This window comes from Athene noctua, chromosome 5 (assembly GCF_965140245.1).
Source record: "Athene noctua chromosome 5, bAthNoc1.hap1.1, whole genome shotgun sequence".
Classification (NCBI taxonomy): domain Eukaryota; kingdom Metazoa; phylum Chordata; class Aves; order Strigiformes; family Strigidae; genus Athene; species Athene noctua.
In genome coordinates, this window is record NC_134041.1 from 55,895,274 (window position 1) to 56,038,874 (window position 143,601).

At 44.0% G+C, this 143,601-nt stretch overlaps 2 protein-coding genes across 3 annotated transcripts; one reads left to right on the forward strand and one right to left on the reverse strand.

Annotated features, from left to right (window-relative positions):
* Positions 1-3,015: 3,015 nt before the first annotated feature.
* Positions 3,016-60,474, forward strand: MXI1 (MAX interactor 1, dimerization protein). 2 transcript variants are annotated; one of them, XM_074907701.1, is made up of 6 exons: positions 3,016-3,353; positions 14,008-14,140; positions 30,715-30,744; positions 55,764-55,878; positions 57,100-57,271; positions 58,594-60,474. In XM_074907701.1, the coding sequence occupies exons 1-6, from the start codon at positions 3,170-3,172 to the stop codon at positions 58,755-58,757; spliced, it is 798 nt and encodes a 265-aa protein (XP_074763802.1). In that variant the 5' UTR covers positions 3,016-3,169; the 3' UTR covers positions 58,758-60,474. The 2 variants fall into 2 exon arrangements, with proteins under 2 accessions (XP_074763802.1, XP_074763803.1); XM_074907702.1 differs by lacking the exon at positions 3,016-3,353 and adding an exon at positions 12,844-13,326.
* Positions 60,475-67,504: 7,030 nt separating this feature from the next.
* Positions 67,505-78,069, reverse strand: SMNDC1 (survival motor neuron domain containing 1). Its single transcript, XM_074907703.1, has 6 exons — positions 77,932-78,069; positions 77,135-77,254; positions 73,241-73,383; positions 71,178-71,339; positions 69,965-70,118; positions 67,505-69,238 (listed from the first exon to the last, which is right to left on the reverse strand). Exons 2-6 carry the CDS (start codon positions 77,252-77,254, stop codon positions 69,101-69,103), a joined length of 717 nt encoding a protein of 238 aa, XP_074763804.1. The 5' UTR covers positions 77,932-78,069; the 3' UTR covers positions 67,505-69,100.
* Positions 78,070-143,601: the final 65,532 nt, after the last annotated feature.

Genomic DNA, 143,601 nt, shown 5'->3' on the forward strand with positions numbered 1-143,601 from the left:
GGTCCATGGCTGCTGGATGTGCGGAGATGGCAATATTTTAAAACCCCCTCCCTTATCACTCCATGTTGCCTCTCTGATCTGTCCATGTGCTTTCTTCTACCCACATCTTTTTCTGCAGTGTACCCCCCAACCCATATCCCCTAGAAAGCCCATTTCTCCTGAGGCAGGTCCCTTGTAAATCCTGCCCTTGGACCATTCCCTTGGAAATGCTGTGATTTCCCTACTCCATTCCCTAACAAATGTCTTCACCCTCTGCTGTCCCAGGAGCAGACAGGAAGGCAAGTGTTCTTGCACCTCCTGGCACCTCCAATGGGCAACAGCCTGAGCTGTGCCTTGCCCTGGACTGTCTGAGTACAAACCTCATGGGGACAAGGACCATCCTGCAGAGCTGCTTGAACCCCTCCAAGGCCAGCTGTTTGGGGAGACTGATAATTCAGATCACTTTTCTCTGTGGAAGTAACTTTTAAAGAAAAAAGAATAAAGAATAAAGCTAGAAGTTAAGGGAATCAAATTTACAACTATTCTGGCTTTGAACCCTGGGGATGTCACACTGGGAAAAGCAGTAGCCACTACTGATGGTTGAATCAGCACCGATTCATACAAAACATTCAGAAATATCAGAAGGGTTGCATAAGTGCATGAGGAGGATCAAGAAATGCAGTAGGTAACAGAGGAGGCTGCCATTAGGCGTGGGAACTACAGTATGGACTCCAGATGACCATACACATCCTCTTCTGGGAGAGGGGCTGAGATTTCAACTCGTGTTTTTTAAGCAATCTGATGCTGGCTGCCTCTGCTGCTTTTGATGTGTCTTCAGTAACAACTTCTTGTACTTTAAGCTAAGGTCACAGAAACCTTCTCCCCGTTAGTGAGCATGCAGAGATGCCCTCAGCGCTAGGCCAAGATGGGCTGCGCTTGTGCCCAGGTTTCCAGCAGATGCAAACAGGGCTGGTTTAGAGCAGTCACACTCCCGGCTCGCTCCCTGCACAATTAGAAAGCCAGAGACTCTGCCTGATGTTTTAATGGGAGTGTTTGCCGGTGCACACTTGTAAAGCAGGAATTGTGTCTTATCTCAGCTAGTTAGTGGAGTTAATAAAAGCCAAGTACATTTTGAGTCCTTTGCTCACCTGGATGTCCTTTATGGCTCCCACCTCCACTCCCTGCTCTGTTCAGGTTCTGCTCTTTCAGCTGAAATCCTGCTCTTGCGGATGGCCAGGCGCCCGTGGGTGCTGAGCATAGCCCAAACCAGCAGCGGTGTGCTGTCCCGCTCCCCTCCCAGCGCACCGGGCTCTCAGCTCTGCCTTCTCCAGGCCACAACTAAATCCAGCTGATGCTTCATACCCTGCTGCTGCCTAATTTTCCAGGGACTTCCCATCTCTGGGCGCTGCTGGTCCATCCTGTGCCATCCATCAGCCCAATTTGGGTGTAGCAGGGGCACTTTGCCACACGCCGTGATGGACAAGTTGTAGCATCTTTGCTGCGGCAGCAGCCGGGTGGTGCTGCAGGTGTGGAGGTGCCACGCGAGAGCCTGGGCCAAGCTGCCGGGAGAGCCGGCCTGGCTCCTGCAAGTGGCTTGGGAAGGGCATGCGACCGACGAAATCCTGCAGCCATACTTCCCAAAAATAGCTTGCCAGCCTCCAGCAATTGAGAGCTGGAGGGACTTCATTGCATGTGCTGCCGTCTAGGGCATCGTCCCCTCTCGGATGATTCAGGTCCCCGTGACGCCGCGGGCTCCAGGTACCATTAACACTTACTAATAGGGCATCTTTTAAACGCCACCGCGACCTCTCTTCTTACCCCCAGCCGGCGCTGGCCCCTGCGAGGCCGGTGAGCCCCGCCAGGCACGCAGAGCCCCATGGCAGCGGGGCATTAGCAGGCCCCCACGCCCCAGCACATCTCTGGGGCGATGCTTCACCCCGGCCGCTCCCGCAGGGCTCCTCAGCTGATCCAGACCGACCCGACCGGCCGGGCAGGAGCCGGGTTTCACGCTGTAGCACCGCAGCTCGGGCGTTGCCGCCATGGATGGAAACAGAGCCAGGAGGGGGTCGGAGGGCACCTGCTGCCGGCCTGGTGCCAGAGGGGTCCCCTCTTGCTGCCCCCTCAACATGCACAGACCTGAGATGGCAGATGGTTTGTGGAAGTGTGAAGACTCGCCCTCGCCCTCCTCATCCTCCTCAGCCCGTGTCAGGCCCTGCGCCCTCTCCCCAGGGTGCAGGTGCTCTTTCTTCACCTGCCTGGCTGCAAAACAAGGGGAAAATAAGGATACGCCCCAGGCCCGGTGTGCCCGGCCCTGACCCCGGGTCTGCAGGGATGGACAGGGCTGGGGGGAGGCTGGGCCACCCCCCACCTGCTCTCCAGCTTTGATTTGCTCTGGAAAAAAACTATTAATTGCTTCTGGACTTTGAACACAGAGAGGGCTTTCCGGAGGGCACCATGCGAAAAAGGAGTAATTTGGTATTAGACTGCTGGTGCTTCATGCCAGGGGGATCTGCTGGAGGTAGGGGCTGTGCCCCCAGGGCTGGGCATAGCAGAGGCCCCCAGCCCGCTTGTCACCCCAGGTCCCTGCTCAGGGAAGGACCCTCGGGCAGTGACGGGAGGTGACAGGGGGTGACAAGGGGCACGACAGGCCTGGCTGTGCCTCTATGTCCTGGGTGTGAGTACAGAGGGTCCCGTCCCCCCCAATGGCACTGCCAGTGCCATGCCGCTGTCCCGGGGCTGCGGTATCCCTGTCCCAGGGGTGCACTGCCCCTGTCCCCGGGGGCGCGGTGACATCCCCGCGGGCGCCACAGCTCCCCCCCCCCCCCCCGTTTCCAGGCGGTCGTACGTCGCTGGGGGGGAGGGGGCGGCGGGGCTGTGCAGGACATCCCGGGGCTGCTGCGGGGTGGCCCACCGGTCCCCCCACCCCGGGACAAGCTCCCCCCCCACAGTCCGTGCCGAGAGCCGCGCAGCCGCCGGCGCTCGCACTCCGCAGGCGCGGCCGGGCCGGGCCGCCCCGCCGGGGCGCGGGGGGGGGCGGGACGGCGGCGGCCCGTGGGGCGACACAGCGGCGGGGCGGGCGGCGGCAGCGTTAGGACCGCGGCGGCCGCCGGGCTCGCGGGCAGACGGACGGACAGGCGGACAGAGGGACGGACGGGCGCGCTCGCAGCGCCGCACGGGGAGGCGGCGGGGCATGGGGAAGCGCGGCCGGCCGCGGAGGGAGCCGCGGGGCGCGGGGGCGGCCGGCGGGGCCCGGTGCCCCCTGGGGGACATCTGCAACACGGGCCCCGCGGCGGGTATGGACACCTTCCTCTACAACGTGCAGGTGCTGCTGGAGGCCGCCAGCTACCTGGAGCGGATCGAGAAGGAGAATAAAAGTAAGTGTGGGCTTGCGGCCGTGGCCGCGCGTGTGCGTGACCGGCGGGGCCGGGGGGCGAAGGGGAAAAAAAATAATAACCTAAACTTTTGGCTGGCTGCAGGGGCCGGGGGCACAGTGACAAAGAGAGCCAGGGCCGGCCGGCAGTCCCCGCGGCGGAGGCACGCGTGGGACCCCCGCCCGCGCCCCCCCCCCCACCTCGCTACCGGGGAGGCCGGACCCGGGGGGAAAGTTTGGGATGGAGAGCGGGTCGGGACGGCGGGGGGGGGGGCGCATCTCCGCTTCTCGGGGAGGGCGGAGGGGGGGGGGGCGCGGAGAGGGACTGGGTGGTGGCGGCGGGCCCCGCGCGGAGCCGGAGCCGGTGGCGGAGCCGGAGCGGCGGGGGAGGAGGCGGTGACACGTCCCCGCTCCCCCCGCCGGGGCATGGGCAGAGTCACGTAGGCAAGCGGCAGCGCTCGCCAGGTAGCCGGCGGGGAGGGCAGGGCAGGGCAGGGCCGGGCAGGGCGAGCGCCCGGTGCGGGGTGGCGACCAGCCGCGCCGCCGGCCTCCCGCTCCGCGAGCGCGGAGGGTGCGCGGAGCCCGCGCCTTTCCCCTGCGGAGCGGTGTCCCGAGCGGGGAGCGAGCTGCGAGGGACGGGCGGCCCCGTAGGGAACAACCGCGTTGGGAACAAAGGGGCCGCCGTGCCCCCCGCGGCGGTGCGCGCCCGCGGAGCCCCACGCGCGGAGCGGACACCCGCGGCGCTGCGCCCGCCGGAGCCCCGCCCCCGCAGCCACATGGTTCGCACATGGAGCCAGCCCGCCGCGCTCATTGGCGGCGGATTCCCGAGGGGCGGGGCCCCTCGGCCCGTTCCACCAATCCGCGGCGCCGGGGTCCCCCGTGTGACGTCACGCGTTGCCGAGCGGAGCGCGGAGCGGGCGCGGAGCGGAGCGGGGGGGGAAGAGGGGCCGGCGGGGCGGGGGGTGCCTCTGCTCCCCGGGGTGTCACATGCAAGCGCCGCCGGGAGCCCCGGGACCCGCTCCCCCACCCCCCGCGCTTTACCCTTGTTTTCCCCGGGTTTCGCTGTTATTCTTTCTTCTGGTCTTTATTTGGAATTTTTTTTTTGTCTAGTTCATTTTTTTATATCTTTATTTTTATTTTTTATTTTTCCTCTTTCGTCCCCAGTTTTCCCTTTTCCCTATTTTCCTCCTCTTCATGGACCGTGTGCTGCGTTTTCCTTTTCGTTTAACTTTACAAAGGGGTCGGCGAGTCCCCCACCGCCCCTCTCCATCGCTCCATCACGCTCTCCTTGCCGCTCACCCCTCTATGGCAGCTATAGGTCCCACGCAGGTGACAATATAGGGTGCCCTTGTTCTGCGGGAGCAGCTGCGTGCGTGCAGGTTTCCAGGGAAAGGGATCCCGCTGCGGAGAAGCTGCTGTGCTGCTAAAGCCATGGGGGCGATGGGCCGAGAGCCCTTGTTCTCCGCTCGCCCAGAACAAATCCAGGCTGCTTCTCTGTTTTCGAAAGTTGAATTAATATCGGGGTGGGTTTTTTTTCCTCACGTGCTGGTTGTTGTTTCGTAATGAATCTGCAAAGCCGTGCGTCTGAGGAGCTGAGCAGCACCGCGGCCGGTGGCTGCGAGTAGGAAAACGACGGGAGTTACCAGCAAAAATCGGGTTTGCATGTGAAAGCAGCAGCACCGCTGCTTTGGAAATCGAGTGCGAGACCGCTGGTTTGTTTTTGTTTTTTTCTTTCAGCATGCTCCTGTCTTGGAGGGGAACTGTCAAAATCCTGTTTTTTTGGGGGGGAGGGGATAGAATTTTTCTTGCCGTTGAGGTGGATAGTATCTGGTCTTTTATATGTTCCATTTAAAAATGCATCACTTTATGCAGTTCCTTGTTTGGAACTGGAAAATGAGCAGAACAGGAGGATCCTGGATTTTTTATTGCTAAATTTTGAAAGGAGGTGTTTGCATCCAAACAGCTCCATTCCCGACACTTGTTTTCACTGAAGCTTTCACTAACAATCATCATGGTCATAGCACTGAAAATCCTTACTTTGATTAGGCAATTCTGCAAAACCTTTCAATATTTTAATTTGCAATCAGGACATTTTAGGTTGAAAAGTCCCATTTAACCAAAGGCTCAACTACTGAACGTGCTGTTCAGAACGTGGCCATCGTAAACCAGGCAGCTTTTACATGTTGCTCCCAAACAAAGAAAAATGCTGCTGGGATTGGAAAACAATCTCTGAGCGCTACAGGCCCTATCTAAACTAAGGAATAGCTGCAGAAGTGGGAGGGTTATATACTAATGTATATACATAGTCTTACTGGGAAGAGATTTACATGCAGAGCTGAGGTTATTGCACCAAGAGGATACTATGCCCTTTCGTCTGCCAGCGCAGGAGTGATTGCTCAGTGCACCCCGTGCTGGCAGCCTGGCAGAGACATCGGTAATGGCTGGTCACTCCTTGTTGCAGGCTTCAACCTGCCAATTAGCAGTACCGGAGGAGACTGGCTCAAAAAAGTTTGGTGATGGAGACTGCAGCCAGACTTGGTTGCAGACAGACTCGGTGCTCACCCGCTTCCTGCAGGATGCCCAGGTCATTTGACCGTGGTGTCACGCAGGGCTGTAACGAGCTATTTTGGTGTTACTCCCATCAGGAAGGTGGTTGAGTCACAGCCCTGTTGTGCTAGGTGCTGTACACGTAGGGGAATGACAGTGCCCTGCCTCAAGGAAACACAGTCTTAAAAAAACAGAGGTAACAGGCAGGTGCTTGTCTCTTCCTGGCCAGGACGGGTGACAGGGATGGGGCTGGGTGAAGCACTGGGATGCTGGCTGGGATCAGTGTCACCGCTGTGTGGAGGCTGAAGGGCTTTGGGAACCAAAAGCAGGAACTTAAGGAAGGGCTATTATGGCTGGACGAGTTCCAAGTGGGTTTCCTAGTAGTTTTACACAGTTTCTGATAAATGACGCTCAGTGTCTACATTCCTTCTTCCAAGCCTTTGGTGGCTATACCAGATTATTCACCTTTTAAAAACGCTGTCCCAGGCAGGAGTGGATGCCATTTGGTAGGGGGCCCCCCTGGGAGGCAGAGTCAACCCTCCTCTCTTGTGGATCCAAACTCTTGGCTATCCCTGAGTGTGCATGTCACACCTTCTGGCAGTAGAGGAGCAGCTACAAGGCCCTTTTCAGCCCCCCAAACACACCATTTTCCCACCTCTGCCAGCAGGTCAGTGGTGTGAGGTGGGCAGTGGAGCCTTCCATGTTTAGGGCAGGACTTTCAGTTCAGGCAGGAGTTTCCTACCTGTTTGCTGCAGAGGGAGAAACAAGGAGATTATTGTTTTACGTTTATAGATCCCACATCCCATCATCGTGGTTGTGAATAATGGCAGAGGGGCCATGGGTTGGCTGGATGATGTGGAAACAGAACCGCAGGGCTGAGAGGCACGAGACAGAGTAGGATGTACCAATGTGCTGTCAGAGCTATGGCAGGGGAAAACTATGCTTCAGGAGTGCCCTTTCAGCACCAGCAGTGAAACTACCATTGTAGTATTCACTCAGCTTTAAAAAATATTGGAATAAAAATTATCTGTATTACAGTACAGTGCTAGGGGAGGCTTGAGTCTTGTTGCCTAGACTGCTTGGGTAAACTGGAGTATTTTAGATACTGAAATATAACTGAATTATTTTTCCAGTTGAGCCTCTGGAAATGAGTAACAGGGATGCCTGCCTGCTTGCTGCAGTTCTCATGGCGAAACCACAAAACCCAATCCCAACACATCTCACTAACTGACATGTACAGGTTTCCAAATGACCTGTTTCTAGAAATTTAAGCTTGGTATCTAAGGAATAGAAACATCACATGAAAAAAAAAATTGCAGTGGCTGTTTTCAGAAATGGAAGTTGTGCTGAGGGCAGCTCTGTTGGTGTATCCGTAACCTCTGCAAATGCCACTTCATGAATAAGCATGGCTGGAAGTCTGTAGCAGCTGAAATGCTGGAGTTTGGAAGATGTTTTTAGAGGCACCTGGAGTAAACTCAGCTGAGGTTTAGTGTGTGCCAAGCATCCCCTTTGTGTGTGTGGACTCAGGCTTTTGTCAGTAGGAGTTGCGTAAACATGTGATGAATTCTTTGGATATGATGACTTACCTGTAATAGACGTGGCATGTAATATATACTGATCTCACTACAGATACAGACGTATGTTGCCATATCCTTTTCTAAAAGCATGAAGGCAAGCAAGCCACCGTAACTGGGGTGTCCTTATTCACAAGTCTAGTAGAGGTGCACATGCATGGGACAGTGGACTTTGGCTCCTCACACAAGACAGCTAGATCTTCTTCACATACTGGCTATGTTTATTGACTTTCTGAGCAGGAATAACAAATGGGTGACCTTAGATTTGTCCTTTGCTCCTGAATAATCCTCTCTGAAGGAGAGGAAAACTGAGCCTAGAGGGTGAGTCAACAGTATCTTCATCATGCGGCTCCTTCCATTGTTTATGTGCTGTTTGGGGTCTTTTTTTGACAAGCCAAAGTGAAGAGGTATCAGAAACCTATAATTAACGGAGGGCAGAAGGAGCCAAGACTGCCTTCAGTCTGTGCGCAGAGCTCCCACTGAATCAATGAGAGGTGAACACGTGGCTCAAGGTCAGTATAGATGGTCTTGGATCTTAAGGTGATGTGATATATGGAGCAGTACAGGGCTCCTTTATTTATATATATTTTCATCCAGCTCACAATAAACCCCTTTCATTCCTTCTGGTTCGTGACCTGGCCACAGTGATTCATGTGTTAGCCACTTCCAGGTTGGGTTATTTTGACTCACACTGTTTGGACCTCAGCATAAAATTCAGAAGGAAGCCACAGCAGGAGAAATGATAGGGCAGAGGTAAAACTGTGGGACTGTGCCAGAAGCACTCCTGAGAACCGATCATGTCCTTTGTCAGCTGAGCAACCTGAGAGCTGGCGGAAAAGCACCTTCGGCTGTTGACTGGAGAATCCTACATTCTTATTTAGCTGAGGCACCCCATCCTGTATATGATTTTTTTTTTTTTCTCATGGGAGGTCCTCTTACTTAATTTTGCAGCCAGGTCAGTCAAGTGACTTCACCAAAGTCACAGAATAAGTCACTGACTCCGAATAAACTAGGGAGAGGAAAGGAGCAAGTAGCCCGAAGAGCTGGTGCACCTGCGGCTTTTGCCTTATTGATTGGCAGAGCTTGCTCTTTGAATCAGAGTGAGGTATACAGCATGCGCCGTATTCCTGTTCAAACTCTTGGGATATCCAGGTGGTTTGGCTCTGAGAAATGTCTGTCCTCACCAGTGGATGGGTTCCAGGCACCAGTGGGAGTGCTGAAAGGGATTATTTGAGGCCTTGTGAAAGAATGAGGCTCCTGGATGAGAAATGAGGCCAGGTCCTATAGGCAGTGTAGGTCCCTTGCTGAAGGTATTGCAAGCATTGGAGGGGTGTTGAGTAGGTGGGATTTGGGATGTTCTCCAGCCTGCTGCTACAAGTCCTCCGATGCTGAGCCATTACGGTCGTGACTGTAAGAGTAGAGACCTGGTTGTTACAGTGTGTGCTGGTAGATGGTATATTCAGGTATAGCAGAGCTGTTGTTCCCCTAGCTGGAAAAACTGAGGAGTTTTATGGATCTGCTGTCCCCAGAAATTTGGGGAATCAGTGAATCTTTTCACTAACTTGAGAGCAGCAGAGAATGATTCCTACTGGGGATCTCTATTCATGCCTTGATTGCAGGGGTGTTAGGTTTCAAGGCTTTGAAAGACATACTAAGAATTTGCAGGGTTTGTGTGAAGGTGGGCAAAGGAAGTTCTTGCATCTTTATGTTCCTCCTTGAGGTTGCAAGGAGTTGGAGATGATAGGAAGATTTTAGAAAAAGACAAAGAAGCAGTGGAAAACTAGGCAGTTTAGCCAAGGGGGTTGCCCTTGCTGAAAATAATTTCCACGTTGCAAAGCATTGTGTTATTTCTAAGCCTTGTGTTCAAAGCAGAGGGCTGGGCATCTTGATTCGTGAGCCGTGTTCCTGTTCCACCTCTAGTTTAGGGTGTGTCCTCATGTGAGCGATTATGCTGCTTACACCTCAGTTTCCCTTCCTGCAGAGTGGAAAGAAAAGAGCTGAAGTCATTGCAGGTTTGAGGAGCTTAAAATGTACTTTCTGGGAAGCTCTTAGAAGATTTCTCTGATGGAAGATGCTAGTTTAACGCAAGTGATAGTGATGTTGGTAAAAAACACACCACATCTGTTCTACTTGATTAAAATAGTACAGCAGTGTTTCAGATGTAAATATTAATTGATTTCTGCACTGCAGATTTCTTCTTGGATATTTAAATTGTTGCTAAGGAGGAGGGAAAGGCTATCAGGGAGATTAACAAATCCATTATTAAGGCTGGAAATGGAGGGCTGCCGAAGTGCCATTTAATAAAATGTAAAAAGCCCCTTTCTAAAGGGCGAAGCAGCAGAACACACAATGAAAGTGAATCACAGCTGCCAGAAGGGATGCCAAGCAGCAAGCACTTATAATCAGAAAACTGTACTTACAGATCATTCGGAGCCACTAAATTAAATGATCTCATTCTCCCCTAAAATACTCTTCTCTTAGCCCCTCCCTAGCATTGCCTGTGGATTGCTCAACCACATTTAAAATGTGACTTTGGGGGGTTTTTGGTCAGCAGTTGAATAGCATCAGGCCTCTTCGTGCCATTCGCTTTCCACCCACTTTTGTTTCTGTCACATACAACTCTGGCATTTTGCAGGCCGACCTGCCCACATGAGCACTTGGGATGGCAACTAAAAGATTCTGCCGATCTGCCGTGGCTCCGCGGTCGGCTTGCCTGCCTCTTCAGGGCTTGTTCTTTGGGAAGATGTCCCACGGTTTATGCTCAAATTTGTCTTTGTTTCACACGGATTTTTTTTTCTAATTGTACATTGTTTACTTCAGAAACAAAGACTTGGAAGCTGAGCTGATGTGTAAATGGAAGAGCTGATCCTACATCATTTCACGCAGAACCGGGCCTGCTGTTACTTCATTCCAGTGCTGATTTCATATCAGTGTCCCCCTCCTTCATACTCTTTTATTTTGTGTCTTGAACTCGCTTCAGGAGGCTGACACTTCGATCTGCTCTTAAACTACCCCTTCATTTTCCAGCCATGACTTTCCCTATTTAATCCCTGAAATGGCACCACGTATCTCCAAATGTGCCATCAGAAAAACTAGTGGTAGTGGATGCTGACAAGAACCTGTCTTGCAGTGATTTTGGGGCTTCATCGTGGGGTTTTTGGGAGCGGGGTTGTGGGGTGGGTTTTTTTAATGTTTAGTATTGCTAATCCCAAGAGTCAAATGGCTGCCTGATTTTGAATGCAGGTTAGAGGAAGCACAGTTAGAGCTCAGAAATGCTCTTGCATTAACCCCGTTGATGTGGAGCAGTGTGCACCAGTGTCCTTTTCCCTTTGTGCGTAATCCAAGATCCTGTAAGTACTCCCTGAGATTGCTCAGATTTGAAATTTTCCATGTGCTTCTAACAATCTGTTCTATCGGCAGTTTCCGGTGTAGAAAAAAGAGGAGGGGAAAGAGAGAGAATACTTCCTTCCCTGAGTTCTTCCCCAGACAAAAGCCAGTTTTTACAAGTGCTATGGTCTGACTGGGTGTAGGTGTGTGAATGGAGGCAGTCCTGCCTGAGCGAGGGCTGGGGCTTGTGAGAGAGGTATGTCCCTGAAAGTGTCCCAGCTTCCTTTATTCTTCAACTGTCCCATCATTAGAGAAACAAAACAAATCAACCCTTTGAGATTTGGAGATGAAAAGGGCTGTGTAAGAACTGAATGGTTGTATTATTTTTACCTCCATCAGCTGCAAGCCTGCAGTTTTCTGAGGAAACCTCAGAAATGGTGAATCAGCGAAATGTTTAAAGAAAAGTTAGCTACCCTGAATCCACTTTTTTTCAGGCCTGCCTAGGTTGAGTGCTGCCAACTCTTGCAACTTCATTCACGAGTCTCCTGATACTTTGTGTTCTGCTTAAAGCTCTTGCTACCAGACACAAGCCATTAATTGATAATCTCATTTTTAATGTTTTTTTGCAAGGTACATTTTCAGCTTCCCTTCTGACAGAGGAATGCTTGCAAATGTAACCAGTCATAGCCTAAAGGTTCAGACCCGTGAAACATGACCCCAATTAGAACTACAAAACAATCCTTCAAGGGTTTCTATGTCAGTATCATCTTGAGATTCAGATTATTGCTCTGGATGTTCTGATTCTGATTTTGAATGTTCCCTTTATGAGTAAATCAACTATTTTGGAGACTGGTATCATACAATTAAATTCTAAGCATTTTATAAGTTCCAGCAAACATTAAAGTAATTGGCAAAATTTAGTCACGGAAGTGATCATGAGGGTTCATGCCTGTATGAAAATCAGGATGTAAATAATGAAGTAATGAAGATGCTGAGAAGAGTGGGGATCAGATTGCAAGGTGTAGATGTGCCAATATTTATTAGAATGTTGAGGTGGTTGCTGCTGTTTATGTGCCGCTTCATACAAAGCGGTACATGGTGAAATCGCTGTATGTGACATCTTCTGTCTGTGATCTCAGAGGGCTGTGTTCCCATTAAAAAATGGGTCTTGCACCTCTGCCTCCCATCAGAAGTACTGTGTCAGTCACTCCAGCTGACTTCCCAGGGCCTGGCACCTCGTCTTTAGTTACACCCCACAGGTGAGCTGTGGAAGGCTCCCACCCTGCGGCTGCAGCTTTTTCTTTTGTGGCCTCTTTGCTTTATTCTTGCCACAGACCTGACGCTTCTACCTGTGGAAATCCCTGGCGTTTGCAAGGAGAGGGACGAAGTGGCAGGGGGTCTCCCCTGCCTCCTAGGCCACGTCCATCTCGCCGCCTGCGTGTTGGTGGAGCGCGGACCCCGCTGTGGTGCGGCAGCGGGTGCTGCCCGTGGGTGTCTGTGGCCCGGGGCGGGGGGAAGCGGTGCCCACTCATCACCCCATGGTGTGAGCGGACTGCGTGCGCCGGTGGGTTTGTGCCGCTGGTGCACCAGGGGCTGTGACCCGGCGGCGAGGGAGGAAGGACAGGGCAAACCACCGGCACCTCAGGGCCTGGGTTGGCACGCAGCCGTCTCCTCCGGGCCCGGCCACCGGCACCTCAGGGCCCGGGCGGGCGCGGAGCCGTCGCCTCAGGCGTGAGGGCACACCGCCGTGGGCCCGGGGGGCGGCAGCGCGGGCCGGGCGCTGTCCCCGCGCAGCCACCGTCCCGCGGGCGCCCGGGAACTGCATTTCCCAGGCAGCCCCGCGGCGGCGCCCCGCCCGCCCCCCCTGCCGTGGGCGCGGGGCAGAGGTAAACAAAGTGGTGCGAGGCGGCGGCGGGCGCGCGGGCGGGGCGGGCGGAGGGGCCGGTCCCGCCGCGGGGCTGAGGGGCCGGTCCGGGCGGGGGGCGGCGAGCACAGGCGGGGGCCGAGGGGGTTGGATCCTGGCAGGGCCCGAAGCGGGGGTAAATCCGGGCCGGGGCCGGCGGCGGTGGGCTGCGGGCCGGGCCGGAGCGGGGGTTGCGGGTGTGGGCAGCGCTCGGCCGGGCGGCGGGGACGGGTCTGGGTCAGGAAGAGCACTCGCCTCGCTGCCTCCCCCGGGGGGAGGATCCCGGCCCCGGTCCTTCCTCCGGCATTTCCTCGCGTGTTCCCCTGCCACCTGCGTGCGCCCACCCCTCGCCCTCCCGGGAGAGCTGCCGCTCCCCCGCCCCCCTCCGGGACGAGAGGGCTGTCGGTGTGAGGAGGCCCGGGGACTGGGGAGAGACGGCGATCCCTCGCTCCTCCCCCCCGCAGCCGCCCCCGTTTGTAGCGGGGGAGCTGGGAGCGTGGGGGCGGAGGGGGGCCCGGGGCTGCGGAGTCCCCCGGCTGCCGGCCTGGGGGCCATGGAGCAGGTCCAGATGATCAACATCCAGCGGCTGCTGGAGGCGGCCGAGTATCTGGAGCGAAGGGAGAGAGGTAATGGGGGGAGGAGGGGTGCTGGGATAACAGCCCGCCGTGGGGGGAGCGGGGCTGGGGTCACAGATCCCCGCGGAGGGGTGACAGTGACCCTGGAGGAGGGGATCAGAGCGAGCGTTTGCTGGTGGGCCGGTGGTAAATCCCCAGGAGTGAGGGGTTTGACGAGGGACAGGGCTGGCAGGTCCTCCCGGAGGTGGTGGCTGAGGTGGAAGGTTTTTTCAGAGAGGAGGCAGTTGAGGTGCGTGCCATTTCTGGAAGGAAAAGTGGGGATTGGCGTGAAAGTTTCCCACCGGGCAGGAAGGATGGTGGTGGGTGGCTCTGGCTTTGCAGAGACCTCAATGGCACGGTGAAATACGCCTGGTTTGCCTGGTTCAGCTAGCTTCTATAGGAGGAGAGAGACAAGGCGCTCGCTGGGCTGTGATGTTTTCTTTTGATGTTTTCAGGTGTTTGAGTGGTGTTGTCCTTCCTCCAAGGTTGGCAGAGCCTTTACACTCCCCTTCCTCTCTTTTCTCCACCTCCCAGTCCACTTCCCTCTGAATACATCATCAGTCATTTCCCTGAGCTGTTGTGGTTAAGGGCCTCCCCAGCTAGGCTGACGGGTTAGTGGTGAGGCCTGCCTGCTGACTTTTTTTTTTTTTTAATGTCCCTTTCTTTATTCCCTGCCTGTTGATTCTCCTGCAGAGTGCGAACATGGCTATGCCTCGACCTTCCCCTCAGTTCCAAGTCCTGGACTACAAGACCCAAAGCCCACGCGGAGGCTGAGCCGGGCAAGAAAACACAGCGGTAGCGGCAGCAATGCAAGTATTGCCAACAGGTACGATGCAGGGAGGAAGGCGTGGGGTGCACGGCTGGCTGGGAGGATGAAGCTAGAGAGGAAAGTGGGAGGCTGAGGAGAGAAACTTATCCTGAGGGGAAAATGAGAAGAGCCTGAGCACAGGAGGATTCAGAGCTGGGACACACAGGTGCAGCATCCCTTCTGGATCCGTAGCGCTGAGAGCAGAGGGGACACAGGGGAGCTGTATCTGAAGTGGCACTGCCAGCTGACTCTGTGCCAAGGCTCAGATGCTGCAGAGGGAAGGGGAATAGGGAGATCTGTTCATTGGGTTTAGGGAGGAGGTAGGCAATAGCTATTCCCATTATATACAGCTGATGTCTTTCCAACCCAGAAGTCACCGCTTTTAAGGGATAGCGTGTGTGCAGCCTGGGTGCTTTGGGATTGTAATGACAGGCATGATTTGAAGCAAGGAAATGATGTTTTGAAATGGATCCCCTACAACAAATGGGAGAGAGGGAGATGACTGGCTGCTATGTACGACGTGTTAAAAATTCAGTTCAGGAAAATGAAGCTGTCTTTCACTCTGCCTTTCAGGGCAGTGGGATTTCCCAGCTTTCTGATTGCTTAGTAATTGTAGAACTCCACGTTTTTGACACTTCTCTTATTATGCAATGCCACATTTCTTGGTTTCTTAAATCTAGAAGAGACAACGGAATTAAGCCTGTCTCTTGGTGCTGTGGTAGGATCTGCCTCTCCCTTCTCATTTCTGTTCTTTTTTGTTTTCTTTTGCTCCCTTCTGTAGAATTGTTCAGGCCTTCTGGGATAGAGAAACTTTGGAAAGATAAAGTATAATTTTGAAAAGGCAATTGCAAGCTTGCTTTTACTGCAGCAAGGCCTGTGCAATCCATAAAATGGTGGCAGGTGGCTCAGGTGATTAAAGCTTTCTTAACGCCATTGGGAAGGACCTGTAAAGGCCTAGGGGAAAGGTGCCTTTGCTTGCAGGGATTCTGCTTCGGCAGCATTTGATAATAAAGGTTGTTAGAAGTGATGTTAGGACACCTTGCTGTGGGGAAGATTTCTTCATCAGGATCAGCATATCCTGAGCTCTTTGTATGCTGCATGTTTATATCTGCTTCCACCCTTCATCCAGCCTCTCCTGATTTCAGGGCAGTTGTAGCCATTTATGATTTGCTGTGAATCAAAGTCCCAAATCCCAGTAACTTTGTGTTGGGAAATGATGACAAATGCTGAACTGAGATCTGCATTTTTCCCCTCTAGGTTTCTCACATACTATTTTTCCATCCCACACCTCTTTCTCTCAAAGGCCTTTGTCATGGCAACCTGCCCTTCTCCAGAGGAGGGCTGGAAGCACATCCCCCTCAGGAGCTCCTTAGCACCAAATCCAGCAGCCTGTAGGCTGGAGAGGGATGCAGAGCACTCCCAGTCCCTGGGCCAGGGTGCTCAGCGTGCCCTGCCAGCACAGAGGCCCCAGGCACAGCTCTCATCGGCACCTTTCTGTGCAGAGACCAGCCCACTGGGCCGTTCAGCATGACAGTCTGAATATACTGCTGTGGGGGGAAAGGCAACACAAAAGCAGAAAAAGATACTTTCAGGTCTTATTTAAGAGCCTTCATTATGCAGGGAGTGCTGAGGCCAAATTGAATCTTCAGAGTGTTACCCAGTGAGTTGACTCCCATGTTTGTTTCGGCCTCACGGAGTGACCGGTGTCAGGTCTGCTCTGGGTACAGACCAAAGCGGGTCTTTTGGGCAGCTCAGACCTTACACACACAGTTGGAAATGGAAGTTTCTTTTAGCAAAGTCGTAGCAGCTTGCACTTGCTGTAGGAGATGGCAGGCCTTCCAGATGGCTGCAGTGCCGGGAAGTGACAACTGTGAAGTTCAGGGTGCCTCCAAATTCACTGCAGTGTGTTTTGCGTGACGCCGAGTATAGCATCAGCCTTGTTTGAGGAAGGCTGTGTATCATCCCCTCCTGTTAAAATCAAAGGGACAATTCAATAAGTTCTGTCTAGTGGAGGCTGAATGGACTCTGAATTAAATACCAAGCCCTTGCTGAGGGGCAAGACTTAGATTTCATGTGTGGAGAAGAGATTTTTCTTAGATTGCTTTTGTTTCAAAATGTTTAGTTAGTGTAGAGAAATTATGCATTGAGATCTCGTGCAGATCTTGTAATTTAAAAGCCTCCTGTAAAAATGTCTCTCAAGCAGCCTTAGCAAAGGGCAGCTGTTTTCTTTTTTTCCTTTTATTTATACCCTTTTAGAAACTGACACGTGTGCATTGTTGCTGCTCTTTATTGAACCAAATAATTAATCCATGAATATGTGGCACAGGGTATTTACAGAGCCTGGATGCTCTTTAATTCATAGTTTAAATTCAAGTATTTCCCTGCAGCATTTGCAGGCTCTGTGCTGTCATGGCACAAACACCCAGAAAGTTCTGAAGAACAGACAGCCCAGCTCTGGATGGCAGTGGTGGAGCAAATCTTGTTCTTACAATGGTCTGTGTCCCAGTCCCAGCAAAATATCTTTTTTCTACCCCAAACAGGGCATGTAGATAAGAGGGAAAACACTGCTTCATTATTTCTAATTTACATGATGCATCTTTGAAGAAGGATGTTTTGGCTCAGGTTCTCTCTTCCTCCATTTGTTTCAACTGTGCAGGTGACAGCATGCAGATCGCTGCAGAGGGGTTCCCCTCTGCAATCCTTCAGACTTTATATACGTGTAGTGTTCTGTGTGGGTATTTTAAAGACCTGGTGTTGCATACTGTGAGTTAAAACCCGAATATAATTAAAATACGCAGTCTTGCTTTAGTCAGGGATATTTAGGTACTGAAAATTACCCACCCGCAAAAATAGATGGAAAATCAGTCATTGTGTCCTGGAGTTCATAATAAACAAGGGAAACTTTTTTTAAAAAATCCTATTTAACACAAAACTAAAAGCAACAAAACCAAGCAAATCAGTTAGCCAACCCATAATAAATTAGAATTTAATTCTGCTTTTTTTGATCTGCTCTTGACAAAAGTATCTTCTGGTTTTTGTACCGTGATGAAAAATTAGCAGAGGTTTATTGTTACCTACAGTATGACATATTTAACATTTGTTCCTTCTGAAGATGTTTCTGGGACAGAAGATGATATCTAAAAACTTGCTAAAGAAGTGAAGTAGACCGTACTGGGAGTATGGTACTGTGGGTGCATTAACTTGCATTTGATGTCACAAGAAACTGCTCTTACAGACCCTACATATGCAGTTCTAAATAGACCCCAGTTATTTAAAAGGTTCATTGTAGTTAGTTAGGATTAGAGTGGTTTGATGTGTATACATTTTGGAAAATAATTGAGAAGACTTTTAAATCAATTTAAATTGCTGTGTCAGCAGGAAATAAAATAAACAGCAGGGATGCTAAATGATTTCCCCCCCTCCCAATACAATCAGTTTAATTAAGTTAAGATTTATAACAATCTGAAATTACGTTGCAATATTAGATTGTCATTTGTATTTTGTTTTTATTTAGACTCTCAAGCATGTAGAAAAGCCTGTTATTTTTTGGTCTGATCATGGGGAAATGCCAAGCACCCTCCTAGCAGCGCTAGGAGCCCTCAGCTCTCCCAGGAGGCCCATGTTGTTAAGGACACTCAAAGAATCTATTGCTCAGTTCCATGGGGGAGGGTTTGATCTCTGTCCAGTTTTTTTTTCCTTTCATTTTCCTCTCTTCCCATTATCCTCCCTTGTGTCTGAGGCTGCTTCCCAAGGGCCTTTCAGACATCTACAGTCCGGTAGCAGGTTGCCTGCAGAGCTTGGAATCACCAGCTGTAATGGGTATGGCAAGGCATTTTGGATGTGGTTATCTTGAAAATCTGGGTGTCTGGGTTTCTTTGCCCTTTTGGCAATTCTAGTGATGCAGCTCCTCATTTTTTTCTGGTGTGTTGTGCTCTCCTCTGCCCCGTTTGAAATATTTTTCTACACTTCTAAATCCCAACACTTGGTTTTGTGCTGAATCTTCTCTGTAGCCCTCCACCCTCATAACCTTTGAAGCTGTTTTTTGAGAGTAGAGATGGGCACTGTACTATTGAAACCCTCAGATACTCTTGGCTTTAAGCTTAACTTGCACACGTGTCCCTGAGCAAGGACTGAGGGGGGACAGGTTGATATGCATTAGGTACCTCATGTGCCTCAGGTGGTGGCTTTATGTGCCACAGGTTCAGAAACACGGGTGCAAAAGCTGAAAGGATGTGGCATGTGTATCTGCAGGTCGACCCTGGCTGACTGATGCACCAGACAGCCTGATTTACCAGAGCAGCAGTGCTGTGCAGCTGTACTGTGCTTTGCAGGGGAGGAGTCGGGCAGTTGGTGAACACTTGCTTAAGTACTGTTTTAAATACATCTTCTGTGTCAGAGGAGGTTCACTACTCCCCGCGTTGTGCTGATGACTGGGTACCTGGAAATTTTCAGTCCTTCCTACAGACCCTGGAGTTAGAACAGTGCTGTAATTCTGATTTTATTGTGGGAGAGGAGTTGCAGGGGGCTGAGTAGTTTGCCTGTCTTATGCAAGAAATTTCTGAAAGAGCAAATTGCTGTGTCAGCCCCTGTTGGTCTACTTTTCTGCACAAAGGCCCTATGCCTTTCTTCGCATCCCAGAGAGATGGTCTCAGGCTTTCTGTTGACCACTTTGCTGCTTCCTAGCCTCTATCAGTTGTTACTTGTTTCTGCATGATACTTTGTTTATTTGTTTGTGAACTTTTCTTTTTAGTCACTTGCAATTGCAAGCTGGATCACACTGGATCGCGCCTTACTCCACAGCTAGTGGGAGTTGAGTTTTGACTTGCCATGTGTAGGTGGGTTAGAATCTGGCCCTTGTGTAATACACTGGGGATAGAGACTGCTTTCTGTCTCAAGCCTTGTAGTGCCAGGGAGCTCTATTCATGGCTCAGGACTTGGCTTTGCTTCATAGAGTACAAATCCACATGTGTAAAACAGAGAATGGATGAAATTTGCTGGCCGTGTTTTTGATTTATGCCACGTTTTGATAATGTACAAACAGTGTGATTACTGTCTGGAATCTTCATGATGTTGTTGAAATTTTGTCTAGAAATAGTTGGAGATGGGATCTTGCCTTTCAGTACAGACTATACATGAATGTGCTAGTTAATTTTTTCAAGAAATGAAAACCGGACAAGGCTGAACTGTTAAGGATTGCTTCTCTGTTAGAGGTGTTGAGAGGGACTGGACAGCAGTATTGACTATAGCTAGGTGTGAGCATGACTTTTGAGAAAGCATAATAACAGTTTGAGTGTTAGACTGGGAAAATGGATTGCTGGTCCATGCATGAGGGGCGGAATCACCCCTTGTTAAAATCCCACAATCTTCTGTAGGTTTGCACTGGAGTTACGGTTGATCAGAGCAGGTTGGCAGGTAGGGCTGTACTCAAATAGCTCAGTTCAGCCTCAGCACATCCCATCTGCCATTTGATGTAATTTTCCCCAATGCAGCCTGCAAGTGTAGGCAAGCAAGTCATAGTGATGCTGGAGTTTCTGAACCTGCTGGCACTAAGCTGTGCCTTTCCTTGTCTCTGCTGATCGACATCAGAAGCTGAGATCCTGCCAATGATATTGGGGGGAAAAAAAAATACCCCGAGGTATTTTAGAGGTGAGGTTTTGTATGCAGTGTCTTGTCAGCGATGCTTGGCTTTGCAGTACTACAACTGGCAGGTTACCAGGCAAAATACAGAAAGTGAGGGTGAACCCAGCAAATGGCATGAGAAGCATAAACCCCGCTCCCTAGTGAGGAGTGAGGCCTCCAAAAGTGCTAGGGCTGATGTAGCAGTTTCCATGGGGCAACCTGCTGTGTTCCCCTTTGTCACTGTTTATTTTGTAGCCCTCCAGGTGGGAAGATCCTGCAGAGCTGCGGTTCGTGTTTTCCTTCTTGTATTAGTAATATAGCCGCACGTAGGGAGATCTGTGTGGCAGAAATCCATGATTCTGGGCTGAATTTAAACTTTGATACCTTCAGTAGGTGTAAAATTTAATTTGTAGTCTCCGAGTTGTGTGAAGAGACCTTTGTGTAAGCTAGAAGCAGGCCCAGTTGTTGACGTTATCTGCAACTTAGCCATAATTCACTGCTGCAGCATCTGTTGCCCGTGAACTGTTGCACTCTGTGGCTGAAGGCTCATGATGCCTTTATCCTCCCAGATTTCGGGGAGGCCTCTGCAGGAGCATGCTGTTTTGCAGCAGTGGGACTGTTAGTCAGGGCTCGTGCTGTTCATGTTGCAGCACTCTACCCAGGTAGAGCTGTGTTGCGACTGCTGTGGGCTGATTTGCATCACTGATAGCAGGGCTGGCGCAATGACCAGAAACTTCAGATTTTGGTGCTTAGGGTCTTTTGAGTTATGAAGGTGGTTAGCCCCACATCCTAGAGAGATTCGGTGCACTCGGATGGCAGAGAGGATATTTGGGCCAAATCTGATCATCTGTTCCTGCAATTCCCTCATTTGCTCTGCCTGTTATGTTCAGTGTACAGTCAATCGCCTGGTTTAAGTAGTATTCCTTGTTTGTCAGGTGTTTGGGATTTTTTTCCCCTCCACCACATTTGTACCCTTTTTTTATCTTCTCTGTGTAGTGCCTCATCCACAACACATGCAGGGATTTATCCTTCATGCTTTTGTTTAACCTGACCTGATCCTTTGTTTGACAGTGAATTCGTTGTCACCTGTAACATTTTTCTATCTGCTCCCCTGTGTGTAGGTAAGACTGACTTTTTCCTTTCTTGCTCTTGGTTGAACTTTCAAATCCGTTTCTCTTTCTGACCCAAACAGACCAGTCCATGTTATGCTGCTGAGTTAATTGTCTTGCTTGTTGAAGTTCCTGCTGTTGATCATCTCCTGACAAACTTCTGCCCAAATTCAAAGACTGGCTTCTGTTTGTTCTCCTCTTGAGAGTCCTGGCTCCTACTCCCTACCCCGTTTGAACCAACAAAGATAGGATTTGTTGTTTTTGACTATTTTGGGCCTTCTTGATCAGAGGCTGTGGGTCTCTGGGGCTGTGCACTTGGCTGACCTTTGCCTGGATCTCTTCTCTATGAGACACTGCCTTGTTGGTCAGCTCCGAGGGAACAGGCCTGCTTTTTCCATCCTGCTGGATATATTCCCATCTCTCATTTCTGTACTTCCCCACTGTACTTCCATTCTTTGATATGAAAGTGATTTCACTTCAGTTCTGTTGCTTTATGAATCCAGTTTGAAGTAGCCTAGATGATTTCCAACATTATCTTAATTACTTATTTATACTTTGCTGCTTGCTCTGTGACAAGCAGGCATGTGGACTGAGAGCAATTCTTTTGCCTCAGTTTTGATTAAAGTTCCTCTGCATAAATAAGTCAGTTATTTTCTGAACACTTCTCATTTATCTCCTTCCATCTGTTACACCATCAAGAAGGGAGAAGTTATGGGAAGAGGCAGATGACATTGGGTTTGCTGTTGAGACTGTTACTGCAGTCGTCATTGCCCAGGTGCTTGGGCAGCTGTAAAGCAATGTATAGAAATGGTAGGGTAACATGAGACCGCTTCTGGTTTGCCTTTAACAGTTAGGCTACAAACTGTAGCAGTTCATGAACTGTTTCACAAGTAGCTTGGCCATCTGGAAGCAGTGGGAGGTAGCCACCTTGCTGCCTTCATGTTAGTTGCTTCTGCTCGTGAGCCAGAACTGTAAGAAGAGAAGAAATTGGAGCTCTTCGGTTTTTCTCAGCCTTCCTTTTTCATGGATCTCCCAGATGCTAGATGAGCATGTTCCTGTTAACAGAATATAACCCCAGACATCAGGACATCTGGGTTCTCTTCCTGATATTGTTACAGCCTGTGTAAGTCTTTGTGCCTCAGTTTCCTTAATACAGTGTGTAGCTAAGAGTGATGTTAAATGTATTTTCAACTGTGTTTCCCCTCCCTTCTTCTCCAGGCACAGTATTGCAGCAATATAATTGTAACATGAGAGATAACTAACAAGTCTAAATAGAAGTGAAGAAAGTCTGGCCTGGCCCACAGCCATACAAATGCCATCAGTTTCTTTTCAAACAAAGTGTGTTTCAGTCAGGTGGCATTTACTCAAAAAGCTCATTTTCCCCAGTGCATCCAAAGGCAGTTTCTTTAGGTCAGAAGATGCATGTTGCAGAGAAGTACGTGTTCCCCAAACAGACTGTTGCTCTGCAGATGACATTGCGAAGGCTATTTCTGGGTATGACCATCTTCCTCAAAAGGGTAATGCTATGTGTGGGAAGAATCATGGTATAGGGCAGAGGGCTGGCATGCTGCGCCCTTGGATCATTTCCTGGGTCTGCTGCCGAAAGGCTACAAGATCTGGGCACGTCAGATGACCTACATGGGTCCTACCATCTGTACATTACGTGGTTCCTACCATCTGTACAGCGGGGTAATGTGCACACTTCTCTAATCCTGTTTTCAGGAGCAGAATCGGTGGTTTGGAGCTTGTGGCTGTTTGAAAGAAGATGAGACTTAATATTCTAAGTTTTCTAGGTAGATTTGAAAATTGCCTCCTGTGCCTTTATTCTTTTTCTGTGAATCACTGTGATCTCCCTGCTGTGCAGGTACCAGCAGCTAAGGTACTGATGTGGCCTTAGAAAAGATGTGAGTCCCTGAGCATGTAGTGAGACTCATGGAGCCTGCTGGAAGTCAGTGGGGCAGGGACTGCATAGAGCTTGCTGCAGCGTTGGGCCCTACCCTGCTCTGTAATACACTTGAATATTCAACAGAGAAAATTTTGTTAGCAGAGATATCAAGGTGTTAGCAGAGGATGGATGAAGTCTGTGCCTCATTTTACTTAATTCATTTTTCTTCAAGTGATCTGTTTATGATGATTGTGTAGGGAGGTTGTCCTTCCTAAGTAGCACTTGGGAGAGACCTGGGAGAGAGTGCACACCTGACATTAGTGTGAGGAAGTGTCTGTATTTTGCTGTCCTCGTTCTGTGCCGTGCTCTTCTTTGCTCATGGGGGAGCTTGGAGGTGCCGTGGTGAAGCCACCTGATGTTTCTCTTCACCAGATTCTGAAAAACATGATTTGTCTATGTATTTTAAAAATTTAAAAAAAATAGGTCAATAATTTGTCTAGAAGGGAGCTCAAACTCCCATGCATCATGGATCATAGACAGGAATCTTGCCTCAATAAAGGCAAAGAATATACTTTTTCCTGACCTGTAAGAATCTACCCTAACTTGGCCAAGTTCTGAATCACTGTAGATATTAGCTGCTGCATGTCCAAGGGAGGTGGGTTAGGGTTTCTCTACTGACATGGCTAAGATACCTCCCAGAATGAATATATATCAGCCTTTGTGTCTGATCTGTGTGTACGAGCCCCTTCTGATGTGGTTAAATGTGGACTGGGAAGGGAAGGAGGTGGTTTCTGTAGGACCTTTGCTCACTTGTCACAGAAGTTAGGAGGCAGACAAATGGAGAAGTGAATAGCACACTGGAGAACTCACTTCACCCGTGGCCCCTGTCAGCAGCCCTCTGTACATTCAGCAAGTCCCTTTCAGGCCAGCTTGTCATAGGAGACCCCCAAATAGTCTATTCTTCATATTATGATTTCTTTTTTTTCCCAAGGTATGAGCCTGGGATCTGAGCTGTGGAAGTGCTGATGATGCACAGTCGCGAGGTGCACCAGCAGGAGTTATGCTTTGAATGTTTAAAGTGGCCCAGAAAACTAAGCCCTTAGGGGTCTTCACAGAGGCGCTCGGAGGGACGAGAAGCTACAACTCTGATTTCCCTGTTTCTTAGCTTCTGATTTGGAACGCGAGGATGCTTGACAATAAACGTGTTTGTGAGCTGCCCAGCCGCTGCTCTCGGTGAGCCTGTCAGAAAGCCTGCAAGGAAACCACCGGTTCTGTATTCAGAGCAGGGCTTGGCTTGAGGCCACGCATTGAACAATGAGGAGAAAACAAAATATTGAATAGCTGCTTGTTCAGCAAACCCAGTTCTTGGCTGTGCAGGGCCCTGCGTGAGGGAGTGTTTGAGATGGGGCAGTTTTCCCTTGGTACTTGGGGCTAGGACCAGCCTCTGCACGGAGGGTCTCAGGTGGTACCACACTCAAGGCCCACACCAGCATGCTTGCTCCCAGCCCATACAGTGGGGAGGGAAGCCAGCTGTGGACTTCTTTGCTGGCCCCAGATTGCAGCACTGAATGCAAAACAACTGTTTTGCAATTCCTGTTGTTGTGTGGCCTGGCTTGGAAAACCCTTCCCCTGCAGAGTGCCACCTTGTGCTGTTTGACATGGTGTTTCTCTGGTTTGGGAGAGCCCAGCTCTGGGACTGGAAGAGACTTGTGCTCAGCAAGAAGGAGATGTCTTCTGCTCTTTCCTCCCTTGTGATGAAAAAGCAGAACATGTACCAACAGAAGAGTGTGCCGTGTTTGGGACTGTGGCTGCAGTTCCTTCCCCGCCTGAGGGTTATGCCTGATATGTCTATCAGATGAGTTTTATTAGTAAACTAATATTACTTTGCTCTTGGCTCCCATTTTAGATTCTTCCCTGGCAGTTCATACAGTGGTGTCTGAGAGGAGGGTTGGCTCACTTGGCAGACAGTGGGTAAGACATGAGGGCTGGTTTAGGTTTGGATTGGTTGATGGGGGTTTTTTCCACTCTTCCACTTGCAGCTTACAATGATTATGTCATTTTTTTTTTGTCCTTGACCCAAGAATCAGATGACACAAATGTCCTGGTTAGGTGTCCATCTGGGATGCCTGTGAACAGCAACCCAGTGATGCAAGCCTTATCCTGGGGTCCAGAGAACCCAAGTTAAGTATGCTGCTCTGCCATGGGCTTCTTGTGTGGCCTTAGGAAAATAATTTGGAGTTTCTGTTGTTGGTGTTGTCCCTCCTGCATAAAACGTGTTAGGGAAGAGTTGCTTTCTGAAGTGTTGCCAACAGAAATAGTGATTAGGAGGAGTAGGTACCAAACTGAGAGGAGCTGTGTAAATATTGTAGGTGACTTTGAAGGGATGTGTACAGCGTACCTTTGAAAGCTGTTTTTGACTGAGTGTTGTGGGAGCCTTTCAGAATACTGTGTAGACACACAGGGATAGGTGACTTTCTGCGGTTGTGAACCACATGAAGGGGGTCTCTATCCCTCGTTGAGCTGAAAACAGGCTGTGGGACCATTTCTCCTTTTCCAAAGATGAACAGACATGACCAGATGCCAGTACAGCTCTGTCCCCTTCTCTGTTGGAGACAGAGAATGTGAACTTTGGAAAGGGTCTGGCCTGATCCTGGGAAAACAGCTTTGATCAGAGCCGTGGGAGGAATCTGATACCATGTCCGTCTAAGAGCGACAGAAAAACTAGCCAGAGTTTGGGGCCAGGGTAATCTGGTGCATCTCCAGTGACGTTAGTGAGAGGGTGAAACAGTCTGTTCTGTCTCCTCACCTCGGCTCCTCATGGAGAAGCATTTATTCTGGACCCTGAGGCCAGACAGTGTCGAGGATCATGGAATAGTAATGACTGAGATAACTTCTGTCTCTAGTATTGCATGTAAACAAATGTTTTGTTAGATCTGCTGATAGGCAAGGCTGAGGTGAGGCTGTTGTTAGACTTGAGGCTGGTACTTGCAAAGGGCATAAGAACGGCAGCAGAAGGACTTCTGACCCAGCTATGCCATCTCCTGTTCAGCTGCATCCTGCTCTTCACCGTAGGAGCTCTTGGCAGTGTTGAGTACCACATGCTGGTTCCCAAGGCTCCTGTGCAGCCCCCCGAGAGCCAGGCTCCTGGGCCTCCCAGATGTGAGGTGGGTTCATGACTCCCTTAGAAACTCAGCCCTTGAGCAGCTTCACCTGGGTAGGAAGACTTGAGTCTTGCACAGCTATCGTTAGTCTTTACCCTTGGGCTGGAAGCCTCACATGCTGCTACTGGTGGAGCTTCTCCACAGGCTTCCCAGACTATGGCTTGTGCAGTTGGTTTCATGGACTACTTACAGTATTGATCCACGGCTACTTGAAACCCTGGCAAAATGGGGGTTCTTCAGCCAGTAAGTTCTGATTTGTGGACACGGGTGGATTTAAAATGGAAAGAAGCAGTTGATCACCCTTCCTTTTTGTTTGTTTTGGTTTGTCATTTGGCTGTTTCCAATAGGAGTCATTTCTGAGGAAGAACCTTGCATAAGAGAGAGTGGTAATGTGGTTCACCTGGTTCTAGAAGGGTGGCTGATCTTGGCTTGGGGAATGGAAGAAGACAGTTCCTACAGGGGAATTTGTTGGCCAAGTGAATGAGTGTTGGCAGGGCCAGAAGGTGGGAAAGGTCTGTAAAATGAAGAAGAATGAGACGATGTGATGTGATGTGATGGTGCATAAGCAGCAGAGATGGCTGAACCTGGGCAGAGGGAAGTTAAGGCAGAAAGTGGTTGGCCTGGTCTGGGGATGGATGTTCTTGCTGTTCTGCTAAATGTGATTCAGGTAACTGTGCCTTTGTTTGTACAAGCTGATGGAATATTTATTTCCTGGTTAATCTCTTGTTAAGGCAGAATTTGGAGGGGAAGCACTGGCTCTGTGTTGGCATTAAGGACATGTATTGGAAGGGTTATTTTTTATTTCCTTCCCCACTCCCCTTACCTGGCAGTATTTATGGCAGCATCTCATGAGCTACTGGTATCTCTGTTGTGATGGAGATAGAGCTCCTGGAGTCCTGGGCTCCTCTGGAGCCAGGAGCTGGTGCCAGATACAGACAGGAAGGTGACCACGTACGAGGAGATGACAGGGTCAGTGAGTCTAAGTCTAAATGCCATCCACGTACCGCATATGGCTAGGACTCTCGATTGCTGTGTTTTCCCAACAGAAAATAGTTACCTCACTAAGAAGCCAAACGAAAATGCAGATATACAGCGAATGCATTTGTTGGGCTATTTATCAATATTAAATGTGTAAACCAGAAAGGTCAGCTGTGTTTAATGTCATGTGGCAGCTTTGTGATTTTAATTACAGTAAAAAAACCAATGACAAATGAATTCAGTGCTCTTTAGAGCTTGTTTCTCCCTGACGCAGTTTGTTTTGTTGGCTTACCTGTGCTCAGGGAAAGTTTGGCTGCATCTGCTGTGGTAGGAGAGATTTAATTTAAATAAAACTGGTATAAAGTGACAGATTTACAATGTCTCATTCACTGGGGGACTTCAGTGTAGCTTAATGTTTTGGCAACATCTTGTTACAGTGTGGGATAGCAAGGTTCCAGGCAGAATCACAGTAAGTGGTGCAAAAAGGTTGTTACATTTGACCTTAAATTAGAGTGACTGACAGTTGCTGCTTCCCTGTTTCTTCCTATTTTGTACTTGGTTTCAAGTATCTGGGGTAAAGCTGGATAAACTTCAGTTTCTTCTCTTTCAGCTTTTTGTTGAAATGAGACTGCTCTGCTGATTTTGTTGTTGTTTGCTTGGCTCTTTTATGTTAAGCTTCTAAAACTCTTTCTTGATCTTTTCCCAAGCTGTTTTCAAAATGTAGTCAGCAGGATCCTCCTCCTTATATAATATTCCTTCAGTTTTTAGGGGTAGTTTTATCAGTTTGGGTGTTTTAAATTTATTGTGAAAGAGCTGCCTGCTATAGAAACCTGACTTACTGACAACTCTGCAGACAGTTTGTGCTTGAGCTACTTTTAAACTGCAGCTGAGATTTTGAGCAGTGCCGATATGTGTGCTTGGGCTTTTGTTTTCCTCTCTGGACATATCCGTACCTGTATCGCCAGCGTTTCAGCTTTGCAGGTGGGGCCAAGGTCTTGCTTGCCCTACATGCCTGACAGAGGAGATGTGAGTTCTGCTGGTTTGTGGTCCATGCTCGATGATGGTGTCCTTATTTCACTGGGTCACACAGGCTGTGACTGGCTGTCAACATCAGCAGAGCAACATCACACTGAACACACCCTGTTCCTTGCTGTTGCAAATGCAGAGTGGTACAAGTAACCCTGAAATATTCCCAGAGTGCTGAAGTAGTTCACAGCTGTGGTGGTCATCCTATACCCATCAAAAAGCTGGTGATGGCATACAAGGATGGAGCTTTGATTTCAGTCTGGTGATAACTCTGGGTTCTCAGTTGATAAGACCAGCTCGATTAAAAAGGTCCAGTTACATTTGTTTCTGGAATCTGTTTAGAAGATTTTTTTTCCTGAATGTAGTATCAGCAGAGGTTTCTGTACTTTTTTACACTTCATGGACAGTACTGTCCTTGTTTAACTCCAAATAAATCTTAGTAACATGTGCAGTTCAAAGATGAGTGGAGAAAATTAATCTCTAGATCAGGAGCTACAGAAAATGAAATGAATTACGAACAGAAGAGAGAGGGGGTTTTTCTGTATCCGTTGTCCAAGCAAAGGGAAACTGGCCAGAAGATAAGAGTTAGTGAATGGTGGTAGTAGGGAAGTGGTACTGGGTTTTTTTTCCTAAATTTAGATGAAAGGAAAAATTAAAATTTTTCCAAATGTCCCCAGTAAGACTAAGCAGAGCATAGGCAGGTGAGAGAAGTAACATTCCCATAGGATTCATTCAGCATTGCTGAGATTCTTTCCTTTGCATTCAGCTTCAGTGGGAAAGTGTTGGGGGGGGTGGAGGTTTGCTCTTTTCCTTGCCACCAATATGGTTAAAAGTCACAGCATAAATTTCCTGACTTGGTGAAAAGCCTGTGACCCCTCTCAGTTGTCTTGTTCATCAGAAGGCAGATAAGTAATAAAGAGTCTCCTGTGTGAGAGGAGTAGGGAGAACCTGCTGGTTTAATTTTGTTCACAGCAGTGGGCCAAACTCTGTTCTTTCAGTGCTGGCCTTGATAATTGGCTCGATATAATATAGGAATTCAAGCCATTGCATATCTCTGGCTTTATAACTGCTAATGTCATAGCCAAGAAGAGCGCAAAGTGTCCTGCAGGAACATACAGTAAATAAGAACAATAAGCGTGTTCCAAAGAACGTACGGGCAGTGGTTTTAAAGGGCCTCAGCTCAGTCCTGGTGGGTTAATTTGCATCCAAGTTGCCTGGATTTTGCTGCTACAGACTCGGGGGGGGGGGGGATGTGGATTTGATTTGGGAGATTTTTTGGACTAAATATTATGTTCACATCTCTGATTCCTGGGAATCAGACTTAAGGGATCCTCTCTTTTTGGGAGGGGAGGACTGACTTTGGGAGTTTCTTCAACTTTAGGAGTTTGGCTGTAGTGTGCCTTGCCTTTAGTGTGTCCCATATCCTGCTGCACAGGGTGTCTTGCACAGACATACAGTAATGTTTTGTTTTTCCCCTGGCTACCTGCAGCTCTCAGCCACGGCTAGCTAAGACTCATTTACCTTGTTTTTTGCAGACCTCCGTAGTTTATTCGTCATCTTCAATGAGGTTCTAACACCTGTTAAGCGCTTCTCCTTTTTTGGAGAAGCATTTAATTATGACAGGGTTTCCCTTGGAGCACATCCTCCATTCAGTTCCCTAATTGTAGAATTCTCTGTGGGATTCTCCAGATGGAGGATAGAGCATAATCTTCTCAGAGCTCCGGAAGAAATGTGATGCCAAATTACAGAAAATAGATCCTTTTTATTAAGCTCTTGGGTTCCTTTTACTCTTATTTTAAGGTGACCTTCTGTTAAAGAGATATGTTGGATAAATGGCTCTCCTTTTTAAATAATCCTCAACAACCTTACCTGGGTTACTAATAACATCGTTAGATTAGAAATCCTGAAAGGATTTAAGCTTTTTTTGCCACCTGTGCTGCTATCACAGAGGCAAGGAGAATGAACTTGCTCGATTCCCTTTTGTTTCTAGTTAGTCTCATTTCCAAGCTGCGAGCTGTAAATTAGGGAGTGCTGGCACCATGCTTGGTGTAGCGGGCAGGTATAAAGACAAAGCCCCCTCCTTTGTCAAGTGGTCACAGTGCCACTTTATGGGTCACTTGCTTCACTGCAAGCTAGTGCTGTGGCGGTGCTGTTTCAATCCCCGAGGGGTTTCCAGGCATCCTGAAAGTGCTACTCAGTGCTGCTGCTGTTTGCAAACATGGCAGTAGTGGCCATCCTGTTTTGTGCCCAAATGATGGCCATATCTGGTTCTACTAAGTTTGCTAAATCTAGCATGTGACTGCTGAAGGGCTCCAGGGGTTGTTCTTACAGAACCAATTCTGCTGGAAGCTCCCCATGTATTTGATGTGCATAAATTAATACTCCATGAGCTCTTGTGTTAGCAGATGATACCAGTATTTTTACAGAGTGAATGGAGAAGCTAAGGCACAAAGAAACGTAACTGCAGTCCTGTACTGAGTTGGTGACAGAGCCAGAAGTAGCCTGGAAATGGCCGACTCTGGTCCCTTGTTCTAATTGTTGCCTCTCTTCAGGATTTTGTGTGCATTTAAGTCTCTAGGGAACATTTTCTGTAACACCAGTAAGAGTACCAGCTTTGCATGTAGCAGGTAAATACTGGAGGGGAGGAATCTCTTGTCGGCAGGGAGGCTGAGGTTATAGCTATAGATTTTAATGTGTATAGTTGGTTGGCTTTATGCTGTGATGTGCCACTGGGGATATGTACGGCTTGTGGCAGTTGAACTTTGGTGCTGAGAGGTCAAAGGTTGCTAATCCAAATTTTTGTTTATCTTCCAGGTCTACGCACAACGAACTAGAAAAGAACCGGTAAGTAGCTAATGAGCTGAATTCTAAGAAATGCAGGCCTGGTGAGTGTAATGTGCTTTAACCTTACACATGCAGGTGCTGTTTGATCAGCTTAGCTGTGAATGACCGTGCTGCATCACGTAGTTTTAAAAGTCGGGGGAGAAGGCACAAAAAGATCTTGAAAAAGAAGCCTTGTTTTTGGTTGGTTTTTTTTTTCCTCTCTCTGAAAAGGCAAGAAGTGACCCAGTTTTGTGACTAATCTGTATGCAGAGTAAATACTTTTCTTCTCCTGACACAGTGAAATCTGATTGGGGCGCTTTCCATACATGAGGTTGCTACGGGATCAGGTTTCTTGGGCCCTGGGTAATATGTGTTACCATGAACCGAAGGGCAGAGCCCTGTGCTCTGCACCCTCTCCCTCCCACTCCTCCGCTGGGCTTTGATAATCTCTGCGGCGCAGAAGAAAATACCATTGTCCGGAGGCTCAGAGGTCTGGCTACCAGTGCTCCTGTGGAGACTCTCTCTTCTAACCTGTTTTAGGATTATGCCTGTTTATCCTTGAATCTGAAGTTTTAGCAAGCCTTGCAGTTTTGTTACTTGGCTAGCTCTGCTATATGACTCAACCCTTTTGTAACAGGAGTTAAAGTAAGATAAATACCATTTGAGACAAGGGGAGCTAGTTCACACACAGATCAGATTATCACCTTCCATTCAGGATGCTATAGTTAAGGTTGTGTCAGGGTTTCCATTATAAACTTATCTTGGCTCTTCTTTTGGATTTTAGGGGGGCTGAGAGGAGGGTGTCTGTATTTTTTGTGGCTGCTGGAACAAAGGCAGTGCTCTGGCCAGCTGCTTCTATGAAGAAACCCCCAGGGTAGGAAAGCTGAGTCTAAATAGTTTGATTGCCTCCTCTTCCCTCTTAGCAGCCATCATTTAACAAGGGCTAGGAGCCCTATAAGGATGGCCAAAGATACCCAGAGGCTTTGGGCCAGGTGTGTATTTCCATTCAGACAAGATCTTCCCATGTATCTTCAGGGGAATCGGAGCTGAGTACCTCATGAATCACCTTATCCTCGGTTTCCCCCACATCTGCCTCTCCCAGCAGCAGCAGTGCTGGGAAGCAGCTTGGCCTTTGCATGGTGTGAGTGTTTCTTCCAGATTGTGTTTCTACCTCCTGGTAGCTTTAAGAGTCTACAGAGTTGTCATGGTCCTGCCTTTCTGGAGTGATGCAGGGAGGTTTTTTTATTTGGGCTGTGTTGCTCCCCAGGTCCCAACCTTTCCAGTTCCAGGTTAAGCTGTGTTGAGAAGTGTTGGCTCCTGAGTTTTCCAGTGCCCTCTACAGCTTTATTTACTAGTGAGGAAAAGAAAAAAAAAATGCAGTGCTTGGGTCTGACCCAGAACGGAGGGTGTTTTCTTTTCTCCATGACGACAGTAAACCATCACTAATTTTCAGTGTGCTTATTTGCATATCTAATTGTTACTGCAAACGTTGCTTGCACTCAGTACAGCTTTAGAGCAGGGCTGTCTCCATCTTTCCCTGCACCAACCTGGTGGTCTCGCATTGTCCAAGTTTGGATCTGTGAGCATCTTTCTCTACCCTCGGGCTTGTGGGGCAGGCAGTGAAGCTTCAGACTCTGTGGGTGAGATCTCAGCAGTTATCATTGCACAAGTTATTGTCCAGCTAAGGACTGGCAAGTTTTGAGGGGTTTAGGGTATGCCTAATACCAACTACCTGTGTAAGATGAGGAAGTTTCTACCATGATTCCCTGTGTTTAACTGAGGACAGTAATACTACCTGGGGTAGGGATATCATGAGGATTGACTGCTGTCCAGTACTTTGTTATATATGTTACTAGCAAGAGAAGTATTACTACCCATGCTTCCCCTTATGCCACCTTTTTCTGAATATTGACAAACTGTTTGCTTGCTGCAGAATTTGTCTTCCCATTCCCAGTTGGTATAATATCATCTCTCTCTCTTCCTCTCCTTCTGTCTCAGTTATGCTCCCTAGTCCCCACCTGCTCCAGGTTGAAGACTCCTAACCATCAGCCTTCTTAGCAAAGTCTTTCCTCCAGGCCTTCTCATTCCAAGGCACTGTATTCCACGTCTGTGTCTCAGACATGGTTTTACAAGCCCTTGGGTTTCACCCTTCTGGGAAGGGCACACATTGGATCACATTGAATGGTCTGTACAGGCAAACTTATGTATCTGGGGTCTTTGGTTGGGAGCCCGCAGCTTCTCATTTGGGATTATTTGTCCCTTAATGCAGATGCTGTGGCCTGAGCAGCTACACACACCTGCAAACCCAGCCAGACCCTGTAGTGGCTAGGCTGGGTTTGCAGTGTTTACCAGTGATTTGGACAGTGAGTTTCATACTGAAAGCATTTATTTTCAAACTCCACAGCAGTGTTTTCCAAGTGAAGTGGATAGCTTCCCAGTTAGATTTTCACCATGTTTTATTTGCTGTGTCATTAAGTTTGTCAGTGTCTCCAGACTTAACTGTTGCAAAGATAAAAGCCCTGATACTAATGGCTTTGTGTCTGGCAGGTGCTCATTTTCCTTATTATTTGTGATTATTCCTTTTGAATCTAACTGCTATCTCCATTATTGACACACACTGTAATTTTCAAAATTGTCCACTATTAGGTCTCTGACTCTGTTTTTTCCCCTCTTGTCTGTGAACAGTGGCCTTCTTACATTCAGTTAAATTTTGTTTTAACCCATTCAACAATTATACAGAGTTTCTTTCAAGCAGCAGCAAGAGAACACTAGAAAAACAAAACGTTCTTCTCCTTTTTGAATATATGATTTGACTTGGACTCAGTATTGCTGAGCTGATGATGTTTCAATGTATTAGATTAAGAATCTTGTACCCCTTTGATGTCGAAAAGTAACTAAACATATATTTAAAAAAATTGAAGCGATTTTTTTTTTTTTTTTTTTTTTTTTTTTTTAAGCTCCACTCCTTTTCTTAGTCTTGAAGTATTTCATGAACACCTCAGTGGTTCTGCTAAGGAGCTGTTTAATTGGTACTGAATATTAACTGTAGTATTTAAGTGACTTTCTGCTTTGATTTTGTTTTTTATCTGAAGAGATTGCAGTGACATTTATGTAAGGGGCTTTGTTTTATTTATAAAAGATTTAAGTTAATTTATAGTTATTATCTGTCATTAATCCTCATGTTGGAAAATTGTTTGTGTTTTTTATTTGATGGGTATGTTTCAGTTTATCTCTGCCCAGGATGAGTCATAGCTTGCATTTAAACAACAAACCAGTATTCTGCTTCTCATCTGCTGTAAGGCATCACTAAAACAATACTTTTTAGTTCTTTAACATGCCTACTAAAAAAACTGATTTGTAAGCAACACCCCATCATTTTCTAAAAGAAAACATGATAAAGCAAGTAACTGAAAGATTAATTTCACTAGTGTAATATTTTCTCAAAAAAGGATAATAAATAAAATTCAGGCTTAAGTTAAATGATGTGTCTTGTACAGATAGAAGAATTAACGGTTGTCTGTAAACATTTTAGACACACAGCAGTTTTGGAAGGATGTGGTCGGTGTGGTATAAAGAGAAGATGCATGGCACGGAGATGACTTTGCTGCTGCTCTTGAAGTGGCAGTTCTGGTAGACCACCATGGTGGTGATGTTCTGTCAGGAGACATAACTTTTCTGACAGACAAGAGAGATATTTGTAAAGCTGTTGATCAGATTTAAAAACAAAAAAAAAGTTTTTGTGTATATCCTAGATTGTTCTATTTGATTTTGGTGATGATTGCATTGTAATATAGCAGAAGGAAGCAAAACAAAGCTGAGTAATCGGGTAAAGAATTAGTTATTAGGGCAAATTTTTCTTAAGGTAACAATAATTTAGTTCAAACGAGACAGATCCGAAGAGGAAAAGAGACCTTGGGATAATCACTGAAATTAGAATATTCTGAAGATCCCACAAAATTTGTGGCTCTGCAAAAATACCTCAAAATTAAAAAGGACAAAGTCTAAAGGAGACAAAACTCCAAAACCACATTGCTAAGGAGTTGTGTTTACTGTAAAAGCATAGAGTGAAGTAGTGTAAGATCTTTTGATATCTTTTGAGATTATATGAAACAAAGTGAAGAAGACAGACGCATAGCAATCATCGAATACTGTGGTTTTTAGCCTTTCTGACTCTTACCAAGATCCCCTGTCTATCTTCTGTGATTCCCCACCCATTCTCTCTTTAATGTGAGAGACTGTTATTGCAGAGTGTTTCTCCAAAACAGTTTCAGAGCTGACTGTTACTCTAGGTTGCATATTTGAGGTAGCAGATGAGATAAAGGAAAAACCCTACTGAACATTTAGGAGAAAACCATGACCTGGGTCAGCTTGCACTGAAATGTGGGGCCTTCTGGGGCTCCACAGCAATTGCACACTTCGATTCTGGTTCTTTAGAACAGGGGCTTGAGTGTGTCTTAGCAAAATGCAAGAGAAGGAGGGGAAAGCATTTAACGTAGGGCATTTAAATAGTGCAGACATGCTGTTTAGGCTGGAAAAGATAGAGGGAAGGGAAATAAAAGTATAGTGAATCTTTGCTACTCTGAATAGACGTGGATGATTGTGCTTTTGTAGTGCTATATATACTTGCCAAGGCAATCTGATCAGTGTTTGTCTTGAACCAACTAATCAATGTGGTGTTGAGTTCAGTGCTATTTATCAGGAGAGCTGGAACAAGAAACTAATCCACTAAGTTTCATTTGTTCTCTGGAGTGGGCTTTGTTTTCATGTTAAGTTCATGTAGCAAATGTTGACAGTACATATTGTTTTCCTCATTAATAAAACTTGGAACCTGTGATGTTCCCTGCAGCAGTCAAACTGTGTCCAGCACAGCTGAGCATGCATCTTTCTTTGACACATCCAAAGGTCAGAGCATGCAGGGATCCAACTTGCTCCTTGTGGGAACTGTAGCTAAACCTCCTGTCTCCATGGGCAGTATGGAACAAGAGCTGGAGGTAGCGAGCTGTCTTCAACTCTGTCGTGTGGATTTCAGCTGGGACTAACAATTTTCAGCAGAGCTGAAGCATGTTCCTCTAGTTAGGAGATCTGGATGACTTATTACACTGCTGTGCCTGTTTTTGCTTAACCTGGAGAGAGTGAAGTCTGTAGTTTGTGGAGTAAGGCTATCGGAGCGATGTTCTTTTGGGATATGTTCAGGCTTAGTTGTCATCGTTTAGTGTTAGTCTACCTTTTGCTATATTGCAGGTATTTCTTTGCATTGTTCTGAGAACTCACCAGTCAGATGCTGTAAAACTGGGAGCGGTCTCTTTGACCACTACACTTGTCCACTCAAAATGCCTCCTTGTGCAGAAGCAGCATTTTGATTCACTTACAATTGAAAGTCTGCAAAGGCTTTGTTTCACATTGGCTGGGCAGCAGAACATTTTGAACTCTGAGTAAAGCTGCTGAAAAGGGACAGTTAATCTCCATGCCAAAATTTGAAGGAAGCAAAATGATCCTCATTTTGTTGGAAGTCCTTTAGTATGCTCATATTGGAATTTCTAGTTTCAGTATGATTATTTTTTTTTATTCGGAGTGATGCAGTGAAGAGTGAATGCATGCCTGCCTTCCTTTCTGCTCCCAGATCTCTGCACCTCCCTTATGAATCCAATAGCAGTTGGAGAAAGAAGAGAAAAAAAAGAACAATACTACTATTTCGCATAAACTAACACAAAGCAAAATGTTTTGATTTCAACAATGTTGCACAATAAAAATCACTGTTATAAGCCAGTTTTCAGAAACAGATACTTATCACAAAGCTCTTCTCAATAAGATGTGTTTTAGGTACACTTTCTGTTGTGTTTTCCTCCCATAGTGTAGAAAGAACTGCCAGCACAATCTGCTTGGCCTTACCATAATGGTCTGATGCTGAGAATCCTTTTGTCTTGCCTCCCAGAAGGGAGACTTCAGAGGAAACCCCCATCTTGGAAAGAAACATGCTCTGCAGTCAGGTTTCCCCATATACTGACTGAGTTCTTGCTTTCAGCATCCTGTACTTAAGATTTCCAGAGCAGTGAGTAGAAGAGGTATCAAATGGTGCGTTACTGGTTATTTACTGCTTTCAGGGAGTCAGGAGGGGGTCTGGTAGCTGCTGGGGATGTGTAATGAAAGCAGTCTTATGTACTTAGATGGTATCTGATTTGGAGTGCATCGTTGCCAGCATTGGTTCTTGAATCTCTTCCCAAAGTTGTATCCTCAAATTTCTACTTGGGTGTGCTGCTGCAGTTTTCTTTCAGGCTGAACCCTGTCCAGTTCTGTGTGTTTATGGCTGTCCTGAAAAAAATTAAGACTGGGCAAATCCTCTCTGTAATCAGTGAGCTTGGACTGGGGAAGAATCTGGCCTCAGGTAGGAAGTCAAGAATTCAGCTTTCCTGGCTCAGTTTTCAGTTGTGTCAGGTCTCTGTGCTTGACATCTCTCTCCCAAATGCATCTCTGGAGACTTTGCAAGCCTTTTTTTTTTGTCTTTTTTTTTTCCTGGGGGATGCTCCTGTTTGAAGTGCCAAGAGCCAGAAATTGTGATGCAACAACTTTTCTTGTTCAAGTGACTAACATTGCTCATATGGGCCTGAAAGCATTACTAGCTAAAAGCTACTTGGGGAGTTGCTGCCTTAAAGAAGATGAGGTAATAATAATATAATTTTTGAGACAAATTACCTGTTAACAACAAGTTTCAGGACTTGGTACATTTGGGGCAGATGCTGGAGTTGTGTGTGCTGATCTGTATCTGGGACATGTGAGGGTACTATGGTAACATAGCCCATGCAGGCTTGGGACACAAGAGGAAATTTGGCATGAGATAGGAAATGTAGGCAAGGAAGTTTCTCATTTTCCTTTCTGTGTGTGGTCCATTTCCACCAAAGTATCACAATTTTGAGAACCTGTAACCTTAAGATATGCCAGGGAGCTGGTGGGAAGAGTCGGACAGCCCTATTTAACAGGTAAGGAGCAGAAACACATGTGGATCCAGTTCCTGGAGTAATGGACCAGTAGGAGCAAGTTTGCATAAACCTACTCCATTGCTTCATTGATCCACATCTTCATCCAGTTGCTTGCTTTTTCTCTCCTTCACAAAAGTTTCCCCTGTCTCAGCTCTGCTTCTCGGTGCAGAATGGCATAGCCCTTGGTCTGGGTGCTCTGGTGGGTAACGCACATCTGTAATGGCCGTTCATAGCCTTGGCTGGGAAATGAAAGCAAAGGGCTTCATCTCACAGTTGCTGTGGTTGTTGCCTGGCTGCAAATGGTGCTGGTCACCCCCAGCAGTTTGCATAGCTGTGAGCAAACAGACTAGGCAGGTTTCCTCCCAGACAGTGCATGTGACAACCATAAAACAATTAAATGGTCAATGTGCAATAAGGATCAGGAATTCTGCTCCCATGAAACCATCAGGTAAAGTGAACAGGGCTAAGTCGGGGCCATGGCAGAACATAGCAGTAGGTGGTGTCATCTGCCTACCCCCCTTTCTGTGTACCTTAGGATTTTGAATTTGTATAGAAATACAGAACATCTCTGCCTAGTGCTCTTTGTGCTTTCTGCTTGGTAAATCCTGACACTGCATTTGCAAAATTGGAGTATCCCCTTTTTCACAAGTGGCACTTGAGTCTGCCAGATGCAGGCTGAATCTCGTATAAAGGTTTTGGATTTGTTCAAGTCTGGAAGAACGCAGAGGAGTTCCTGGATCACAGAGCAATGGGATGAGTCAGGTCTTCTGCCCTATGTTCCATTAAAAAAAATTAACAGCTGTCTTTTGAAGGTATCCTTTATGTGTACACTGCTGCCTGAGCATCACTTCCCATTAGCTGTGTAGTAAGATTTTCTGTCCCTCTTGCCTGTTACTTACCTTTGAGAGTGCATTCGTACAGCAGCACAGCTTATTTAGGGAAAAATGAAAAGCTTTTGCAAAGGATGGATGCTCTTTGCTCCTTTTTTTTTGCCAAGGAGTTTAAATAGAGTAATAAGACTAAAGATGAAGTCTCAATAAGACTCAAGATGAAGAAGGCATTGCTGAAAATGGGTGATTTTGCAAACGAGCATATTCATCCCACAGAAGTTGAGGCAGGAAAGGGGATATAGCAGTTGCATAGTGGTCTCGTAACTGTTGTACAAGGGTTTCTGCCCAGGAAGGGCTGAGGGAAAGAAGGAGGCATAACAGAAATTGATACAAAAAAAAAGCTTATGCACCCAAACCTCCAGTGGAAACAGGACTTGAGGTTGAAATGCAGTGTTACTTTCATAGAAATGTTCTGTGAATGGTATCAGTGGGTTCACACATGGCCCAGGCTGATAACAGTCCATATGATAAGGGTGTGGTTTTTATCATAGCAGGTGGTAAACAGCTGCACAAAACTTAGTCATGCTTATAAAGTCAAGTGCAGGCTGCTATCTCTGAGTTAGCTGGTTGCTGAGCTAGGGTGGAAGATCTAAAAGCACCTGGATTGTTTAGAAGGGCAGCTCTTCATGACACTCAAATGAATACTTGCTCCTTCACCTGGGCAATTGTTGCTCCTCCCTAGTTGTCTCTCCAGTGCTGTAGTTATGTCCAGTTATGGAGGGCAGTGCAGTGGGTGCCTGTACCAAACAGCTTACTGGCCAGGGCAGTAAAGAGTGCAACAATGAAAGAGGAGGGTGTTTGATAGATGCTACTCTTTATGTGAATAAGTGAGTTTGTGTGTTTGTAGAGAAAGGGTAAGGATCCTTCTGCAAGGGTGAAGGCTGGCAAAGCCACACACCCATTGGAGGGGATGTGTGGAAAGGAGGAGGAAATTGATGCTGGACTCAATTTTTGCTGCTTATTTGTGCATTGGTAGATCTCCCTGTGAGCAGCCTGGGAGAGAAAAGGAACAGAACAGTTGGGTTCAGAGGTGAGATCAGCCCAGAGGAGTTCACTGTGGCTGTCCCTAGCCTTGAAGAACCTGGTCAACCAAGAGTGTCTCAGGACCTGAGAACAGGCAGCTGCCAGCATTTCCATCTGCTACTGCGTGTGTTCATTGCTCTTTTCACTTAGAGCTGGATTGTGCGGGAGGGATTCCTCTGTCTCTCCCAGGAAGTTCTGGGTGATGCGTCCTCTACATTTTCCTCCCAGGAGGGACTTTCCAGTGCTACTTAAAGACACAATCTGTTGAATGCTTGGGGTAATTCACTATAATTCCATGGCCAAAGTCCAGCCCTTAGATGGGAAGTGTTCTGCTCGTGGAAATTCAGTGAAATTCTTCAAATGAGTTATTCTGAAAGGAGAAGCGATGTAGCAGGTTTAATGTAGAAATCAGAGGATGAAAAGCGGTTGCTTTGTATCTCCCGTGTCTTTCATTCCCACCTATTTGGCCTTGTTCCCTGGGGTGGGTTGAGTTGTGAGTTGACCAGTCAGATTTTGCCCAGCTGTATGTGAATCTTGCATACACTGTGGAAAATACCATTTGTTAGCTACACTTTGGTAATGTCAAGAGGCTGAATGCGGGGGGAGTACTCGCATTTGCACAGATGCACACAGTTACGTGCAAGGACACACAAAGAGCTTGCAGTTAAAATCTACGTGCCTGTCTCTCTTTAACAGGGGAAGACAGCCCCAGCTGTGTATACAGCTTGGTGTTTCCCTTTGATCTGTGTTTGTTTCCAGTGTTTCTCATAGGCTGGATCCTGGCGCTTCTCAGAGCTGGCTGCTCTTTTCCGTGTTTGCAGCTGCATAATTGCATGTAGAGAAGCTCACTGGGGTGACTGGGGTGTAACTGGTTTCAATGGCTTGAGGTGGGGGTTTCTTTTTCCTGCAACCCCTCCAGTTTGCTTTGCTCCTGTCCTTTCCTTGCCAACCCACACGGCAGGTGATTGTCTCATTCTGCTAGTGAAAATTGTGCCTTGTGGATGCCTCAGGATCTTCCCTTTTACTTTGCCTATCTGCTCCCACACACGTGGCAGTACTGCCATTTTCCAGCTGCATGCAGCAGCAACCACTGCCACTCTAGAGCAAATGCTCTGTCACCAGGGTCATAGCTCAGAGAGGCAAAATTCCCCTTTGCTTTCCAGAGACGCAGCATGCAGCCCCTGATGCTCCTGCAGCTGGCTCAGGCCCTGTGCCTAAAGGAGGGCAAGAAACTGCGTTCTTCAAACAGACATGGCATTTTGTGAAGCTGTGGTGTTTTGTCAGAGATGGGGCTGAGGGGGGCCTGCAGCACTTATGCGGTCTGTCCCCTTGCCCCAAGGCAGGATAAGCTCTATCTAAACCTTTCCTGACAGATGCCGATCTGGTGTGGCCTTAAAAGCCTTTAACAGCAGGATTGCGGAGGGAGGCAGTGCAACCTATTGGCCTGATTAACTGTTGTTACCGCTAGGAAGTTCTTCCTAATGTCTAACTAAGAGAAAATAATTTTGGCATTGTTCTAGGGGAGAAAAAAAGCCATCCAAAGAGTGCCTCTGTATGTGTGAATGGGAGAGTCCCAAACGCTGAATATAGTAATCAGTTTTCATAGCAAGAATTGCTCTGTTAGACCCTAGAAGCATGCTCTGGAATTCTGGCTGAGATAAGCAAAAGGGGGGAGAAAATACTCACCTCTCCTTTTCCCAATGAATGTGTTTGCCACTTCTCCTACCCAGAAGAGCAATTTTGATGCCAAAAGAAGTGGGAAACCGGATGGGAACGCTTTGTCTCTGGTGGATATTCTATGTAATGTGACCCTCTTAGGAAATGTGCAGAGCCTGTTCTCTGGCGTGACCTCTTGTAAACTTTTCTTGGCTTGGAAAAGCAGCTTATAGACCTGGTGTTCACTGGAAAAAGCCCATATGGGGATGCATTTCAGTGAAGGGATTGCAAAGGGGGAGAAGAAGAGTAATCTTCTATCTGGTGTAAAAAATTTCAGGAAAACGTGAGAAGGCCCTCTGGAGTCATGAGTGTCTCTTGGAGTTTCTTTTAAGTTGTGGGTTTTTTTCTTGGTGATCTCTGATAAAAATACACATGGTGGGGAAAGAGCAGAGTGGGAAGGGGATTATACTGTGGGTTGGGCATATTGTAAATGATTAGCCATAGTTGGAGTAGAAGGCTGTTGTACAGGAGTAGGGGACTCAGATAAGTCCTCCAAGCTAGCTCTCAGGTCTGTGCAGACAGTGCTGCCCTTGCATTTCCCCTCAGCTATCCAGGGAAAGCAAATTGCAGAAGTTTCTGAAAGGCTTTTTTTTTGTTTTGTTTTCTTTTTAAAGGAGCATGTGTTAAAACTGTTCTGTTATTTAAAGTGAAAAATATGATTAAACTTGCCAGCTTTTGTAATCTCCACTGCAACTCTGGTGAGATTCTGTAATTCTTGAATCCTAGCCAGAGTTAAGTGTTTTCTATCCACGGCATAAAAGCAGTGTATGAGCCAGTGTAACCTATGTATTTAAAAAACAGAAAGAAGAGGAAGCATCCTATGTAGGTGTTCATGTTTGATTTTTTTTTTTTTTAAATCATGATGTCTGAGCTACTCTGGTGTAATTTTTTTTTTTAATTGGATGTAAATCAAAAACTTCTGTGTGCATTGGATTAACAGTGGGACATCAGAAAATAAAGGTTTTTAAGAACTAAAAACTTATGACTGCTTGATTGCAAAGTCAACAATATAGCCCATCTTGTCATCCTGATTCTGACTAAACTCCTTTGAGCTTCGCTGAAATTCCATCTTGGGAATTTCTTGGGACAGAAGTAAGAGGAGACCTCAGAGAGTTTTGGGGTTTTTTTGTTTGGGTTTGCTTTGGGGTTCTTTTTCTGCATATATGAGGGGGAGCAGTGAAGGCTTATTGATCCATTTTTGAGAAATGTGGCCATCTTGTACTCTAGCCATTATTAACTAGCAGAGAAAGCTGAATGAATTAGCTTCCCAAAGTGTCCTGCTCTCTAGGCACTTCACATACCAGTGTTGTTGCTGAGCTACATGAGCACCTGAAAACCAAGAGTGGATTTAGCTGTGCAGTACTCCGTGAAGGATTTAGGATTAGCTCCATTTTGTGGATGAGCGGTGCGTGCTTCAGTTCCTCAAGGGATTTACCTGAGGTCATGCAAGCTGTCTGCAGACAGGTCTCCTGACTCTCACTTAAAGGTCTTGCCTGCTGCATAACTCTTTTCTGCTTGTGGAGAGAGTTGAAATGTCGGCTCCATTTGGTTGCTGTTTCACCCTTCCTGAAAGTGCATGCAAACTCTGCAAGTTCCTGGCTAGCACAGCACTAGGAAAGTCAAGAATTCTGTGCTTCTGGTTTGCCATTTGGCTCTCATGAGGAGGAAACCCACTGCAGCCTCTCCCCAGGTGAATGGTTTGTGGTGAAAATTATCTTTTTTTTGTTGTTTTCCGTGTTAATTATTATTTTTAACACCAGTGATTTTTGAAACCAGCAAGGAGTGATCCCAGGATGAGATGCTGTATAGAAAATAATCTGGCCGTGAAGCAGTAATTTATCTTGCCTAAAGTCATGAGATCCTGTGAGTGACATAAGCACTACAAAATAACAGGGAAGGAGGGGTGTGATTGTGGCTATAATACAGTGCCACAGCAGGTATTTCTGTAAGATAGTGTGGTTATTTTCTTTTTTTTTTTTTTTTTTTTAATTATTTTTCTTTCCAAAACAAACCCTGAACCTTTCAGTGTCTGGTTTGTTCCCAGGTTGGATCCTAACCCTTTTCCTGCTGGGAAAATACAGAACAAGTGAGTGTAAGGCAGCTAATCCTCCCACAAATGTTAGTTTACTCAACTACAACTGGTCTTGGTTTGGGGGAATTAAAATTATATCCGTTTGTGGCATTGCTGACCCAGACAGGGGTCATAATGAGCTTCTCCAGTTGATCAAGAGTCTTCTAGGTAGAATGTGCTTAATATGATGACATTTTGAGCCCTTTTGTAAGCATTAGGAGTTTTGTAGTTGAGCTGAAAAAATCAAGCAATTTTCATGTGTTATGGATATATTTTGTCTTGCTTCCTGCCCAAGAAAATGGTTTACAAGTGGCCAGCTTCATGCTTTTTCCTTGTTTGAGAAGTCTTACATCTCTTGGCCTTCACACATGCCCAGAGGAAAAAAAATGCAAGGAAGGTGTCAAGGGTAGAATAAAGGGAAAGAGCAAGAAAGAGGATTTGTTTTGTTGTTGTGTTTTCCCCCTGAAGTTTACAGTTTTAGTTTTCCAGGTGATAAAACCCTGCTTCTTTTTGGAAGAACTATATTGACAATGAGATTGTCAATATTAGCACATCACACCAGTTAAGCAGAAGCAACTGTGTGTTCTGTGTGTTTTCACACTCTGGTAACTCCTTTCAAAAACTCTTTTCTTTCCTGGTATCTCTGTATGTATGACATCAGGACATGACTCCTCTGGTGTCATCATGCTGGGAGCTGTGCTTCTTTGTTAGGTTCCCCTGCTGAGTAACATACATAGTTAATGTGAGTTAAAACTGCTTGTCACTTAACATTTGCTAACTGCTAGACTTTTGAAATACAGTATTGCTGTTCTTGATGTGCAAAAATCCATATCCAATAGAAAGAAAATGTGCTAGGATCTCTTAACGTCTCCTTCCTAGTGCTTTTTTCCAAACATACATCCGATAGTGACCTTGGCTGGTAATTCTTTTTTCCTGGGAAGTCTGTGGTTAAATTTAAAATAATTTTACAAGGTGAAATTATATGCACTGCTTCCCCTGTTCCAGATGCATGCCCTCTATACCTGAAAGGTACAGTAGATATTTGATGACTCCTTAAATATTTCTGACAGTGTGAAGACATATTAGATGAAGAGCACATGCTTTCCTTCTGGCATAGAAGATTCTGTGTAAACAAGTATTCCAAATGGTCACATTCTTAGAATATTTTTTCATTAGGAATTATAATTTGCTTCCATGAGGTGAGGAAACTTGAATATAGCTTCAGAAAAAGAAACATATGGGGTGGAAAAACTGCCCTATCTTAATGAACAGTAAAAATATATTCTAGTAGCAATAGATTATCTGGGTAGTTTAAAAAAAATATGTTAATGACAAAAGTAACTTCTAGTATCAGATCAGAATGTATTCTTGATATCAGCATATTCCCTGCTTGTTATTTTGAAAACAGGAAATACGTTTTCCCAAATAACAAGTCGGTAGCATTCTTTAATCTTTCACTGATGGACAGACATCTATCTTCCAAAGCAAATGCTTGCTTCTTTCAACTGGTTGATAGCATTACTAGTTTAAAATCTGACTGTATTTAGTAGGCACCAAAGTCCAGGGTCTCAGCAGAGGCTCTGGTTCAGGGTACTGTCCATGCCTTTACTGGCAGGACACTCTGTGGACCATGGGTAGCTTTTCCACTGTAACCAGGACACCAGTCCAGGGGCACTCCCCAGCTGCCTGGTATCTCAGATTCTTCCAGGCTCAGTGCAGGCAGGTGGCCTTCAAGGGTCTCTGCATATTCTTGCCAATTCATACATTTTCTGATGTGCACCATCTTTGATTTCTCCTTGAGAGACTGCAAGGGCTTGCTGGTAGTAGATCTGGAGAGCTCTTCCATTGCCTGGCAGTTTTAGAGGCAGTTAAGGATTATGGGGTAAGAGCATCCTTGCTTCTCTGTGTCTCACTGCAGAAACCTTGCAGGAGCCTGAAATCCCTCCTCATTTCTTTTCAAAGGCGTGGTGCTTAGCCAGGAAACCTCTAAACAGAATAATCAAGAATAGCTGGCAAGTTTGGAAAATCTTGGCTATCTTTGCCAGTGACCTAATTCTATCAGTAAAGCTGAAAATCCGTAGGTCAGAGCAAAGCAGGTTACTGCCTCCTCTTCGGCGAAGCAGGTTTCTGATGAATGGCACAGCTGCTTTGCAGGCATGTTGGTGGTGCGGAGGAGGACACTGTGCTGGTTAGAGCAGCGTCACCAGACTTTGCGGCTGTGAGAACACTGCATATCCCTAGAAGGATGATTATAATGGTATTAGTGAGAATGAGGGCACAGGACACTGGCTATTTAAAGACCTGGTCTATTTTTAACCACCTTTTCACAAAGATGGAGTTTTGATTAGACTGGGCTAGTTGAGGCTTTATAATTAACCAGTCTGGGTTGCACGTTGATGTTTACAGCTTGCTTTCCATGTTCTCTGATAGTCAAATGCAGGATTGTAACCATATCTTGCTGCCAGGGTAGCACAACTGTGATACCTGCATGGTTGGCAATGAGCATGATTGAAAAGTTGGTGCCAAGTGATCTTATGCAAGATGTACCTGGATGAGACCATACCAATGGCAGCTAGGCTGTTCTTTTAAGTCAGAAGGAGAGTGTGATGTAGAGCATTTATGGCCTGTGATGGCTGTAGGGTTTGGCATGCTGTTGTAAGCACAGCTCAGCCTAAAAGGGGTTTAGCTGGTAACATCATGTATTGTGCTACAGTAAAGTTCAGTTATTTTAATCCCTGATAAATATATGGCTAATGGCCAAGATCAATAACAGTAGATCCTTAGTATATCATTTTAGGGGGGATTAATGTTGATAAATAATAATAGACACTGCTCCAGAGCATCTGTTGCTATTTGACATCTCTTAACAACTGCCCGAATTGCTTTCAAAGAAAGACATAGAGGATCTGGGAGGAGGGAGGAGAAACTAATGAACGGGCACTGAGCGCTTGGTGCTAGATCTGGATGAAAATGAAGGGGTGAGAGAAAATGCCAGGCATTGATTGACTCCATTCCTCTGCTGGGCAGATGGCCACCTATCCTGCTCTCATCACCTTTTCATTGTGAAGCACAGGCTGTTATATTTGATCTTTTCCTGCTGGGTTGAAGTAGTCTGTCTCATTGGTGCCTCTGAAGATCAAAGGGGTTAGGAAAGGATGAGCAGTCATGTTACTGAACAGCTGTGAGTTCATTTTGGAGGAGGCACCTTCCAAAATAGTATCATTTTTATTGCTGTGAGCATCAGTATTCAAACGGTTTTTTTGCCATTCCTTTAAGCATCCTGGTTTTGGAAGTCATGGGGTTACAGATGGTCTTTTTAATTATTTTATTAATTTAAATGAAGCTTCTGTATTCTATCCCCCTAGTTCAACAAGAAGAACTTCAAGATATGCAACAAATAAGACCCAAAGGCCCAGAAGTTACTGTGTGAATAAAAATAACTCCAGATATATCACTTCAGTTTCAGATTTATAATGTTGCTTTAGTCTAATTGTTTGGGATCTTCTTGATTTAGGATTTCTGAGTGCAGTCATGGGATCCTGTTTAGACATCAGTGCATTTGGCAAATGTATTCTTGTTTCAAAGAGTTTCCAATCCAGTAAACTTGTTGGAGAAGAGGACAGAAACAAAAACCTGGACATGCTGAAGGATGACAGCTAGTGATAGCAGAGCAGAGCAAACATTCCAGCCTTTGCAGTGCTGGTCAGAGGACAGAGTGAAAGGGAAGGTAATAGAGACTCAGTGTGGGATGAGAGCAATCCTACTTACTCCCTGAAGTGCCCTCTGAGATGAGTGTAGAACCCCGAGACTTGTACAAGTGTCCTGTTCACAGACATGTCCACAGTGCTGTGGCCTGGAATCCTGGAAGTTCTCTCATGTGTCCACATAACTTGAGGTGTTTGTAGGCAGCCCCTGCACCCAATGAACATGATTTACACTTAATGTCTGCACAATATGGACAGACTGATCGGCCTTCGGGAGATAGAGCTAAAAGTGTTCATTATTCCTCCATGTTGCAGCCCAGGAGACACCTGTCCTGCAGGAAAACCAAATCTTTCAGCCAGATCTCATGTATTTCACCAAGGGATTGGAGACTGCCTGATTTCCTCTCCCTCCCACCCTCTCTTCCCCTTTTTTAATTTTGGAAAGCTTTGAAGTATTTAATTTGCCTTCAAAATCGTGACAAAATTGGGAGAGCCCTCAGAAATACTCAGTTTTATACCCAGAAGGTTCTCAGGAAAGGGAGATCCTTGAAAGTTGTGTGACAGGGAGGGAGGTAGGGAGAGCATGTCTCCCCCCAGACTGCAGTAGTAGGCTAGAAAAGACCCATATTGGAACGGGCCAGCAGTGGCAACAGACCACTTGGCACAACGTTTGTTGGTCTTGCAGCCTGTTTGCCAAGAGCCTGAAGCTCTTCCAAAGTTGAAGTCAGTGATGAGTCTTCCTGTCTAGGAGAGTTGGGGGTAGAAGTAATGTCTGTGAGCCTGTGGGGCTGCACTGCTACCTCTGCTGTGGAAGACCACACGGGGCTCAGGGACAGTCAGGGCAGGGTTTGTAGGACAGCCTCTTTCAAAGGTTACAATGGAGAATGTGGGCAATATATTTTAAGTTAAAAGTCCTTGCTTTATGCTTATCTCAAGGCTTGAAGCTTCAGTTGCAGGTGTGGAGAGGGGTTTGTGACAAAACTGGCCATTTTTTCCAAGTATTTAAGTTGTTTGGTAAGATGCTTCCTTTCCCACTGTACCTTGTCTTGGTTGTGTTCCTGAGGTGGCCTTTGGACAAAACGCTGCTGTTGCAGAGTGCATCAATTGTTTGTATTCATTTCCACTTAGGGGCTTGAATCAGGATGCTGCTTTCTTGAGCACAGCAGCACCCGTTATCTCCTTGTTATGTAGCTTGTCACCAGGCAGAGGTGCATTGATTTGTGTGACTTCGAAAAGCTGCATTGCCTTGGTTTTTTGTTTTTATTACTATTATTGTTCTTACTATTGTTTAATCATAGGTCTCTTCATTTGTGGTGTTTATTTTTCATCTGCCCTTGATTTGAGAATGCAATTGGGTGCATGTTCATCTTTAACTTTTGCAGACAGAACTGGTATGGTTAAGATCAGACTGAAAATGTTGCGCATAGAACACTGTTTTGTTCCTTTAAATTCCTGTTTATAATATATTGTCAAGTCTTTTTATTGTCAGTCCTAAATTTTCATTTCTTTGTTTATTTTAAATGATAGAAAGGCTTTAAAAAAATGTAAAGATCTAAAGGCGCTTTTTTCAATTACTTTTTCATAGTACATTTTATTAGCATTTGGAATACAAATACTCCTACATGCCAGAGAGCCATCGGTAGAAATTGACTGGAAACAAAGAGGCATTAAATGAGCAAGTATTTCCTTCAACTGGGAGCAAATGCAGGAAAACAAATAATCGTGAGAAGAGACCTGATTTAAAATCAGAAAGCAAGGCTTGTTCTGAATGATTTCACAGTTCAGGTGCAGAATATTAACTTTTAACTGCATATTTCTGAGCCACATTTCCTTCTAAAACATGTCTCTGGTGTCCTGTGGAATTGGGGTGAGCGGGCGTGAGTATGTTTATTGCAGGCTGGCTGGACGCCACCGCAGCTTTATTGCGCGTGGCTGGAGGGCTCGCAGCAATTGCATAACGCTCTGCAGCAGAGGAAGCACGGGCTCGGCCCCCCATGCCTGGCTGCCTCACCATTCCTGATCCAGGTGCTTGGCAAAACCTCTTCCTTCGCTGAAGACAAGTGTTCAGTAAAGCAGGGGGCAGATACCACTGCAGAGAGGGCTGGGCGGGGGATTAGAGACAAGAGTAAGGAAAAAACATCAAGTCGTATGATGGTTTTTAGAGATAAGCACGTCTCCGACCTATGAATTGCTTTTAGAAGGAAACCATATTTTCCCCCCATTCTCCCTGCTCTGTGGTTTTTGCATGTGTTTTTCATTACTTTTATCTCAAAATCATTCTCGTCCAGTGAATTATTGATGTGGGGTCACTTGCATTTCTCCAGGAATTGCTTTCTTTAACCAGTGATCCCTCCTGAATTTTTTAAGCAATCTATTAGCTCTGAAATCCAAACAAAGTTGGTGGTTTCTCATTTCAGGGTTAAATTAGACTCAACTTTGAAAAGGTGTAGAGGGAAGAGGGGAAGGATGATAACGTCCTTTTCTGTGTTAGGATCTTCCTTCTGCTAGTTCTTTTGGTGCTGCTTTTGGTTTGGTTCTGATTTTTTTTAACATCTCTTGGAGATCAAGTGTCTGATTTAGCCTCAGTGGACTTGAGGATATTCCTAGTGTTGAGCACATGCTTAAATCCACTGTTGAATTCAAGCCCTATAGACCTGAAGGCATGGTACAAAAATATCTGGAAAATGTTCTTTTCTCTTAGATGCTCCCTTCTTTCAACATACAAAAATCAGAATCCAGCATTTTGAAATGCTGCTGGAGGCAAGTTGGTCATTTCCTGCTGAGAGGAAGGCTTGGTCTTTGAAAGATGGGAAGAAAGTGTGTGCGTGTGTCTGTGTGTGTTGCAGATGTTTGGGCCTTGATTCAGCAAAGTTTATCAGCAGTGTCTGACAAGGGGATAGTGCTGAATCTGGTAAACCTGCTGCTTCAGAGCTGAGTGTGCACGTGTGTTTGACTGACTCCTCAGCGGAGGAAGTTGTCTGTTTCCATCACTTCTGCACATGGTGGAAACTGTAAAAAAAACCCACAAACCCAAAACTTGTCCTGGCAAAGCAGCTGCAGTCTCTCCAGGGATGTTTACATTCAGGGGTGGCTCCCAGATTGTTGTGCCCCCAGCCATTGCTGCAGCGTTTGCAAGAGGAGGATGGACCCAAGCAGGGGGTCACCTACTTGGCAGGGGCTGCGCAGGGGTTTGCCTGAGCCCACCAGGGCCCAGGGAAGGAAACTGCCAGTGGCTTTGCAGCCCTGGGCTGGCCCTGGCAGGGGGCTCCCTGGGTGTTGAAGGTGGGTAGGTTTCTAGTCCCTGTGTAGCCAGTTTCTGACTGGCAGACACCAGGCTTGGAGATGCCACAACAGGTCCCTCAGCTCTCTGGGGACTTCCCAGGCAGGGAAGAGGCTGGTGGCTTTGTGCCCAGCTTGGTGTGGTGCAGAGCAGTGGGGTAGGTTGATTCCTACACAAATCCTTCAAAAATGTCCTCAGAGGAGTGGGGGAAAGAAATGGGAAAATTTTTTTGGCACCCACACCTTTTTCTGCACTGCAGTTTTGATCCAGGCAGAAGGGAGCCCATTTCCTGCAGTGGGATTTGGGTGCGTGTTGTACAGTGAGACAGATGAAGCTATGAGCAAAAAGCACGCATAAATAAAGGCTTCCTCCCTGTGCTTTATATAATCAGAGTGGATGATGTCATTGGGAGCCAGAGAGGAGATCAGGCTGTGAAATTACAGCCCTCTGCAGCCAGGCAGAGCCAAGTGCAAGGAGGGGCTGCACGGAGCATGGCCAGGCTGTGCTCTGATAGAGGCTCAGGACGGACGGTCTGGGGGCTCAGGCTTGCAGGGGAGATGAGGGGCGAGAAGTAGGTAATTCAAATACAGTCAGAAAGCCTCACACAGGCACAAAGGGAAAGGGGGAGGAACAGCAGATGTCCAGTGGGTAGCAGTGGGGCTGCTGTTTCAGGGGCTAGCACCCCCTTCTTCCACATGCAGTCACTTACAGCTTGTTGTGGATCAGCTGGTACAGCTATGGGGCTGCTGAGCTTGCTCATCCCTCTTCTGGTTCAGTCTCCTGGCCTGTCTGTTTAGGAGCTGATGTACCTTTTTCCCACAGTAGCTGCTGGCAGAGGAGAGGGCATCCTTGCTCCGCTTGCCCTCCACATCCCAGAGGAACTTGCTTTTAGGCTCCTCCTGGCCCTGCACAGGAGAGAAAGCAGAAGTGGCAGAGGGGCTCTGTCCTATCCAGATCTGCCAGGTGGAAGAGGATAAAAGGTTGTCCTCAGCTCTTTGGGACAAAGAGGTGTGTGTTAGGTTCTGCTTTTTTGAAGCCTCTCGAGTGCTTTGCTTTTTATGACCATCCTGATACCCCACACGGGAATCTCAAACAGGAGTCTTCCCCCTCATCAGGCTGAGCAGGAGGGGGGCACCAGGCTGATCTCTTGGGAAAGAGGAGAGCCCCCTCCTTTCAAATCCTCTGTGGATTCCTTCTTCAGCACATCCAGCACTTACTGTGTGCTCAAGATGCTGCTGTGAAAGCCTGATTTTTTTCAAGACCACTTGGTCAGAAGAAAGGACTCCAGCTTCTCCCGTCTCCCCTGCAGCTCGGCTGAAACTGGAATTCTCCTTCTGTTATCCTCTGTCTTCCCCAGGATCAAGGCAGCGAGAGGCAGCAGCCCTTCGCGCCAAGCCCGTGTTGTTTCTCTGTTATGTAACAATATGAGCATTTAGACTTGTTTTTCCAGATATTGGCAGATGCGTCAAATATTGGCATAATCCAGTGGTTTACATGGAAAGCCGTCTGGCTCTGTCTGGAGCCTGCACAATGCTGGTATTTTCATTGAATACAAGAGCCTGCAGCATTGTCAAAGCCACGTTGCAACAGAGTCCAGGTAAACAAGGGGAAAAGACATTTGCAGCATGGCCTGACATGGGGGATTACAACTGTCCAGGTACAGCTCCAGGACTTGATAAGAAAGATTAATAGGTTTGTCATTGCTTTCTCTCTGAAATGGTCTTTTAGCCACGCTTGCTGTGACGCTTTTGAGCTCTGGAGTTTTATTTCTGGGTTATACTGAAGCCACCCATCAGTGCATCAGACATGCCTGTGTGCTCTGTGGTTAAAGAGCCCATCACAGTCTGCTCAGGCTGTTGGAAGTTGAGAGAGGTCAGGGACTGTGACTGGCTTAGATATTAAAAATAAAAAGGCAGGGTGTTGAACACTGCAGAGGGGAGAGAGCTGGGGAAGCTGTTTGATTTGATCTCTCTGAAAGCAAGCAACACACTCGTGTGCCAGGATGATTTGCGGGCTATCCCAGCTGCACCAGACCAGGGAGCTCCTGAGCAGCTCTGGCAGTGTCATCCCCAGCAGCGGGAGGTGACTGCGGGGGCTGAGGGGTCTGGCTGACCCCGGCCTGCACCAGCCTGTGCACCTAGGCCAGCCTGCTGCTGGAAGCTCATGTAAAGCTCTGTGCATTTCCCGCTGCTGGAAGCTCATGTAAAGCCCTGTGCATTTCCCGCTGCTGGATGCTCATGTAAAGCCCTGCGCATTTCCCTCCGTTAGCCTGTGGTTGGAGATAGAAATGCGCTTACGTTTGCAATGGTGTGAAAACTCAGTGTGGCTCAGCTCTGAGTACAAAATAGGGGGAAAATCCAACAGCAGCACAGAAGTGATTGCTTTGGTCAAACCTCTTACAAACCTGCTATGGCTCAGCCATCTCCACCTGCCCCTGCAGTGTGCTGCTTGTCCGAGCCGTGCTACGTGCCGTCGCGAGCTTATCAGCTCGCGCTCACAGCCTCTGTCGCAGGCAGGCGTTCCCTCCTGGTGCCTGGTGTGCTGGCAGAGGCCATCACCCCTGCTGTGGGCCGCGGCCTTTGGCAACCAGCCAGCAGAGCTGCTGCCAGGAGTGGCTTCTCTGAAAACCATCTGCATGAGCCTGGGTCAATCTTCTGGGCTTTGAGAGCCCATGTGGGGATCCAGAACTGGGGGAATGTCCCCTTTGGTGACATTCATGCTGGAGAAGTAACTGCCAGCTTTTTTCAGTGTTCTCATGAGGACAGACCTTCTGACTGTTTTGTCCTCTCCCTGCCCTTGTCAGGGCCTACAGAGTACAGTAACCTTTGATCCACCCCGTGATCCTGGGGCACAACAGGAAGGGTTTCGGTGTCCAGGGTTTTATTGTATGACTGAATCTTTGCATATAGCATTCAGGTGCTTAACTCATCAAGTCTGCATGTAACCTAGCTTTTGACGTGGCAGATCAGTGCCATCCTTTTAACCGCTGTCTCAGCAATCCAGCCAGTGCTTGCTCATGCCTGAAGCCGGTCGCTGGTTCCAGGAATCGCGGTTCCTGGTGCAGCGCCTTCCCCGGTTCCTGGTAAAACACCCAGTGCCGAGACTGAGCCCAAAGCTCAGGCTGTAGAAGTGTTGTCCATTTCTCCCTGCATTCAGGAGTGGCCTGTGATACGTTTGACACTGGTTAGGTGTTGATTCCCCAAACTTTTCATTTTCTGTTGCACAAATAATTCAGTTTTCCCCATAGGCTGGGAGCTGCCCTTGCCCAGCAGGGCAGAGGGGAATCTGTGGTCCCTACCTGTAGCAGTTACTGTGCAGCAAGTCCCCTGTTAGGTGGAACTAGCTCTGCTCCTCAGCCCCCAGATCTGTGCACACATCTTAAGGTCTACTCGAGCTGCATTTTTAACTTGGGCTGATCCCATAGGTGAAGTGTATGGCTGGTGCTCATACTTGTGCTGCGAAAAGACACGTGTTGCTCTGTGCTGCAGCTTGATGCCTGTGCTCTGATTGCTCTGACTCAGTGACTTGCCTTTGTGGCCATTCAGGAAATTTGACATAGCCAAAAATGGGTTCAAAACCCAGAATGTCTTTAACCACAAGATACTCCTCCTCTTCCTTTTCCGAGCTGCAAGAAGACAGTGTCCAGTCTCCTGTGGGATTACATGAACTGTAGTGCCAGTGTGAACCAGCGATGCTTTTTCATTGCTGGCCCTACAGATCATCATGGGACATGGGGGAAAGACCCATAGTGGGTGCACACAACTCCTGTTGATCAGGCTCTATGTTGAAAATGGGCTTCCAGGTAGAAAAAAATCCCCTGTATCAGCTATTTAATGTCAGTGGGGTTTGCCTTAGAGCAATCTGAGAAGGAAAAGATGAGATTGATGTGATTACTATTTTTTCAGTTTGATTTTTGGGTTATGATTTCCCTCTCACCACCCCTCTAGTTGTTAATATTTAATGAAAAACATGTGTTCTTCAAGGCTCTTGCTGGTCATATGCAGCCCTGTGGCTGTTCTTGAGACAGAATGATGGACCCTTCATAAAGAGATTTATAATAGAAACAGTGAGGAGCTCACACTCCAGCACTGCTAGTGAACACTCCCCTGTGCTGACAGTTCATCAGCAAACCCCCTGACCCTTCCACCCTTAATCATCCTTGCTTGTCACTGACATAATTGCCTGATTACAGACTCCTCTCCCCCACCCCTTTCAAACAGGGTGCAATAGTGAATTTGAAAAACAAATGGAAATGAACTGTCTGTCCTCTTTTTTCTTTTTTTTTTCCTCCTCCTGCATTGAGATGGATTGAGCTAAGATTCAGTTTCTTTGTGCATGAGCAGGGGCTGGGATAGGCTTTCAGGACTCTTTTACACCCATGTTTCTTGCATGTGAATGGTGGAGCTGATGTCATTGTGTTATTGATTGGGATGACAAGTTTGGACATAAATCATTAATGTCTGGGAAAGAGAGAGGGAGGGGAAAAAGGCAACCCACACTTGATAGTTTTCCATAAATCTGCTGTTCATTCCCACATACGTGATAATACAGAGTAGGAGACAGCAGGAACAGTTTTCCTGTGCAGCCTTAGGACGATGTGCTTTGCCACTGCTCCCTGAACCATTTTCCCCAGAACATATTTCCATGTTTTGCAGAAAATGGCTCAGATCTTCAGCAACACTGTCATGCTTGAGCTTGTCTTTGTAGGCATGAGCCAAGGTCAGAAGACTGCCCAAGGGAAGGTCTTGGGTTCCCTTGTTCTCACAGACCTTGCACCCTGGGCAGCATTTCCGACCTGGGCCCGGGAAGGAGTAAGAGTGCAGCTCTTGGGAACTACCATCCCTCTAACTCCTTTAACTGCCAGCAGTGATTGTTCGGGTGTTTTGAACTGACCACTTTTCTCATTGATCATCTTAATTTTGTGCAAAAAGACAGTACTTAGCTCAGTTTCATAGCAAATGGCCCTGAACCAGCAATACACAAGTGTGCAGGGGGTAGCAGTCATTTAAAACTGCTTTCACAGAAGTTCTCAGCAAAACTGACAGCAAATAGCTGAGAGGAAGCCCACGCAATAACTTGTACCATTTGCCTGTGTGTCTTGACCCTGCACAAAGTTCATCCAGATGAGTCAGATTATCAGTTCAGACAGCAAGAAAATAAACAATGTCTGTCAGAGGTTAGCAATAATGCAGGTATTGGTGAGCAGCTGATGTTTGCAGTGTAAATAGTTTTTAGTGGCAGTCAGTCCTGGTACCTGTGGGGAATCTTGTGATGTGTGGAAAGAGGGAATCATGAAAACTTCCTTGTAGGAGGAAAGTAGTGAAGGAAACGAGATTCCCTTTCTGAAAGCATAGTTCTCATTCTCCCCTTCTTGCCTTGCAGCCGAGCTCACCTCCGCCTGTGTCTAGAACGCTTAAAAGTTCTGATACCGCTAGGACCAGACTGCACCAGGCACACAACGCTTGGGCTGCTCAACAAAGCCAAAGCACATATCAAGGTAAGTTGCTCTTCCATCTGCTTTCAGTCGGGGCTGTTGGGAAGTGCAATTCAATTGCTCACTCTTGCTGCCTAGAAGTAACTCTGTTGAAGGAGACTAACACCATTTTTAAAAAAAAAAAAAAAGGCAAGCAAGCCTTGGTTAATCATTTATCATTGCTACAAGCCACTTTGTTAAAAGAGTCCATAATGAACTCTGTTAACTACAGAAATGATTCATTTGGAGAGCAGGCATCATCTTCTGTATTGTGATCATTCGCTGACAGCTGCATCTCTTCAAAGAAAAACATACCTACTATTGAATGACTGCATTTTGATAGGAAATGCAGCTTTTTTCTCTGACGTGCCAAAGCATTAGCACAAACCACAAGAGTGTAAGACAGGGTTGGCTTGCTGGGGTTTCATGTGTGAACCTACCAGCTAGCCCAGTGCTCTTCTAGATTCACTTCTGGCAAAGTGAAGCACGAAAAGAAAATGCAGCATTGTCAGTATCTGGAAGAGGCTGAAATACTTTGTCACAGGTCAGGATAGTGGGAGGGAGGATGGGGGGTGAAGGAGAAAAAGCACTGTCGAAGGGACAGAGTTAGCCTGAGTTGACTCCTCCTTACGCAATGTGCTTGTTGTAGGAAACAAAGAACAGTGCCCTGGTAGATTTCCCAGCTCTGATCAAAGAAATCTGTAGTAGGTTATGTAAATCACTTACTGAATAGAAAACTGTTTCTGAGAAATCCTACTAAACCATGCAGCAAGGAACACAGAACTCCCAGGGCACGTTTTTATGTTACAGTGGATCATAACAAACCCTGAATTCGTTTGGTTAAAGGAATTGAGGCCCCTTCGTGGACAGATTTGGTAATGCACGTGGCTGAACCCATGTGAAATGACCCACAAACTGCTACAATTCAAATCGTTTCCCGTGGAGAGAGGCTCTGTCCTCAAATTTTTTTATACTAACATGTGTGTATATATGTATATAATATGTATACTAGTATATATTTATACTAACGTGTATATAATATATCAGGACTTGGGAGGTGGAAAAGATGTGAGGAGATGACATTGTTCTTGGAGACTGCAAGGCAGCTTGGTTCAGGGCTCTTTTGCAGCTTAAATCCTTCTGGGAACCGGGAAAATCTAAGCAAAGCAAGTGGCTGGGCAGTGGAGGCAAGAGGAAAGGGGAAAAGGATGAAACTAATTATTGAGTCATATTTGATCATGTCAGAAACTTGAAGAGGCTGAGAGGAGAAGCCAACACCAGCTTGAGAACCTGGAACGAGAACAAAGATTCCTAAAGAGAAGACTGGAACAACTACAGGGTCCTCAGGAGATAGAGCGAATACGAATGGACAGCATTGGATCTACCATTTCCTCGGATCGCTCGGACTCGGAGCGAGGTTGGTGTCACTGAACTAGCACTGAATCCCCAGGACTCTGAAGCAAGGGCATGAGTTTCATTTAGGCTACCGATTTGGCTCGAACACATGCACACACACAGACATGCATGTACATATGAAGAGTTTAATATTTTGCAAGAGTTCTAATTAAGTCTGGAAGAAGTGTTATTATTGTCAACTTGAGTTGATTTCTATGGCATTTAAAGTGACCTATTTCTCTGAAAAGCTCTCCAAAATGCGAAAGCATTAGTTAGGAAAAATAACGTGATCACAAGATGGTGACTAAATATTTGATGATAAAGTTGAGATATCCATTGTGCTCTTTGGTCTGCTGAATCTCTCAGTAACACAAAGAGAAAAATCTAAGAAGATCTTAGTGGGACTAGAACAGGTGTTGCAAAGCAGCATCCAGCTTCTCATTCTGTATTTGGGACATGGTATAACTGAGCAAACAGAACCAAGCAAATTGCCACTTAAAATTCCCTCTTAAAATTCTACACATACCACCCCCCCTTTTGTCTTTTTTTCTTTTTCCTTTTTTTTTTTTTTTTTTTCCCAAACTTCCCATAGAGTTCATGTTCTCAGTTCAAACTGGACAGAGATGATCTTGAATGGCTAACTGAATTCAGATTATTTTCTTTTTTTTAGATATCTCTGCTGTGGAGATATGTAGGCACAGTAGGTGGTTTAGTATTTACTGATGGACCCAAAGATGCTGTATAGTTTGGGTGTGAGTCTGTAGTTTTAAAAAAAATGATCCTTTTGGAAAATTCCTAAACAATATGGGAACCAAGATACCTGGTTAACTAGATCTCTGCTTTCAAAGTCTTAAAAGTAAGATCTATTTTCTAAAGTCCACGGAGCATCTTTGAGAGTAACCCATATCCCCATGGTAATGCAGTGTAATGCCCTGTATGAGTAGTCCCAGCTTTGACAACGAAATATCAAGCAAGTAGCATGTTTTGGGGTAACCTCATGCTCCATTTTCTCTGTTGCCCCTGTTTTATCTGTTTCTTTCTGTTTCCAACACTGGGGTAGTAGAGTTCCAAAGAAAGAGGTAGCAGAACAAGTTCAGTGCATGGGGTGGCCCACCTATGCCGATAGTGTGGCCTGCATGCTGGAGGAATCAAACCCCTTTGCCACGTCCCTAAGAAAATACTCCAGGCTGGTATCTAGTAATTTTATAAACCATATACACAGCCCTTCCCATTCCAGGGAGAACTCTGTAAGTCTTCCTGCTGTACTGCTGCTTCATCCCTGACTGGGGGAGTCCCAGTCCTGTGGTGCTAACCTGGGTGTGTTTCTTTTGTTTTCCTTTTTAGAAGAGATCGAAGTGGACGTTGAAAGCACAGAGTTCTCCCATGGAGAAGTGGACAATATCAGCACAACCAGCATCAGTGACATTGATGATCACAGCAGCTTGCAGAGTATTGGGAGTGACGAGGGTTACTCCAGCGCCAGTGTCAAGCTCTCGTTTGCTTCCTAGAACCAAGTGAGACAACAGTGCAGGGCGAATGATTTCACTGGGGTGATCAAACTGGGTCCTAGATGCCAGTATCCTCTTTCAGAAATGACATATTGACAGCTAGTCCTGGAGAGACCTGTATATAAAGCTTTTTGGATAAAGGAAGCCTCCACAGAAACCCAGATGTGTTCATTTGGTCATGTTACCAATCCCAATTCCTGCTGGCAAAAAGTTAGACCAAACACTAGTCCCTTTGAAGTCAGTAAAATCCGTTTGTTTCTGTGGGACCTTAGTGATGAAACACTTTGTTTTGAATTTATTTGTTTGAAAGAGGATACTAGAGACTCATCCCTCTCTTTCTGTCATGAGATCTGAGAAATGTCAGAACTTCTTATATTACATTCAGGTTGAGTAACCTAGTTTAGGCCCTTCTGAAGAGCTTTTGTGGTCCTAAAAGGACCGTGTCCTACAGTTTATCACAATCCAATGCTGTCGTAATGTACTAGGAAATCTTAAGGTGGCTTACGTAGCCTAGGAATAACAGTGATGATAATGATTAAGGTCTCGTTCTGTGCCCAGAGAGAGAGGGGCAGCAAAGAGAGATTCAGGAGAGAACACCATTCAGCTCAGCTTTCTGTTGGACATCATTTAAAAAGCAAGTACCTCTGATGCGTGGCTAAAGCAAGAGGTGCACACTTGTAATCTACCAGCACATCGTGGGCTGTGTCATGCCTCGGGCTGTGATACTGACAGCAGATCTCCCGGTAGATGCGTGCTCATACGCAGGCACAAAACCAGCTGAGGACAGAAAGAAACCAGCACATATGAGAGGTGATATACCAGAAAGTCATGCCCAGATACTGAGCCACTATGACCTTTTTATTTGAAGAGATTTTTTGATAAACATTTGTAAATGTGTTGGGAGGGAAAACACCCCAAGTCTGATGCGTCTTTTTAGAGCTTGTCCATATGAAACCTTAGATGTCTTTTATATGAATTTATGCCATGAAAAGATCTCTGTTTTGATGAAGCACTTGACCCAATGAAATGCAAAGATGCTTTTTGCCATGCACACAATGGATGAAGGCTGTGCTAGCTGGAAGAGGCCAGGTTTGGTGGGGGTTTCTTCGGTTTTCTTTTTAGAATCATTCCCTTTGCTGACTTTTGAAGTTCCAGTCCAGTAGTTAAACTAGTTAAGCTCAGCACGTCTCTCATGTTAATGTAACGTTTTGACTGCACGTCCTGTTCCCAAGGGCCTTGCCATCTTATCTGTGCAGGTGCTGTTAAGAGCTATTATAGCGAATGTTTTCTAATTTTCTCGGAGACGAGCATTCTAACCTGCACTTTGAGGGCTTTGCTTTTTTTTATTTTTGTCTTTTTAATGGCCAGGATTACTTTGTTCTCCAAGTTTTAAAAACCTTAATAGAGTCCTCACCTACGGCATTGTTTGAAACTTTGTATATCCTTAAGTAATTTAACTACCCCTCGTTACTAAGAAAAAAAAGAGGAAAAATGCTTTATAAAATTCATAACTTATTGCTGATTTGAATGAGTTGTTAATTTCAGTCCTTTAGATTTTATTTTATTGTTTTAGGTAGGGCTGGGCAAAAAGAGATAAAATAAAATAAAAAAAATAAAGACAACCATATTTAGCAGTGCAGTGGAATTGTGTTTAAATGTTAGCATATGGTCCCCATTAAAGTAGCACTTTAACGCCATTAAACATTTCTGTATCTGAAGTGAGTCGTGTTCTTCCATCTTGGTCATTTGTATCACTTTAGCTGACTCTTTGTTCTTATTGTGCCCTTTGATCCTGTGATGAGAAGATCCTGAGGGAGTCTGCTGTAGACTTTTGTGTTATGATAAGATGCCTGTGTTTGAATATTCTGATGTTTCCCCACTCTCCTCCAAAATGTGTCATCCCCTGTAAGAGGCACAACACACATGCTTGAGTAGAGGAATAATCTTTCCATGGCTGTAATGAACAATTTATGTTTGGTTTGGGTTTTTGAAATTAATTTGTTTACTAAGTCTGGATCCAGGTTGCTGCTGTTAAATCTGTTTTCACTTGTGAGTATGTAATCCAGTGGCTCAGTACATCTGTTCTTCTTCCTTCTGGGAGGTGACCTGGCAGGAGCAGGAGTCTGCCACAGACTGAATTGAGCTCTAGGTTAACAAATGGGGCCTGAGGGCTTTCAAAGATGAAATGCTGCTTGGATTTATGTTTGGGGTGCATATAATCTCTGGATGACACAAGGTTTGGGACAGTCTTGTGAGTGGTGAAAAGTGGGAAACTTTAGCTCTAGCAGTGCCTTATTTATTTATTCGTTATTATTCTACTTGAAAGTAGTGACCACTGGCAGCCCTGGTGCTGAGCAGTTGAATACCAGTGAGTTTTATTTATTTATGACCCTTTTTCTGTAGCTGTCCCAGCACCTCCCCCTTCCTGTTAATCCTGTTTATTTTAAATGGGCACTTGGAAGAGAAATACCACAGCTGAGAAATACTGAAGTTCAAGGGATGGAGAATGCTCTCCTAGTTGGTATAAAACATGGTTGGAATAAACACTTCTGAAATGTTTGCTTGTATGTTCCAGGGCCACTTTGGTATCTCCTACCTTTTCTAGCATTGTGGACTTGGAGGGGTCTTGATATCAAGTGCAAATACAATGGGGGAAATGTGGCAGGAGATGAGCTTCCATCGCCAGCCACCTGCCTGGCTGCTCAGCTAGCAGCAGTGCTCCAGCCAGGAAGAGGACCAGGGTTAAAACCAAATGAAGAGCCTTTGTAATAACTGCTAAAGATGTGGGATTGGTTGCTCTGGTGCTGGGGGGTTCTTTGTGGCAGGTCTTAGCAGATTTCAGCTAGAGGTTGCATAGTTTGTTATGTGATGGAAACATTGTTCTGGCTTTATTGAGGTTGTCCTGCACTGCTTTATTGCTGCCTTGTGGACTCTGGCCTTTGCTCTACACTTGCACCTCACACGGTCTGTCACAGTCCTCACATCTCCCTTCACTGGTCTGGTGTGTCACATCAAAATCTTCAGGATGACTAATTTGTTTAGAGAAGTTGCTATAAGTTACTTTTACTTTTCAGTTCGTATGGAAAAGGTAGTTCCTTTTGCTTAAAAATGCGTGGATCTCCTGAATAGTCTCTTGTGGTAAGCCAGAATAGTCCCATGTTACTTTTCAAAGTACAATTGAAGTTTCTACTAGCCACTCTCAAATCTTGTAAAAGAGAGTGAGTATCCGAAGGTGCAGATCCAAACCCTAGAGGGTGAAGTCTCTCTCACCCTTTGGAAGCTGAGATGGTCCCTCACACTACTGAAGTCTAAGCGATCCAACAGAGGAAGTCATATTTACTGGTTTTCCCCAGAAAATGCTCACAGAAGCTTACTGTCTGTTTTGTCCAAACTCTGTCCTTTAAAAAAAAAAAAAAGTTATTTTCCATTCACCTCAAAAGATAAAGACACTGAAATCATGTTGCTGTTTGGGTTCTTAACTGAAGTATTTTTTAATCCACAATTATGTGGGATTTGTGCTGCTCCTGAGGCCTCGTTTTACTCCTCTGCAAGTAAAGTGAAACGCTTTCACTCCCAGTCTTCTCCTCTGTGGCCCTGGGTTCTGCCCACTGCAGTAGCTCTAGTTTCATCCAGAATCATGCTTATTCTTGCTACATGGTAATCTGGGCATGGAATCGCATTTTCCTTTCAGCTTTGCAAAATTGTGTGAGGCTTCTTTATGGTTTGCTTTATGGGTGCTATTGTTTTTCTGCTTTATTTTTGTGTCTGTAGAGTAACTGAAGTCCTAAATCTATTCTCTGCTTAATTTTACAATACAGTGAGTTTTCCCATAAAAACAGAATTGGATGTGCTTTCCTTAGGCAGCCTGCCCACCCAGTAGACACTCATGCTTGCGCACACACAGCTCCCTCATAAGCTCCTTCTGTCAAGTCCTCGCTCTGTAAATTAGATCCCCGGTGGGTCCTTTTGCTACGGACAAACCCATTAAAAAGACTATCCAGCATTTTCCTCCTTCTGACACAAGCATATTACAGTATGTCATCTCGTGTCTGCAGACAAGGTGGAGATGACTATCTGGCTGCATTTGTCATGGTTATCCTGTGGCGAGTTGTCACTTGAAGGTCATTTTAATGTCCGTTCCATTAGAGGCATGGCAGTGACAAAGGTGGTCTCAAATCCAGCTGTCTCAAGAAATCTGCAGGTCAATAGAAATGGGGTTAACTATACAGACCTATCATTTTCCAGGTTTTGTGGTTGTGTTTTCCTTTTGGTTTTTTGCTACCATCTGTTTCTGGCCTGTGAGCTCCAGCCTCCCGCTTTTCTACTCTTTTTGTTCTCTTGTACTTGCTGCTCCCTGTTTGTAGTCTGTGTTTCTCTGTTGCCCTGTTGAAATGGATGAAACATTTGGCTTCAGTGGAAGTGGGATCCGTTGTGTGCACTAAATGGAGATAGTCTTTCTTTTTTCCTCAAGATCGTAAGCTTTTCTTGCATGTTTTCTGGCAGCAGGCATGTGTCATTGGAAAGAGAAACTGGGATCGCTTCCTGGAAGAGAATGGTAAAATCCAGGACATCATTCTGAGGTTAGGGAGGTGATAATACTAATAATGAAATAGTCCATAAATAATAGTCTGATGTGTTTTCCTGGGGCTTTGTCCTGTGGACAGATTCGCTGGTGAGTGATAAATTCTGTGACCTGATAGTGACTGAAACTCCCCTGCATCCACGATACAGTCTCTGAATTGTCCTGTGAGAATCTTGGGGAAGAGGAGTGAATCCTTTTTACTCTCTCTTCACCAATCTGCACAAAATACCTAGAAAATACTGATGTGCTGTCAAATTTTCTTGAAATTGGCCAACAGATCTGAGTGGTGTTTGGGAGGATGAACACGGAAGAGTGGTTATCTGCATACACAATGTTTTCCTTCACAGTGACATGTTACAGAAAGGCAGGTTGTTCAGTTGGGGATAATACATCAGCACTGACCTCTGGTTCTCTGCTCATTCCCTCCTGAGAAGAGGGTTGATCCTTTAATTATAGGCAGAAGCAGAAATAAGGAGTCTGTGAGTGTTGGTACCGTGGCTGTGGTACTAAATATGTAATATTTAGGGTTTCTGTTTGGGCTATTGCTGTGTTTGACTAAAACTAGAGTTGTCTCACAAGGAAGCTCTAGTGTTGAGGTCCCTTCAAAAATACCAAGAATCAGGAATTGCTGAGCAGCCCCAGGGAAGGGCGGGTGTGTCCGATGAGGTGTGTGCTGTACTGAGCTGAACAACTGAGTCACACTGTGCCACTGGCCTGGCTGATGCAGCTCAAAGGTGTGAAGTGTCATCTTCTTTCAGGAAGATCTTCAATATTAACCATGCTGTAAGGGCTATGGCTAATAACTTATTTTTACCACACTGGAAAAAATCATCCCTTTAGTTTGTAATACCCCAGTGCAGCCCAGAGCAAGCTGGTGGGGTGAGCTGGTTAATATGTTGTACTATAACAAGTCATTCAGCACCTTGACTTGCAGTCTGCTGTGCGACAGATACGTGCTGAAGCTTCACTTCAATACAGTGTTCGCTCAGAGAAAACGAAGTGCTGCAGAGGACTGATGTTGGTCTTCAGCAGGTCAAGGGCAGGCAGCCAGCTTCTGTATGTTCCTGGGGAGCGCAGGGTGGCGCCAGCCAGTGCTTTTAAGGCCATGAAGGGCATTCATGTACTGGAAATGTGGCGATTCAGAGAAATCAGGAGGAGAGGAATGATGAGTAAGTGGCTCTGAGCGCCAGTAATAATGCTAATCTCACCTCAGGGGTTGCTCCCAGGATGGGATTTTCTGCAGTAAGGTCCTCTGGGATGTTTTGTCACACAGATCTGACGGTAGCATACGGGGCTGGAGGACACTGGCATTGCTGTCCAGAAGCAAGCCATAGCTCTAGCGTGCCTCCCCCACAAGGTGATAGTTACAGGGGTGGTCTGAGAGAAGACAGATTCAGCGTTCATCTGTTCTCCCCCCTGTGATCACCGTTGAAAGAAATGTTAGTGAGCCAGAAAGCCACTCCGCGTGCGTATGCAGTGAGCTTTGGGCCAAATTCACCCCTTCCATAAGGTCTCAATGAAGTCATGAACATTGCAGCAGGGCTGTGTTTCAGCAAGGATTAATTTTGATCTTGAGGGACACAGCAGTAAAGCAGGACAAACCATCAAGGAATTTAAGCGTGTTATGGTGGTTTTAATATCGTGGTTGCTAGTCAGAATGTACACAGACCTAGTTCATAACTTGGGCTACCAGCACTCTAGCTAGTGCTCAGTTTAGCTAAGGCTAGGAAGTTCTTTCTATTTAATCCCTTTTCAAAAGTACTGGTCTCAAAACAATTTATTGGTTTGAGTCTCCTCCTGGAAGGCTTGACGGGGAAATATAAAAGCTCCTTCTTCTCCTGGAGTGGTGAACAACTGTACAAAATAGCACAACTACACAAAATAGACACAGGTCTGTCAAACATGCAAGGTTTAATTTAGTACCACCTGGATTCTTCATTGAGAATGTGTCACTGGGAAGTAACTAGTTTCAGTCTAGGTGAGAGCAAGACATTTTCTGTCTGCATCCATCATGAGGAGGCTTTGGACTTCTGTACGGACCAAGGAACCGTTGCAAGGCGAGTTTAGTGTAGAAAGGTAATTGCTTTACAAAAGGAAACAACGTGGGTGCTTTTGTGTAGCAGAGCCTTCAGCTGAAGGCCAGAGTTTTGACGTGTCAGTGACATTGCTTAATCGGGTGGTATGTTAACAGGTCGCTAGCTTGGGTATGTGGTGTGAATGTTTACCATAGTCCTGATGCAAACCTCCCTCCTCATTTTGCAATATCTAACTGAAGCTTTTTAGAGTGTAGATAAAGACTAGACAAATTGCAGTGCAAAGAGCAGCACCAGCTGGTCTCGGCCTGGCCCAAGAATATTTTTCATAATCCCAGGCTTTAGCGTAACTGTTGTGAGACAAGCAAGTGGTGGTGGTTCCACAAAATACCACCACTGAGCTGACTCAAGTGAGCAGAACATCAGTGGAAATGACAGAAGTTTGCTATCATAGTTTTGCCTTCTAAACATCTCCCGTGTTGAACTGCAGTCTTTGACGTTCAAGTCCTTTTTTGTATTTACAAACCTCCAAGACCAAGCATCTACAGAAATAAGTGTCACAACACTCTCACTGTGGCATAAGGGGAAGCAGAAGATAAATGGATTGCCATGACCATGAAAATTTAAAGTTGCTACTCTTACAACTGTACTAAATATTTGACTGGAGCAGTCCCAGATTTGTGCATTTTCACAGATAAAATTTGTACAAGGTTGGGGCTGTAGTAGATAAACCATTTCCTGTAGTAACTTAAAGAGGAAATGCATAGCCCATACTGGTTATCTTGCACAGTGTCCTTAGCTGAAAGGAACAAATCTGTGTTCTCCGACAAATATATTTGCTACTATGTCTATAGCTTTGTGCTTTTACACTTCCACTCTGTAGTAGGATTTGCTAGCACTGGGGCAGGTACTTCCTCTGCTTGCTGAGGCCCAGAAGTCAACAGAGAGCAGTTCTGAAAAATCAGCTTATTGTTTAGACCAAATAATAAAACTGGGAAATAATTTATAAAAAAACCCAACAAACCAATACCAAAATGCTTTCAGCCACACATTTTGGGTCACTTCAGCATTTGTAAAATAAGGAACATTGTGCGGCTTTTTTGGCAATTACCAGCATTGCTTAACTCACGATTTATTTTTACTATGTGAATGGCGTGACACTTTACCAGGGCCAGACTACACATGAACTGGCCCACGATGAGGAAACAGCATCAAAAAAAAATCAAGTGCTGCAAGGAATGGCTGTGTGGTTAAGATGGCAGTTTTGGTGGCATTTTTTATTTATACAAATTGTCTTGAAAATGCTCTCTCTTGCATAGATTCCCCAGCCGCAGTGGTATCACTGCATCACGGTTCCAGGTAAGGCATTTAAAAAGTGACCTAAACTAACTTTCAGCATTTTGTTGCAGCGCCCAACAGAAGTTACAGCTAAGTTCATGAGGCAATCCATGTTCCGAGAGGGGACAGTGTTACTCAAAGGAAAGGTACAAGTTTTGCTAATTTTTTTTTTTGAAAGGCTCAGCAAAAATGAAGGAAGTCCACGAGACCAACTAGTTTTAACTTGGGCCGGACTGTCCAGTACAAAGGAAGCTCACATGCCCATTGCAGTCCCATGACTCACCATGCCTTAAGTTCTCTCCAGGACTAGTGAACACATAGTCCTGTGGTAGACCATTTATTGTATTTATTACGTCAAAAGATGCAGTGCATGTCAGGTATGGATTAAGTCTCTTTCTCTGAAGACTTTTTTTTTTTTTAAAGAGGATGTAGAGCCTTATATGGCTTCTTGAAAACTCCAGTCTGCCTACTTCAGTGTTTCAGGACTACTGCCTGTTGAACGTCACTGCTGAGACTTGTGTCTGTAGGGTGCAGACTGTAGGACAAAATCCTTTTCTAAAAGGCAGTGCAGTCAGATGATTTAAGTTAGGAGCTTATCTATGAAAAAGAAAATTTACCCCCCTGCTACCAGTGGAGATGAGAAATTGGGCAACATCTACTTCATCTTGCAGTGAAGGGGAAGTACTTTTGATTCACTTCTGAGTGTTACATTCTGCCCAGCAGATTCTATACTTACCGCCTTCCTGATCATTTACTGTGCCCCCACCATACCTACTTTCACTTTGTCAAATATATCCAGCAGATTTTAAACACTTTATTTAATAAAAGTTAAACATACAAAACTGAAATTAACACACTTTGTATTCATAAAAATCACCTTCTCCCATTATAGGGAGAACCTTTTTCTATGTATGGATTCTAAACTACCAGTTGTAGAGTTTAGCTTGAGTTGTGACTCAGGTAACTGATGGACATGTCCACCAATCAGTGCATCAACAATTGCTGACGTGACCTGATCTAGTTAACAAATTACAAAATGAGCTACATTAACATAATATACAGGGAAATAATGGTCAGGGTTAATGGACAAGAAACACCCTTTAATTATTTAATGGGGGAAACAGCTGATGTACTCTTGTCCATTAACTCAGCCCTAGATTTTACAAAAATAATATCTACATTGTATACAGGGCTACCCATTAACTTCTTTAACACATTATGGGTTCAGAGATGGCACCACTACCATGAGACAAGTAACAGAGGAACCCAAATCACATAAAATACAAGAAAGCAAGAGCTTTTACACATGGTTTCCTGAACAAAACTGAAGGGGCTCAGCAGCACTGTAATACAGCTGAAGTTACAATGAAGACTAGGGCCAGTCAGTTATTTAAGTTACTTACTCCCTCACAACTCAGCAGGCTCTGGGCATTCCTATCTGCTGTGCTGCGGTTCTGCCTGAGCAGAGGGAGGCCCAGGGACGAGCTGTGTATTCCAGGTCTGTGACTGTGCCACTAAACCCACAAGATCTACAGGAGGGGAGGTGATGGCTCCTTCCCAAAGCACAACTTTTCTGGTCTCCAACTCTCATCCTCAGGGAGGGATGGGGCAGGTATTTTTAAGTACAGTTCTCTACTTCGAAATTGGAGTCTACTTTGTCCTATGGTTTTCTGGTTACATTTCAATAGTCTCCTATGAAAATTTGATGAGTATTTTTTAAAAAAAAAGTAGTACCTCCTCTGCTTAACTTCTAGCACAGGCAATTCAGACTGGAATTAAAGTCAGATTTATTGTTTCTAGCACATGAATCACTAGTAGTAGTAAAGATCCTATCGGCCCTGTTCTGCCCTCATTTACAGCTGTACAAATCGATCTGCAGGGGATCTGTAAGGGAGTAATTTAGAACTTCCTTAGCAATTCCATGACACATAAGCTGGGATGGAGTCTAGCTCTCCCAGAGCTGCAGCAGCTCTGTAGTGCTGAGCTTGTTGCTCAGACAGCACGGTGGCTACAGAAGTGAGGGAGGCTGCTACAGTGCCATTTTTATACCACCACTTCTCTTAAGGAACAGAAACTTCACTACTAGTATGAAGGGAAGATTCTAGAGATCAAAGCTGCAGATAACTACTCCTTTCAGAGTAACAGGTAACAGCAATTCATGAAAGCATTTACCTGCAGAATGTATTTTAATGCAACTACGAAAAGTTTAACGACTGGGGGGATCAAATCAATAGCTGGAGATTTAAGGCTCATATCAGCTGAAGCCAAAGTGATGGTGACAAAATGGACTACTCGCTATGTGCCAACAAATAATTTACTTTTAGAAAAATATAATGATAAAAAGATAAGTGTAAAGCCCTGCAGAGATGAAGTTCCACCATTTTCCCCTGTTACTGAGGCATCAAATGCCTGACATTGTATTTAGAGGTATCTTGATACTGTGTCATAGGTTTGTCTGCAATTCCGCATGTTCCAACTCCAACCTTGCCAGTTACGCTCTCAGGGGAAGCAAAAATACTCCTCTTTACCTGCAAATGAAACAGAAAAAAACATTTCTGAATTACTAATTTGCCCTTAAAACCCCCTAAACATTACCCTTTGAAATGTTTTAAAATCCTCAGCTTAACTCTGTAGATGCTCTCTAGAGGCTAGCTCATCTGTGACGTTATCAGCAAGTGCGACAGAGCTGGGAACTTCCTGGAACTTCCTGGCACTCACTGGATGTGACTCTGCTACTTTGGATCAGGCCAATAATGAATAAAATTCACCTCTCTAATACAATGATCTCTAACAATTGTTCATAAGGAAGACTGAAGCTTTATGTCTGGCAGCTCTTGATCAAGTCATGATAAAAATGAAATAAAGCTTTAAAACGTCCTTGCTACCTTTTCTGCACTACACTTGCTACTCCAGGGCTATGATTTAGCGCCGTGTCTGCCAGGTTATAACACAGCAAGAAGTCAGGTTTGGAGGTACAGACAGGCCTTCAGGTTCTAAGCTCCAACAAACACAACCTGGCAAGTGACAGTGAGTCCAGCTCTCCAAGCTGAGTGCAAGCTCAGCCTCAAGGAGCGGCACTGCTTCAAAATCAGCCAGTACAAAACCAGGCATTTTGAGTCTTCAAAATACCAAACTACACACTTGAGAATCCCAAAGATGATCCTCCTCTGAAAACCATTTCCTCCTCTCTCCCAAAGTACTGCACAGAAGTCTTTGCCCTGTTGTTATTTGCATACTGACAAAACCAAACAAACCTGGCCTTTTTTGTTTTTAGAATAGGCTCTGTTGTTAAACTGTTGCCACTTGACTTTCTGGTCCTCTCGTTCCTGTTCAAGTTCTTTAATTCTCTGAGCTTTTTTCAAAGCTTTCTTCTTTTTATACTCTCGTTGCTGGGCTATCATCTCTTTTCTGGAGAGAAAGAAAAAAGACATTTTATGTTTGTGCCTTTTCCTGTAAGAAACTAAACCCCCCGTAAGACAGACATGCACAATAGTTTTCCATAACTGACAGAAAACAAAGCTTGTAAATATTCTCCACTTGGAAGAAAAAAAAACCCCAAGCAAGTCTTCCCATGCATTAGCATTACATTGCTTATTTATATATTTATGCACAAGAACAACCACCACCACCACCTGATTAAGACCATGCCAAACACAGCAACCCATGGGATCACATGCAATTCCTCTCTGAAACCGAAAAGGTACCTATCAGCACTTCTACATTTCAGAAACATCTAGGGTTTGGAAAATTTAAATAGCCCATTCAAATAAAAAGCCCAAACTTCTCTAGAGGTCTGCAGGACTCTCATGCTACCAAGTATTGGAAAGGGATGAAGGAAAAGAACAAAGGTAAGTTACTTCAGTAAAGATAAAGGAGTTCAAGGAGTCGATCTGTGCCACAGTGCAGCACCCCTCTGAACAATCCCTTAGGATTCATTGCCTATAACCAACTCTGAAATTGTACTGCCTCCCCCCCCCCCAAAAAAAAAAAAGTTTTCAGCCCTTACAAATGCCCTTCTGTGTTAGACACAGCAGGATACTGAGTAAAGCACATCTCCCCAGCAATGGGGTCACAGAGCTGTCCTAACAGGGACAGGCAGAAGCCAAAGTCCTTCATACTGGTGAGTGCAGTTGTCGTTAGCCAAACCACAGCTCTGAGAACAGCCTACGCTAGAGGTGGGCTGAAACTTGTAGGCTCTTTGCTCTCAATGAAGAAGTACTAACTTTTCTTAATGTACTGCTTACACACTTGCTATCTTGAGATAGCATAATCAGAGTAAAACAAAGTCTACCATATTATCTTGCCAGGATACATAAAACACAATACTAGCAACAATAATCTATCAAACATATGCTAAATTGATTTAAGATCCTTTTCCAAACAAACAGGAAATATTTCATCAATTTTTATAGCTGTGGGGGAAAAAAACCAAAGCAGCTTTCAGACTTCTGCCTGTGTATTACTTACTTGGACATGGGTTTATTGCCACTGTCCTCTTTTGCTTTTCTTCCCTCTTCCACAGGCTTGAGGTTGAACAGAGGTGTAACTTCAGCGTTGCCATATCCAGCAAATGTGACTGCAGCTGTTCCATTCTCCTCATCTATTTCTTCAATCTCAGCTTCATAACACCTGTAAAGATATCATGGCTGTAAGCATGTGAGTAAAGCTTTAATACTCAGCCCGTCAACACCTACACTGTCAACCAGCTAATGGCATTAAGTAAAAAAATTTGCAAATACCAGCCTTCATTTTCAGGGACACTACACAAATCAAACCAAGAGATTATTTTCTTAAAATCAAAGGGACACAAGTACAAAGACCGGAATCTGCTGTATTTGACCTTTAGCATTGAGAAGCAATGGCCTCACAGTTGCCAAGACTAATGATTAATGCTGGGGCCAATCTAATCAGATATCTTGATTTGGTTCTAGTTCTGGCAGGTCATAGGATTGGGGGGAAAAAGAAAAAAAAAAGAGACCCAACAAAATACTGCATTCACAGAACACTGCTTTCAGGGAATTCACTGAGGAGTTTTGGAAAATGTCAGCTTACAACAGCAAAGCTCCGGTTCCATTTTTCTCCATATGAAAAAGAATTAAGAAAAACTGAAGCTTTCAAAATATTCCCTCTTCAACACTTACAAAATTAAAAGTTCTCTTGTTGATCTTAAACAGATATTTTGAAATCTTAGAGGAAATCAGTCCATTTCATACTTATGTGTATGAAACATTTTGGTCTAACCAACCTCATAATGGGGAAGATGAAAAAAGTGGCATTTCAAAAAAATATTTAAAATAATTGAATCTAAATTCCAAGCAAAAGGATATATCAAAACAAACAGAGGAATAAAATGAGAAGTTTCATAGATGATATTCCAGTTAACATTTACTAAATTAATTTCTTGTGCGATTTTAGTGGGCCAGCAGCATCTTGAGTTGAGCTAGATGAAAATACATGGAAACACAGACTACGTGAGGTATTCATTTCTGGCTAGCTCTTCATGAAACACTGGTCAGTTAAGGAATGTTGTAACAGAAGCAGGGAGTTTAAAAAAAAAAGCAATACAAAAAACAATCCAGTAAGATCCACTTCAGTGGACACTGGCACATACTTCCCCAAGCTCTGATCCTCTAGCCCAGTGATCAGAGCAAGAAGAATGACCCAATGGTGACCTAAGACAGTAAGATTCAATTTTTAAGTTCTGACACAAAAGCATTTTACTCAATCTGTGACAGAAAAACTGTTCACTTCTAGGTTTGTTTCCTACCCAAGATGGGTAGGAACAGCTATACAAAAATCTCTGTGTGGTTACTACACTGTTAAACACAACCACATTCGTTGAGCAATATTGCTTCTCTAAGCAGTAATGACCGGGATATTAGTCTGGCGTAAATAGTCATTTTTAAAAAGCTGCAACATTTTGCAGTATAGGAAGTAATTTTAAAATTTTGAAGATTATGAAGCCAGAATGAACTGCTTGGGTTCCCAGAACTTCATAGACTATAATGTAATGGAGACTAAATCCAAAAGGCTGATTAATTCTATAGTTACATTACACAGCTAGTTATTTCATAGCCAAAGCTCAGCATTTCCAATTAAAAATTAATTTCCAATTAGAGGCAAACTGAGATACAGCAAGGATTTTTCTTGATGGCAATCAATTACATATATATGAATGCAATGACAAATTATGAATTATACATCCTGAAGGATGCTCTGATAGATCAATTCATGTAAGTCTGCCATTTATTACATTAGCAAATGGTAATTTACCAAAGCTACCCTACTTTTATGAGGTTAGTGACAAACAAGGCACTTCTAGAAAATGACCCCACATCTCTTCATTTTTTATCTAAAATACTGACCTAAAATACTGACTTTTAATAAAGAGAGTATAATAATAGCTAATATTATATTTATTTTCTGATTTCTTTTTGCTTTTAGTCACCCTAGGGGCGGTTCAAACTGAATGAAAGTCTCTTACCATTGAACTATTTCATGTAACTGTTAGAGAAGTTTTCTACACTTACTGTCCATCCTCACTCCATATGGCCATACACCTATCCCCAACCTTCCAGGAGTGACTGGGCAGAGCAGACGCAGAACTGTCAGAACTTGCAAGAGTTTCCGAAGGTTGTGTTGAAAGGAGATCTTTGGTTAATTCTATGACTTCCTATAAAAGACAAAAAACCCACAAAGAATAACTTTTGAAGCTCTGTTACCATGAATATTTTTACCCCAAGCTTACTGGTTTGGTTTTTTTTGAAGTTACTGTATTAAATTCATAGCTGATGTAAAGTGGACTAAGTTTATTTTGGTTTTTTAATCATTTAACTAAACGCACTCATCAACAACACAGATAAAAAGGTATGTGGTATTCAGTGTATTGCAGTAAAGTTGCCCGTGCCCACCTCAAAATTTCAAAGAGTAACCTATTATTTTATATAATTTCTTTTTAGGTGAGTTGTTTATCAGTAGGCACAAAGATACAGCCAAGACAGTCTCAATAAAAAAAAAAAATCAGGGTGTGACTCTGTACACATGGCTGCACGTGATGTTGTGTGATTTCTGGTCAATAACCAACATGTGGCAGAGCAAGAATTCAGCAGGACAGTGCTGTGAAGACAAAACATGACAGGACAGAATGCTTCCATTCTCTCCGTAGCTGGCAGTTTCTTCCATCCCTTCCCCTTTTGGTCTGGCTGGCTATATTATATATAGGGATCTCTAAAATACACAACAACTACAAGGATAATTGCAGCATTTCTAAGTGATGAAACATATTTCAGTTTCCTCAAAAATACGGGGATTGGCTGAACTGAATCACCCAGAGCCAAGGTGAAGAATACTGTCCACAACTGCCACTCTGTAAAGCCCTCTCATTTAGAGAAAGCGTTCAAGTGCATACTAAAGACTGACTTCCTAAAGTCATTTTGATACTTGTTTTTCTCTGAATTCCCTGACCTTAAGATTTCAGGTCAGGCATTCCCTCACTAATCCAACAAGAGAAGTAACATATTTCCCCAGTTCCTTTAAATATTATTAATTCACAGACAGGAGCATGCAAAAGCCCCTCCCCAACTTGCTGCCAGTATTATACTCTTATTCTGTGCAATCAAACCACTGGCTTCCACTAGTGTTAAGTCAGAGGAGTCAGCACCTAAGAGGCTTTATATAAGGCAAAGCCACTCTGAAGTCCTTAAAGAATAAAAATTCTTCAGTTCTTTGAGTATCTCAACATGAACCATTGTCACTCTCCTAACTAACAGTAAATATTTAAATTAGGGGAGGATTACAGATAAACAATGTTCAACTGAGGCTCAGTGGAGCCTGAACTTTCCTCCCAGTTTCACATCCTAGTTCAGCTATGGGTGTACAAAGCCTAGCTCAGGAAAAAGTGGTTAAAGAAGCTGTTCTTCATTCCTCAAGAGCCTAAAGGATCATAAGCAGTTCCAAAATGAGAAGATAATACAATATAAACTTACATGCATTTTTATCTGATAAACTATACAACTGGCACGAATGGCCTCATGGTTTTTTCTGTTGCAGCTGTTAATGTCTGAATTTCCAACACCTTCCTAACAAAAGTTCTACTCTTCATTTATGAGATGCTGCTAGTTAGTACCTGCAACAGTAAGCACCATCAGCTGCAACTGCCACAGAAACACACAATTACTTCTACTACTTTGCTCTCCATTTTCCATAGTACTACAGCTGAACCAGAACAGATTTTGATTATCAAGTTACCTAATTTGAGAACGCTCTGCAGAACACATAGCACTGGCCTAATTTTCCCTCCCTAACTATTCCTCAACACATAGATAGCTGTATTCTGCAAATTCTGGATGCATCATGGTTTGAAATAGGTATCTTAATCTCAGCAAGTCAAATACAATACATCAGGCACAAGCCACCTGAAAGCAAGTGTTTCAGGTATGTAGAGAACACTTTCATATTACTGGTAGACTTACTGTTGCCACGTTCATAGATGGCTTATTGTAGAACTCAAACGTGAAAAGTTCCAGACAAGTCTAACAAGAATTCTTTGGATTTGATAAAGTGACTTACACACCAGGCTATAAATAGCAAATTTGGTAAAAATCTTTATCCGATAGTCATGTATCTTAGCACACAAGACAGAAACATTAATTTTCTTGCAAACCATGAGACTGTTTTAAAGTCTTTAATGGAATAATAGCTCATTCAAAGAAATCATCTGAGCACAAGTTTGACTACCACAGCAGCTCCGTGCAGCCAAATGAGTTGAACAATATGGCTTGCTGCCACGTCCTGTGACACAACGGTGTGACCCACAGAGAATACCAGTTAGAGTTTGCCAAGATTTTTCCTGACCAACTGGTCTTTACAAAGCCAGACAGAACTCTACACTCCAGAACACAATGCCCACAGATACAATCTCCAATTACTGAAGATGACAGCTGCCATCAATTCTACTTGATACAAAAGGTAAGTTCGGTTCCTGGGTGCTCAGACTCTGTCCTAGAAGTGCTTCAGTGAAACAAAAAGTGAAAAGCTACTTTATAAAAACTACTTCTAATATTTTAATCTTGTTACTCAGCATTAAGCTAAGAATACGAAATGAACTAGTGCATCAATATTTATGATAGCAAAAAAATGTTTCAATTACATAGTAGCAGTCTTTTTGAAGAGACAAGAAGCTGTTTAGCTGGGACACTGAAGCATTGAACTCATTTTTATAACTGGTTGGTTGGCATATATTAAGTCTGCAAAACAGTATGTCATTTTCAAGGTGGAACATATGGATAGCAAACCTTTTGGGGACGAAAGTGTAAAGATCTTCCCCATTCTGTGCAGAAAGCTTTTATAAAAAGTCTGCAAGTTGTCCTTTCACATCAATGATCTCTGCATATCAAAGCCGAGGTCGTGTTGGTATCGGAAATATCATCCCATATGGGTTTTGCTGTGCATTTTAAAAATATAAAAATATACACATGCTTTTAACAGTGTACAACGAGGGATATCAAGATGATCTATAAAGTGCCTTGTGGGCACAAAGCCTTTGTCATTTAAAAGGAACTCTACAGATCACTGATTTGAGGCACTACTCATCTTTTGGTTGAGGCATCATTTTTATTACTGTTATTTCCATACAGATTAGTGGTCACTGAATCTTGTACTGGGTGGTTTTATGTATTTTTAGATCTGATGGCTAAAGCAATCCACAACAGAAATGAAGCAGCATCTTGCACTCTCATAACAAATCTGAACAGTACAAAATACCACTTAACTTGAAATTAAGCTGGTGGTCTTCCTGTCACTGAAGAATACCCTAAGGACCAGAAATGTTTTTTCGCTCTTAAGAATGAGGTATGCTCTCATATGTTTAAAACACTGCAGGTGAAGAACATGATCCTTTTCCTTTCTTATATAAAAACCTTAAGATAATGAAGGCTTAGACATACAAGGAATACGGAACTACACTCTAAAGCTTTTATCACTGCAAATGCCTGCAATGAATAAACAGATTCTGGATCAAATTATTTGACAACTCAAAAATAAGCAGAAAGGCACAATGTTAAGCCCAACCATCAGGGTTCAGCATAGTAAAAGCAACAAAATACGATGACTTTCTGAAAAACACTTTAAAAAAATAGAGCAAAGACAGCATTGGTTTATCTTTCATCACTCTGGCTAAAGCTTTCAGCAGAAGAGTTTGCTGTATCAGTTAGTACATCTTTTTTACTGATCTACCAGAAAGGTTTAAAATACGCCGTACTTTGGGGGGTTTTTTCAAACCAACCCTACCATAATTGTATCAAACTGTGAAAAGAAAGTCCTAAACCCACCAAGTATATATTTTTGTTACAATCAAAATATTTAGGAAGATTAAACACTTGCTAAAGACCTGAAAGTTTCAGCTATTCATATCGTCAAGTTCTCACCTGTAAGTCTTTCTTCAGTTTTAGTAAATCTTCGTTTTCTGCATTTCCAGACAAGGCTGCCTCAACTTGCTGAAGCTGAGCTTTGTAGCTAGCTAACTGCTTAGCAAGGTCTTCTGACATCTGCAAGAAACATACACACAAGCAACACATCAAAACAGGCTTGCTGCTTTTTAATCACATCTTGTGGTGCAAGTAAGTAACACAAAAAGCTGTTACTATTTAAAAATACAACTGAGTTTCAATAACGCGTTGTTTCATTATACATAGTCGCTCACCTTAACTCTTGTACTGTTCAACCACTCCCAAGCAATTTCAAAAAATGAAAGCTTAAACACGTGCCTGCGTGCGTGCGCTGGGAAAACGCGTAACTTACGTTACCGGCGGCCCTTTGGGCAGACTCAAAATTACCCACACCTTGAGCAAACCACCGCGCACGTCAGTTTTTCCCCTCTGGACGCCACAAACCAGAGTCGTCACGTTTACACCAGCGAAATCCTCCGCGGCGCCCGGGGACCGGCCCCTCCCGGGAGCTAACCACCTGGCCCCAGGGCCGCCGGCTGCGGCGAGCCCGGCCCGGGGCCACCCGCTCCTTGTCGGACCGATCCGGGCGACTCGGGGCGCGGTGGAACTGCGAGGAAGCGGGGCCGGGCCCGCGCGGAAGGGCCCGCGCCGGCGGACGGGCCCAGGCTCAGGCCTAAGCCGAGGCCTAGGCCCAGGCCCCCTCCAAGCGGGAAGGACGAGGCCGCCGGGCGGCACAGCGGGAGGCGCGGGGGCGGCGAGGAGGCGCCGGTTCTCACCTCGGCGGGCGTGCGGGGCCCGGGCCGGGCCAGGGGGAGGGGGACGGGGCGGCGGGCGGGGGGCGCCGCTCTGGGTCCCGTCGGGCCGCGGCCGCTTCCGTCTCCTTCGCCGCGGGCGGGGCAAAGGGCCCAGCGCGCGCCAGCGCTCGCGAGAGCGCCCCGCCGGTCACGTGCTGCCGGCGCGCGGCGCTGGTCGGCCGAGCAACGCAGCCGCCTCGCGCGGCCTCCGGGTCACGTGGCGGGGGAGAGGGCGGGGGCGGAGGGCGTCAGCTGTCCCTCAGCGCCTCGCCAGGCCGCGCCCGTCCCCTGCGCCCGTCCCCTGCGCCTGTCCCCTCGGCCCGTCCCCTGCGCCTGTCCCCTGCGCCTGTCCCCTGCGGCCTGTCCGCGCTGCCGGCGGGCCCGGGCCTATCGGTTCCCTCCTGTCCCCGTCCCCTGGCGAGTCCCATGTGAGGAGAGGTGGGCAGCCCCTCCGCAGCCAGACGGCCGCGGCCCTGCCCGCAGCCGCTCGGCGGGACTGGGAGGGAGCTGCCCTACCTCGCCGCTGCGGCTGAGCTGCCAGGCTTGGCATCAGCAGAAGATCCTGACACATCGAAATCTTCCTCTTTCGGGCAGGGCGCAGCTCTTTGTTTGCAGAGGAGTGATGCCAAGTTTCTGATGTCTGACCAGTGGCTGCTATAGGGGACCGCAGGGCACCCGATGCTGGGCGAGCCTGACGATTTATGCTTGCTCACATCTTTGTTGACAAACACAGTGCTTTCCAGCTGCTTAAGTGATAACTAGAACCATGCAAAACCCACTACCAAACAATTTAGAAGAGAGTAAGTTTTGGTATTTGGTCCTACAACAGGAAAAGGGGAGGAAAAGCTCAGTGGCTTCTTCAAGCCTGTCACAGGAAGGAAAAAATATTTCCTGGTGGAAATCCAGTAATTAATTTGCCCTTGAGGCTGTGAGCCAGGCAAATGAAGCAGGTGTCCAAAAAGTTTCTTGGTATTACCAGGAGGATAGGTGTCTCCTGCAAACATCCTGTCCCTTGTCACTGTCTGCATGTAGGGCTTCACCGGATGATGACTTCACTTGGACTCTTGGGCTTTGTTTACATATTAAGGAAGAAATAGATCTACTCTGCTCTGTGATACTTGGTTTATGCCCTCAGAGGATATCCTGACTGAGGATAAAACACATTTCTGTATCTTGGTGTATGATTTGATAATTAAAATACATACATTATTGGACACTGTTGACAAACTGATTGATGAGACCGAGGGTAACAAATAACAGTAGCATCTTTTTCATAATTTTATTAATAATCTACAAATAGTTACAGAGAACATTTTCTGATAAGTCTTTGTGGACAGATCAGCAGCTGTTGAAAAGGCATACAAATTTATTGATACAGAGCAATCCTAGTGACCTTGAGAGTGTACCTATGAGTTAAAATACACGTTAGTACAATCATCACATCCCAGAACAAGAAATCTAGACTGTATCTGCAGGACTGAAGCGAGAGAGAGGGACTGAGGAGACATGCAATGTCCAGGTGTCTCCAAAGGCAACAATGGCGAAAAGAACATTCTGTGGTTGCATCAGCAGGAGCAAGCATAAAGAGGTATTTTGCTGCTATAAAAGTTTTGGTGAGAGTTGGTACTGAAATACTACATATGGTTCTAAAATCTGGAGTTCTGTGGGGTCTGCGGACTTCTAAAAAGAGCTACCAACATTATTCGATGGCTGGAGAAAACTCCCTTCTCAATGAAAGTCTGACATGCCCAATCTGTTTAGCTCATAAAGGAAGGTGATGATTACATCATGAAATTGATCTGAAAGAAAAACAGTATGAAGTACTTGAAACATAAAAACATCGCAAAGCCCAGTTGACTAAAAGCTAAAGGTAGAATTACCTGTAAGAGTTTTTGGGGTTTTTTTCCTCTTGGTTTCTTCAGCTCAGGATAGTGCCTTTTTAGATGCTCTTTCAACTTACGCTATCAATCAGACACATGCTGCTACGTGTAGGAAGGCAAGCCAGATCTTGAAACCACTGATCTTTAACTCTTATAAATGCTCATTAATTGCATCCTTAAAACTGGTTTTGTCTTCACCCAAAAATAGAGATCTTTTTTCTGTGTTTGACTAGAGAAGCTCTTTTATACTATATTGAGTAAAAACACAATGTAACCAGGACATCTTCCTGCTATCTTACTGATTACAATTTTTAAACTATATTTTACAGTTCATGAAATGGTTGGCTTGGCAGGATATCTGCATAGTTAGCACTATTTGAAATTATATATCCAGCTGTTGTCAAGATTTTGTTCTTTCTGTATTTGTTAGTAGATCAAAACAAGTTCAGCTACGTTTGTGCCATATCTGAATGTTTCTCACTTCGTCCAGTAATTTAATTTTATCCATGAGCAGCAGAGTAGCTACCAGACTGTATCTCTTCATAAATACTTACTGTTTATTGAGATGTTTATACATTGTAGTGTGATATTACAGTGTATTCATAGAATTGAGCCATATTATTTATAAAGTTATACTTCAGGAATATTATTACAAAATAATCAATACCATGTTACTGGAATGTATCTCTCACATTTTATCATATATGATACATAGAGTTTTAGTGTAGTTTGATGGCAAATGAAGGCATGTAAATTTAAGACAATTCTTCCTCACAAATGCTGTAGAATTTGTTTCCCTAACTTAGAAAGAAAAGGCAACTCGATCAGCTTTTGCTTAAGCCAAACTCTGTTGTCATTATTAGCATTGAGACTTTCAGCTGTTATTCCTAGTAGGAAGCTTTGTGATGGACATGACTGTACTTGGGGAACAACTACAGAAAATTGGTGTAACTGGGGACTTTCTCACCATGCTGGTGCTGTGGGACAGCAGGTTGTGTAGCAGGAGTGGTGATACCCTGTAGTGAGTGGCACAGCTTGGGAAGGTGAGGTTTCTAGTAACCAGTATATCTGGGTATGCCTTGGGGCTCATAAAGGGGCTGCCTGTCTTTAAGGCAAACTAATTTACAATTTCAAGAGACACTGGCGCATCCTGCAGCCGTGCTTGGCTTGCCCAGGAGGTGGTAGTGGTGCTGCACAAGACGTCTGTGTCATCAGCCGTGTTTAACTAGCAACCCAGGAAACTGATTCTCTTGTAGAACCACAACTATGTCTCTTTTTCACAGTCTGCTGCATTATTTTTATAGCTAGAGCTTATGGGAACATAATTTTTTTTAATTTTTTTTTTAAGATATCTGGGACTATACAGTCTTTTAAAACATGTATGAGTTATGGTGAATGAGTACACTTAAATCAGCAATACTCTGCATTCCTTAATGTTAAATCCTGAAGCAGCTAAGGGTCAGACATCGGAGTGCTCAGCAACAATTAATGCCATAAAGACATTATTATATCCAAATGGTTTAATGCCCTCATTTTCAACTTTGTATGGATGGATTGTTGTGCTCAGCACAGGGACCTAGTCACTAGCAAAAAATTGGCTTCTGCAAACAAAACAGTCTGTCCTCATGACAAGAAATTGCAATTCAAGTCTGGGCCAGAATGGAGACATTAGATTTTTTTGGCTTTTCTGGTAGCCTGCCTCCCTGGCAGGCATTGCCCTGTTAGTAGGACAGTATGTCAGTCTTGAAAGGCATTGGTATATTCATTTGGATCAAACCATCAAGAAAATATCATACTAATACTTCAATTTTGAGGGTTGTTTTCCTGAAGATGTGGGGTTTTTTTCTTTCAGTTGATTTGTGCCTCCAAGCAAAATTTGCTTTCATTTTAAAATTTTTTTTACCATTTGTTGTCATGGGCAGAGCTGTCAACTTCATCCATAGATTCAGTTATGCGATAATTCCCATTATGAGGCATTTTGTTGTTGTTGCTCCTGCAAAATTTGTTTCTATAGGCTGAATTTTTTTCTACACTGGCTGTTTGGCTCTGGCTGGACTTTGGAAAGCTTCAGAAGTTTGACACTTACAAAATCAAGTTATAGGAATAAATGCTGATCAGCCAGGCACATCATTAAAATATACAGCTATTCTGTTGAGAGATTCAACTACCTCTTCATTTTAAAGCACAGACTCAAAACTTCTTAGGGGAGTTCCGCTTGTTTTAAGGCTTTACTTTTGCTGTTCTACTCTCCTGGAATTTGGCCTAGCTTTAGGGTTTTGAAATACCAGCTTACACAGAATTTTGTGTGGCAGTGAAGTCAGTTGAGCATGTGCACATTTCCAAACATAATTTAACTCTCTACAACCCTGGTAGTCAACAAGGATTGTGGTGCTAAGCAAAGAAACAGAGTTCAAACATGTTCTGTGCTCTGAATGATTGTAGTAATTATGCTCCATCAGTGAAAAGGCATGGTGACTAAACCTGAGGAGGAAAAGTGAATCAGAACTGGATGAGGAATAAGAACCAGGGTGGGGCAACGTGAAGATAAGGAGAAAATGTCAGAAGTAGGAAGAATGGACAGAAAGCTTGCATCCATTAGGATGTCAACAGTTCAGAAGGGTCTGAGACTCTTGGATTTCCATTCCCTACAATTGACGGCTTGTGAAAGCTGACAAAATTCCAGCTTACGTGGGAAATGACAACCTGCCACTGTGATCATTTACTTTACTGGCACAAGCAGCAGGTTGGTTTGATGGGTCTTAATCAGGCCTACACAACAGTTTGTCAGATGGTATTTTCAGCTTAATGTGAGTCTTCCGTTGGGAGCAATATGCCAAGTCAAGGTGCAGCTTCTTTCTCTGAGGCATTCTGCCATCTGCGCTAGGGAGCATGTCAGTGCTAGAGGCCTGGGGACTTCAGAAGGCAGCAGCTGGGACACTGGTTCTTCTCAGGGTGCCGGGAAGTCTGTTGCTGAGAGTCCTTACGTTCAGAAAGGGTTTGAATGGCAGAAAAGTGGAGAAGAGTTTGAAAAGTAGGAAGCAAGGGCCATTGCAGTGGGCAGAGGAGCCTGGGAGGATTAGGAGAGGAGCTTGAAGCAGTGAGCCAGCAGTGTGGGAGGTTTGGGAAGCAGGAACTCGAGGTTAATATGGGAACAGCGTGGGGGTATTTTGTGTTTGTGTGTGGGGAGGGACCTGGGGAGTAAGGAACAAGGAAGACTGCTCTGATGGATTGTGGAGTTGTCATGGGGGAGAGGAGACCTAAGTCCTGCGGTAGTGAGGGTAGACAGAGGAAGGGTATTGTATGCGTAGGGAGAGGGAAACTTGTAATGAGTACGTGAAAGAAGAGGGAAGGAATATTAGGTGCAGCTGACAGCAGTGATGACTGTGTGTCTTTTCCCCAGTCCAGGGTTTCTACCAGCTGCACGCTGTGCACTGGCTGGGGTTTGTGGCAGCCCGTTAGCAGTCACCCCCAAAGAGCCAGGGAGCTGCTCTGTGCTGGTGAGCCGCTCAGCTGTATCCCACAGCTGCAGTCTTTGGTGGGCCACCCACAGGGGAGCTGCACGCTCCTGGTCTGAGTGCTCTGTTCAGAACACAGGATTTACAGTAATCGAGAATATGTAGTTAAAAATAGGCTGTTGTTTGTAGGTCCTGTGTCTCTGCCTGCTGAATTTTAAAGGAAAGTGAGCTGAAAGAAGAGGAAGAGAGTTTTGCAAGAGGGCTACTGAATATCACTATAAAGATATGGATTTACTCTCCTGTGTAGGAGTATCTACATACTGTGAGTGAGGTAGAGTTGTGTATGGAAAAAAAAGAAAACTCAGAGCTTCTCTAAGCATTGGATCAGCTGTTAAACATAGAGCTAACTGCCCCGTGGGACTTGTCACTGAAAACTGACCAAAGAAGCTCTGATTCAGCTGGAGGTAATTTTGCTGCCACTGGGGCATGTTTAGATTGCTTTTAGGAACTGTCATACATTCCTAGGTTTTGAGAAATCATAGCATGTTGGCTTGGGACAGCTACCATTCCTGATCAGTGTTTCTTAGGCCATATGAGTAGTTTTATGGGGGCAGTAAAACCAGAAAAAAAGTAATTTGAGGCAGTGGTGCTTATTTACAAAGAGGGTTCTGATTATTTTCTGCCTCTTCTGACGTTAACAACATCAGAACTTTAATTAGTCACTTGGACACCTTTGGTCCTCTTTGTCTGTTCCTTTGCCCTCCTGTAGAACAAGGGATAATAAAGCTACCTTATGTTGTAGAAACTAATACTTAAAAAATGCTGTGATATAGTAGTGATGGATATCAAGAAAATGACGAATTCTCTCTTTAAAATAGAATTTGAGGCATCCATGGCAAATAGTGAGTTCCACTGACATAGAACCAGATTGTGAATGTCTGGGATCAGAGCAGTATCAAGGGCTGTTGAAGTCTGGCTTTGTCATGCCATGTTCTACATTCATCCTGTGAACCTAGAAGTTGCCCACAGTTAACATTTTTAATGCTAAACTATGATAGTTATTTTTGATAGCTACACTGTACATGAACCTTTAAAAGCGTTAACTATGCTGTAGTAGCTGTAGAATTCACATGCACTGATGTGCTCTCTTTACCAATATACACATGTACAATTTGCATAAAATGCAAAATATGCTCATCGCTGTTCCAAACTTTTCCATCCTTCATTTTACTGACAGACTTTCAGACACATTTTCCTGAAGTGAGAGAATTTCTGGAGTACGCACGTAGCGGTGAGAGATGGCAACCACCCATCCTGTGGCGTGAACGAACTTGTTAAATGTTCCCTTCTACATCATGTTAGTCACTACTTGAGCAGTGAGACAGCTTTCATGTGGTTTAGCATCCTGTTCCTGGTGATCAGTGTTGTCTCACGGCCTACAGCTGATCCAATGCTTAAAGAAACTGAAAGTCCTTCTACAGATGTTTCCTCTGAAAATGAAACTGAAATGTCCCTTACAGTAATTGTCTTGCATATCCTTGCAGCTGTCTCCAAATTAAGTCAGTCTGCATCCTTGGCCAGCAAATGGCACTTTGCAGAGGTTACTAATAAAAGAAGATTATATCAGATAGGCACTTAGAACTCTCTTTACCAGTGTTGCTATTTATGTGTCACTTGAAGGAAAAAAAAAAATGTGGAGCTAATGGTTCATATTTCTTTAAATGCTAAATTTCATACAAAAAATACTGTGGTATCCATCTTAACATGATGGGGAAACCAAGATGACAGGTTACCAAGAGTATACTAAGATACAGGAGGTTTGGAAGCCTAACTACATGATTCTTGTTCCACACAGAGGTATCAACATCATGCTTGGGCTCTGAGATAATTTTTATTCATTCTACGAATCTATGGGAGGTTTTTGACTGGTTGTTTTTTAAATTTTTCTTTCAAGTGTTTTAACAATTTCATCTTACTCTTCTTAAGTGCAGTGCTATCTACATCCTTTACGTACAAAGGAGAAAAGGTATAGTTGATACATTGTGCTGTTTCATATGCTGGATTTTTTTCCGGAAGGATTTTGATTCCCCATGTTCCTTTGTGAGAAGGTTCCACTTCTTCAGTGTAGTTATAGACCCAAAGTCTTTCCAAAGCCTTAGAGCTGCAAGGAGCATTTAGAACTTATCTTGGTACTTTGTTGACTCAGGGATAGGTGATGGATTCTGATTAGGTCCCCTGAGATGATGCGAATGTTTGTCCTCATCTTGGTCAAGCCTAGTAATTTCACGTAATTTGGTGAGACGTTAAAATACACTGTTCAGTGGCATTCGACCCTGTAACATTATCAGTGGAGCAAGATTAAAACAAAAAGCAACCAATGTCAGTAGGAACAAGATGATGTTTATTGTCAGCGACCATTATAACAGGCATTATTTGATACCATTGCAGTATCTTTTGAATTAAGCAGCTGAGCCTATAATCACACTAATTATTGAGATGCAGCCTGCTTTTCTCTGAGTTTTTAGCTACCTGCCAGGTCAGTAATGTACTGATCTTTCCCAGTAGAGGTGCAGGCAAGAGCATGTGTAGACAAATACCTGTTTTTCCTGTGTTTGGCAAGAGGATTTAATGTGTAGTTTTTAATTGAATATGGGAAGGCACAGTGTTTTACAGCATAAGCAAGGGCGGACAGCTAATCAGCTAAAGTGCAGCTGAGAGCTGAGCCTTCTGAGTTTGAAGGCTTGGTGGGTTTTTATGTTTGCTTTTTTTTAGGCATCAGTCTTAAAATCTCCTTGGGATTTGCCAGTCAAGCAAATAAACATGAAAAGCTAAATATGTATCCAAACTGCTGCAAGCAGTGCTGATCCAGAGATTTTATCTAGAGCCACAAAGCAGATGTCTTATGTATCTAACATGTTTTACTCTTTCTACGCTCCCTCCCACACCTGATGAAACTATTTAGCTTTGAAATGTTGGAAGGCCACATACCTGAAGCAGCAGTGGGCTTGTTTAAACATCATTTTCTAGTATTAGTTTTATAGATCCAGATATGACTAATAAGGAAATTTCTTCATTCAGTGTTTGTGGATGACCAATTTTTACTAGTATGAGGAACAAAGCTGATATGAGGAGGTCATGTCACCCAGCGAACAACTCAGTCCCCAGAGTGAGTCATGACACTGATATCTTAAGCCACAGAAAGAAAATGTGGTAGCAAAATTTAAACATGGAGTTTTTTTATTCTGTCCTTTTTTTTTGAGATATTTCCAAGCAGGCTTATTTCACTTACACTCATGGTGTTAATATTTCTAGTTTTAGGGCATTCATTTGGGGTCCCCACCTCCCTTTTCTGTAATAGAATCAGGACAGTAACTGCCTGGTAAATCAGAATAGTGAGCATAGGAAATACCATTTCCATATCTCTAGTTGAGTTTTCATAGTACATTTCTCCTTTTTTTTAGTCATTTTGGGGATTCAAATATACACTGAAGCAGTGGAAAAGGAAAGGTTTTTATAGTGTTGAATTATGTTTTTCTTCCAGAGATGGTGTTTCCATTGGAGCTAGAGAGAGCAGGCACAACACAGCACAATTATTGTAACGTTAGTGGGTCTAAAGACAGTAAATGCACCCCTAGTTCTGATGTACATAGGCAGGCCCATTCTACAGCACAGTCTTCTCTACAGTAGAATTGCTGTCTGCATGGAGAGTAGTTTGCTCCACACTCTCCTCCCGGGATCACTGCTAAAATTGGAAGGGCAGGATATTTGCAGTTGACAAAGCTTTTAGTGGCATATTCAATTAAGTCAGTAGATCTTTCCTAATTCCATTTCCCACTGCACTAAAAACTCCCTACCAGTAGATGATGATGCTTTTTAAACCATGAAACCATCTTAAAAATTTAATCTGGATAATATGTAAAACCAGTAACAGAATCAGAGTTAAATAAAATATAGACATGGTTTCAAACTAATATAAAACAAGGCCAAATTAGGCTGTGATATAATTTAAGGCTAACCTTGAGGGAGCTCTTGTCAGGAACTGTGGTGCAGTGATTGAAATATTAGATCAGCTATGTTAGTCCTGGGTTGGGATTTTTAGTGAAACCTCTTGGGAAATAATATTTCTAGATTTCTTTGGAGCATCTTATAGATCTGAGAAGGGAAATACTATTTTTTTGAAACTCTAAATCACCAATAAGTCTCTGTGGACAGGTCCTATTATCAGTTGTATTAATAATATAAGTGATTTTAGTACAGAGCATTCAGTAGGTATTGATCACTTCTCTTTTGGAGCTACCTTTTGGACTCTTTTGGAGTCAACATTTCAGATAGTATATTTGCATTTACATGGTATTAAAGGACCCCATGTGTCTAATAAGACAAATTAAGAACCTTGTACAGCAATTTGTTGATTGGACAAATTGTTGAAAGTGAGGAGGAAAATTTCATCATAAGTAAATGTCAATATCCTTAGCACAGAAACAGGAAGAGAGGAAGGAGAATATAGAATAATAGAAGGAAGGATATCAGGCGTGGTTTAACCTGCAGATGAGAGTTAACAATTTGGGGTCTGCTTCAGGAAGAAATGCAAAATTGAGTCAATGTATATCACATACCACATGGATATGCTAAACTGCACAAAATGTATATTCACCTCACAAGAAACAGAATAGTCTTGTGGAGTTGTTTGTTTTCATTAGACAAATTGGCCTCTGTATCTGTCTTCGAAGCTGTAACGATATAAGCTAGCGTAGAGCAGCTAGGTGCCATCATTTAGACTTCACTTGATTTGCTTTTGTGTAAAAACATATTTAACAGAGATTGTAACTTTATTTAAGGGCTTTTCATGTAATAACATACCCTTTAAGTGCAGTTTAAATAATTTTTCCTTTATAATTTTATATTTTTAAATATGTTTATCTTTTTGAATGTTTTTCCATTAAGATAGACATCCATTTGAGGTAACTTCAAGTGTGTACATAGTTCACTTGGTTGGGGACAAGTCTCTGAGATGTCCCTTGGGCAGAAAGTGAACTGCCCATTGAGAAAGCAGCATCATTCACACAGGTAGCATAAGGCTGTGGGCACCAGCAGAAGGGCTCTCCATGTCTAAATAGAGCCACGTTTAAGGTATGGGTACAAGCTGGATGTAGGGTGCAGAAAAGCTCTGTGCCTTAAGGTTTCAAAGGCTGGCTATGCATTTAAGCCATTTAGGAATCCTACGTTTCTAGTTTTGTACTGGTGTTGCTTGTGTGGTCAGGTTTGATCGGCCTTCTGCTTCATGCAAGCCTCTCAAAACAGAGGACGTGCAGCTCACTCGGGCACGCACCCATGTTCAGACTTTGCTCAAGCTTGTGGGAAAAGGCAATGGAGGTAAGATGCCTGGTGTTTGTTTGGTGATCCTATGTAGGCAGTTTCTGACACCTCTCATGGAAGAGCCAGGCTTTGCTAGATAATATCTTCCAGACAGAAGATTTTTAGGGATTACCTGGAGAGGGTGACTTAAAACCTGAAGGCTTGAGGTATGGATAGGGCTTTTACTCTGCTGGGAATTTTCAGTGTAACCCTGGGCAGAGTTACTTATCTCTTGTTCTTGCTCCCCATCTGCAGAGTGGGACTACCACAGGGTAGAAGCTAACACGCACGGAAGTACTGCCAGATTCTCAGACATCTATGCAAGAGCATATATGGAAGGAGGGTGCTTGGTCACTCATCTAAGTCATTTAGTTTACCCATTGCCGCTTAAAATAGCATCAAGTCAGCATGACGCATGCTCTGCTGTGTTGTGGCCCACATAGCATATGTTGATGTACAAGCTGCGAGCCCTCTGTTCCTCTTTGCTACCACAACCGTCAGACATTGCCTTCCTTCCTGCGTGCTATCGCAGGCTGACCCTCATGTTCAAATGGTGCAGGTGGAGTGCGTGGAGGAGATGACGGAGCCAGGAGTTTCTGAAGCCCACAACTTCAGAGAGTTTCAGTTTACAGAGGAAATGAATATACATCAGGTAAATCTGCACTGTAAATGAAACCTTAGGACATTTCTACAGTGGTGACTAATCCTGCACATGCTGTGACTCAGCTAGTGAAGCATCTATCAGGAAAGATCCGAGAGCACTCAGTTATAAACCAATAAATAAAAACATCTTGTTTTCTGTAACAAACAGAACCACTGAATCTAACTTGATCACCTTTTCTTTACCCCTTCAAAAATAAGCCACCCAAATGTTTATAGTCGTGACAGAGAGGGAACATCATTTATAGTAAACACACCCTTTGCCTTAAATTCATATGTGTTTGCCTCCTGATTCTTGCTCTGAGTTCAAAATCCTACAACTCTGAAACCTGATTGACTCCAAATAATTTTGTAAAAACGTGCTTTTGGTCTGCTTCGTGGTTTATGGGCTACATGGTGATGAAACCAGATGTAATTCATCAGATTTATATCATTGGTAAGCTGCGTATGTTGGCTGAGGGTAGCTAGAAGAAACTGTAAGACACACAGGTTTTTTTGATGGACTTGGTAACAGAAATTAAAATAAGTACATTATTTATAGTTTGGTTACCCCATAATAAAAAACCCCACAAAATTCTAGGCTGAATCCAGACTTGACATCTGATTTATTCTAAAACATGAACCAAGGCATGCAGATCCTATCACAAATTTCTGCAAAGCTGTTAGGTTTGTTATGCTTTTCTATATTTTATTATTTCAGTTTTTTAATTGGTCTTTGAAAATAACATTTACAAGACAAAAATGAGTTGGTAAAAAAATTTTAACAAAAATCACAGTTTCAAGGTGTTTTTGTTGGCTTTTTGTCTGAGTCAACCCCTAAAATAGCAAGTGCAAATTTTCTTTCTCCCTCCTTTCAGCTCAGGTTGTGGCATTTACTGCAAATTAATATTTAAGGCTACATCTCATACTTTGGGCTTGCTTTGTGGTTTATAAACTGCACGTGTTCCAAGATCTTTGTGCACAATGTATAGCAACCTCTGCTCCAGATGAACATACAGGGAGTATTTCTGTCTGTGCAGTGGCTCTGATCTAAATGGGGATGCTTTATTACAACTCTTAAACCACTAAAATGTGGGATTGTCATCTCTCATGTCAACTGATACTGCTAAACTGTGCTCGAGTCCAGCACCTTTTCTTCATATTCATTCTTCATGTTCATTCTTTCATGACAAACATTCCTTTAAATACAATTAATGTCTTCAGAAATTTAACATGTCCAATGTTTTAGCCTAAATGTTTTGTTTTCCACATGTCCAATGTTTTAGCCTAAATGTTTTGTTTTCCATCCTGGCTGGCTTTGAGGAGTCTGTTTAAAAGAGCTTTTAAACCAAATATGGTCCAAATATCCCATTTTTTTGCTGTTTTAAATCAGGAATAAACAAACATCAGCTGAGCCTGAAGGCTGTGTTTGGCCTTTGATGGCTGCTCTAAAAACAGTATTTCACATGTTCTGTATTTTTCCTGGTTCTTTAGTTATGGGTAGTGTGAATAGATAGAAATAACTTCATTTTATATGATGATAAAATTGGTTCCTGTGAAGATGTAATTACTTGAAGATGTCTCAGTTGTGCTTCTCACTTTCATTGGAGACACTGAGTTAAGCTACTGGGCGGTGTGTGATTAGTTGATCCTGGAATACAAAATGCCTCAGGGTGTCTGTTCATTATTTAGAACATTTATCCTTAGGTCATCTGGATGATTCCAGCTGGAATACATAGTAGGTAAAATTTTACAGTGGGAGCCTTTTACTAAACCTGAAACAGGCAGGTTTAGCAAATTCCAGCCTGCATCTTCGTGGACAGGAACATGTAAACTATCAGTTTTGACAGAACACCTTGTGGGCAACAATACTTCAGGGGCCAAAACACTGGCAGACTGAGTTACACCAAGGATTTTCCTATGTAATGTGTGGGATAATGTAATACACCTCTCTGTGTTTCCTCATAACATCCAGCCTGAAATCAGACTAGTTCTGTCTAGCAAAACTACTCAAGATCTTAGCTGAGATAATGCAGGCTTGTTCTTGGTGTAGATTGTGTTGTCAGTTAAGTGCCTGCATGGTTGGTATGAGAATGCTCTGACAAATTAGAAATATACCTGCAAATACATTTTAAAGATGCTGAAACATCTCACTGCATGAAGTTGACACATATTCAGTCAACTTAGCATGTTTCGAAGCCAACAAAATGTAATTGCAGGTTCTTTCTTCTTTTTGAGGTGTTCCTGCCAAGGAACCCAGCTGGGTGGGTTTTGGAAGATGGTACTTCGACACCTCAGGGTCCTATCTAGAGTGTGCCAGTCATGCCAGACACTTTGCTTGTCAGTTCTTCTCCTCCCACCTTTCAACAGCAGTTGCTGTATTCACAGCTAGCCACTTTTCAGCTATGGTTTGTTGCAAGATAGGTAAGATGGCAGATTTGGCTCTAAGTAGAATTCCTTTGGATAGTGGAGAGATTAGCGGATACTTGAAAATTAACTGTTCTACTAGCATGAGAGGAAGAAAATGCCTTTTTTTTTTTTTTTTTTGCTTTAGAACGTCATGTTATTCTTGCTGTTTGCTTTTTGAATAGTGTGTCATATGCGAATGGCATCTGCCAAATACCAAGCAGGCATTTGAGTTATTTGTGTCGTCATTCTCTATGGAATAAATGGAAGGGGCTTGAGTGAGAGCATACAAGGCAGCCTTCATACAGCAGCCTGTCACTTTGCAAAGCAGCTGTGAATTTAATGGAAGTATAAATGCAAAGCAGCTGATAATTAGGCTGCTGGGTGTTTTAGCATTATTATTGTTAATTTCTAAAAATCAATTAGGTAATCAAGAGAGAGCTATTGAGAAGCACGTATTTTTGTTTTTTAATATCCTAAGCAGGGTTCCAGCTGGGTGACATGATAAGTTATATCTCCTAGTAGGAATTGGATATCAGAAGGTACTCAAGGGTCCCACTGGGCTGAAAGGAAGGAGACTTGATGGACAAGATGGTGTAGTGAAGCTTGATGTTTATTTGTAATAAAGGAACAGTGAAGCTTAGTTAAGGATTTATTTTCTTTTTTTTTTTTTAGCTATACATAGTGTAGAGGAGCTTCTCTACCAGCTGGCAGGTACAAATGTCTAGATGCAAATTTCTGCCATCTACAGATCATAGTGATTTAAGCTATCTTAGATTTAGGAAAAAACCTCAGTCTTTACTAGTAAGTCTCATGCTAACTAAACAGAAGATGGCAGTTTCAGAAATGAGTGGGGCTTCTGTCAAATACAAAGGGGAACCTGCAGAAGAACTTAGTGCTTAGAAGATCTTCTTGCACAGGGAGGAGTGGGGGCTTTTGAAACTTCTGTCTCTGATCTACCTCTCTGATGGTTGCATTAGTATTTTAGAACAATTATAAAATCATACAAGTGTATGAAAAGTAACAGATAATACAGGTATTCCTCCATTTCTGCAGTTACACGCATCCTAGATACAGCATTTATCAGTGATTTGGACTTAAGAATTGTAAGACACCATGACAGAGGGCTTGATGAAGTCTGTTCTTTCAATGTGTGAGTAATTATTCAACTATCAAAACTCCTCTGTGCAATCTAGAGGACATGAGACCTCTTGGTATAAATCAAACTGTAAGACATATCTATATCTGAGTTGAAAACCTTACATAAAAAAAGAGGGTCTGAACTTGACATAATTGTCAACAAATTAACAGTTCTTTACAATCTGCTTGTTTTGCATTGATATGTGAATTTCCTGAAATTCAGTTTTGAATTCAATTCACATATGATTTACATGCTTGTATTGAGTCATGTGACTTGCACATCCACAAGTTATTAATAAAAGTGAACACTCAGGAAAATATGGGCTCTTTCAGCTCCAAAGCCACCCCTCTGTAGTCTGCCAGGGACTTCAACCCTCTCCTCCAGACAACATGCTGAATTTTCCCTTTGCTCCCCCCAATTCCAATCATGCAATACTTACATGATTTTATGACTCTTTTATTAATGATGTGATTTATATACCTTTTATAGTGGGCATGAGAGCGGCTAAGAAACTTGATTTCTGTGGCAATCCAGTCTCATTTGTGCTTGAAGACAGGCTGTTGCATGGTGCTAGTTTCTCTCAGCCTTCCCCATTTATCCAGGCAGCCTCTGCTGCCTTTCCCCGATGGCTCTCTGAGCCGCAGAACAGCATTCCAGATCATGCTCTGCTTCCCATAACGTCCCTCCAGATCCCTTAGCCTTTTCTACAGTGTTCGCAATTAAACACTAACAATGAGTTGCATGGGAAAATAGTTCTGCATTACAGCTGAAATGTTGTGCCAGGTCAGCAAGTTTGCGCGCGGCTGACTGCATATCCTTCCTGTGCCAACACAACAGTCATTCTCTCTTTTTCTAGACTGTGAAATACAGAGGTGGTTAAGCGCACTTACCACTATGAGGGGAAGAAGACGGCAGTTTGGTGCAGCAAAATTGAAATTGTTTAAGGGGAACGGGAGCCTTAACAGTCTCTCTTGCCTTTCGCAGTGTGCTGGGGAGAAGCAATCCCTCATTACCTTTGGCGCTTGTTTTGCTGTTTGGGATGCAGCAATAGCATCTTAAAGTGCCAGATTTGGGATCTGCTACAGCATTGCCCGAGAAGAAAGAGATTGTTTAAAAATGGAGATTAATTCTTTGAGATTTGCCCTGCTTCAGCTATGAATATAGCCCATGCATACAGGCATCTCTCTAATGATAGATCTGACTTGGCATGTGAATGTGGCACTGAATGACAGATCTATACCAAGCACTGTCCAGATGGCAAGCTCCTGTAAAGCTTTGCTCTTGTTCCTCTCAAACCTAGTTATTAGGATCTTTTGTATCCTCACATGATCAGGCGTGAGAGCAAGTGCTGACTGACAGCAAGGTGAGGGGCAGAAGTGGGGAGGCTCCACAACTGGAGGAAAAAGAAGCTGATTCTTACTGTCTTCCTTGGGTACCTGCCAATAGTTGCTGTCAAAAATAGGATTCTGGTGTAGTTGATCTTGGTCTGTTGTGGCTGAAGCAGAGATGCTGGCATGAAGAGAGTCATCACATCATGAGTGGGAGAAAGGGAGAGAGTGGTGTGGTGGCAGAGTGCTGTGGGTGGGCAAAATGTAGATCGTGGTGAGAAGTGGGAAGAAAGAGAAGCTGGGAAAGGCATTAATGGAGTAATACAGAGGTTAGGAGAAAAATAAAGGGACAATGATGCCAAGGATGTGACAAAGCTATCTAAATCTTGTTCTGTCAGCAGCCTGTTATGGCCGGGTACTAGCAGCACATCCATTTGGAGCTGAATATTGCCTCAGTCATTGTTTTCATAATCCTCTTTCTACTCTCATACTGCAAATTATGCAAATGTGCCAGGTGCATGCTGGGTGCAGGATGCTATACAGAATCTCTTATGAGCATGCGAGGCTAATAGGCAGCTTTTGTCCGAAACACAGCTCTTCTGTGTGACTCAGAGTACTGGCTGCTGTTGTAAAACCCAGTAGAGTCTGGGACCTGCCAGTTTTGATTCTTTGATACTTACCTAATAACTAAAGTAATCTGGTAGGTTCTTTGCACTCCAGAACTGAGATGGGAATGTGCCTACCTGAAGAGCCAGGACATTATTTTCCTTTAGTCCAGATCTCATGTTGTCTGGCTTGATGTGGCAAGGAGAGTGCTAGTACTGGTCCAAGGATGGTGATCCAGGAGAATAACACCTTGTCTCTGCCACGGATTCTCTTTGGCAAGTCATAACAACTTGTTCAACTAGTTGTACAGTGGGATCATCCTTTACTGTAGTGATTTCCTTTCCATTCATGGTTAATTATTATCCCTAACAGCACAAGAAAACCATAACACCTCGGATGTTACTCGCTGGTAGCATGACAGATGCTGTTACTGTTGTGGTAATCGGCATGACATGTAGGGGTGGTGCTAGCTCACTAAAATTAGACAGAACTGAAGGCTCAGCCCAAAGTACAAACATTGCTATTATGTGACTTGCTTGTTTTTGGCTTTTAGCTAACAATTGTCCCATCAGAGTAAGGATAATGCACAGCAGATGAAGAGCAGTGATTTTAGTGAACTCTCCACGCAGGTGACTCATGTGTTGTTCTATTTGCTTTTCTTTCAGTTTAATTTATTGTAAAAGACCAGATGCTGTCCCAAAACATATGCCAGGAAAAGAAACATGAAAGTGCAACGATACAAAAATCTTCCTTTTAGATTTTTTCAAAACGTTCGCTCACAGACAGGTATTCCTCTTGCTGCTTTGGCTTAAAGAGTTGACTTTTCCCCTACCTCCAGACTGATTCACTCTCACCTATGATGAGAGGCATTCAGCTCCTCCATTTTTCTGGTTCTCTGTTCTCAGTGAGTAACTCCAGTGTTTCTTTGGTTAATTAAAGTTTACTGCAGGAGGAGCAGGAGTGGGTTGAGAGCACTGATGAAGAGATGACTAACAAAGTAATCGGCATGTGATTAAAGTGTGGGCTGCCAGGCACAGATTAGCCCTCCCTGGACTCTGCTTTTATCTGAGCTCCATGTTTTGAAATAATTCTGTGTAATAATGTATAGAATTTCTATCCCATCTAGCTTATCACATTAGAGCAAACTAGACAAAATGACTCAATTTCAAAAGGCTCTGATTCAGCTCAGGCTGCAGCCACTCATTGCAAATGTGAAGTTAGGTGACTGACTCCTCTTGTTTCTTTCAAATTCTTACTCTGTGGGAAGTATAAGGCGGAGAGAGTTGGTCAGAGTGGAAAATTAAGGTGGCATTATAAAGGCTCATGAGATGCATCGATGAGGATCACGTCACAAAACTCTGTGTGAACTGGCAGCCACTGAAAGGTGGGGAGGACGTGGAGGTTTGAGTGGTGGATAAATCACAAAGAGAACAATAAAACTTTTCCCAGAGGGAGAGCTGCCTCATACACTTGTGCAGAAAGTTGTTTGCTCCCTGTGGTGGTTTTTGCAGTTGTGTTTTTTTTTTAATATTTTTTTCAGTTTTTTCTTTTTAAATGAGAAATCTTGTTGGGTTACTGACGCCTACCTGATGCAAGAGGACAGAAAGACCTGCTTTATATACACGCCATATTAACACTTTCTCTTGCTACTCATATCCTTTTTCCCCTCTGTAATTCTAATATCCCGTGAGTCTAATACTGAGGTATTAGCTTAGCTGCTGTGCAGTTAACAAAATAGTGATTTGAGGGAAGCACCAAGAAGCAGAGAGAATAGTGAGATCCCCACCCCAGAATTCCTCCATCTGCTGTTATGGCCACAGTGTTTGGAAACTAGAAGAGGGAGAGTACAAGCTGAAGGTAATTGAGGACATGGCAGGGAAGGGAAAGAGAAATCCTGCAAATAGGTGATGTCCATGACACACCAATGACACAGTGGCTTCTTCAGTGGTGACTGCTGTGAAGTGCAGCGCCACAGTACTCGTCCCGTTCGAGAGCACAAACGACATCATCTAAGTTGTCTGAGCAGCTGCTGCTGGCAGCAACGTTCATGAAATATCAAAGCAGTGATCAAGAAAGGGAACTTAAATCACTGAATAAGTTATTCATGGATTATTTGTGGAATCTTAGAATAAGGAAATAGAAAGAAGGAGAAAAAAAAAAAAAGGAATCCCCAAGTTCCTGGAAAGTTCAGTAAAGTTTTAGTATGTAATTTTTTTTCTGATCATAGCTCCCAGTAGCCCAGTACTACCCATTCTCGGGAGCTTTCTGTCAGAAGGTGAAAAGTTGCCACTTCCAGATGCTGGGGACATTGGGGAACCATCAGGAGGCTGTCAGTGTGCTGCTGTTGTACTCAACGGTAGTAAAATAACTTGAATAACTCTTATCAAGGAATGGATAGTACTTCTGAATAACTCATTTGTAATTGCTGCTTAAAGACAGCTGTGACAATCTGCATTTCTTTGTTGAGTGAATGTATATCAAACTAGTCTTAATGAATTGGTAATTTTTTCTTCTTCTTGCAGGGTAGAATTGGTTTACCTCTTTGATTTTAAAATGTTCTTTTAAGGAGTTCATTTGTCATCTACTTAAAGCTGTCAATTCAATGTTTGTTTTAGAAGAACTTACATGTTAAAATAGTGTCTTAATCACGTTTCTTGGCACAGAACTTAATGATGCTCTCTTTAAAGCCAAAACAAAAAAACCCACGGATGCATTCGTTATAATGTAAAGTGAAAATTAGATGCTTCATACCATAATGAAGCATGGGTAAGCTTGCATGTTAGCTAAACAATATCTACAGTTTGTTAAGTTAGTTGTTGTTTCTATACAGAAAAACAAAGTTAGTCCCAAAAACACAAGGTCTGCAAAAGTCATTCTTAAGATAGAAATGATCCTTCAGGTGCACCAGGCAGCTAACAACAATTTTATGAGTGTCATGTTCAATTCAGTGTGAAGACCTTGAAACTGGTGCAACTGCAACCCAAGGCTCCTCCTTCTCCTGTTTCAATTCTTGTTTATTTAAATATAGGACTTAAGGGAAATTACTAGAAAAGCTGCGTGTTAAGCACTGTGATGCTCTTCTCTTAAAATCAAAGAATAGTTTGGGTTGGAGGGGACCTTTAAAGGTCGTCTAGTCCAACCCCCATATCTTCTTTATCTTGATAGAAAATGGAGCTGAATGTGAATAACAGACTAGAGTGGGTGTTTGGACTGGCCCTACCCCCCCCTTGTTCTTGACCAGGCATGGGGAGAGAGCAGCCCTAGGTTTTAGAGATTTCAAGGTAACTCGAGGGGCAACAGCATGTTGTGGAATGTTGTTTGTAAGTCTGAAAAAGTCTCTAAATGCCTGTAAAATCAGTTACTGTCTAAATTGGTTTGTAGGTGTTGGGTTTTTTTTCCCTAAGCTGATTTCAAGACTGTTAGTTGCACTCTCATTTTGATCTGGGAGCCAGATGAGTGTTTATAAAAAAAAAAAAAAAAAGATGGTGAGGGAGGAGATACTGCCTAATGCAGTTTGAACTGCAGCTTTAACTACTTAGAAAATTATCTTTAGAAAAACACAAAATCAAACAACTTCCTTGGTAAAACAGATCATTTGGCTGTGGTTTTGCTTTTTACAGCAATGTTGCTGAAGTCATGTTAACCAGCTTTCATGCCAGGTTCCCCATGATGCTAGCACAGCAAAAAATACCTTTTTTTTTTAACATCTGGATCAGTTATCCGGTCTGGTTGCCAGTGTGGGTGTCCAAACAGCCCTGCCAGCTCTGGTGGGAATGATGTGGGATGTGGACTGCTACTAAGGAAATTCTTGGGGAACCACATTCACAGTAACTTTTGAACCAGTAACTCACTACTGTAACGGTCCTGGGTCTGGCCATCCTGATGAGTGACTAATCGGCCTCCTTGGAACAAGGAAGAGAAGCAGTTCCTGGCATGTGGTTATCAACTGACAGCTTGAGATAGACAGGTGACTCAAGTTCCCTTTTTGTCTAGGTTTTTGTGTGGCACCAGAGCTCAAACTACCAAGTAAAACTGGTATGGCAGGCACAGAGCTGCAAATGGAACTGCTCTGCTTTGTATCTGGCCTGCCAGAAGATTCCTGTAGTCTCTGGAAATTGCAGAATGACTGGGGGTTTAGCAGGTAGCTAGGTTCAGTTTTATTTGTTAGTCTCCCAACTTAATGCTCTGTTGTAATATTTTGTGTTTCTTCAATCCTGGCTCTAAAATGAATGTTGCTTTGCTTAATGGCAATGAACATGAAACCAGCTATTTGTCTATGCAGCTGTCTTCAAAGGTGTCAATTTTGGTTGTCATTTTGAATGCTGGTGTATATGCAGCTTAGAAACCTGTTGGTCTCTGCATGTTACATTACACTGTAACAAAATCTTGTTGAGAGAGAACTGGAGATATCGCCAATGATATCACCAAGAGAGACAATAAAACTGCTCATACGGACAAAGTAAGAGCCATAAATTGTTTTCAAGCTTCCCTTTTACTTGTCCTGAGTGAGGGGAGGGCAGAGGAAGGACCTGCTTTTTGCAGATGGTAGAATGATTCACCAGTTAATGGGATCTTAATGCCTGGCAAGAGAAGATGTCATTAGCTGTGCTGAGTCTCTGTGTGATATGCAGTCTGTGCGATATGCACATTTGGTCCAGCGTATAGCACGCTTCTGTGCGCTCATTCAGCCTGCTGCTCGCTTGCCGAGTTCCTCTCTTACTCCTCTGCTTGCACACGTCAAATGTTGCTTTTGATAAGCTCTGATTTATGGGCAAGTGACTTTTTAATGGTAAAGTGCTCTCATCTGCTAGGATGACAAAGAGCTACTCTTTGCTTATTAATAGTGGCTTAAGAGGCAAACTGCTGGTTAATCAGTGGTGAGATACGTAATTGGGTTGTATTTTTTATTTAAATCCTCTTCATTTGAAATACATGAAAACATGAGACATCATTATGGCAACTACTGTGGTTAGAACTTCTTGAAGTGACTTACAAAATACCATTTTTGTCAGTACCTTCCATATTCATTAGCCTTTCACAGCTAACTAACTTTCAGGCTTCAAGCATTCCAGGAATACTTGCACAATGGGAATTATTTCTTCATCTTTCATACTAAAACTGATGTGCAGTGGTCAGGCATCATAGTACTTTAACAGCAGCCTTTCCCATGACCACAATTCATGGGATAGGCTTCTGCTTTACTCATGGGAAGTTGCACAAATGGGTAAAAAATGGTTTTAAACTTTAAATGAACCAGGCTGTCACAGAAGGTAACATTTGTTTTCAGGTTGCAGGTTGGTTATTGTCCAAGAAGAGAATTAAGTTTCTGTGTTACAATTCTAGACTACACCATTTTAAAACTACTGATATTTCTAAGAGGAGCGATACGTTTAAGAAAAAAAAAAAAAAAAAAGAAAAAAAGAAAATAGAAGGAAGATTGTTTCTGTTTTTAATAGGGAAAAGCTTAAGTTCTTCAGCTGGAGAACTCGGTATGTCTGCGTCAGTCAGCTGAGTGACTCAGTGTTGTGATGCTAATGTAGGTCTGACTCTGGATTGGAAGCCTAAATTTATATAACAGAGAAAAACTCAGCATAGTTTAGGTTGAGAGAAGTGAGTAATTTTTGTTTTCTTATGCATAGCCAAATTTAAAAGCTTTTCTCCTTCTCCATTATATTTCCCTCCTCTTCTCTCGCTCTTGCATATTTGTTCTGACATGCTATCTCAGAAATAACTGTTCCTCTGTTTTTCACAGTAGAGTTGTGTTTTTTTCTGAAAATCTGAGGATTCATCTGCACAATATTCCGTGATAATTTAATGTTTTAATATATAATAATAATTTATTATTTTAGAGAAATGGTACCTCCTTCAGTCTAGCTTCTTGTACTTGGGAGGCAAATCTTTGAAGAAGGTAAATCACAGCAGTCCTGCCTTTATTCTGGATTAAATCTGAACACCAATTTGGTCAAAGATTACTATTGTCTTTAAATCTCATCTGTCTTAATCTAAATAAACTTTCAGTGGCAGGTCGGTCCTTCCTTTCTTTTGCGTTGTTTTAAGTGATAAGAGCAAGGATGTGACTAATTACCTTCATTGTGAAATTATACAGATTTAAGATTTGCTTTCTTTGGCCAGCTGACTTACCTGCTTGGTGTGTGCTTTATATCAGGGGAAACCAGTATGATTCATAATGCAGAAGAAAATAAAGTGGTAGAAATGGTAACAGGTGTTGAACAATACCCATTTGTAAGGTGCCACTGCCATATTTCAGAGGGGTTTATAGCTGCTGTTTGACTTCCAGTTGTCTACTACTAGTGATAATGTATTTGAAGACCATATTATGTATCCCATAGGGGAGATTTGCTGACAAGGTTTCCCTGTAGTGAACACTGAGATTTGGATGTGCTGCTGTAATTTATTTGCTCTTATGCAGCTGGTGTACAGCAGGCAACATTATACCAGCAAGGGACATGCTTTTTTGCAAGACAGAGATTCTGTACTAAGAAAACTAACCCTGTTACGTTGCGGGCTCTCATGCTGCAGAGCACTGCCAGTAGCAGCCCCTGAAAACGTCTCTACCTGGATGCCACTGACATCCACAGTTTCCAGCTGTCTAGCACAGATAAAGCTAGAAAGAGATTTCACTAATACTGTCATTCAGCTATCCAGAGTAAATACTTCTTTAATTCTCTTCTGGAGAATATGTACTCAAAAGTGGAAGGAAGGGAAAACTTAGGGTTAAACAAAAGTAGATCTAGTAAATTATCTTCCAGGAAAGCTCCTCTATGCCATCTAGGCTATCAGGCTGACAGTGATAACATGACATAACTGATAATATGGCATAATTGACCTACTGTGCTTAATAGGGGAGTGCCTTATTAGGTAATAATGTTAAAGTATTTCCCTTGTATTTCTTTTCCCAGATTCTACTAACAAGATAGCAAATAGAACTTATCAGCAAATAAGTTACTTTGTACAACACCACTCTTCAGTACTTTATAACAAAAAATCTTCCTACAACACCATCAAATTCTTGCAGGACTGTAGAGATACAACATCGCTTTACACAAAGTCTAATGGACCCAAGCAAGGAGTAATGGGTTTGAGGTAGCTGGAAGTGGAAAGGGGGGCTCTGGGTCTTGGCTGCCTTTTGGAACAAGGTGCCTATACCAGCAGTATGCCTGGAATGTGCCTGGAATGGTTTCAGCTTGCTGGCACAGGATTTCTCTTGACTCACTTTATCCTCTGACAAGTGAAAGGGACCAGAAGTACAAATGCTGGTTTAACAAAAGGGAGAGATGTTAGTACGTGCCCAGACGAGCTTCAGCCCAGGATATCAGCTTGGTGGCCCTGGCCAGAGACATCAGAAATGTCAGCCTGATGTCAGATATCAGTTCTTTTCCTGTCCTGGTTTTGCCTGAGATAACTGGTCACCAGTCTGGTACCTTCTGAGACCAGCTGTGAAAAGCTGAGCACAAGTTGTGGCCAGATCTTTCTGCAACAGGGCATCATCTTGATTTCTTTTTTCATGGCATTCTCAATTATCTTTCTAAATTGTCTGATTTGAGGGGAGGTGGGGAGAAAATGTGGGTTTGCTGCAGTGCAGTGTAATATACATGTTGTTATATGCAATATAAAAAAAAAAAAAAAAGAAAAAAAGGCAAATCAACTCTCTCAACATTGGAATGTGAGCAATTCTCTCCTATTACCCAGGAGCAGTCACCTCAGGAGCTGTAATGTGTAACGCACCAGTCATAAAGCAGTGGGAGTAAGTTAAAAATCAAGGAATGGAGTGGAAGGGGGGGCTGGGAGGTAGTCTTGGAAATGAGTAGTCCTCTCCCACTCGGCAGGCTAGCTCCATTATCTGAATTAGTATAAAAATACCCACCCACCCCAAGGAATGCACTAAGTCACTCCCTCCATGCCAGAGATCTCTGATTGAGAGTAATTGCTTGCTTTTGACGAAGCCCAGAGTGGATCTCTGTGGAGTGCTTGAGTAGGAGGTGAAAAATCAGTAGCTAATGTGATGGCTTCTGTTTTTGTTTTATTTATTCTGCAACTGTTTTTCAAGCCCAAACAGCAGCCTGCCACGGAAGGTGTCTCCGCTTGGGATTCATTATAGTTATTATCAGTAGCAACACGCCTCTGGCTAATTGCACTTGGTTTGTGAGTGACAGCCTTTGATTGAACAGTATTGCTTCCCCCTCCTGAGGAAGGGGATACTTTTTAGGTCACAGATTAAGTCACTGCTAGATGATAATTTCATGGTATGTTATAGCAGCACATGCTTGAACTAAAGACTGCCACTGCTTAACTCTCTCAAGCAAACTTTTTCATACATCTGCCTGAAATAGGAGATGGGGCTCAGATCTTGCACCTGAATATCTGCCAGTTTATAGCAGCATGAAGATCTAAATTTGCCACTTCAAGCTCATCTCTAATAGGACTGGGGTATAGAGTTCAGTGACCTGATGTAATGATGTCCAAGCTGTCCAACTGGATGCAGGGACAGTGACAGTAGAGGTATAATGGGGAGCTTCACGATGAGGCATTTCAAAGAGTGACTTCTCTGGACAGTCTAAGGGTTTTGAGTACAATTTCAAGAAACTTAAGAGCTCTGACACAAAGTGCTGCTGTCAATAATTAAAGCATCCCCCTTTGTCATTCAGTCTGCTGGACATTTCTGACAGGTATTGCTGCAGACTTTATACTACCTCTGGTACTGAGTGAAGAGCATCATTCAAAGACCCACCTGCTCATTCATTAGTACCTTTTGGTCCCCTGGTCTTAGTTGAGGCCGATGCTTTGGAAATGACTCAAGGAATGTGAGATTCCTGTAGTGTTTTGTGTTTGCTATTCAAACTGAGATGCTTAAGGAATGTATGCAGCATTTTGCTGACGGATTTTAACTACCATCTGCATGCAACCCTTAATGAACACAGTGTCCCTCTGCTTGCCATGGCATTTTTCGTAGCTCTCATTTTGCACTACTGCTAATGTGGAACAATGATGCAGATAGCCTGCCATCAGTCTTACTTTCTTTGCTAACTCTGAAAATCCTTCTTGGCTGTGCAGAATGGTGGGGCTCTCCCTACTCATTGCAACACGACATGAAAGCATTTCTTATGAATCTGGTTGGAAATAGATCAGCTCTTGTTCTGATCTGAAATTCTTGCTTCCCTTTGCTTAGAAGAAACGTAACACCACTTAAATAACTAAGCAAATGGCAAATCTTTAAAGAAGTAAGGAAATACTGCTTATGAGAAACAACTCTAAAATTTCTACCTGAAATCACAGCCCCTTGTGTGTAAGGCTCACAGCAGTTGTCAGTGGTGTAATGGTCAAAACAGCAGTGGCTGAGTTGTTCCTGCATTCCTCAAATGAAACAGAGAGCAAGATTTGAGCAATGATGGAAAGCATTAGCAAGATACATCCCACAAAAGAGAGAGTTCCCTGAACTGCTGTGGGCAAATGCCTCAACTTTGGCATTTAGGAAGGGTTGGGTTTCTCAAATGGAGGGGAGGCGATGCCCTGAGGTCAGCTGGGTCTCTTCAGCAGCTCGATCACTCTCATTTGTTAGAGACAGACCAGCTGTTCTGAAAAGTCAAAGGAGAGTCAAATCTTTCTTCCTGGAGGGTATATGAGTTAGGAGGAGGCAAGAGAGGAAGGAAGGCAGGGGAAACAACTGGTCTCTTCATTGCTTTTCTTTATTTCTGTTTTCAATAGGGCTATAAATGTCACTTCCCTCCTAATGTATCTGGAGGTTGAAGTGCTCCCGCTGCTGGAAAGGTTCATATGGCTCTGGCAGCCATGTAAGTTTTCTTTGTGCTGTTCTCCATCTCTCTCCTTGAAGGAAGCATCTAAGGGCAGGATAGGTAGGTGTGCATAGCCTTTCCCTATGAGAAAGCTTGGTTTTGAATGCCTCCTGATTTTGTTTTTTGGTTGGTTTAGTTCTTACAAAGATAATCTAAAATAATATTAGTGACCTCCATCAAGCCTGTAATAGGCAGGGGGCTGCCTCACACAGAGTTTTTATTTTCCTTCCCCCTTCCCAGCTATATCTCCTTAGCTGGTAGTCTTAGGACAGAAAATTAATGAATGAATGGATGCATTCTTTCCTGCCTTTCCTAGAAGGTTCCTCAGGTTGATGTATATTGTGTAGGAGGAAAATCAGCTTTGTGTTTGCCCTTGGACTGCTTTGTAACTAAACCAGGAAATTCAGTTCATAGAGATGTCAGTCAGTTTGGTTCCTTTTGCTTGCACAGAATTCACTTAGCTTTCTTTACAGAAATATTTATGAAGGTTTAATTAAATTTTTCTGGTGTACCTTGAAGTACTCTAGTGAGCAGAGCTCTGAATGCAAAGGTTTAAACAGCTGAGGCAAAAGATACTACACATGCTTAGAAAAGCATTTGCAAAATGCTTTGTGAAACTATGAACTTTGCTTCCCACGCATACCTACATCTGATGCATCATGCATCATCTTCCTAATGAACTCTGTGGTGGACTGGAGCAGAACTGTCTCTTTAGGGGTATGCTACAGAAATAGAGGCAAAGGAAGGAGAGTTTTTGGCTCTATCTGTCAGGTGCTGGGCCATCTTAAAGATTTATCTACCTCAATTGATTTGTTGTAGGAGAATCTCTGATTTCCTTTCAACTTCAGCATGACAGATAGCAGGGCTTGCCACCAGCTCACATAATCTTGTAGACAACAATATAAATAGGCAAGAGAGAGAAAACTGAAATACCTGTAGGCAATACAGGTAAAAATACAGCTGCAGCAATATATGCTTCACAGCCTCTTGCTTCACATGGTTGTAATAGACCTTGTTGGCTATAGATAATCATGCTTTGTCTGCCAGGCTGGTATTTCCATTTGACACTCTCTTCACATGAGTGATTTTTTTTTTTTCTTTTTTTAAAAGAAAATCCTGTATGAGGGCCAAAAATGAAAACTCTGCGACTAATTGTGGCAGAACAGTACAATCTACGCTGTATCCCATTGTGCACATTGACCCTATTGACCAAGAGCATCCCTGAGCATGAGGAGTGTCGAAGACCTGGCATAAATTCTATGGCATGAGCTCAAAGGCAGTGGTAGTTGTACCATGCAGATGTTTTGCACAAACTTTGTCATATGATAATGCTCCAATATCCGAGCTTGCTTGCACATGCTGATGAATTAAATTCCTCTACAGCAGCCTCTCTTTTTATTAGAGGTATGAGTTTTATAATTTTTAGGCACCCATGGTTCACAGACAAAGCTGCAAACAAAATCCAGCTCTCTGTTGACTTAACCACAGAACCATCCTTCCTGCCATGTGCTGAATGGGTTCAAGTAAGTGCAAGAGGGTTGACCTGGCTGTTTCTCCTGAAGATCAGTATTTCATCTCTTTCCAGAGGGTCAGAGATGGGAAAAATAAGTTCAAAAATATAACTGAAATTATGAAGTCATTTTTGCAAGACTGCTTTACTCTCTTCATGACCCAAATTTCCCCTGGGTCAATTCATCTGCCTTATAAATGGAACAATTCCAGGCTTTTGGTAGAAATTTTCTGTTTACGTCTCACCTGCATATAACCTGTTTTTCCTTGAAGAGTAAAGATGTGAAGTCGTGTCCCTGATACGGGTATTGGTATTTAGTATGTTTCCCCCAGAGCTGTCTTCTCCCTAGAAGATGCTGCTTTTCTGTCCTGTCAGGCTACTGTTTCTTTTATATTGAAACTTTTTACGGTTCTTTATAGCTATATCCCTGCAAAAATTCTAATTTTGTATGTACATTTAGTGTCTTAACTGATGCACGTGTGTTCAATGTCAGCCATGTTTTCCAGCTGTCTCTGTTTGATCAACAGCTTTATAAAAATAACTGGGCTAATTTGATGGGATCAGTTGAGTAACACTTGCAATATCCTGTTAATCTGTGTAAGGTCATCAGTGCTTCATGTTCTTCCTCATGTGATGAAAAGAAAGAATTTTGCTAACAGGAATAAACTGTTAATAGACTTGGTCTATGGCCCATTTTTAAGAACTTCAACCAAGCATTTAGTGAAATTCAAGGAGAATTTGAGTTCCAGAATGACTTTTAATATTTTCAAGATTTAATGTCCTCAGTTGTGGGTTTCTTCTGATTAAAAAACCTATTCTTTGTGCAAGTAACTGTTTTAATTTCTTTTAAAACTAAGAATGGATTGGTAGATATTTTGAAAGCATGGGAGTAAACAGAGAATCAGAGCTCAGCTGAACCAGTCGGAAGGTGGCATAGCACCGCGCCTTGGCTTGGCAGATGTGAGTTGTCTTGGGTGTCTTTGGGCAAATTATCTGATCTCTCAGTGGTTCAGTCTGCTCTGTGATGGGGACAACATGGCTGCTTTCTACCTCAGCAGTGCTTGTCGTAATGAATACCTTTAAAGATTGTGAGATGACAGAGCTAGGTTAGTGTTGCACAAACACTCTTACAAGTAGAAATAAGGGCACAGTGATAGTGTAGCATTTTCAGCAGCAGTTTTTTCTCTTTCCCACTACTCCGACTCCAGCACAAGCAGAGGTAGGAAAATTTCTCAGAAGTACCAGCAGAGTATTAGGAACTGGGCGGCAGTTAGACAGGATAGTGGGATATCAGTCACATCAACCAAAGTCTAAGTAAGTGATATCTGTGATTTTATTGAGGGCAGTGTTTCCTTTGGTTGGTTGGTGGGTTTTTTTTCCCTAAGGTGTAGTTTCAGGTTTTAATTGTGACCTTCAGTGCAAATTAAAAATGAGTCTATGCTTTTTCCCTTTCTTTTTTCCCACTTGTACAGGAAAAGCCTGAGAATACTGAATCCAATGCAGCTTTTCCTCCAGTGTGGGGAGATCAGAGACTTGGTTCAGCATTGGTCACTGATTTTGAAGTTTCTCTGGCAGTGCCCAGTGTAAAGAACAAACTGTTTCTCCAGGGAGCCTTTGATTCCAACCATAGCAGAATAACTCCCTTTACTATCCACGCTTCTTTCTAAATCTTTACCAACACCACATTTGCTGGTGACAGGAGACCAGTGAAAAGGGTTCTCAAGTTCCTGGCTCTGCATCAGGGCCCTGAGCACCCCATGTCACCAGACTCTAATAAATGCAGACCAGAGCCCATAACCAGTAGTAGAAAAATCTCATGAGATGAATCAAGCAGCAATCTGAACTTGTATTGCAGAGCTCCTGCAGCCACCTGGAAGATGGATATACTCTGTAGCTTGTAGAATGGCTAAAGAATAAACAGAGATGCCAAGGGAAGAGAGTACAGGAGTTGCTGCTAGAGAGATGCTCAAGAGAGGTTTTGGAGTATGATCATGGCTAGCAGGGTTCTCTCTTGTAGAGCATGGCCTATGCCAGCTACAGAGGTACAGTATCACCCAGTACAGTGCTGCAATCATGTAATTTTTTCATCTGGAGTTCCATGAAGGGAAAAAGAGACTCTTTCTTCAGTGTAGATTTTCTTATATTTATATATCTTGTATTTAGCAAAGAATACTAGTGTTCCTTCATCTACTCTCTTTGCAGGCTTTCTGATCGTCTCACCATCATCTTCCTTGTGTTTTAACCGCATATCAAAAATAGCCACGTTAGGAGTGAAATTGTCACGACAGCCTCACTGAAATTACTGTAATTTGTTACTGTAAACAGATGATCTGTATGTCTTCAATTACTTTTCAGGCAAGCAGCCTCTGAAAATGCAAATATGCAGTTTGGTGCGACATGGGCTGCAAGGAGGAGGAAGAGATGCGTAGGAGGGCTTTTTACTACTGCTCGGTTTCATGCTGCTGATGGTAATTAGCAGAGGAAAGTATAGTTTATTAAAATGCAGGTTGTAGCAAAAAGTATCAACTCGGGACAGTGGCTGGCTGAAGAGAGGTTTACAAAATGCAAAATTTTTCACTGCACAGCTCTAGGGTTCAAATTGAACGAAGGGTGTATGCCAGATACTGTTGGATGTTGGATTTCATATTACAGTAGCAATGAGAGACCCTATCCAGGATGAGGACATAAGGTGTTGAGCACAACAAGAATGCAGCCAACATGTTCCAAAAAGTTTGCAATCCTAATACATTATTTTTATAAATCCCAGCAAAAAAAAAACAAACAACAAAACCAGGTTCAGATACCCAAGTGCCAGTTTTGGCCTCGTGACTCTGACCCCCCCCTTAGACTTCCCCTGTATTCTTGCAGCTCCTCCATGCAGTGCAGAGGTTGTTTCTTGGGATTCTCATATTCCCCGTGGACAACAGTCCATGTAATTAACTGATATCCTTACAGCATGCCAGGGCTGCAGACTAAGCTGCCCTTCTCTCTCAGCAGTTGTTCTCATAGCTGGAGACTTGCACCTACCCTCTGACCTTTCCTGCTCTTTCTCAGCAGCTCCATTCAGGCATTAGCTGGGCCGACCTGAAAGGCCATGGTTGTTCTCCTTGCCTTAGACTGGGTCCCCAGGTTTCAACACCAGGCGCTGTGATCAAATCAGCAGGTTGGCTGCATGGCATTTAATTACTTGACAGTCTTGCCTTTGGCAGCTGTGATCAGTGGTCTGGAGTGACAAAAGCCGTGAGCTTTTCAAAGTATGTACAGCACCATTTCAGCAGTAGAATAAAACATTAAAAGAGAAAAGCTTTACAAGTAGAGAAACTAGAAAGTTTCAGCTCCTGTCTCTCTGGGACCTCCAGTTCTTCTGTTCCCTGTATGTTTCACTCCCTTCAGCCTCTATGCTTTCATCCATTCCAAGTTTTTGTTCTGTATTATTTTCTGCTAGGGATCTTCTCAGAGTGTGGAAGGTGGGAGCTGTTGCCCTTCATTTCTTATTATACCAGTATACGTAAGGACTATCTTTAGACTGTTCCCCCCTTTACCCCACTAGTTCAGCAAATCCCTAAAACAGGGAAGTAGTCCAATAATAATTGGACAAACAGATGGAGAAACAGCATCTATGGTATCTACAGTAGTATAGTATTTCTTGTCTCTTCCTCTTGCCTGGAATCTACCATATCTGGTAGATTCTGTTAAAGACAGGATGCTAAAGTCAACGAATTTCAGGTCTAATTCAAAATACAGGAATTTCCCTGTGTATTTCTTTTGTTGTTTTTAGGGTTTGCTTCTTTGTTTTATGGGTTTGATTCACCCATCATATATCAAAAGAAAAGAACATACAATTCAAGGCAGGTTCAGTAATGAAAATACATCAATATCAAATCCAAACAATATTGTAAAGCTCAAACTGAGGCTTCTCCATATGGTATGTTGATATTGCCAGCCAAAAACACAACATGCAACTTCCAGAGCTGGGTTCGGTGAACTTTAAAATCTGTACAAAAATAACTGGCGACAGCTTTCCTCAACACAAAATCTTTTCTACTCTCTCCCAGAAAGAGCTGTTCCCCTGCCAGTTTTCAGCACCTCCTCCTCCCCGTCTGCTTGTTCCTTCCTCCCTCTGTTCTGCTTTTTCCCACGTTTGTATGAATATCCTCCATCCCCAGTTCTTGTTCTTGTGACAGAGAGAGGATGCATCAGAGCTCTGTGCCCATCTTGCTTTCCAGAGACATTACATCACCTGCTGCTGAGCAAAGCTGATTCCCTGCACCTTCCCCTTTCCCAAACATGGTCCGTCTTGGATCAGTCCAGTTGTCTGGTTGTATGAATCAGTATTGCTGACCAGTCTCCAAAGGCTGCTGGTTTCCTCGCCCTCAAATTTCCTAAACAGCAAGCAGCTCCCCAGACCTGGAGAAGAAAACAAATGTGTGGCTGAAACCTTGATTCAGCTCAAACTGAGGAGGGAGCAGGCTGTGTGGTGGTGCTCACTGACCATGGACTGTGTGAGATGAGAGGTCAGAAATTCTCACCACCACAGATCTGTAGGTCTGCAGCCCACATGACAGTGGACAGTATGTTGCCAGTCTTAACTCTCTGCTGTTTTCCCTAGCTTTGGGAGGCTGCCACTACTGTAGTTCTCAGAAAGAGCCAAACAACATGTTAGTGTACAATAATTTACCATCCAATGCTATAGGCCAACGAGAAGTGGGGGTGATGCCTTCAGGCTTGCTTTGTAGGTTACCATGATTTTATTTGATTTTTTTATCAGTAATTCTTCCAGTAATATATCTATGGGTATGATATCCAGAATATATTTCACAGATATGATATCCAGGTCTCTGTGAAAGACCTCTCCATTGGAAGTGTTGGTGGGAGCAACATATGTCCTTGCTCAGTTATGATCAGAGCATGAAGTACTTGTTGCACTGAAGTGAGAAGTCAGGGAGCAGGGTGCTGAGCTAATAGCAATGCTAATAGCTGCACAAGTCACTGCTGATGGTAGTGAGACAAGGCCATAAGGTGATTGCAGGACAACAGTGGGTGACAACATAAAATGTTGTTTTTCTGTTATTTCCTGGCCAGGCTATCTGTCCTTAGATTGCTGTTGTCAATTATTTGTTTCCTCTCTTCTCTGTCCTCTTTTTATCATATCCTGCTCTCTCGATATTCATTTCAGGTGTGTTAAGTACCACCTGTTATCCACTCATCTGTCTCATGTAAAGAAGCTCCTTATGTTAGTGCATTGCTGTTCCTTAAGGTAGAACCTATTGGGTTAGTCTGGTTTCTGGTAACAGCCACACAAGTGTGGGTATTCATGTGATTTCTGCCAAAACCTGTGAAACTACCAAGGTCGATTAGGTAGGTTCAGTCAAACATCTCAGTATAGGCAGCTATTTGTTGTGTCCTTTCATTAGGTCAGTTACCCCTAAAGCCTCCAGCTCTTGAGGGGTGAAAGCCACCCTCAGCGACCCTGTCACAGGAGGGCTCAAGGGTCAGAAGTGGTGTGTGAGTCATGTGTGTGCCTGGTCTTTGTGCAGCTTCTGTGCCAGTGTGGCCAGACCTGTGTGCGCATGGGCACATCTGCATGGTATGAGCCTTCTGGTAACTGGGTTCCGTTAAATGGGAGTAGAGATCCTTACATCAGTAAGACTTATTCCTGACATATAATCGACCTTTTAAAGCTTATGTTTCATAGACATTTTATAGAGAAATGGCTCAACTTTAACCACTAAAGTTACACAAATACAAAAATGTGCAGAGAAAGCATTGAGTGGGAACGTATCGAATTAAGAAATGGTGATTAAGGACATCCGGCTAAAGAAAGGCTGATATTTTGGGGGAACAGAGGTCTCTTCTGGTTTTGGTGGGGGTTCTGATGAAAAATGTGTCATCTTGGAGTAACCCAGCTGGTATGAGATCAGTAGGAATGCCCTTTATTTTCTATCACTTCTCTCTTTCAAACCATATCTGTCCATCAGTGTGGAAGGGAAAACACATCATAATGCTGCAAGACATGAATTAGAAATGACAGGACAGATAATAGTGGACGTCACAGAGATGAGTCAACACTCAAAGAGGTGGGTGAACAATATGAACACCAGAAAATGTTCTGAACGGCTAGCACCAAAAAAGATATATTTTTACACTGTGGAAAAAGTCTGAAGTATCAGAAGTGGGAAAGGAGGTTGAAATGAAACCTCAGAAAAGACATGTAAAGTTCAGGGCAAGTCAGGAAGTTAAAGGCACATGTAAGAACTTTAATCAAACTAAAAATCAAGAAGTAGAAATATATTAAGTTAGCTTGAGCTAGAATATCACTTCATAAAAAGATAAAAATGATAAGGTTTGCTTGTTGCAAAATCTGCTATTTTCTGTGTCCCAACAGATAGTGTAGGTGCCATTTCTGTGAAAGCAAAAAAGTAGCAATATCACACTTGTGTTTATTATTTCTAATTTTATGGACATTTCTTAAGTATTTCTGTGGAAAAAAAAATAATGAATTTTAAACAGATGTCTAAGGTTTCTTTACTAAGATACCAATGTAATGGAGCTGCAGTACTGTGGGATCAGTGGAAACCTGATTGCAATTTTACCCCTTATTGTCATTACTAGTGCTACAGAATAGCTTTGTTTTGGTTAATCATAGCTAGGTTTTGGTGCAGGAGTTTGTGAACGTTTCTGTAATTTTGAAGTATATCTTGTTGGTAATGTTTAGCAAGTTGTTTGTATTCTTTTTCTTTCTGTCCTTTCTGTCTTTCCTTTGTTTCTGTCTTTCAGTAACAGTATCATAACATTAAGATTGAAGGAATTAGCAGTTCCTCAGCAAAAGGTCTACTAAGAAAACTGGAGTAACTTAAAACAGAAATATATCATAATCAATGTTCTTTGGTTGCATCACAGGGTATAAAGCACCCAAGGATGCCAAGAAGCCAAGAAAGAAATGCAGTCATGGCACTGGATAACCTGAATTGGAGTAAAAGGAAAGGGTTGAGAGCTGTGAATAGCAGCATCATTTTCTTTCTGATGCCCCAAAACATGGATGACTTTATGGGTACATTTTAGGCCATCATACTTTAACAGCAATATCCAAATTAGGGGTCAGATCAAAGGAAGAGAAGGGCTTAGCTCTGACCTTGTTCCGGGGAGAGAGCAAGTTCAGGTTTAGCATAAAGGGAAGAAAATGAGGGCTGTAACTAGGTAAGTGTTGTTTAGCTTGTTGATTCATCTATAGGGATTCTCCACTGAACAGTGGCAGTGCCTACATCATCAGTGTGGGAAAGGCCCTGGTTAGGACCAAGGGCTTCTCTTCCTCTCTCTCTTCAGCTTACTGGCACTGCTGGAAACTTTCCAAGGTAAAGGCCAGCTTTCAAGTTACTGGACTGAGGGATCTGCATGATTTGCTTTTAAGGCCCTTTCTGGTTTTGGATGTCACATTTCTCTCCACCTGTGCTCCTCTCAAGAAAAAAGAGGGAGGGAAAACAGCTAGAGTGGTACAAATGTCATTGCAATGTATCTGGTTTAATATCTCTCAAGCCCATCAATCGTGTTACCTTGCTTCATGCTATGTTAGTCTCTGTCAGGTTAGTTAGTGGTATGACAAAAAAAAGCTGTGAAAGGATGCTAAACAGAGCTGACGTGCTAAAAATGTGAATCCATTGCTGCGTATCCCCTGCTCACTAGCATTATGGCAGAGATTGAAAATGCAGCCTGTCTACAGAGTTTTATGTGGCTATTTTTTAAAGTTGAGCCTCAAATTATCTTCTTGGGTCAGAAAGGGTGCTGGACAAGAGTGGGTTCAGGGATAGTTGGACTCCAAGGCCAGCACCCCAAGTGAGTGCATACAGGCCCACAGCCTCAGCTCCATGGAAGTTATTCTTGCCCAGAAAAAATTTATAGTGGGTGTAGGCCAGTGACAGCTAATAGAAGATCACAGGCTGAATTAATTGGATCAACTTGTCATCTTCACAATTTTAAGAAATTAATGTTTTCAAATTCATATCATCATTAAGAAGGCTTCCCCTGACTGACTGCTGTGCCTCCAGAAAGCCTTAGATTTTGTCTAAGGTAGCTGTGTTATATCCACACAGTGTAAAGCAAGCTTGTTTATACTGGCTGTTCAGAGAATGGGGCTACTCTGCAAGCAAATAGGGAAGCCTAAATAAGACAAAGTATGCAATGAATTTCTCTACTTACAGTCTACAGTATTGGTTTTTATTGCCCCATTTTGTCTGGAGTAACAAGTCTTTGTTCATGTATTTTTGTTTTTTATAGGATGCTCTGGGTCTTTTTCTTGTTCCCATGGACATCTACAGAAAATATCCTCTTTGTTGGCACTTGCTGTGATCCCCTCATAAAAGAATAAGTGATAAGTCAATGGTCAAATGAGCCATGAAACTGAAACTCCTTTTAGTCTGGAAGCAGTGTCTCTAGGTCAGATATATAAAAGTACAGCAGCAGCAGAAGCTATTGCTTGAACATTTTTCTGATAAATGCATCTTGGAAGCCTTTCTTAGTGGTGTGGTTTGTTAAGGATTTAGGCATGTAATTATTGTTATGTTGGGTGTCTGTTGTAGATGCAAATCCTTTATGAATCACTAAGAAAACAGAGTTTGGTTTGTCATGTGCAACTTCCACTCTATCATCTAGGAATGTCTATAGGGAACATATTTCCTGTGCAATGTATTGTACCCTGAACAGTGTGCTGTGCTCTTCTGGTGCCAAGCTCAAAATGTAAAATGTTCCTCTCCTCCTCTTCTGCCCCAAGCAAAATAGATTAACAAAATACTTAAAAGCTGATCATGGCAAGATAGGAGAGGTTTTGTGACAACCAGTGTTGACAAAAGGCAATACAAATTGATTGAGGAGGATTAAAAACCTGGACAGAAATCAAGATTGAGGTTTGGCTTGGGCAGACTTCTAAATCTCAGAAGAAAATCCAAAGCTCATGTTGTGAAAAAGAGAAATCTAGTAAATGGTTATTGCTAAAGAGAGGCAGAAGGGACAGGGAGATTAAGCTGACAATGGGAAGCAAAAGCAGAAAGATAGTATCATAATGGAAATTGTTTGGAAGGGTGGTAGGTCTGGGTCTTGATGGGAAGAAACAGTTGAGTTTAGGCTAGCTAACACGTGGGTACTACCTTCCTTAGTCAGCACCTGAGGCAATTAGGAGGGATTTACATGGGCCAAGATTAATGATGGGTCAATGCAAAACATTACGCTGCTTTAATTATCAGCAATAAACTGAGTCTTAGCAGAGTAAACCAGCCTGTACAGAACTTCCTGGTGTGTAGAGAGATTATTACCTGTGCCTAGACTAGTTCCTTTATAGCTAGCTAAAGAAAATAAAAGAAATAAGCGTGAAGAGTTTGGTTTTATTTCTTTGCAAGTTAATTATTTAAGCAAGCATGACAGCAACGTATCTTAATGTCATCTGTAGCTATCTTTGAATAGACTGAGTAGTCATTATTCATTTTGTCAAAGGGTAATTAGTTCTTTTGGCTTTTCTTCAGGTTCTTTAGGTTTGTGGGTTTTTGAGGGGAGGAACACAGGTCTTCATATTTCCTTCCCCTTTCCAATCCTTCAGTGACGTTACAGATCTGTGGGTTGGAAGTAGTTTCCAGTTTTGTTCCTGCAGTCGGCTGTGGTTGCAGTGAATGCCCTCTGGAGATCCGGCTACCCGATGCTCTCTGCACATTAGACAGATAATTAGCAATTATAATTTGTGACTTTAGTTAGTTATATATGCAGAAGAACATAGCTGCAGTGAGGATTTCTGGACCTCTTGGAAAAATGTGACCCTAGAATTGTTATAATTTATATTTTGTGTTCATAAAGTATATTTGAGGTGAATCTGAAGACAGGAATGAAGATCTAAAATTAGCTCATTGAGCCAATTAAAGTTGCTCTCTTACAGAATGATTACATGTACTCTCCAGGAGGAGAAAGGAAATTGCATCTTGCTGAGGACAAGAAAGTCGCCCTGAAGTTTTTTTTTGAGAGGCACAATCAAGAACACAGTTTCAGTGAAGGGTAATGAATAAAGAGCACTTTGCACAATTACAGCTGCCCCTGCCTCATGCTGGAGACATTGTGATCGCTGTGGTGTCATCCTTCTGTTCATGAGAGACTCTTTCCACTCTGCGACATATCAGACTACGCTTTTCTCTATGTGTTATCTATTCCATACACATCTATTTGAGATGCTCCAGGCAGAGGTGGAAGTTCTTGGGCCTAAAAGGAGCTCTTTCAGTGTGCCTCTGAGAGCTGGACCCTTCAGTGGGCTTCTGGCTTGACTCCTACAGGAAAGAGAGTGTGTGCCTCAAGTCTGTGTTCATATGATTGTGAATCTGGAGACACCAGGATTGCCTGGACAACCTCAGTTCAGACACACTATCCCATGGGAAAACCTCCTGTATTTCTCTAGCTGCTTCAGCACTTTTTAAGACACCAGGAGAAGCTTTCAGACCTCACACAACTGATGGCACATCCAGAACTCCCTATGCATGTCATGTCCAGGTCTCCTGCCCTGGTGTAAAGCAACTGTCCAAGCTCCTCCTCAGTGCCCCCAAAATTTTGTGACAGACCATACCCAGTCTCACAGGACACGTGTTCTGGGAGTGACTGTAGCAAAAAGGCTGGGAAACAAAGAACGAGGCTCTTGGAATCTTCTCCGGAGAGCATGAGGAAAATCTTTATCTTCAACAATTCACATTCCTGCGTTTTCCTCATTCTTTGTTTGACAAATTGTTTTCTATTTACAGCCAGCACTTTTTAATGCATTCTCCCCACCCACACCCCCCCCCCAGCCTACTGGGTTCCTATTTTCTCCTGACAATGTTACCATATGGTTCTATTATTCAGAGATTCCTAAACATGTATTGCAGCAATCCTGAAAAATAATTAGGTGCTGTTGTGGTGTAAAAGCACATCTGTGATAAATGGCTCCCTCTGGAAATTACGGGATAAAATGTCCCAAGACATTTTTCTCTCTTTCTGCTTTCTCCCTGCCCTTTTCTGTCCCTCCCTGCCCTCCAAAGAGGTATTATAATAAAGGGAAGAAAGTCTGTGCAAACAATTTTAATTTTCTCTCTCAAAAGAATGGCACAGTGTGATTGGTGGGTTTTGAGCTACAACTAGGGGAAGAGATCTCCAGGGAGAAAAGTGTATATATTTAGACTCTGTACATTTAGAATAGAACTTAATTCTATGGTGATAACCAATGATTTACACCCTTTAATCCAAAAATCCTCCCGTTCCCTGTGGGGAATTCAACATATGTCCAGCAAATTGGTAACCATATGCTTCAGTGAACGTGCAGTCCCTCAGCCCTTCCCCTGCTCCATTCACACTGATGGTTCCATGCTAAAGTGGTCTGGTCTCATGATTTACTCTGCCTTCATTGAAGGCTTTCTCAACAAAAACACGTTCTGTGTTTTTTGAAATGTTTCAGGCAAATGTTTTTGCTGGAGAATTTTACAAGTGAATCGATGAATAAAAGTTTTCTCAGTTCCTGATGGAAGAGGCAGGCATATCTCCCACACAACTTTTTCTCCCAAGTCTGTATTGGGAAAATAAATTAAAATCAGGGTTATCACAAACAAATTTCACAGAAGCTTTTCAAAACGGATTTGCGCACAAACTGTCAGTTTTACCCTATCGCAGTATCAGCCCTCTGGTACTGCTGCTGAAACTGCACAGATACGGTGTTCGTAATGAGATAAGCCTTCATTGTCTCATTGGCACATCACGAAATAAATAGAAACAAAAGACACTGATACACGTCTTCCCTCTTTGTGGCCACCTTTAAACAGAAATGCTATAATAGAGCAGGAGCACTGGCTGGAAGATAAAACTAGGTTCATGTAAAAGGGGTCCAAGAGCATTAGCCTGCTGCTGCCCTCCTCCAGCAGGGAAGATTATCCCAGATAAGCAACAGCAGGGTAATGTTCAACAAATTAGCTTGACTGATGAACCCTGAACTCTTGTCAGTATTAATGCCTGCTAAGTTAAGCAGGCCCAGACTTTATTATGAGGACTTATCCTCAGAGGCCAATGCAACATAACTTATTCTTTCTTACTGATACCATGTAGGAGGGGTCTGGGTCTTGTCCAAAAATCCTTTTACAAGTGGATTCTTTTTTTTCATAACCTGAACAAGCAGTGTACTGACAGTGACTGGAGGTGAGTGGCTTTGGTGGTGCTGTGGATTGGGGTATCCTCTGCTAAGCACTTTGCATAAGGACAGTCTTTGTTCTGTGTTTGCACCATGATGAGGAGTGTGGGGCAGCTCAGCCCGGGGCTGCTCTTTCTAGGCACTGCTGCAACAGTGGTAATCCAGGCCAGCCCTGGAAGGTCTTGATCACTCACCTGACAGCACTGTAACAGTTCGTATGCCTTTTCCACGTTTACACGCTTGTTTTCTCCCACTGCATACCCTCAGCTGTTGCCAAATTCAGACTTTAAAAAACTTGAAAACTTGAAAAAAAGTGTGCTGTCAGTCCTCTGTCAAAGGGTGCTTCTGGGTGAGCACAGTATTATTAAGGTTTACTAACCCACTCTTCATCTCATCAGCCAGGTCATTTCATGGAGGTTTTCTCAGAGGAAGGTAAAAAAAAAAAATCTTCCAAACTCTGCCATGGCAGTGGAGTCAGCCCAGTGTAAGGGCCTCAGTGCAATGTAGGGTTAGTGAGCTGTAGTTGACAGTTGGGTTGTCACAGAAGCACAGAGCCAGGTGTGCTATGGGGATGGTGTGCCTTCCTGGGTTTGAAAGGTGGTAAGCCCCTCTTCTCTTTGTCTGGCCTTTCTCATGAGGACAGACTCCTCTTTAGCACCAGCTTGTATCACAGCGGGGTACAGCAATGAAGGGAAGCCAGCACAGGGAGTCAGTGCGATGCCAGCAGCCAGAGGTGATGGGAGAACCTGGGGTGATGGGTGCCAGCTTCCGGGGTTGGCAGGCTGGGACACTTAAGGGGACACCAATGGGTGGCTAAAGCCTGGAACTGAGCTTTGCTTTAATGCATTTTAACATGCTGAAGAATCATTTCACAGTTAAAAGTCTTGAAGCAATTTGGGAAGTGAGGTCTGGGAGCAAATAACATACTCCTCTGACTCCTCTGTTGATTTCCTCTCTTATCCATTCATTAATGGGCATTTATTTAAGCCATAAAGAAAAGCAGTTGCTAAAAAGGAAAAACACACCTTAAATATTTGCTGATACTTATTTGAAAACCATCTGGAGCGAGTGGAGTAATTGGTGTCAGATGTGAACTCTCCTGGGATGTCAGCAAAGGGATGGGAAATGTTGGTGCTCTGGTTTTACGGCTTGTCTGTGGTCTCCCAGTGCTTCCGAGGTACAAGAAAAAAGATCAGCCTTTTCTTTGAGCTCCAGCATCTGCTGGAAGGGGCCTTAGAGATACAGTTCCCATGAGGAAGAGAATATTTGTCCTGTCATAATGTCAAATTCCCTTCCTCTCCTGTTCCCAATTTGGTGCGGTGCTTGCATATCTCCTTCCCCAGGGTACTTGCTTGGTTTCAGTTGCCTAAAGGGCAGATTGGGAGACAAGAAATCGAGATTTTTGTTCTTGCCTCTGCCAGAATATTCTTGTGACCTTGGGCAAACATATTTCTGTGCAAGACTGAAATAATCCTTTATATAATGCAGGCAGTCATTCCCTATTTCAGAACAGTATGAGGAAGTTTGTTTGGTTCACATTTATAAGATGCAGACCTGAGTTGAATTTGCTTAGACTGGTTAGGGGAATCTGAGGTTGAGACTTGAGTTCAATCTGTTCAGTTTGTTTTTGAGATTCTTCTGGGGTGGCTGTGCACCCTGAATAGTCTTCACAGCAGATAAGCTAAAATATAAAATATCTATGTTTATTCTGGATGAGTAACACCAATAATATATATATTAAAAAAAATTCTCCAGAAATGTGTAGACTTAAGTGAAAAAGCTATTTTTATTTCAGAAAAGGCTCAAAAAGAAAATATCCCTGGAAAGAGCTGCACTATGTTCATTGATTATTGCTGTGTGTCTTTGCTTCTCATCTGCTAGCCGGAAAGGAGTGCCAGACAAAAGCCTTTTTGTCATGAAAATCACCCACCAAACTCTGCCAACTGTCAGTCAGAGAAACAATAAGTTTGAGAGCCAGATGTGCCACCCACCAAAAATGTGCATGTGAGCTTGGGTTAAAGGATGGAGAAAGAAATTTGCTCTCATAATAGTCCAGCACAACAGTGCAAAAGCAGCTCTGCCAGCACCGCTCCTCTCTCCCATCAAGGGAGTTGATGGGACCATCTGGCTTTCTCTGGGTTCAAGTTTTCATGGGCACAGTTCCCATCAACACCACAAAACGGAAATAATTTGTTCCCAGACCTGATTGCAACACAAGTTGTAATTGAGTCCTTGACTGTTGCAGTCTAGATTGGGCCATAGGCTAATTTAGGATGAACCAAGAATATATAGATGGGAAAAAATACAACAGAGGAATGTCATAGGTTGAAACTAAATTTGGCCACAGCTCATAAATGAAAAATTGAAATCACAAATCCCCAGGCAGGCACAAAGGGTTTTATGAGGCTGTTCTTGTTCACATGATGCAATCTCAAGGTTTAAAGCCACCAGGAGTAATGGCTTTTCACCACTTCATTTTTCCTTCCTGATGTCAGCTGGTACTTTTGGGGACTGAGGAGTCCCCAGTGATGCTGCACCCAAGACACACATCAGCACACCAACTTCAGAATGGGAGCTGAAAGGACAGCAAGTGTGCTGGATTGAGTTGAAGGCGCAGTTGAAAGGGACCATCCAAGAAAGTGGCTGGTTGCTTTAGGTGTATCCTGGAATCACAGTATTTGTATAATTTGATGCTGATGCTGCAGTTATTTGAGACAGACTTCAGGTTATTCAAATCTGTCATCTGCTCAGCAAGCCCAAAATTACAGTACCACGTGCTTAGTTTGCCTGTATGGACAAGCAAAAGCAGTAACGACCTTTAGACACAGTGATGGTTACTGCACCAGAGCAGGTTTAACTGTGCAGACCATCAACAGGGGCATCTCCAGTGGCTTTTCAGCATTTACTGGAATAGTGGTAATTTTGAAGCAGGAAAAAAATTTCACAGTAGAAGTAACTCCCTTTTACCTCTAGGTAAATATATACACCATAAGTAATGCTATCGGTATTACGTAATGCTGGGGTATTTTTGTCTCTGGTGGCTGGCTCAGGATTCCTGCTATCCAGTAATTTCCAAATACAGAATCACAGAATCACAGAATCACAGATTCACAGATTCACAGAACGGTTTGGGTTGGAAGGGACCTTAAATATCATCCAGTCCCATCCCTGCCATGTGCAGGGACACCTTCCTCTAGATCAGGTTGTTCAAAGCCCCATCCAACCTGGCCTTGAACCCTTCCAGGGAGGGGACAGCCACAACCTCTCTGGGCAACCTGTGCCCAGGAAAATATTCCTTACAGGAAATAATTTCTCCTTGCATCTGATCTAAATCTCCCCCTTTTTAGTTTAAAACCGTTACCCCTCATCCTATCCCTCCACCCTCTGATCAAGAGTCCCTCCCCCCTTTCCTGCAGCCCCCTTTAGGTTCTGGAAGGCAGCTATAGGGTCTCTCCAGAGCCTTCTCTTCTCTTCTCTTCTCTAGGCTGAACACCCCCAATTATCTCAGCCTGTCCTCACAGGGGAGATGCTCCAGCTCCCCAAGCATCTTCATGGCCTCCTCCAATACTTTGTTTGGCATGTCAAATCACAGGTGTCCGTCCAAGATGCTCATCTGACCCAGCCTGGTGTCTTGTTGTAGGTGGCAGGGGGAGGTGGTACTAGTGGAACAATGCTGATCAGGTGTGTGGGTTGCTTCTGTTTTGTTTTCAACCAGGAGGGTTGTAAAGCTTCTTGTGACTATGCTGCTGTTCTAGTAAGAAGACTTTTACACATAACACCTTATTATGTTTATTCCCTTCCCGTTCTGCAGACTGTGCCTCTCTGCTGGGTACAGGTGGGACTCCACCAGCTGTACTGTGGGGCTGGTTAGCGCAAAGTATTACCTCCATGGTTAGGGGTGCCCTGGGTATTTTTTAGGATTCTTAGCTATCACAGCATTCAATTGTATTTTTACCATACATAAGCAGGGAAGAGTTGCTGATAAAATCCCTTTCTCAATGATTGCATTTAGAAGCCATGTATGTGGGCTGCAGCTTTAACTGCATCATCTTTGTTTTTTGTTCCATTACCCATAGATATCAGATATATTCAAATCCTCTCTTACTTTCCAAAAAACATTGATCAAAACAGTTCAGTGAGGCTGAGCTGGCCATTGTCCAAAAAATATTATATAAGAGCTGTACAGCTTCTGACAAAAACAGCAGAGCATCTCCATCAAGCCCATAACAAGCTATAGACGTATTTTCTCCCTCTTTCCTTCTGCAACTCCTCTCTGCCTCAAAAGAAATTTCTCAATTTTTCCCGATGATGGAGCAATAATATACTACTCTTTACAAAGCCAAAAAACTGCTTGTGTTTGACTATAGCACAAAAAGCTGCAAACCAGGCTTTCAAAAGATAATAATGCTTTAGTGCAGCTACATAGAAGACAAAAATTGTTTGAGGGAAGCAAGATGCCAGAATTAGAAAGTCAATGCCAGAAAACAGCATGCATTTCCTGTCACTGTGATGTTATTATATAGAAAAGGCTGCTGCCGGGCCAACTCTTCTGTATCTCTCTTGCTAAATAGAAAGAACCTACCCAAATATCAGCCCTTCTTTGCATCAGCTCAGCGATCTACATAGTAACTTTCAAATAACTGGCCCTAACAGATTTGCTCTGATGTAGCCTACTTGTAAATAAGTGCCTCCTAAATAAACTTATACCTGATTAATGGTGTGACACCAATTCACTCCTTCATTTGCCATGTTGCTACCTCAAGTGATGATCTGGGGAGGTTGGTAACTAAAAGGGTGGCCAGGAGAAATTTGCGGGCTCTCTTCGTGTTGCAGACCAGATTGACTCAACATTCATGGCAAAATCAGGGGTGCAGCACTTCTCCAATGGCACAAACTTGTATCACTCTCTGAAGCAACCCCATTTGTGTTCCCATTATCCTGGGCTATAACACAGGAATGATTGACTACTGTTCAGACTTGAAACATGCTTTTAGAGATAATTTCATCTTACTTATCTTCGCGCTGAGCTCAATAACTTTGGGGTTTGTTTGGTTTGGGTTTTTTTAAAGCACATCCTGCAGAAATAGAAATACATACTTGTTTGAATTAGAAAATCCAGAGATGGAAAGTCCAGCCCTACCACAGTTAATGCAGGCACAGGTGATGCAGGAGTGACACAAAGATCTGCAATTCAGCTGGCACCTTCTTTGTACCCATTGAAGCAGCTGTATCAAAGTTCATGTAGCATCAGGGAGGGGGAAAGGTTTGTTGTCAGCATTTAGATCTGAAAAACTGGAAATACTGGGTACTGTCAGTGGTTTCCTCACCCAATTCTGGCCTGAAGATAGGCCTGGAGTGAAGCTTTGAGCCCTTTGCTTTTCCAGTGTTTGGGAAAGCACAGATTCCTAATTGCACTAAAATACTTTCAAAAAAAAATAAAACCTATTTACAAATTAAAAGGCAAAATTCTTAAATGTGTGATGGGTTATAACCCAAGTGATTAATATCATGCCATCGCGTTTTGCCAGTCCAAGGAGTCTTCTGGACAGGGTGAGTCAGACAATGGGTGAAAGTTGAACTGTACCTTGTCTCTCTGGAGAGAGGTTTGGCAAAAGCAGTCTCGTCCACATGCTGCAGTGAGGAAATTGTGGCCATAGGGACAAGCAAAACTGGCCATTTCAAGTCATTCTCCCATGACTTGGCAGTTGGGAGCTGCATTTACACATGCTGGGAACTGCCTGTGCCCTTTGCACTGACTGGCATCTGTGCTAGAAGCTTGGGGGGAAATGTCTGAATGGCTCCTGCCTAAGTCTCTTCAGGGAGAAACTGTCCCACCAGAGTTGAGATATTTACTAAAAGGACATCCCAACTTCAACTGGTGCTTATGCTGCTGGACAGGTAGAGGGCATCAGGGTCAAGCCTCTGAATTTGAGTGCTTGTAGTATTACTTCATGGTTGGAAAAGGCAGGAGAAAGTAGCTGTTGTATTTCCTTTGCAGCTTTCCCTTCTAAAGAGGATGAATTGCTCATTTGGGAAGAAAATGCACGTCTCATTTCAACATGCAGCTTTAGGCTGCTATCTTCTGCAGTTTCTGGTGACCAGTGAACCAAAGCTGGTATTTCTTTTCGTAAGGACAGAATGCTTGTGAGATTATTTGACGTCGCTCAGGCAAGTGCAATAGGGGTATCACTCCTACATTCTCTAAAATTAGGCATTCACAAATCCATAATCTCAGAAACTCATTAATGGGGTGTTCGCTGCTTCACATCAGCCCAGCTTTACAGAACTGCCCGCGCTGACACCTGTCATAATGTTTGCTACAAAGGGAAAATCTGCTGTTGCGAATCTTCTTCCACTAAAATTTAGTGGCCTTTACATACATGAGGCTAGAAGGAATTGTGCAGTGTACTGATTTGCTTCTTTTTTATGTATATTTTAATATATATGTGTATATATATATGTGTGTATATATGTGTGTATATATATGTGTGTATGTGTATATAATTAATCCCCAAATAGTATTGGCTCTGTTAATTTTTTAGAAGTAAACCATTCAACCTTGGAAATTTTTTTTTATTTGTATCATATCAATTCTGGGGATCCTCTGTACACACAAAGCAGGTTGGATTGCTATTGATGAAGCAAATATCTCTTTTTACTATTCTGTGTGACAGATGCAGAATGAACTTTCAGTAAAAAAGGTCAGCATTCAGACATGTCACCTTACAGGTGGTGCTATTATGTTGCTACTGCAGTTCAGTTTCTGGTTTCCTTTATGTCATCTTCTGATGTTTCACATGAAAGTTCACCTCTGAGGCAGGTGTACCCAGTGGGGACACTGAGCATGTACTCTAGCTAGCTGTTAGGAATTAAATGATTTCTCTAGAGTGCTAGGAGTACAGATTTGTGCTTTAGGTTTGCACTGTGGCCCAAAGAAGCAGTCCTGTCTTCCCCTGAACATTTAGCTACATCTTCCTGCCACCTTCCTTCTTGGTGCTGGCACTTGGGATGGGGAGAAGGATTAGCTTCTGCCTGTCTGAAGACTTTTGCTTTTCAGGATTTTGGTTTTCATCTGGATCAGCAGGTCAGTCTGGCACTGCACCTAACCCTGTGGTCACCAGAACCCACACAAGAGAGCTGATGGCAGTGTATAGCAGGGAGGAAGCAGACTCAGATTGGCTTAAACTGATCACAAAAACAAATCCTTGAATGAAATCTGCTAGTCTGTGTTAGCACTGGTTCTCCTTCCATGCATGTCACAGCCATCCTGAGTGCTGGCTGAGTTTCTTGCTTGGAGTTGTTCGCAAAGTCTTCCCCCTCACTAAGGCTCAGCTTTGGTGCAGGTCAAGCTATATTACAGAGCTGAGCAGAGAACTCTAGTTTTCATTCAATTTGATCTGTCTGGGGATTTACACTGCACCCTCACCCTAAGGTTTCACTTCTTGCTTCTCATTCAGAGGAACTACAAAATCTGAAATGAAAGTTAGTTGAAGCCACCCTAGCTCCCTTGTTATCTTTTTTCTTTCGGCGTATGAAACTTAGTCTCCGGGTAACACTGAACTGATCGGCCAACTTAGTTCAAGAGGCCTTTAGCAAACTTACTAAGCCAAGGTGTATGTCGGGACCAGAGCTGGCACCCTTTGGTGTTGGGTTTGGTTGTGAGAGGTTTGCGCTGTGAGGGGCAAATTCTGCACGGGTTTTCGTGCTTCAAGGTGCTGTTTCTAAAGCACGTTGGCTAGATGGCGCTGGAACATACCTCTGTCCTGACGGGAATGGGACTGGTTTAGGATCAAGTCAAAGGATTGTTTTAGGGTGACCTAAATTAAACAGCCGATGCTGCTTTTCTGCAGACATGACTTCGTGAGTCTCCCATGCAGAGCTGGAGGGGAAATCTCTACCGTTTGCTGTATCCTCCAAGCACTTAGACTTGAGACAAGGCACCTGTGGGGTTCATGATCACTCAAGGTGTCTGTTGAGCTGGGGTTGGGGTCTGGTAGCATGTCCGTACAGGATGTCCCTTACAGGGCCACCTGGTGGGGAATGGCTCTGCTGCTCCTCTGTGTGAGAAATTTATATGACAACGAGGCTTTAGTGAGACTGCTGTTTTCTTTGAAGAACCAGAAGGCATGATTTAGGGGAATTAACAGACTTACGTTTTTCATGACATCCAGGGTATCTCATAAGCAAAGGCTGAGATCTGCGATGTTCACAGACTGATAGCTGAGATGGGAAATACTTCTTCTGTGGTCACTTTTATGAGAAGAGCAATTTTAAGGTTTTCTCACCAACTGGAGCTATACAAAGCTGTAATAACTATGTAGAAAAGCCTCTTCATTCTGTTCTGAGGGTGACAATGATTTTTTTTAAAGTATGTGCATGTTTTGTGTGATCTTTGATTGTCTGATGAAAGTCCCAATGCCATCTGGCAATTAAGCTCCAGCACAGGTTATCTACACTGGTCTTGGCCACTCAGTGGGGCCCTGAGTGTTCCAGCTAGTCTCCTCCATCAGACAGCATCATGCTTCATTCGGGATCCTATAAAACCATATTAAATGTGAGAGGACCTCTAAAGAAGGGTCCTTCCAAGGCATCTCAGTCTCTTTGCTTGTCACCAGTCATCCCTTCTGGATGCTCTTTCCTGACATGTTGCTTGTCCCCACATGCAGATGTGTTGGTTGCATGACACTGCACAATGAAAGGAATTTGCTTCCTGAGAGCTGGGTGATGTCTATAGCCTGTTGTGAGGCTCTCTGGTGACTCATTTTTCCCATGAAGGGTTTCCACTGATAATTTCACATTTTGTTCAAAGTGACTAAGATAAGTATTATTTCATAGGCCTCTTTCACTTGTCCTGACACAATCTGTTTCCCAGCATCTGTGGGAATGAGCATCAGAGCTGCTCCAAAGTCCCTCCACCAAAAGCTCTTCCGTATATCTATCCGACATCTCCAAGTTCCTGTGGGTAGACACAGCTCTGAGCACAGATTAAATCAACGTCTGAAGAACTTTGAGTCTTGGGTAGCTGCTTCTCTCTGTTAGAAAGGGAGGAACTGAAGGCAGTCAATGAACAGAACTGACTCTGGTCTATATCCAGGCCATGACAGCTCTGCTTTGGTTCAAAAGCCCTTTGCTACAAACAAGTAGTGGAGAATCTCTAGGGCAAAAGACAGCATTTCTTTCATTGCTATTAATAGTTACTAGAGGATTTGGGGCAACACGCTTGGGACTTGAAGGCCTGCAGCAATTAAGTATTCATGTCCTGATGCTGGACTCCTCCGGAGAGTACTTTCTGGCACCTGCTTCTTTTAGGAGCTGTGTGTCTTCAAAGGCTAGGTCAGACAAGAGAACAGCTACTTGGGCATGACTAGAAATAGCATGAAAAGCTTAGCAAAAGGAAATTACATTCCTCGTGGGGATATCTGTGAAGCAGCATTGCGAAGGAAGCGGTGGAAACCCATGAAATTTGTGTCACTGCAGGCTGAATTAAGCAAAGTGTTGAGGCAGGGAATGGTCATGGACTGCTCACAGATGACCTTCAGGATTACAGTGCCCAAGTCCAGTGGCTGGGATCTTCCTTTTCAGAAGAAAACTAGGTGGAAAATCCTGCAGCTGAGCAGCCCCATGAAATCCCCACTTTTTCAATGGCCTAGCAAAACTGGCAAGCGGGGATGTTCTTCAGAGTCTGGGTAGAACTTAAATCTATCCCTAGGTGACCCTTCTGAACCTGTCAGCAGTAACTTGTGCTGCCTCTGCCACAGTTCAGCCCACTCCCAGGCAGAAGGGTTAGGGTCAATTGTTAACCCCTGCTGGCCTGCACTTCTCCAGAAGGATGAGAGGCACAGGCTGCTTTGTATACTAAATTCTCAGTCTCTGAGGGAAAGGCACTGCCCAGACCAACCATTGCAGCTCTCCCACCCCCAGTTATCCCACAGCTTTTTTCCCACGTTGTAGCAGTGAAGAGGAAACAGGGAGCTAGACCAAAAGCATTGCTGTTACTTAGTCACTTTGGCCACCAACCTTCTCCTTCCAGACTTTTGTGGAAAGGTGAATTTTTCTGTAAGTCTCAGCTTTTTGGTTCTAGCCTGGCAGATGGAGAAGCACACAGGCTGTGGGACCTGTCTTTTGGGTGGGTGTGTTCTTTCTTTTGTCTGCAGGTCAGAGATTGCTTCTAAAATCAGTGCATACAATGAACCAGACAAGTGTTTTTTTCCTTAGGGAAGGGAAGCTTACCAGAATAATTATACTTTGTGTTACACCAGTATTTCCACCCTATATGAATGTTCTTATTTTGAAATAAGTGTGTCCAACCAGAGCTATACTCGTGTTCTTAGCAGTATAATTATGCTAGTAAATTCTGACTGGAGAACAGCCTTTAGACACCGATGTTATTTTGTACCATGAAAAGCATTGTTACAGACAACCATTATCTTCTGATTGTTACCCTTGACTTATACTGTTACTTATTTTCACAATCTCATTTTTTTCAGACTCAGTTTCAGAGTCATCTTTAATTATTTCAGGACCCAAGATCCTTTTTCCCTGCTTCTCCCTCACATCTGAAATGCACAGCTTTCTTTTACAGGCTGAATTTGATGACAATCACAAGTGCAATTTGAAAACCTGGCAGTTCTAAAAACAAAGTGCAGAATTTCATTACACACATTACACCCTTCAGACAGGGCTTGTACAACATGTGTCTCTCCCCACAAGACCAGCAGCAGTGCACTTAACAATTTAGGCTCAGCATTATTGTCAATAGATTGCAAAAGTTGCAGATAGCAACAGCAAGTGCCATGTGAGAGGGAAAGGAAATTTCCTAACAGACTGCCCTTATGTACAAGCTTAATAGAGGCACCCTTAGAAGGACTCTGTCGTTAATTAGAATCACAGTTTCCCCCAGGATATTGATGCAGGCTGTGCTTGCAATGTGTGCAAAACCATGACTCTCAAAAATATGTTTGGCAGAGCAAACAAGAGACACGCGGCATCCTGAAATCCTCCACCTGAGGAAAAATCAATGTTGCTTTCCTTGAAGTGCTTACGAACATCAGCAGCAGGAAATCTTACAAAAGGAATGACCGGTAATTTAACAGATTATTATCTGTGTTCCATTATGGACATAAGGCCCGTTTAGCTGGGCAGTGTATGCACAAATTAGTACCTAGTGGCCCCGGTCAACAGTACATCTACACAGTCACGTTCCCTTGCCAAGGCTTAAGTGATACTGAGATGGTCCTTGCTAATGCATCTAAGTGGCTTCAGGAACTCAGCAGCCCCCAGCTCTCCGGCGGGGCTGAGCTACCGTATGACTGTCTGCATCTGACCATGTAGATGCTTCCTGTGATATGGGACGGGTTTGTGCTGGCATCTGTGTGCATGCACAGGCTATGATGAATGAAGCCAGAAAAGACGAGCAAAGGATTATTTTTTTTTTGAGAGGCAAAGACTTGTGCATTGTCTCGCAGTTGTCTCATTTCCCATCCATGCCCCTCAGTGAATGCAGAGCCCTGGGCTGGGAGCCTGAGCTAAACATCCAACTGGTTCCCAGTATCGTGCCCATGCAACTGTATCATCCTTGGCATATTTTTAGTGAGAGGAGAGGCAGTTCATAGCAAACCTGTAAGGTCTGTTGTCTGCTGCTAAAAATCTTGTGAAAGAGAGATCTAAAAGACATCTTAATTACCCAAAGCTTGTCTGGGTTTTTTTTCCAACTACATTCACTGGCTCCAAGGAAAGTTTCTTACTTCTCTCCAAAATCTGGCTTCTCAAAGGGCAAAGAAAGAGCTCTCCTCTAAATGGCATCCACCAAAACCTACATCAAAGAAAGCAGCTTTTTAAGGGAGCCAGTAGGAAACACTGAGCAGAATTATTTCAATCTTATGGCACTCTTGCCTACATGGCCTGGGCGGGGGCTGCTGGGTTTCGTAACAATTAAAGGTAGTGCTGGTGCCTCTTCTTTCGAGAGCTGAGCAAGAAGCGTTTCTTTCCAGCAGAAGCCAGGAAGAGAAGTGACTCCAGTAAGAAGCTGTTGCACACTGAGCTTTTCCTGAGATGGGAGATGCCTTTCTAGAGCCTTGCCTCATCTGCCCTGAGGGTTGCCCTGGCCACCAGACTAGAGTCTGCTTTGTGGAAAAAGTGGGTGTATGAGATGTGCTCTTGATCCATCTTATTGGGAATGTGTCATACTGCATAAACTAATTAATTGCTGAGCAAGATATGTGCTTCTGCAGCCAAGTGGATCAGAGTCTTGCATGGCAGACAGAGGTGCCAGTTTCAGTGCCTGCTTCAGGCTCTTAGACAGCGCTGAGAGGTGTGGTGGAGCTGGAAAAAAAAAATCAGATTTTAGACCAGATCCATATTGCAAATCCTGGGGTTCTTGTATTTGGCTTGGTGTCTCTGCTAGAGAGGGGCTCAAAACGAAAGGCAAGAAGAGTTGTGAGGGGAGCCCACCACCTCAGCAACAGAAATGACAATAAACAATGGTTATTTCTTCCCTGTTACAGGTTTTGCAGGATGTCCTAATTACCTTGACATTATTAGTGCGGAAGTTGTGCTCTATCCACCCACTAAGTACAGGAAACATGCCCAGTGTGTAATTCTATCCTTCACCTCAAATGCCTCCAATGGACTGGAGTCTGAAAGGAAACTGAATAGCCTGGAAAGATTAACCAGGGACAGAGAGAAATTAACCCTTTCATTTTCCACTCACTGCCCATTATTTTTCGAAAGCAGAGTTGATCAGTGGAGTGCAGGGTGGTGCCATAGAGAGGTTGTTTACTTCCAGGCTTAGAGAAGTCTTGGCGTTTCAAGCATCAGAAGGGATGCTGTTGTGCAGCCTATATCCTTCAAATATACTCAGTAAGCATGTGGAAATGTATTACGGTATATTTGTTACTGTATATTTATTATCATGTCACTCAAACTGAAATCAAGGTTGGAGGCTCATTGTGTCAAACTACAAAACTGGGAACAGAGACATTGCACAGAGCAAAGAGTTTGCAATCTAATACATGACATGTAACATTAAAGAGGAGGAACTACAGAAGAGGGGGCCATGGTAATAGAGCTTCATGCTTGGCTTTATCTCCTAATATGCAAATTTGGAATAAATATTAACAGTTTAAAAAGACCTTGCCATTGTGGACTGATTGTTTCCTCTCCATGACTTGGCTGGAGTGGGGAGTGGGTGTTCAGCAGAGCAGCAGCTCATGGAGCCCTGGTGCTCTTCTGGTTTTACTGAAAGGATAGGTACAAACCCAGCTGGGGTTCAGTGTATGAGATGCTCAGAGGTATTTGCACAGTGAAAGGGTGGTGGCATCTGAGTAGCTGGTACAATAAAAGAGCAGAGACAGATGGAGAAGGGAATATGGAGGGACACAGTACAAGAACAGATGAATTGTACAGGTGCAGGTGTGATGTTTAAGCTTTGAAAAGGGAAGCAATAGGAAGATATTTGTTAAGGCAAGGGAGACCACAGACACCTGAACAAGAAAGGAAACCATAAGTTAAACACAAAGGTTGAGTTGGCTTGTGCATTTCAAATGCTGCTCTAATTTGTATCTATAGGACAACAAGGATTAAGTTGAGATAATCCCTTTACAATGGTTTAACCAGTACAGGTGATTCAGCATTGGGATTGTATAAGTGTAGAAATAATTGTTTAAGTCATCGCAAAGGGATGGAAAGAAATACTAGAGAGTGGAGCAAGATATCGAAGTGTTTATTCTCAGTAACAGCCATTTGGCAAGAGGTAAAGACTGAGTCAGAATAACGTTGCACTGTTTTATTTGCACACCAAGTACATGCACTCAAGAGTCTCTGCACAAGAATAAAAGAACAGGCCACATTTATTTTAATAGAGTGAAAAAGAGCTTTTCCTTTCAGTGTTCATCCTATATTGTCTGTGAAGGAAGAGACAGATTTGTAAAGTTGGTACATATAGTTACGAAATGTCCTTTAAAAAGGCATTGCAGTGCTCTGAAGCTTTCCATTTCTGAGGGGTCTGCAAGGGCAGGGATGCTTTTCATGTTTCATTCTGAGGACTGCCATAGGAGGGATTTGCTACACAGGAAGCTTGGCTTTTGCTCTCATTTGTTCTGTGTGTTTCCCATTCAGACATAAAAATCATTCTGCTTGAAATTACCCATCTGGTCTTTGTGATTCAGGACAAAGCCACAGAAAAATCAAGATAGATTCTCCTCCCCTTCCTATTCAATACTGTGTACTTGAAAATTACAGTCAGCACTGAAAGCAGATTTTTACTTGCATTTAAACACTTCCCTGAAATATTTTCTGTAGCGAAGTAGGAAGTGAGGGAGGGGGAAAATGCAAATGCCCCAAGCAGTAAGAATCCTGAGAACTTCAGGTCTGAAAATGTTATAATTGAGTTATTTGTGGCTCTAGAGCTTTTCTCAGGAGCAATTTCACAAAACTAGACATTAGATTTACATGAAATGCTCACTTTGAAGCCGCGACTTGGATGGCTTGTGGTGTTATGCTTTGTGGGTGGCTTCTTTGTTTATTTGTTTCTGAAGAAAAAAATAGAATTTTCTTTTCATCCCACTTGAAAAGACTCATGTTGGAAAATTCAGAACTTGATAGAAAATATGTAACATTTCTGAGCTTCTTGAATTCCCTCTGTTATGTTTCCTATAGCTCTGCTGATAATGCAAGTAAGGATGCTTAAAAAGGGGAAGAAGAAGGAGCCAACTTGGTTGTATCCCTCTTCTCCAACTTTAAAAAATCTCATCCTTCAGTATTGTTTCAAGAAACCTGCAGACTAAGCACCTCCAGATGATTCAGCTGACAAATTTATTTCTGTTTCTGACTTGTTACTAAGGAAAGAAAAAAATGCAGTTTTCTGGTTGCAAACTTTTTTTAAGGACAACTGACTGTTACTCATTTCATAACATTTTTATTTGCATTTGGGATCAATTGCTTTTGTCATCAGGTGACAGGCAGAACTGGAATAACAGGCTCCTTTCTGCCAGTTCCTTTTACTAATTTGACAGAAAGAGCTGCTGCAACTATGTCCTGGAGAAGCACAGGTCACATTTGTTTTCCTGCTCCTCTCTTCCAGCAAAATGGAAATAGTAGGAACAAATGCCAAGGAAGTGGTGTGAGGAGGTGACACAGTGGCTTTTTGATGGCATCATATGAGTGCCCTGGGATCATCCTCTAATTGACACCTGTGGCAGAGGGCTGGGAGGGGGATGATGTGTTGCAGGAACAGGAGCATGAAGGAGGAATGCAGGAGGTTTTGAAGGCCGATAATGCTTTCAGGAAGCCTGGAAAGCAGGTGTAATAGGTTTCAACCAGAAACCAGGGAAATAATATTTTAAAGACAAGCAAACAACCAGCTGACCCAGGCAGGATAACTAGCAAAGCTGAACAAGAGGAAGGTGCACTGAGGTCCAACTCACACTATGTTTTGACAGAGACTGGCTTAAATTTATCCTCTTCCAAGTGTGTTTTTGTTCCCTGCTCTTGGCCATCTTTATTGTGGGGCCTGTTTGAGATGCCATATCTGAACACTGTCTAATTAGGAAATTTTAGCATAGATCAAATGAAATTCCCCACTTCCCTCCCATGAGGACTGCTGTGTCATTTACAGCATTGAAGTAAACTGTTATTTTGTTTGAGCTTCCTCTGTACTCCCCTGGAACCCAGCGAGAGAGCCTCTTTGTGCTGGCGGTGGGGGGAGTTAACTTTCCAGTAAAGCCACAGACTATAAAATCAGTCCAAATTGTTATTAGTCACCTCAGTACCAGATCAGCCGGTGACCGTTTTGGGAATTCACGAGGGATTTTTTTCCGACTCAGTTTCCTCAGCAGTGGTTAAGTCACGGCTTGTTCATGGCCTGCTGATGGCGGTGTGCCGCCTGGGCTCAGCGCTGGCTCCTCAAAGCCTGACACATAAACAAGAACTGTGAAATTTCACTAATTCCTTACCAAAACTAGATCCTCCCATCCCTCTTCATAGCTGCCAAGGGCTTGAAAAGGTTGGAAAAAACAAACCAAGCCTTGACGTATGTGTTGGTTTATTTACTAGCAATTTACGTCCCAGGAAGAAGCACTTAAGGACATGCAGAGAGGTAGGGCCACTTCTCCTGGTGTGGAGGGTGGGCAGGGAGGACTCCCCTTTGCTGGATTTTCTCTCACTGCAAAGTGCTCCCTTATGTCATGGCCTCACCCTGTGGACCTCTGAAGGACCAGATCCTGCAAAAGGCAGAGAATCTTGTTAAATCAGTGCTTCTGTAAAAGCCTGGCCCTGGCCATGGTGCAGGGTGGGGTGCAGAGGGTGGTACGTGGTGGTGAAGTTTTCTCTCTCTCTGCCGAGGGCTGGACCGCAAAGCATCAAGTTGGTCCGCATTGCAGCCCGACAGCTGATGGGTGTGTGGGGCTGTGCTGTTTTGGGCTGGTCTGGGTTAAGCTGGGAAGAGTAGAAACAAAAGCCGTTGCTGCCCATCAGACTGCAACCCCTCATCTGACACTTGTCACCTCGGTGGTGGTGAATACCCCATACCTCCTGCAGCCAGGCTGTCACCTTGGCCAGCCTGCCCACTTATGTCCTTCACCAGCATGTGGACAGCTGATAGTGGAGCTACCTACCTGCTCTTATTTTCTCATATTAATCAATTCCTGCCTCCTCCCGTACCAGCTTATCTATCCTTTGTCATCATCGTTTTTGCCACTCACTGTCTGCCCTAGTCCCAGCCCTCCACTTAATCAATGTTCTGCTATTATTAGGTGGCCCAGAAATGCATGTTATAGCACTAGTACCACGAGAGCTGCAGGACACATTTTTCTGTATTATTGACATCCTCCCCTCTCTGCTGTAAAAACATACCGAACCACCACCTTCCCATTCTCTGATGCTTTCAACCTGTAATGTTGGCAGGGTAGAAAGATCCTCTTTCACCCTGCTTTTGACCAGTCCCTTTTCTCTGCCATTAGAAGAGATGGTGCTCCAGGGAGGGTGGTGGAAGCAGAAGTGGATTCTCACACCTGGTTTACAGTGTCTGGGGTTGATGGACTTGGAGCAGGCTGAGCTGGCTTCTGAGTAAACTGGCCCCAAAGCAAGCAACTAGAAATGATTGTGTTCATGCTCACATGGCTGCCCTAAAGGTGGTCTAATCCCACAGGGCTCAAGTGCACGGAGGAGAATTTAAAAACCTTGATTAAATTGTTGCAGAGGTAGAGATATTTTTAGCAGTAGTAGTAGTAGTAGTAGTAGTTTTTTATATAAAAGACACACATAATAACATAACCATCTTCCTTACTAGTGGTATTAAGGACAGCTGAGATCAGAATAATTATTTTTAAGTAGAACATATGGTCACTTTTATGTCTGAGCATGGTTCCATCACCGCTTCTGTTTCACCCACTCTACTGAATTTTGCACTTGACTTCTCACATGATTTGCACTAGCAAAGCTGGGGCTGTTGTTAGGCAGGTTGTTAAAATCTCCCCTTTCCAGCCTTATCTAGCTGGGACGGTTACTCTCATGCATGAGCTTGGCCACTGGAAGCAGGGCTGGAGGCTGATGCTTTGCTGCCTGAACAGGCATCACCAGCCTGGCTGTTCTGAATTTTTTTCATATGCTTTTCTGATCCTGTTCTGTTCCAAACTACACCTATGGGAAAAGTGTTTGCACTTGGGCCTTTCCTCAGTAAATGGTGTTTCACAGATCTTCTCATACCTCTTCTTCAATTGGAAAGTCCATGGATGTAGTTGGCAGAAAGAGGCTTGACAAAACTTCACACACTTTATGTTTCTCAGTAAGATGTAAATCTTTGTTGCTGTTAGAGTCCTCCCATAACCACGTGAGCACTTGGATCCAGTGTAAGTCTGTTCTCCCCCATATCAGCACCAGTCCTGGTGCAGCCCTGCGGCCACGGGCACACTGTGTACTGCTGCAGGGAGGGCTGAAGGAGGGAGCCAGGGAGAGGGGAGACACTGCCTGGCTTGCTTCATCTTGGATATTTACAGTTCTTCACGTGGCTGTTCCCTCATCTCAGCCTAAAGGTTTTGCTCTTGCCATGGTGCAAGGCATTTTAGCAACTACCCATCACCAGAGAGAAAATCTTTTTTCATCCACAATCCTTGTCACCTTCTCCCACCATTTACAACAGCTCTGGTGCTCCTTAAATACTTTGGATGAACTGGTTAAACTTGTTATGATAGAAAATATCCTTTCATCCCTTTTATTTCATATTTTTCTGTATTTTCTATTTTACTTTTTTCTTCTGAGCTTGGTGTCTTGCAGGGCTAGCAAGCTGGTTCAGCTGGATAGTATGGCTGGGCACTGAGGCTGCAGGAGGTAGCAGAGAGGAGCAGGATCCTTTCTGTTTGAGCTCACCACACATTGTAGGGCCCCACATGATGCTCGTTCCCATGCCTCTCTCCAGCTGGGTGGGTGGCAGGCTCTGTGCTGCAAGGCTGCGGATCTCTGCATGAGCCAAGCAACAACTGACTCGGATGTGTGGCCCACCAGGGTTTAGTTATGCTTTGCAGATCCACTCTCTGACAGCCAGGAGCGAGTGTGTAGTGTGTGCTGACACCTGCTCCACCAAGTCTGGGGTCTGTGGCCCCTGGAGAGCTCACAGACAGCTGCTGTCCAGTGCTTTGCTCCCCATAAGTCAGTTGACACTGCCTTTGGTCATGGCTGTGACATTAACACCCTTCCTGTAGACCTCAAAGCCTCATAGTGACCCAAATTAACATCACTTTTCTCAGATGCGTGTATCACACTCATCTCACCTTCCCTCTTACATCCATGTCTGCAGCCCTCCGGGTACATGTGGCTTCTGCAGTTCTCTGGCCTCCTTCTCTTGTCCTGGTGTGGGCTCAGGATGAGAGGCGAGCATGTGTGCAGGTCTGCAGGACTCTGCCTTCATGCCGGATCCTCCAAAGCATGCATGACAGGAATGGAAAACTGTCACTTAATCACTGGCTGGAGGAACACATCTTACCGAGCCAGCTGACTGTGCAGCTGGAAGAAGTTAAAAAATAACCCTCCAATAATATATGTGGGTAATTGACTTTCTGTTGGTTTTGTAAGTAGTGCTGGTGTCATTCAAAGCAACCTGAAGTGGGGCAGGGGAGGGGGAGAGGGAGGAATGGGGTGGGGATGGGCAGGAACTGGAAATATTTGTGGTTTATAATATAAAACAAAGAACAAAGCCTTTGATTTTTGTAATGGGGGAGATGCTTTGCTCATGTTCCTCTGTAGAGCTCTGTTGAGAGAGTTTTATATGTGTTTTCCTCCACTACACCAAAGATATACTTATCTGCTTCATTTACAGTGCCAAGAATGTCAAGCCTTTTCACCATTCATGCACTGATCTTCCTCAAAGGACACAGACATGAAGACTGTTTTGAACATCCCTGCCATGCAGGGACCAGGTGACTTCTCCATATTTCAAAGACGCTTAACTTAGTGAGGTGCTAGCAAAACTGTCAGAGATTTAACACAAAAATCAGTCCCCCCACCAAGCTTCAGTTTCACTGCACCATTAACCTGTCCCAATCTCAAGCAGAGACCTGCCTCCATTTCTGTGGCCTTGGTGATGCTGTGCTAATCTGTGTGTAAGTGGCCATGGAGCCAGACTTTTGTGGTGCTCAGAGGCTGTAGGATTCTTTTGCAGCCACTTGGCTGCCACAGGGGAGTTAGAGGACTTACGTTGGAGAACCACCAGAATTCAAGTGATTTGTATTTAATTTTCCTGTCTGCAGCCACAGTGCAAAACAGGTAAGGTCCAGTCCCAGGTTTTGCCCTCTACAGCCAAACAAGTAAGCTGGTCTGGACTGGGAGCACACCCTGGCCCGGTCAGAGGTTTCTCTTCTGTGTATGTCAAGAGCCACTGATTTTAATTTGAATTAGAGCATGGGTTAACTATGCAGTGAAGAAATATATATAGCAACTTCTCAAGATGTCATCATAAGTCTTCAGTTGTGGAAAAACAGGGTGATGAAACCTGAATTTCTAGTATTAAAATTGGAGAGGAAAGATATTGCAGGTTGTTTTTTTATAATTTATCAAAAAGAAGTCACCTTTGAAGGTCACCTTTTAAGAATACCTTGGCTGTTCTTGGCCAGACGGTATGTGAGAAGCAATACTGTTTTCTGTGAAAACAGCTCTGTAGAAAGGGAGTACTTTGTTTTCACATCAAAAAAAAAGAAAAAAAAAAAGAACAGAAATACAAGGACACGTGCTGAAAGGTCTGATTATGCTGGACCAAGCACAAAATCTGTTACAGAGGTATTAATTGCCTGCGCTGTCTATATAGTCATACATTACACCTGCTATTTCCCATAGAAGACTAACACCAATAGTGTTTTCCATCCCAGACTGGATATGATGCTGAAATACCACACAGAAAAGGAATTTGCAAGGAACAGGCCTGAGCTGTGTTAAACCAATGGCTTAACATGACTTAAAAAGAAAAAAGCCACCCAGGAAAACCAGATGATTAAATTTGCCACCATCCAATTAAAAAGTCATCCTTTCCTGTTGTTCACTAAACACTGGGCTTTCCAAGTTCACCAATCTTTCCTGGGATGAGTGACTCATGAACCTGATAGGAAAATGCACCTGTTTTTATCCAGAGGTTAAAGCAGCTCTCCAGTTACCAGAGTAAACAAAGGATTTATTTCTGTCCTTAGCAGTTACCCTGCAAAGTCCAGGAACACAGGAAGGCTGGCAGGAACAACTAGGTTTACCCAGATTTGCTGAAGTCAGCAGAAGGTCTGTGAAGTCCATGGTAAGATGCTTATAGATGTCAGTGGGATTCAGCTCATGCCTTTTGTTAGAGGGAAATGGGCAAGAAAAGTTGGTGCAGTGATTGTGCTGGCTACTGAGGTCTCCTAGGAGCTGGAAGGTGTCTGCCATGATATGGGACACATATTCTCTTCTCTGGCCCAGAGATGTCCATCTGTACTCTTGGCAAAAGAGCAGCTGTCAATCACAGGGATGTGGTGGGTATATATGCATTCAAGACTATGACAGCGATCAGAGACCTCAGATCCACTGCAGAGTGATGAAAACTGCAAACACAACATCAGGTTATTTCAGGTTAGCACTCAAGATGGTATAAAGACAAGATGGATTTTAGCTTTAGTTCAGATAAAGTATTTAACTGAATTTAATTACATGCATGAGCTTCAAAGTTCCTAAGGCCTCATGGACAGTAACCATCTGATTGAAAAACCAACAACCACCTAAACCTTAAGCTTGTTTGTTAGACCATATGGCACATCTGGACCATGTGATTTTTCAGGGAGGGATATTAGGAATAAAGCATTTGCCAAGATTTCCAGCTTCATTCCAGAGAATCTGAACACCAACCTTGCCTGTCCTCTGTACCAGTGTGGCTCAGGAGCTTGTCTGGGACAGATGTTTCCAGCTGCGCCTCTCTGAGAGGTTTCTAGTGCCCTCAGATAGAGCATGCTGACACTTGGACAAGAGAAGGAACACTTGAATTTTTTTGTCTGGAAAATCCATGTGGCTAGGAAATTCCAAATAACCAAATTTAAGAAATCATCAAAGTCTTGTTACCTTAATTTAATTTTGTTTTCTGTTAGCATGTCAGATATTTTGACAGTCATCTATTTGTATTTCTGACTGTGCTTGGTTTCAGAGAATCCTATCCTTGGGACTGGATAAAGTACAAAGTTTCTCTTTCTCCTTCAGATAACACAATATGTTCCAAATAAAGTATTGGAAAGCTACCATTAAAAAAATAAAAATGATCATTAAAAAACTGCTCATGGAACTAAGACCTGCTGAGACATGGCTAAATGTAATTGTTTGTGGCAGATGTTTATGGGAAAAAAAGTTTTTAAAGTGCTTAATTATTGGATAAGCAGAAATACTCAGAAATGAAAAGGATACAACTTTAGTGTGCCACTACTTTAAATGACAGCAGCATGGTTCTGTCCATCTCAGGAAGTCTGTGCTGGTGTGGATTCACAGCCTGATCTAGCTTAGGTGAAAAAGGTTGGTGTAACAAATCACCAGCTGGAATGTTTTGAATTTCCAGTGCCTGTGCGGTACTTGGCATCCACACAGAGCAGCCACCCCAGGTGCTCCCACTTTGAAGGTGATCAGCTCCAGAGCCTCCCTTTCATCTTGATCACATATCCAATTGAAAGGGCCTTGACGTAACCATGTCTGTTTCACATTTACAAAAGAACTGCTTAAAAGCTGTTTAAATAATTTCTGTGTGCATCTAAGAATCTCAAAGCTTTGGCCATATCAATTCATTCTTGAAGCAACCTCATGAGGTGGGTATTATCCAAATTTATACAAGAGTTCAAGGAGGCATGGAGAGTGAATGTTTTGCTTTGTGATAGTTCTGTATCAGGTAAAGGATACCGGCCCTCACCAGCCGCCATGAATCACCTCAATGGGCTATGATGTCCACCTGCTTTGTTTCTGAACCATACAGCTCAGAAATCTCATATTCACATCCTCAACACATTGCCTCTCCTTGCCTGCTGAGTGATACTCAAACAGTGTGGTGAGGAAACCTGATGGACTGTGCAGGCTCTGTGCTCAGCAGGGTGAGATTTGTTGGCTCCTGCATGCAGCAGTGGATCTGAATATGTTTATGGCATAGTTCTGGGGTTCCTCCAACACATGCCCATTTTCTGGCAAGAAGGAGATCTGAGAACATACTAGCATTAATGTCCAAGGTCTCAGCCCCTCTCACAGCTCTTTCATAATGGCTTTTTGTCGTTGTGTGCAGGGCTGAGCTTCCAGCTGGTGGCTTTTCCCTCCACATCCCCTAGTCTTGGAAGTCCCTCATCAAACTTCTCCCTCGGAAAGTTGATAGTTCATAACACCGAGGCAGGGAGTCCCTGGCTCTGGAGCCTGTCCCTGCTACCTGGCATCCCAGGCTGTCTGCGGTATCGCCCGTACCCTTGGTGACTTGTTTGGGTCTGCCTTCAGTGCCTGAGCCAGCTCACCATGGGATCAGGCAAGGACCAGTGCTGTCGCAAGGAATGGGGCAGGAGACCCTCACCAAGAAGGGAGAAGTCACAGTGGCCTCAGCCCAGTCCTGTTGAAGGCATCATGAAACTGTCCCCTAAAACTTATTCTCCTTAAAGGGTAATCCAGTGTGCGAGTTCCACTGGGGACACTAATGAATCAAATTTATTTTGGTTTGCTACTATGACCTATCTCTCTCGAGTACTCCTTTTACATACAGATCATCCATGGACCCCACAAACTCATGCTAGGATGTACTTTTATGTGGTTCTCCTTTTTAAAGGTAAATATTTAATTTGGTACAGGCAATATATGTAGATCTTCTGAGAACTTGAGTCACTCATTTTTCTTTCCCCCCCAGCAAGAACTATTCTGACATTTATACTGTTTAAACCTGGTATAATAGTATTTTACTAATTAGTTCTTTCTAGAAAGTTTCCCAGATACATGTGTTGTCAATACTCTTATTTAAAGCCAGGCATGCTAGTTCATCTTCCTTTATTTTCAGATTGTTACCATTTGTACAGAAATGGTTTTAAATGTGGTCATGGGCTAGCTACCTATTTTTGTCTGTTTTGTGTGTGTTCATGCACCTTACTTAACTGGGACTTCATTTATAGACTGGTCTTCTCTGTTTTCCATTTATGTCTGCTGCCTGCTGTTCTGTCTTTTTTCTTAACAGAGAGATCTGAGAGCTTCAACCAAACTGTGTGTTCTTCCATACCTCTCCCTTACCCCCCAGTCTTTAATTTAAAACTCTCCCACAATTCAAACTCCATTGTCCCAGCTCCTTTCTGTCTTGTTTACCTAACTCTCATTTTTCCTATATAGGCTCAACTTTTCTAAATAGCTTTCCTCTTCTCTAATAAATCCAGCAGCATCTGTAACAATAGCCTTGCAAGCTTCAAACGTTTATTTTGCATACATAAAACTATTTAGTATCACTTATCATTCATCTCCAGGGTTTGAAGTGCTCTCCCTTGCCTGCCCACTTGTGCTCTTCCCTTTGCCACAGTTAACAGCACAATCAGTCATGCTGGAAAGTTACACCCAACCAATATTAGGAAATGCTTCCTGCTGCCTCCTAAATCCCTGGTGCCACCAGCAACAGCGGAGGAGGAGGAGGCAGAGGAGGAGGAGGAGGCATTCCAAATATATGGACTCTCAGGCAAGTGAAATGAAGCCAGGTAGGTCAACACACACTGCTTATCACAGTCACATTCACTCGTGGCGAAATCTTGCCCACTCAACATTGGCTGGGAATGTCGCCATTTAGCGTTCCGGTGGGAACTTAGTGCTCTTTGGAGATTTCAGCCTCACACTGCATTTTTACAGTACCTCTGAGGCAATCAAGCACCCTTCTCCCCCCTTCCTGTCCCTCTTTGGTGTGGGCACAGATATTCATCTGACTCATGAACCGCAAAGAACAAGGTACCATATCAGCCTCGCTGTGTTGTTAAACTACACCTTGTCCATGCTGAGTGTGAGACAGGGTCTTTAGTATACACAGGTTTTGTATTTACAGTGTTTTCCTGCCCTTTAGATAGTTTCCTATTGCAGTGCGCAGGGACCGATCAGAACTGGGGTGCACTGTCTCAATGAGCAAGATGAGCACAGGCTGAGGACAGGGATGTGATACACACACAAGGAGAACAAGTGCAACATCTCTTCTGTTTCCCTCTCTAGGTGCTCCCCAAAGCTCGGTGCTGCCTCTTGCTGCCATGCTGGGCTCTGTCTGATCCATGACCACAACTCTGCGTCAGACATCACTCCAGAGCAGCACAGCTCTTTCCCAGGAGATAAGTGAGGGATTTTTTTTGCCTACACAACAGCTCTCCTGAGCTTTCCCATGCTGGGAGGGAGGAGATCCGCTTCCTCCCTGTCCGAGCGCCAGCCCCGTGGGCCTGCCATGGCACTGGTGGGAACATCCAGGGGCATTATGCAATTTGCAGAGGCGGTTTTTCATGCAGCCTGGCAAGGCAGTGTCTGATAATGGCTCTTCCTTTGTTTGTAGCACACACTCGAGCTCGTGATCTTCTCTGCAGTACAGGCAGCCCACAGTGTTATGTCCTGTACTGCTGTGATGACGAGAATGGGGCTGTGCACAGGACAGGGAGTCCTGCAGCGCTTTCATCAGTGAATCACCTACCCTGAGTGCTAGTTAGGCACAAATCATTAATGGTCTAAAAGGGCTGGAATGAGCTAGCTCGGCTCCAGTGGAAGTACAGATTGTGTCTTTTCCAGGAGCCATGGGAAACCCTTCTTAAGTCTGTTTTTAAACTTCTCGACTTTGGTTTCTGAGTAATGCCGCTGATCTAATTTTCCAAAGGTCACTGGAGAATTCTATTCTGCCATC

Excerpts from the sequence above, each read along its gene's own strand:
- SMNDC1 (XM_074907703.1), bottom strand. The coding sequence starts at position 77,254 with ATGTCAGAAGACCTTGCTAAGCAGTTAGCTAGCTACAAAGCTCAGCTT. Across the intron at positions 73,384-77,134 it reads AACTGAAGAAAGACTTACAG|GAAGTCATAGAATTAACCAA; the intron begins GTGAGAACTTGA and ends TGTCTTTTATAG. Across the intron at positions 70,119-71,177 it reads GGCAATAAACCCATGTCCAA|AAAAGAGATGATAGCCCAGC; the intron begins GTAAGTAATACA and ends CTTTCTCTCCAG.
- MXI1 (XM_074907701.1), top strand. The coding sequence starts at position 3,170 with ATGGGGAAGCGCGGCCGGCCGCGGAGGGAGCCGCGGGGCGCGGGGGCG. Across the intron at positions 55,879-57,099 it reads AAGCCAAAGCACATATCAAG|AAACTTGAAGAGGCTGAGAG; the intron begins GTAAGTTGCTCT and ends TGATCATGTCAG. Across the intron at positions 57,272-58,593 it reads TCGCTCGGACTCGGAGCGAG|AAGAGATCGAAGTGGACGTT; the intron begins GTTGGTGTCACT and ends TTTCCTTTTTAG.